General features: G+C 40.7%; 2 protein-coding genes across 2 annotated transcripts; both read right to left on the reverse strand.

Moving 5' to 3' along the window:
• Positions 1-6,079: 6,079 nt before the first annotated feature.
• On the reverse strand, positions 6,080-11,873 carry LOC121615548 (uncharacterized protein KIAA0040). The gene is made up of 2 exons (XM_041949926.1): positions 11,717-11,873; positions 6,080-8,054 (listed from the first exon to the last, which is right to left on the reverse strand). The coding sequence occupies exon 2, from the start codon at positions 7,357-7,359 to the stop codon at positions 7,021-7,023; it is 339 nt and encodes a 112-aa protein (XP_041805860.1). The 5' UTR covers positions 7,360-8,054; positions 11,717-11,873; the 3' UTR covers positions 6,080-7,020.
• Positions 11,874-26,120: 14,247 nt separating this feature from the next.
• tnr (tenascin R (restrictin, janusin)) lies at positions 26,121-92,942 on the reverse strand. The gene is made up of 27 exons (XM_041949635.1): positions 92,859-92,942; positions 91,023-91,245; positions 90,784-90,884; positions 90,119-90,281; positions 88,270-88,746; positions 81,340-81,459; positions 81,037-81,180; positions 79,815-79,930; positions 76,181-76,331; positions 71,792-71,970; positions 71,326-71,416; positions 70,703-70,785; positions 68,396-68,498; positions 67,578-67,667; positions 65,230-65,363; positions 64,895-65,024; positions 59,135-59,254; positions 58,618-58,761; positions 51,041-51,160; positions 48,850-48,993; positions 39,959-40,089; positions 36,030-36,162; positions 34,534-34,685; positions 34,274-34,370; positions 28,999-29,160; positions 28,001-28,164; positions 26,121-26,240 (listed from the first exon to the last, which is right to left on the reverse strand). The coding sequence occupies exons 1-27, from the start codon at positions 92,940-92,942 to the stop codon at positions 26,121-26,123; spliced, it is 3,876 nt and encodes a 1,291-aa protein (XP_041805569.1).
• Between the last annotated feature and the right edge of the window lie 51,237 nt (positions 92,943-144,179).

The following is a 144,179-nucleotide window of genomic DNA, read 5'->3' on the forward strand; positions in this document are numbered from 1 at the left end:
AAAAGTATTCTTACACTTATGTATATGGTTGATTTTTATTCATTCATTAATTTTTTCCTCTCTTTAATTTGGCAGGTGTGGGATTGATAAAGTTCTATCTCATCTTATCCTTTACATTAGAAGGGTTAGGCGTGAAATCTAAGCTATTGCATCACATAAACATCCATCGTAAATTTAAAAATTACGTTCAAACTAGGCCACTTTTGAAGTTACACATAGCTGGTGCAGCCGGTGCTGGATGCTTTTTCCACCACTGGCTGACAGTCTTCAAGTGATTTTTTTTCTGTCTGGAGCTGCAGTGTTCCCACAGTACAACACTTTCATCACTGTGAATTGAGCAACTGTACTTGCAGGGACTGATGACTGCCGTCTGATCTCATACGAGTTTCCCAATTCTGTATCTCATAATCTGTAGACGGCAACAGCTCACTGGCTGTCGGGGCAGGAGCCATTTTTACACGGCTGCTAAAAGTAGGCTACATGACGGGGATATTAACAGCACATTACACCTTTTAGACACAAAATGCAGATTTTAGATATGATCTATTCAAACAGCATTGCCCCACTTCAGGAATGCCATTCCTTCCTCAAAGGCCAAATGAAGAAGTGGAAAAGAAAATGTTTTTGAGTGTTTATTCATCAAAATCAAAAAGGCAGCCAACACTTCTAGCATAGCATTCTTTTTCAACTTTGAAATGAAATGTCTAACAAAAGCTCATTGATGCGAAAGGCCTTTTCAGCCACAGTGATTGCAAATTACTTTAAGGAGATTGGTTCCTGCCATTGCTCTGAGAGGCAAGTGGTTTGCTCAGTGCCAGGATAAACAGAGGCTGCCCTTTCTCTCTCTGTTTCCTTCTGCCTCTCCTGTGTGTGCTTGTACACAGTGCAGTATATAAGCTTGCAGACATACACATTCGTCTGCCGGTGCCTTTCAGGCTGAATCTTACGTTTTGGGCTTGGCGTGATGTATTTTTTCCATGAGAGAACTCCGTAATGTTGTAACAAGGGAGTGTTTGTTTTAAGGGGCAGAGGGCAAACTGTTCTTGGAAAGAGAGAAGTATTGACCAGACAGAAAAGAAGAGTTAAGTAGAGGAGAGGAGAGGAGAGAAGGGAAGAATAGAGAAGAGATTTGCAGTTAACTTCTATTTGTCAAAGCTGTCACTCAGGAAACAAGAAGACATCCACTGATTCACACTGAGATTGTGGTGCAAATTCTTGCACTTTAGTGTACATGAAGAGGTGCGTGCTCAGAAACTTTTTCTAGTGGTCTGTGCGGGTATTGCAGGAGGTCTGTGGACGATTTTTGAAATAAATATGTGTAAATATTGGCCTTTTTTGATAGCAGACAGGAAATGACAGGAGATAGAGAGGGGGGCAATCAAACTGGGGAAATTGCAGTTATGTGTTGTTGTCCTTTAACCATTCAGCAACCAGGAATTTATATATATATATAAATATATACACATACACATACACACACACACACACACACACACTGCTTCCTCGCTGCAGTGTAAAGCTCTCACATTGTTGTGCCGTTCCAATGTGCATTGGAAGCATTTCACAGGCAACCTGCGCCTCAGCATCCACATTTTGACGTGTTAATTTTTGCGTAGGCTTCAGACGCACACGTCGCTTCAAACGTTTGGAATCGCCTGACTCAAAAGCTTGATTCCAATGATCCTATATTTTTGAATGGTCTTACATGCCTTTGGGTTGTAGAAGGTTCTCTTCACAAATGAATGTTATTTTGTGTGGTTTGCAAAAATGTACACACAATCGCTCAAAGACAAAGATTCCTTGGAGCAAAAGCTAAATGAGAATATAAGAAATCACCAGTCACTGATAAAAGAAATTGGAAGCTTAGCCTTCTGTGCAGATTTCAATAGAAACAAGTTCCTGTTTTAGTGTCAAATACACAATAATGCCTAGAACAAGCTGGAATTAACAGGTTGGTGCTTTAGCAAAGCTGTTAAAAATAGAAATAGATACTTTTCTTACTGACTTTTCTTGAAATCCAAAAAAGTCAAAGGGTATTAGGGGGATAAATTTGTTCTGTATTCCAAACTGTATTCTCCCGTGTCACGCAACACTGTGGGGTCATCAAATAAATGGAAGTTTTAATCCTTTAATTCTTCTTCTTTTGGGGCCAAAACTATTTTAAATGGAAATAATACATTTGGTGACTGAATTACACAGTTTTTATTTATGTTTCAACAGCCATTATTAAAGAAAAGAAGAACAATATCAACATAACATGTGTTTCCAAACTTTTGCTACTTAATTACATCTCTCTCTAACAGAAAAGAGCCGCAGCTGGCTGGCCTACTTAGTTTATGTTCTTTATATATTTGGTAGGCTAAGTTTCCCTTAGGGAGGGCGCCGGGAGCCATGTCTCACTCCAAGGATTCGAGTACTCAATGATTGTTGTTTGCAATTCATCACACCTTGGTTACGCACACCAGTGATGAAAACGATTTGTCAGAGAGTTGGATACACCTCTTGATCGAATGTAACACTTTTTTTCCCACGTTCACAAGTCACAGTGAAAAGGCGACAAGCTGTGAAAGATCATTCTCAAAGACACCTCGGGCCTTGAAGAATGAAATAAACAAACATGTTTACATTCGGAGATTTAAGTTATGCTAATACTCTGACAACACCGAACATATCAGGCGGGTTAAGAATCAGCAGACAGAACAAATTTCCCAAAGTGCACATCTGAGCCTTAATATTGTCAAAGATGAATTGCTCCTGAAGCCAGACTGATTACTTGGATCAAAGATTGCTCTGCTACGGCCATCAAACCAATGATGAAAGTTACATCTTCATGAGGATCACTGGAGGCAGAAGTGCTTATTAATTGCACTGGTTCAGCAGCTTTCAGTTTTGTTTATTTACACCATGAGAAACCTTCCTCCATTCCCCTTTTTATCTTCTTGTTTCCCCTAATTCATTGCAGCAAAAGTGGATGTTGTTGTAATTGGAAATGTCGCAGTTTGAAACCATGCATGGCAGACGTGATGCTGTATGTGAATGGACGACAAACAAATACAGCTTGTTGTTTTGTGGGTTTTTTTTCTCACATTTCACAGTTCCGGTGGTCTCAGCAATCACAGTGTGTGAACACTCTGCAAAAGTGACACACAGCTTTATTCCCAGTTGGGTTGCACGTATACTCAAATGCACTGGGTGTATAAATATTGAATAACTGTGAGGATACCGTCTGAGTCTTTGCAGCCACGTTGAATGAAGAGCCCTGTGCAATACACGACATGTTCACACATAAAGATAATGACTTCATGTCAAAGCTCAAAGGCGCCGTTAACTTCAGTTTATGCTAGAAATAGAAAAATGAGATTCGACAAAACGGGAAAAAACAAACTTTATTTCTCTCCCTGTCATCTTCCACATCACACTCTCCTTTATCATTGTATCTCTATAGGCCTTCTGTATGTCAGGATAAATTATGCATGCAGCACTAACAACAAAGCCCAGCCAGGCATATAATTAAAAAAAAGAAAAAAGAATCACCTCAGCATTTTTTCGACTGTGGAACAACAAAAAAATACGTCCTAAATATACTGTTCCGTACATAATTGGATCAAAAACATGGTGCTATCATATAGAAAACTATCCAGGACGGCAGATCTGCTGTTGAAACAGATGACGAATCCTCTCAAGCCAGTTCGCTTTGATCACAGCCAAAAGGGGAAAACGGAAAACATATGTATTTTTTATTACAAACCTTTTGACACCTGCCACTGATTCACAAACTCCCTAGAAAATAAAGCAATCTGTTCAAAGTGAAGGGTCAACATCACAAATTCTACCTAACAGGTGTCAAGAGGAAAAGTGTTGATGGCGTGAACGTGTTGACAGGAAACAAAGTGATGTCATTAATGCAACTAGCCCATCAGTGTCAAATATATATTTATAGCACAGGGATGTGAAAACACCCACAAAGCTGCAGGATGGATCAGAAACTGTTAATGAAGCTCGGCAACTCATGGTCAGGTGACCTCCCGGCTGGGAGGCAAGTGACATGTGATGCATTAAAAAAATGGTTCTTTGTTGGTAGAAACTGAAAACCATTATTTTCCTGCCTGTCTTTGTTTGTCCTTGCACTTAAAACTAAATCGGTTTACCGTGGAAACTAAAATTCTGAAAGGCAAAGAGATGCTACTGTTTCTATTTTCAGCCATCGCACAGTGCCAAAGGTCAATGATCAGTTTTAGATGTCTCCTCATGAGACCCCCCTGCTGTGACTCCTCGCCTCAGCAGCTCAATTTGGAAAAGTCAAACTAATCTTATAATTCTCTTCTCCAAACTCAGTTAGATGAGAAGATATCACTGTCTGTACGGCAAATATGGAGCTGGACACACGCTGTAAAGATCACTCATTATTACGTTATATCTCATTTGTCAGTAATATTTGCCGGAGAGGTCATGTCAGACTACTTCCTGGAGTCTATGCCAATAAATAACATGCAAGCGGAGTAACGTGACAGTTTAGTGGAGGAAGTACTCAGATCTTGTATACGTAATTAAAAATAGCAATAGCGATGTATGTAGAAATACTCTGTTGCAAGTAAAAGTCCTGCATTCAAAATCTCACTTAAATAAGTATTAGCATGAAAATACAAGAATTTTGAAGAGAAAATGCACTTATTAACTTCCCACTACTGGGATTAAACAAACAGGATATAACATGTTCATTATTATTTGGCTTTGGATGCAGCAGGCTAGCTGTTTCCCCTGTCTTCAGTGTTTGTGCTAAGCTAAGCTAACCAGCTGCTGACTCTATATAACTGCAGTTGCATCAAGCTTCAAATGAGACTAAATAAATATAGTCAATTTCTCTCTTTATTCTGATGCTGTTAAGAAAGCCTGTCACAGTCAGTAATAACAAACAGAAACTGAAAGTCTCTCACATAAATACAAACCACAATGTGTTCAACGTCATTGTGGCCAAGAAGCAGCACCAGCAGCCCTTAAAGTGATCATTCGTTGCTACCGAGGCTTTTATTTTAAAGGGGAAGCTTTGAAATAAAGCGCAACAAGAACAATTTTGCTCTTTGGACGTGAAGCAGAGGAGACAAACCCCAGTTTCCACCTGGGAATGTATCCGTCTGAGCAGTAATGAAATGAGTGGGGCCTGTTTTCCCAGCAGCACTTGAGCAAGAAGATCAACTTAGCGCCAGTGTAAGCTGATGCATAAAGATGATGATACTGCCGAGACACTTCTGCTTAATTGGGCTTTGAGATGTCATACGCTTAAAAAAAAAAAAAGCCTTCAGGCACAATCCACTTGAAGCTCAAATCATTTGCTTATTTTGGGGTTTCTCTTCTTTATTTTATATTTTAGGAATATGTTAAGTTGAATCAAGTGCAGAACGTAAATGGAAATTAGTGTCGCTGAAACAAACAGCGATGTAATTAATCAAAGTTTAAGAATTACACTTACAGTAAGAGGCAAAAAGTAAAGTAAAAAGGTTAGGAGTGTGAGCAATAACACACTTTTATGAAATGACTTACTCCTACTCACTGTAAAAATAACCTTTTAGGAGCAGCGTTTACCCGATCGCATGGTTAGTCATGTGTACATTCAGGGCTGGAAGAGAGGGATCTGTTATTCTTTGTTTAAAAATATATATATACTCAGTTATATGTTTTTCTGCAAAAGCGATTTTGATTTCCGTCCTTAATATCTCTAGAAACAATTAACATGTGAAACAACTCAACAACTCAATTTTTTATAATATATTGGGATCAGATGACAGGAAATGTGGTTGAAATGGAAACAGTAAATCAAACAGAAGAAGGAAAGAAACTCACAATGACGATGGAATGTCAAATGTCAAACTTAATCAATGTCCGCTTAATTTGTGTTGTTTGCATGCCTGATAAGTGAAAAGTAACAAATTAAATGGAAACACTCGTTTAAAACTATCCCTCTGTGAACAGTACATATCCCTTCAGCTGGTGAAGCTGATTATATTCTGTATACTCACTCAAAAACATGTCTCGAGATGTAAGATAAGTTAATATAAGTTAAGATAAGTCGTAAGAAACTTGATAAAGGAGGAGGATTTTTTTTATTTGATCACTTAAATCCAAAACTTCATTAAAAATACAGTCCCAGAAAACATCACTGACTTATACAATATGGCTGTTCTCTAGTGTTGAATTCAAAGATCTGTTTTTCATTTTGGGAAGATTATAGTTTTATTCTTTACTGGTTTTCTTACATTTGGAGTGTGGGTTTGGCCTTCGGTCCACAATCCTGCGACACTCTTAAAAACCAGGACTGGGAGATGTGTCTCTCCTGTGGCCTGCGCTGTATCATATTAAAACAAACAGGGTGAGAGCAGGAGAGAAATCAAAATGAAAGAAGCCCTGGTTTTCTTTCTGCATCCCACGAGTTCAACTTTTTGGACGTCAGTGGCTGCCAATTTAGAAAGTGAGAGTCAATCACCAGCCCCGATTGCAGGCTGATTGTGAAGAGTCGGCAGCATTGCAGCCGTCTGAACGCTGGGCAGACCTTAAATTGGCTCTCTCTCCCAAATACAGATGCAATGAATTTCACATGGGAGCTCTAAGAACAAAGTGCTCTCAATAACACTGTACTTTTCTCTCTCTCTCTCTCTCTCTCTCTCCCACTCACACACGCACACACACACACACACACACTCTGGCTCTCTGACCCACTCACACATACACACATTTTGCAGATATGTGCTGTATATGCCTCTGTCTAGCATATTTCTTCCTTTCTGTACCACACACTAAAAAGCTCATACAAAATGCTGTAAACACTGCTCACATACACACAAAATGACAAGAATCTGTACACTGTTTATGTTTCAACCAAATATATGCCCATTGCAATGTGAATCGCTTCTAAAAATGTCCCAGCTTCCTTTTCAGTCCAAGCCAGTTTTACACTTTTGAGATGCTCCATCAGCTCCACTGCACCAACTGACCCGGGATCAGCGATCTTAAACTAACAGCGACCTTCTACACCATGGCCAGGGCGACCCTGTCCGGTGTCATCGGCCCCGTTTTGACAGAGATCCACAGGTCTTCGGTGTTGTTGGCCGAATTCTTCTTCTTCTTTGTTTCTGACCTTGCCGTTGCCATGGCGTCTCTGCAGCAGCAGCAGCAACAGCAGCCGTTGGCATGGCGACAGCAGCAGCAGTGGCAGCACACCACCAACGTGGTGAGGAGGACCAGCAAGGGAAGAGTCAGGAGGACCACCAGGCAGACCGTGTTGTAGACCCCCTGGTGGTGTTTGTCCGAAGCGAAGCTCCAAAGCTGGTTGAAAAAATCCTGGATGCTGTCTGTTTTCCCGTCCATGGCCTTCAGAGACGGAGCTCCTTTTAGATGAGTCTGTGTGGCAGCTGTAAAGATTTAGTAAATCCTCCAGAGGCCTGTGAAGTGTGTAAGTTAATAAATGTGCATTTTAGGGTGCGGGAGACTCCAAAATAATTACGATATAGTGTTAATTCAAGATAAAAGTCCTTTTGCGTAGTCTGGTTCCGGCTTTAAAGTGGTGAGATACGAAGTTTTTTATGCTTAATGTTCAGCAAAACATCAAACGTCCACCAATCCAACAGCTGTCGGGTCAGATGTTTCTACTCACGATGATCAGTTTGGACAGTTGCCCTGAAACACAGCTCTATCTATGAGACCTGAGTGTGTGCTCGGGCTTGTGCTGTTTATGTTAAATGGAGACGCTGGAAGTACGGAGGTGGACTTCATCCATGCCTCCTTCCTTTAAAGTGTCCGGAGGGGCGTTCACAGAGCCAAGGCATTCTTTAAACACACCCGAAAGATGTTTGTTTATAACAAGGTTCTCTTTGAAATCGGCCACTTGCGATGAGCCTGGTCTCAATGAAGGAGGAAGAAGCCGAAATTTGCACTTCATCCAAGTTCGTTTAAGCTGCTTGGCATTCCAGCAGCTGTTGTCCTGCTCTCCTTCTTCTCTTGTCCTCTTGAACTTTCAGTTTAGTTTAATCCAGTTGTGGCGAGCTGGTTCAATTTGGGTGTGTCTGTGGAACGAAAAAAAAAAGGGAGAGAAAGTGAACACGGAGAGAAATTTTGTTTCCAGCAGACAGCTCGTCCTCCCCCCCTCCCCTTTTTCCCTTCCCTGCCTCCCATCCATCTTTCTGTCTCTGTCTTTAACGTCTCTACTCCTGCTCCCCCCCATCCTGTCAGTGTCAGATTTTCAGCTTTCCCCTCATTAATACTGCAGAGGAGTCATTCAGGATTCAGGGCAGATCTCTCGAAGAGTCCCACTGAGGAAGAAAGGGGCAAAGAGAGAGAGAGAAAGAGAGGATGAAATGGAGGGAGATTGTGTCTGAGGGAAGGCCAGGCAGAGATAGAGGTAACCAATCTTTCTAAGAGTCCCGCTGAGAGGGAGAGTGAGACAGAGCATCAAGAAGAAAAAAAAAGAGCGAGAGAGAGTGAGAAAGGAGGCTAGAGAGAGACCTGCTGCAGGAGATTCATCTGAATATACCAGGCTAATAGTTCCCTTTGGAGGAGACGGATCGGATCTGCTCTAAGTTTGAAGAAATATCTGATTGTAGCATTTTCCTCCGGCCTCGGGATGAAATCTTAACAGCTCTCCTGGAGAAGTAGACACAAGCTGAGGTGCTTCAATTGGTGGTGCAGGTCCGCTAAAGAAAAATCTCAGCAATAATAGTCATATTGTTCCCTTTTCTCCGAGAATATACAGTAGACTGTTTTATTAAGTCTGAGGCCTTGAGGCGACGTCTTTATCTAGATGGTGTTAAACAACTATAGTTTTTCAAGCACTATTTGACTCAAGTATGTCCCTTAGATTCTCCATTAGCTCACGGCTACAGAGCTCCTTTGTATTCTAGGCGCAGGGGGGAGAAAAGATTTTCATCTCACATTTGGCTGCTTCTTAGGTAAAGCGAGAGAGAGAGAGAGAGAGAGAGAAGAAGAAGAAGATGCACCTGCAAGTGGAGAGCAAATAGATTTTGCGTGGCTGTCGGCGTGCGTTGAGTCTCATGTGTGAAATTGGTTTACCCGCAGACAGCCTGCTAACTTCCCTCCTGTTCATTTGCTGAACAGGAAGCAGAGCACTTGAAGCCAAGTAGCAAAAGTCACCTGAAACGTCAGGAGAGTGAGTTCAGAAATACTCAACAAATCTAAAGTGGATCACCGCATTTGAGGCTGTTTTTGCTTATTTTCATATTCCAGTGAAAAGCGAGGGCACATATGCAGCTGTGCATGGCTGGGCCTCATGTTTGTGTGATTTTAGATGCATTGAAGGTCCATTTAATCTTTTTTAATACGTACATCATATCAAGTCTGCTCAGTTTTTAAATATATTTCTCCAATCTTTGTTTTTACTTTTTCAGGCCTCTGAAAACACAAAGAAATTCCATACTGCATGTTCACTGCACATGCTAATCATTAGGCCTACAGTGTGCTGTTAGTACACAAGAAACAAACATACTCTATTGTGTTGTACTGTAACAGGAAATGATGCAATGAGAGTACTGTGCAAAGGCAATGAAACAGCAGCTTTAGACTGAACGAAAATACAGACAATAGTTTTACGAAAATCAACCAGTCATTTTTTTCATTTTTTTCGTCAAATTCGTTTTCCTGGAGCTGTTCGAACGTTTTGTAGCTGTAAGAAACTCCATTTGCTTTGTTTGTCTGCGTTGTTGGAGAACAGTCAGCAGCTGTACTTTATGTCCTGACTGCGTTGAGTATACTTCATTTTGTCACTTTGCCAGTGTGAACACAATTTGTATGTAAGTGTGGCTCTGGATTCAAAGCCAGTTGACATATGGGATCAGGCAAAAACACTGAGAACTACTGATGTAAGATACATATATACATAAATTTCCACCTGTATTTATTCCGTACGTGAATAAAGCATGATGTCCATGAACTTCACTTTAGCTTCTGATGCATTGAAGAGACATAAAAATGGCGAAAGACGGAAACATCAAATATGTGTGGTAGCATTTGCTTGTTGTGCCCTCGTCTTCTGCAACGGCCCAATCGCACCCTAATGGAAGAATTAGTGCCACCGACTGTTTATCTTGATGCACCCGAATCCTTATAGTCGCACGTCAGCGGTGGATGGAAACATTCATTCATTCACATTTACTTTTCCATTAAAATTTGTGCCACATTTTGATGGAAATTCCGAAAACTATCAACTACAGCGAAGACAGTGCACACTGCCGGGAGCCACGATGCCTACTGCTTCTATTATTCTTGATTATTTTCTTTGCTGTTGGTACATGTTGTTGTGATGAGCTTGGCTGAGCAGCTGCACCTCTGTGTACACTCTGATCTCCTTCACATTATGAAAACACTGTCAACACGACAAGCCAGAGTCACTGAACAATAAGTCTGCAGTGGAGACACAAAGGCCAGGAGCAGCACAGAGGTGTGATAAAGCTATACAGAAGAGATGACTAACAATGTGTCAGTGGTAAAGTCATGAAGTGGAATGTGTAAGTCATCATTATTATAGTTTCTGGCCAGGAAGCGTGAGATCACCGTGTAAACATAGGTAAAAAGGTAAAGAATTAGCTTAAATCATTGATCATGTAATCTCATCGAGTCAAAATAATGATTTACTGTAACAGAACATACTCCAGCTCAGGTAGTTCACACCTGTTAACTGAGAGTGTTCACACTGTAAATAAAGAGGTCACTTATAAAGAAAACGCATCCATGTATATATAAAGGATGGAAGTATTTGCTGGGTTCTTATCATCTCATTCTTAAACTCTGACCGCTTCACTTTCTCATGACATCGTGCTCTCCTGGAGCCATTCATATCCAGGAAAAGGCCATTTCTGGGGCACACAAAGCCAGGAAGGGGCTGAGAAAAAATGTTATGATTGCACTCAGTTAGCCCCTGCTGCTTTTTAAGGAGCATGTGCGACCTAAAACACAAAGTTGTGACAGAAGGCAAGGCAGGAATCTTTAATGACTCGCCCCGAGCGCACGATCAGTGCGGATCCCTCATCAGGCAGTATTAACACACAGTTCTTGGACACTGAAGTCAGCCACCAGCAAACGATTAAAGCCACACTCCTCCACTTTTCCGCGGAAATCATGAGCTATCTTGGTGTGCAGCTGTTTCGCATGGTTAGCTACGGGCCTGCTGGTAGTCAGAAGTACAGTTCTCCACAGAGAGCAAGAGCAAGTGCACAAGCCCAAGACAGATCAGACTCTATCCTGCAAAGGTGGAGGGCATTCTTACAGCAAGAGCAGGAGAAGGAGAGTCTTCATGATGAAGCTAAAACCATCATCAGTAAAGACGTTTTCTGCAAACATCCACTCAACAGAGCAACAGAGAGTTATTGTCTACATGTGGCTGATGCAGCAAATGTAGAGATAACACCAAATGACAAAGTTAGCTTTTTTTCTTTTCAAATTATTTACATTAAAAAGTAAAGAACTTAACTAGAGGAGCATGTTCTAGTGCGGCTCAAAGGCAGGAAGAAACTTATCCGCTTACCATTGTAACTTGTCAGACATCCTGTCAAATCAAACCACTGCCAAAACATTTCTCTGAAAGGAGTTTCTTGCCTCTGAATCCCCCCACAGCCACGCGACAAAAAGCACCAACAGCTTATATAAACCACTCAGAACAATTTCAAAGTGTTTCAAGTTGCTGGCACTCAAGAGCTGCTGGAAAGCGGCACCTTACCCCACAGGCACTTGTGAAGCGGCAGGTCAGCTCTCCCCTCCTGTCTAATCCAGTCAGCTGCTCAAACTTCTGTTGATTCTGTTTTGGCATCTGGCTTCTGCTCTGTTCTGGTCCCCCTCACCCAGACATCTTGACAAGTCTTCACTTTCTGTTCCTGTTTCCCTCTCTGCCCTTGTTTCCCGTCCTCCTCCTCCTCCTCCTCCTCCCTCCCTCCCTCCCTCTCTGTGAGTGAGTGTGTGTTTTGGTCACAACGTCACTGCACCCTGCCCACTTTGTGTAAGAATGGGCCCTCTGTCTGTGCTCGTGTGTTTCCTGCATGGTGAGCTGGATTCTTGTGGCTGCTTTCCTTTACTCACACAAGCACCGAATGATGTCAGTCAGAGAGGGAAAGTTAAGTAAACTGAGTGTGAAATCTTATGAAGCCTTTTTTAAATGCGTCTGGGAACAAATATCAAAAGAAAGGCTGCCCCACATGCACTGATCTGCAAACCTTGCAACATCAGCCTTAAGGTGCAGGCAAGGTTGCAGAATTTTGCATAATAACACTAAATTACAGCATCGCACACCACCCAGCTCAGAGTCCTAAAATAGCAATAAAAAGGGGAAACGAAAAGTACGTGTGTTGCCAGACCAAAAGGTGAGAGATGTAAGTCAGAATGAAAAGAGTGAGGTCATGTAAAGAACACACATACACACACACAGACACACACACACACACACACACTGTGCCTGTGGCGCTGTGGTCAATGCCCTTTCAGTTCAGTCAAGCAAAGGAGGATTTTTATTCAAGTAAGAAAAAAAAAGCCTCTTCACTCTTCAAAGGGGGAAGTTATGAATTGATGTACATTGTGTATGTTCTTGCAGACAGTATGATGTTAATGCACAGCAAAGGCCTAATGCATTAACTCACGTGGTTAATGTGTGCAATGAATTTCCTTCAAAAAAAAAAGTTTATTTTAGTGAAACTGTCTCTTTCTCTGTTGTCAGTCTCCAAATTCAGCTATTCAAGCAAGGAATTTCACTTTCGGTGTCCTCGAAAGTAGCTAGTGGTGGTGAAAACACCACAAATTCAAATAGAACATTGATACTATGAGTGCTTCATATGAAATATGTTGAGGCCGCCACTTGTATTCTAGTGATGTGCTGCAGCTACTGCAGAAGAAGGAAGCATGAACATGCAGTGTGCTTCTCTGTAGCTACGGGGCATGGTTACATGAAAATTGATGAGACAAGCCTCACCATGTCTGCAGGTGTGTCTGAGCCGTCTTAGACAAATAGCAACCATCCGCCCACTCACACACACACGGCCAACACAGAGGGTGCTGTCTGACTGGCAGGACGTGCAGCGCTGCACACTGCAGCTATATCCCAGCTGCTGTTGAGGCACTACAGTGTCCAGTCACCTCGAGCGAGTGTTGATTAATGACCTGAGTGTAGCAGCACTTTCCTTGATGGAAATCCTTCTTTACAGTAGTTTGTATGAAAATGATTTCGCTGTATGTTCCACTTGCTGCTGTTGATTGCTCCTGCAGATGTACCTGCATGTAAAAGTCATCTTTTCAGTGCATAAATCTGCAGTATGTTGGATCTTGTGCAACAACGTGCCTTCTAGGGTCCTCTGTAATTCAAAAACACGAGGCTGCAGAGGCTGCCTCAGTGCAAATGAGCAGCATATTGCTGGATAAATGCATGCTGAGGGAAACTGTGTTACTTTCTGTTCCATGATGGAGACTTTATTCTGTTCTTATATTACAAGGAACCTATTGTACCTTTTCCTTTCCAACTTACACTGCACTGACCCTCGTATACGGCCCATTTCCTCCTTGGAAACCTTACTCCCAATTTATACTTCATTGACCCTGTACTATAACGGCTGCCGCTCCCATCTGGTTTATAGAAACCTTATTCTCAGCCAAGCTCACCTGCGAGGGAAGGCTCGAACAATACATTCCTTCATCCAACTGAGGTCGGTAGCTGAACAAATTGCTGGAAAGACCGCTGATATCACACTGGATCACTGATCGCGCAATCGTGATGGCGAAGAAGTGACTGCGACATTACCAGCAGCTTGAAGGGAAGCCTCGTGGAATTACTTGACTGTGCAAAAAGGGCATTACAAATCACTACGTCCTACTGATTCTGCCAAGGCACTGCGAAATATGAGCGAGCATGAGCCCAACGCTGTGCACTCTGTGAGTTCTTGAATGTGAGCGCTAATGAAAAGTGACTAAAGGGTTGCTGTAGTGGAATCTGACAAGTGTCCAGAAATAGTCTGCTAATGAAACCAGTCCCACTCCCAGAGGCAAGCCTTAGCTGTGATTCAGTGCTGTAAAATGTTTGGGCCCAGAAAACAGGCACAGAGCAAGACAGGGAAAGACATGATTAGTCTATATAAGGCATTGCCTATTGCTCCCCAAGAAAAGCTATTATTGAAGAGCTATTGGTTGGCATGTAAACTAAAAGCTTTTACAGAGGCGCCTAATTGCACATTCCAGCTATGAGCTCAGTCTGAGCTATTTTAACACTTAATTACGTAATAATTTCAGCATAGTTAACACATGACGCAGGCTGTCCCCCGGGACATTATGTTAAACATTTCTTTCTTGGCTTGTGAGAGCAGAGTCTTGGTCTATTCTGCTGCATAAATAAATAAAGGCTGACACTGTCAGCTTGCAGTAAGGAAGGTATTTTCCAAAGTGCTTAAATTTAATCAGTGGGGACTTTCTAAGTTCCTCTTTGTGCCAAAGTATTTCAAGATATGACATCATGGGAATAAAAAGTCACTCAAGATAGCCAATGTTTTTGGTAGCCATAGATATTGGAGGTTAAAAAACAAGAAGATAACAACAGCAGATAATACAAAAGATAATAGTTTGACAGTTTGTAGCTGGAGACAGCAGGTGGTTATCTTAGCTTAGCATAAAGACTGGAAACCCTGGGAAACAGCTAGCCTGGCTCCGTCCAAAGGTAGCAAAATCTGCCTACCAGCACCTATAAAGCTAACTAACACTTTATATCATGTGCCTGTCAGTGTGGAGAATCGAGTTCCATGGAGTTCATTTACTTTCTCACACAAGTGCATTTGGTTTCTAATTGGTTAAATAGTGGAATGAACGTTTCCTGTTGGAAGACTTAATTTATGTCCCGCCCCCATCCGGCTAGCACGTTTAGCATGTTTAGCCCTTTGCGCATGTGTAAGTGTCACCCGTTCAATTTTACACTCAAAACAACAATTCCTAATTTTTACAGATACATTGTCAGGCACCAGTGGAGACTCTAGGCTGATTTTGCTAGCTTTGGACAGAGTCAGGCTAGCTGTTTCCCAATTTCCTGCCTTTATGCTAAGCTAAGCTAACTGGCTGCTTCCCCATAGCCTGACATTTAAATATGAGAGTTCTGTCAACATTCCTATCTAGCTCTCAGCAAGAAAGTGAATAGACTCATAGATAGATAGCGAGTGTCAGTTCCAGCAGGGTATGGACAGTGCAGTGTTAACGCAGATTAAGGCTACATTATAACTGCTGTGTCATTATCTCTTACAGTCACACGCTGACTGGTGTTTTCCTGCAGAACAGAAATGTCTGAGCAGTCAGTGGTATGACCAATAAGTACAAAAATGCACTTCCCTGTTTCTGTTGTGTTCATAATGACAAGACTTGCATGCGGAGCCACACACACAGCCACTTAAGCAAAGCTGATAGCAGAAATTATTGAGACTGACGCCGAGTCTTAACTTCTAATTTGTAGCTAAAGGAACATTTTGACACAGCAAACAAGTTCAATTAGAAGTTTTCACCCTGCAGCGAGGAGGAAAAAAATTAAACAACTTTTCTTTTAAAACCCTGTTCAACCTCAATTTATATCAGCATGACAGTAACCGAGTCTTTTGCTTGCATTAATCTCCTCACTGTGTCACATTTTCTCGTCTCATTATTGTCTCAACATCCAGTCCACCTCTCAGGTAATCCCTGTTTATAAATGTCAGCTGTTAACAAGACAGAGCGCTGCCTAAACGTGATAGAAAGAAATTCATTTGCACTCACGGAGCACGAAACAAACGCGATCATCTCCTGCTTGTGTTTGTGCTGGTCGTTTTTAAATGTCTGGTATGAGAAGGGTTCCTAAGCCTTGAGGAAGAAATTCCTGAACCCAGACTATTTAACTTGAAAGCGACGGCTGTGATTATGCACACGTGTGTGTAACCTTTCTGTGTGCACTGAATTGAATGCATTGAAGCAAATGCTATCTTGCTCTCTCACAAACACACACACACATAAGCACACACTCCTCGTGTTGTGCCTCCTGCAGAAAAATATGCTTATCCATGCTCGAGCGTGTAACGTCCTGCAGGTGATTTGATAAAGTACAGAACAAACTCTCAGCTGAGCTCGTCCCTCAGGTCACCGCAGCCCCGAGGGACACTCTCATATGTGTGTCAGCTCTCATATCTGAGTGGCTGCTGAGGACTCCTGTGTGGTTCAACTGATGCAAGGAGGGGGCAGGGGCATTAAGAGCACTGCTGGCACACTGCAAAAAATCTAACTCCCTATTTGGCCTTGAATCGTGAATAGAAAATAGAAAAGCAGGACAAACAGACTGGAGACAAACTCCGACAACAAAGTACAGAAAGTGAACACAAATCATAACCAAACACACATGATGGTTATAAAAAGAGGAGAACCAGGGGGACTTGTACCCCAGAGGGTAGTCATGGCCCGGAGGCGACTAACCAGGGAGTACATGGAAAAATAGACCTTACTCGCATGGTGGCCATTTTTCCCTGATGTCAGGCTCAGAGTGGGACGCTCAAATGCTTTATGGTCAAAATAATGTGGTACTGCTGTGCTGCAGGTCACAAGTCAAATAAATGTGGTGAATCTGGCAAATTGATTGCTTCCCGATGGATTGATAATGGATAGTGAAAGTCCAGACATATTTCAAGGTAAAACAACATCTTTGATAACTCATTAGCTCCAGAGTTTCACTGTTCATCGTCTTTACAGTTTCTGATCAATCTCCCATTTGACCATAAGCTGCGAAATGATAACAGCTTGTCAGATTCCTTGTATTCATATGATTTCCAACCTGGAACACAGCAGCACAACATTATCCTGTAGATAACAGCATCTGAGCTTCCCACCATGTGACATCAGAGAAAAATGGCAGACATGTGAATGTATACTGTGGAGGATCTCAGCTAATTTGGAAAATAAGAACATATAACCACAGATATTTGCTTTGGAGTAGAATGAGCAAACAAACATTATTACAAATGTGTTAATGTCACAATAACTTACCAACGATTGGTGGTGTGACTGCACACGACACCATAGTTCCCCACCAACCTGACTCAGCTGCAAGTTGATTATGCATGAAGAGGAGGTCCACAAACCAAAGAATATGATACTTGGGCCCATTTGATAGAGCATGCTGGACAAAAGAGGCTGGGAGCCACTGCTGTGAATCATGTGTCAAATACAATAATAAAACGAGAGGAGAGGATGATAACAATGTTTAGCAGAATGAATAAAACCATCACTAGAACAAAAGATGAGCGGTTCAGCTCATTAAGAACCTGAGCCAGTTTCCCTCTCTTCATCATTTGGCCTTGGTTCACTCTAGGTTAACTCTTCCCCTGGAGTCCAGCTGTCAGTCTCGCTGTTTTTCTGCCTGAAACCTCGCCGTCTTAAACACGTCGCCTCCCATCTACATTTACAGGGCGGCCTATTTGAGAGGTAGAAGCATGAGTACGGTGCGTTTCCTGGCTGTGTTACCAACTTCATTCAAGAGGAATTAAAGCTAAAATAGATGTAAGTGTAGGACATAATTGGACAGTCAGTATTAGTAAAAAAAAAAAAAAAAGAAAAAAAAAGAAAGAAAAACAGTTTCATTAAGCAGTATTCAGGCTTCTGAGCCTCCATTCAAGCATTCATTCATTAAGCACCAGTATTCAAGAGTGCTGAAAGCCTTAATGAACGGTTAGATAGATCATTTTGATTATAGGCATTTTCCTCATTTTCACTGGTCATCATAAAGATCAACAAATAAACAAAACACAGCAGAACTCAGCACATCAAGTCTTACCTCACATTTAAGTCCACTGAGGTTGTCAACAGTCAAGTCTTCATGCCTCTGTGATCTATGAGGCCGTCACGCTGGCACCCCCCGCCCCCAACTCCAGCTCATGGAGCTTTGAGTATCACTTAATGGCTGATGAAAATCAAGCTGTTCACCGGCCGGTTTCCCAATTAAGCCCCGGTGTTTACAGCACTATCACAGAGAGACTCTAACTGGGAGATCTGGGCTGCACCTCCCTCTTATTCAGATGCCTGCCAGAGCCTGTTAACTTTCTGGGTTCAGTGAGATGTAAAGAGACTCCACGAGCGCATGGGAGACTGGGGACGGCTCACAACGCCGCTTTTCATCAGCTTCACGCCGTCACCAGCTCTGTGCAGAGACATGGTGGAGGCGTGACCGGATGGATGGGGCGAGGAGAGGAAGAGAAAGGGTTTGATGGAGGGATGGAAAGAGGAGGAGAAATTGATGACTCCCATTCCCTTGACCACGCAGTATTCAATATGTATGCTGTTCAGCTGTGTGTAGCTGCACAAAAATCACATTTTATGACATTTGTGCAGCATTTTCGATCTTTTCATTACTGTGAAAGGAGAGGGGAAACATGAATAATGAAATTAGATTTCTGAATGTTGGTTTGTCTGGACTGTTATTGAGCCTTTATATTTGTGATGAGTTTATAGTTATGAATGTACCTCGGTCACAACAGAAAATAGAGGACTGTTTTGTGCCTAATTTGCTTATAGAAAAATGCCGCAATTAGGGAATATTCCATGTGTAAATTTTGTAGCTTTGCAGACTCACAAGTCCTCCAGAAAGTTCAAACGAGGGCCCTCGAGCACTTGTGCAGAGGCAATTCTGGCGATTTTGCAGAGAAACCACCATAAGCCCTCATGGACTTAACTCGAATGCACCAAAAAATCCATGAAGCACTGAAAGAAGACACTGGGATTTGCAGAGTTGCAGAGCTGGCTTACTGGAGTCAACAAATAATCTTATGTTTGGGACACTGGTGGGATGGACGTCCTGAGTCTGCTCTGGAGTCATTTTTCCTAACAAACAATACTCAGTCACAAGCATTGCTCTTGTTTATGTTTGGATATTTAAACTCAAATGTATAATTTACATGCTTTCTTACAAAACGATCGTTGTACATCCCACTGTACAGTGTTAAAGCTCAACTTCATTCTTAATTAAACTTTAATACTTTGCTCTAACTTAAGCCAAGACGTTCACATGATGCACATAAAACACCGTGTCATGCTGTTGCAGCTGTTCTCGATGTTGTACTTCAGTCACTGTAAGCTGTGGTTAATAAGCAGACTACCGTACTTTGCAGTAGCCTAAAGTTCCTGAAATGTGAAGTGTGAAATGTAAATTGTTATGAGAGGAGTCCAATGAACACAAATTCTGCTCTAAATTCTCTAATTTCACAATCTAGTGTGACATGTTTCCGTTTCACAACCTGCACATCTGTTCACTTCCTGTAAACTCGACAGGCCTTCAGCCTCTGTGATCATCTTTCAGTGGTTTTCAGGCGTACACCTCTAAATACAGCAGAACTTCAATTACTCAGTTTGAGCGAAAAGGTTTCTGCTGTCTCGAGCTGCATACAGGCCTCTGTGTGTGTGTGTGTGTGTGTGTGTGTGCGTGTGTGCACTCGTGTGCATGCATGTAAATATTTAGTTGTGAAATGAGGAAAATTGCCATAGAAACTAATTTAGGGTTAAAGAGACATTTATTAACATATTTGAGTAATATTTAATTCAAAGGGATCTGTAGTTCTGTTAAAATGTTCCTTAATTGGGCACAACTGTTATCACCTTTATTATAGTGTTGACTGCGGTCAGCTATTTAAAGAAAAGCTATAGTGATAAACAAACAAGCCTGGATTTAAGTCAAGTAGTTGTCAGTAGGTTGTTGTAGTTTAACTTTTATTAGACAAACCTTTGTGGCAGCAGCCTTAAATTAAGATGCCCAAATCACAAGACGCAGCATCAGGCGGTGCGGCGCTCAGCAGCCAACTTTACTCTAAATAAATAACTATTAGAGTAACTCTGCAACTACAAATATACAGACATTGTATCATACAAATGATTTTACATCAAACAAATGTGTAAACTAATATAATCTAATTAAAGAAAATCGGCGTGTCAGTGGTTTGTGGTGTGCCATGTTGTTGTTAAGGCCAAATCAGCTTCTCTAATTTGTTTGGAGATGAGATGAGACGACTTATCCTGGAAAGCTGGAGGCATTTTTTTCTTCAGGCAGGTTCAGCTGACTGTGTGGTCTGTGGGTTTGTTTTGAAATTGCGCTCTGCCGGCTGTCTGAGATCTAACTACTGGCAGCTGTACGGCAGAGTATCACTGCGGCGGGCTGCGTGCTCAGTCGCCACAGAAACACAGAAAATACACAAACGGTTCGAACAGAAATAATCCAAACTGTCGTAGCTTCGACACACTCGGCTGCCAAACGAAGACTTTGGATCAACATCATGATGTTTGAGTTCAGACCACGGCAAGAAAGGAGGAGAATTTCAATTTACTCCATCTGACGTGGATAAAGTTGATCAGCACATTTTATCCACAGGCCTAATTATGAGATATCTTTAACGGGAGAAGTACAAACAGCCTCTGATGCACCGTGTAAAGCCAGCAGACTGTGGCAGTGCCACCAACACAGCAGGGTTTGGAGTCTGTTCAATTAATCATACTTTATAATCATGTTGCGTCTTTTCATTGTGAAAGACGTCCTCATCAATTTGACCAGTTTTGAATTCAAACCGCTGCTCCCTACGGAGCTCCGTCATTGATTAAAGGACACTGTGCACTTGCAGCCGGCAGAACGTGGACTAAATTATTTTAAAAAGTTTCTAAATTTGCAGGAAAAGAGAGAAAGAAAGCCCATCACCCTCTGATGACCCTGGGAAAGCAGGGACAAGTTGCTGTAAGACGGGCCGCTTAAGCTACTTACAGTAGCTTCTATTCATTAACCGCTCGGACTCTTCATAATCCAGAATAGTTGAAGTACAAATCGTGCAAACCTCGTCAATCTGTGAGCATTGTTTTCATGGCACAGCAGTTCAGGTGAAATGTTTTGTTTTGATAAAGGCTGAACATGAGCTTATCTCTCTGACCTTTACTACACTGTTAATCCTGTGCTGCTCATTTATTTGTGCCTGACTCTAATATATTCACAAACTTCATGCGGGCTCATTATTTACCGAGTTGTTTCTGCTGACCAGACAGTTGAATGGATAATTAATGGATAATTAGAACATGCAGTAATTAAACAAGGAATATTAAAACTGCTGAACTGAGGGTTTCTGACTATCTGTTATTACAATAAAATCGTTTGCCGCTACACTGCGTAAGTGTGTGTAGCTGTGCATGTATAATTTTTTTTTTTGCATGAGCGAAGATGCTCAAACTAGGTGTTCACACCAATAATGTAAAGCGTTCAATGCTATTTTTTTTAGTGGGATCAAACAATTCAGAAAGTTTAAGCAGCTACATGGAGCTACTGGTTATGAAACAGTCTCAAACTGATACAGATGCCTCTGTATGACCTACGCAAGCAACAAAAACCATCAGCGAGAAGTTAAGCTGTTTCTGTCTAGTTATTAGCACATGTCTGCGGGTCAGATTCCCCGCAAAATCAGACAACATGATTTAATGGTGCTGACTGAAAGAGCCTTTGTTTTTCTTTTCCCAGACAAGGTTTTGCAGCGATGTTAGCCAGTAAAAAGGAGGCAGGAGGGGATTTTTATTTGAAGAATTTTATTTTTGGCATTATGTTTTGTGGGCATGCTTGATACTGGGGCAGGATCAGCAAAGAGAAAAAGAAAAGAATTCACAGACAACCAAAAAAAAAAAAGCTTTAAGGGACAGTGATAGAACATGGGTGGAAACATGAGTCAACTGCGGTCAATCATTCAACAGATGGAGAAAATGATGGGATTTTAAAAGGATTCAAAATCGATCCTGAATCCGCTTTCTTCTCCCTTCCTCCGAGACAGGAGTGTAATATGGGAGCTGAACAAAATCACTACTACAGAGTACAACAAAATCTGTTAGTTGGCTAACATGTAGCTTAGGTGGTTTGCAGCTGTTGCACTACCACTTTTGTCCTCAGGGGCCGCCAGAATCAACAACAACAAAAAAGAAAGGTCTTTGTCGTTGCAGAGACTGTAAACAGGTAGCGTGGCTCTGACCAGAAGGGACAAAATCCACCCACCAGCACCTCTGATCTCACTGTCATCAGGTGCAGCAGCTTCCTGGAGTCTCCACTGGCTGCCTGACAACAAGAAACACTTTGCTGCATAGCCACAAGGTGTTTTACACTTTGGTTTCTGTGAAGATGGAGTAAATGAGATGCTGTAACATGTTAAGGAGCTTTAGAGGTGCTGGTAGGCAGGTTTCGCAACCTTTGGACAGAAACAGGCGAGCTGTTCCTCCCTGCTCCCAGTCATTATGCTATGCTATGCTAAGCTAAGTGGCTGCAGGTGGTAGCTTCACATTTAACAGACAGAGAAGAGCGGTAATGATCTTTCTCTGAAATAAAGCGAATAAGTGTAAATGTCAAACTATAACTATAACTAATGTTATTTTCATGAATTAAAATTCAGCCTCTTCTGAATTGTCTAATTGACTTCCCTACAATCGCCCTTTTGAAGATGATTAATTGTTGGTATAGAATGACTGCTCAGCCGGCGTGTTGTACTGCGAGTGTTGGGTGTGTGTCACGTCCTGCAGGTCTGCTGCGTCTCTGCGTGTGAGCATAAATTAGAGGTCCTGCAGCCAAACCACACTGGCAGACCTTTATGACGGCACCTTTCACCGTTCGCTTGTAACTGCTGCTGGCCTCACTTCGCTTTTTAATGGCCTCCAATTAGAGGTGAAGACACTTTGAAAAGTTTATGACATAGAGTCAGTCGGCTCGCGGTACTTCATTATTATAGGAGTAAAGGGGAGGGTAGTTACAGCAACCACAGCTCGACTTGACTGCAAACCGAACTAAAAGCTTGTATATGCAAAGCTGTACATGGATGTGAGCAGTTCACTATAAACCTTACATAAAACAGCATGTAATCAACACACACTAAACAAAAACAAAGTACAGCAAATCAGACTATTTGAATGTTTTATTAATATGTAGAAAATGTATTAAAAAAGGAACTATATAGTACATGTTTAAGTCAAACTAGAGCTAAATTTGACAGTAATATCCAAGGTTATCCAACAATAAATCCTTAGTTTCAGCATATATGAGCTTTTCAAACAGTCAAGATCACGTTTTGTCAACATTTACATTTCCATGGTAAGATTTCAAATCAATGCAGTTACAGTATCTGGCTTATATAACAAAGACCACCACACGCGGTGGTTATATCAGTCAATTCACTTGTAAAAGAAACCAATGAAATAAAGCATTTTGTTGTAGCGGACCTTGTGTCATTAATAACTGTAATTCTTCACAGAGTAATTGGAAAATAAATAGCAGTGAAATAAATAAGGGGAGAAGCAAACCATGATGCAGCGTGAGTGTATTCCAGTGACTGAGACTGAGTTTTCAGTTAAATAAAGGAGGAGATGCTCTTCTCAAACCTGATGTTATGCAGCAGATTGAAGAGTTGACATTTTACATGCTGAAAAACGTACAAAAAGTACAAAGAAAATGTCAATTTTCTCCGCCAAAGATAAAAAAGTACTTGATCAGTTGTCGTGCGACGAGGAAAACAAACCTGTTGATCGTACGTGATGCTGGAGGGAATGACATCAAATTATTCACAATATCAAGAAAATAGTTCAGGCTGTTTAGTCCACGTCTGTTTGTAATTTCAGGCATGTTGTTTCATGACAAGACAATTGCTCAGTTTCACATTATTTGTTTTCCTGAAAGCTCTCAATGAAGAGTAACATTACTCAGCATTTAATCACACTGATGGATGGAAAGTAACGTTTGTCAGAGCTGGGAAAGGTCTCGTGTTGAAACGGCTTGTTATAAATCCTATTTCAGGTTGTGTCGGTTTTACTTTGCCTTTGAGGGCAATCTGACTGCTTTCGGAACAGCTGAGAGGCCTGATTATGCTCGACCATACAAACCATTTCAAGAGCTCCTCTTACCCAGATCAGCAAAAACGCGTGTCACTACAAATCAAATGAAAACACATTCTTATGACGTTTGTTATTCACTATCAGGCTCTTGATTGCAATTCAGTCAACATGCAGGAGGTTCCATCTGTCCCAAACACAACAGCGGTTAAAAATACAGTGGATACAGGAGAAATGCTTCAGAGGGCTTTCTGAATTAGTTTGCATCTAAAGGGGGAACACATCAAAAGTCACATTATCTTCAACTCTATATCTACATGAGTATATTAGAAGTAGTTTATAGAGGGGAGAGTCACCATTGTTTTCAAGTCTAAAAAGGACAAAAAATACAAATGAAAAATATACACAGTCACATGATACAAGCCAGATTTGCTAAACTGAAGAAACTGACAGAAGTAGATAACAATAAGATTTCCAGTTGTTAATATTTAGATTATTGAAAATAAATGAGACCAAATGTTGCTTGCAGCGATGGTGACATTGATCTTCCAAGGATTGTTTCGGGCAATAAATTTAGTTTTTATTGATAGTACGAAGCCAAAGAGGAGATTCAGCCAGTTGTGTGCGGTTTTGTCTTCAAAACTCTGCAGAGATGATTTTTCCTCCAGCAGAGGAGGCAGGAACCTAAAACAAAACCATTCCCAGAAAACTGCAGTCAACTAAACGCGTTGGCACTGAGCGCGTTGTGCAACAGTGTGAACACTGAATACAACAAAATGCTTGGTGGGCATGCTGCAGATTACGCCCGCCCTACTAAAAGAGTACATTCTCTGCCATGTTTGCTGATTTTGTTGTTTCACGGGGGAGCTTAAATAGCAAAGCAAGGAAAAGAAGGGCACAGAAGAAAGACTTGGCTCCACTCCACGTACTGTTCTGCTTTCTTTGTTAAGTTCATTTCAGCTAGCAGCGGTGGAGAGGCCAGGCTAAAATCTGCAACATGCCCACCCTGACTTCCTTTTGCATAGAATTTAGCGTTCACATTGCATAAAATAATGCCAGGGGACACGATTACCATAAAAGTCCCTGAAAAGTGAAAATCTATTAATGTAGGAAAAAGCTGCTCAGTGACTTTGGTGACAGACCTGACTGGCATCTTTCCAAACAGCAGGCCGAGTCTTTATTATGCAGATCTTTGGTTAAATGTTACATCTATCAGCACCATCTCTGCAAGCAATTGCAGCATCTACAGCAGGGGGTGACAGAGATTTGCTTGAAAATAAAGTCCAGGAAATCATATTAAAAGCCCACATGCTAAAGAAACAATCTGAACGCATGAAACAATAGCTTTGCTGTGTTCCCACTCGTAGTGCAAATACTGTCTCAGTGTGGCTACCAATAATCATTAAGTTTAAGTGTGGTGATTTTAATTTTGCTTTAAGGATACTGTAATTAACAGTAACACAGTGAGAGAGAAATCACATAGATAAAACAGGTGGTGGTGAAGCTGTTGCTGGTGCACTGCTTTGTAAATGACGATTCCGGATGTTCAGTTTCTGATGTTCATTTTACCGCTGACATCCAGTGTTTGTCATCATGTTTAATGATTAAACCAAGGCAGCAAATCATATTAAACAGATGGACTTTTGTCGTGGTATCAGTTATAAAAATATATATATCTTACAGTTAAGGGGTTTAAGGGCATATACAGTATTTTTTTTCTCGTTAAAAGTGTTTATTATTTCGTAACGGTTAAAAGAACGCTAGCTCTCGCACTCTTGAGGCCATTTCTGAGCACATTTCCTTGCATCCCAGGGAAAGGCAAATCACACACTTAAAGAGAAAAGAAGCTTCTTGGTTTGCCTTTCCGTTTTTATACAGCAAATAGAACCATTGTCATTCAAAGTATTTAATAAATTACATACAGTGTCCTCTATCATCTGGGTAAAGGTACAGCAGGGAAAGACAGCTAAAGCTGGGCAGGAGCAGTGATAAACAGAGTTTGGACGTTGTTTCAGCCTCTCTGCTATTTCACGATCTCATCCATGGTTATAACAGTTTCTGATTGTTGGTAGTATATTAACAATAATGTGTTTTATTATTTTACAACTGAATATTAATAAAATATTAGTAGCTTTTTGTCATAACCTCCCTTTTTTCTTTGCAGCCTCACAAAAGGCATTAAAGAGCACATCAGTGAGGCACACAGATCGCAGAAACTCACAGCTAAACATCATCTGAACTCCATTTATCCATGACTCTGGGTGGAGGCGGTTTGTTTATACAGGGGCAGACCGCCTCCTCTTGCTGCTGATGCTACGGAAGTTGAACGGCCTTATCTTCATCTCCACGAAAGGGATGGAGAACTCGTGGCCTTTCCAGTGGTACCAGTTAATACCCTGTAAGAGCGAAAGCTTGCATCAGCAGGGCTTTTTAGGCAAGACAATTTGAGAAAGTGACAGAAAATGTAAAAAGAAAAGGAGAGGCTGAAGGCGGAAGTGTTAGGTTTTGAGTAAAGTGCATTCAAAGCAGGAGGGCAGAAATCCTGATTTAAGAGTGAGCACAATTATGAATTTAGTGCAATTACAGTCTCACTCAAGCCCCGCTAATCCCCCGCCACCGCCAAAACCCTCCCATTTGCAGCTTTACTCTGAAAGGCAATTTCTCCCCGCGTGCCTTTATGCCCGTCCATCTCCGCTCCCACCGGGTCTCATTTCGTGTCATCAAGCAACAAAGAGAAAGGTACAGAGCTCGTTGAGAGAAGCAGTGATGCTCCGAAGCCTAATCGCAGCTTCACTCGACACCTCACTCTCCTTCTCGAGCCGTTTCGGCATCAAGCTGAGAGAGCGAGAGCGAGCACATCACACGCTCGTCAAAAGGCGAGCCCTCAGCGCTCACACGCAGTGACAGAAAACAGCACATGTGCGTGCCCGCTTCATGTTACGGATGAACTCTGCCTTTTCCTTCTATATATTTCTGTAATCTGAATATGAGCGGGTGTGAGTGTTCGGATAAATTAAAATTAAAGAGTCTCATTCCCCGCAGATGATACAAGCACTTTTGACCGATCAATATTAAGATGCATCATCTCTCCAAGTTTCATTAAAATTCAACAAGTGGTGCAGCAGCCTTTTTTTTGACCTTTCATTACAGCTCCTCCATCAAGCCAATCAGTGTAGTAAGTATGGAGATGAATGTCTGTTTCACGTAATTTAATTTACAAATTACGAGCTTTTCAAAAAATGAGAAATTTTAACCCTTAATCACACTGACATGATCAGGACAGTTTACAGGTTTTTGTGAACGCTGAGTTAAAGGGTCGGTTCACCAAAATGCCAAAAAAAAAAGTACGGTTTTGAGACGACCTCTGCGTTTTCTACTGACACCCAGATACTGTGGAGGTGACATCTGTGGCGCTCATAGGACTGAAACATTACATTTTAAAACTGCAATCTCTATTTCCAGAAACACAGAAATTGGTGTCAGCAGTTTTCATTGGCACTACTTTCTACCAAAGAAGCAGCTCCACTGAAAGACACTTCAAATGCATTTTTTGGATAACATGAACACCACAGAGGACCTCCACTGTATCAGGGTGGAGGCTGAAATCACAATTTCTCAATTACCTGACAAACTCCCCCATTCCTCCCGCTCTCTGTGAGTTGCTTACAGGTTGTCTGTGCTGAAATACTACCTGGCCACAGATTTCCTGTGTGGTAATGTGATTAAACACAAATTCATTTAGGAGCAACTAAAGTAAAGACAGACTTTGACCCACAGACCTCCTCTGAGACCAGACCACAAGCTCACCCAGTTTAAGGCCCTCATCATGTCTGTTGATATTGTGCTTTGTGCTGCCTCATATTCCCAAACAAATTCTAATTTAATTAGCACAACTGATCTGACACACAGTAAGTCTGGCGCTTTTGGGCCCCCTGGAGTTCTGGTGTCCTGGGGCTGCTGTTAATCCATCCTTGTCTCGTATCCTTCCCAGAAACAGCACAATAACATCACAATAAGTCTTCTTTTGTAATGTGACTAAATCAACTGTTAATTTCTTCCACCATAGAAGAAGCTGGGCTTAATCATAAGTAGATGAACCATTCTATTTGTCACGTTCACCCTCCGATCCAGCCAGCGTATTTACTGGGTGACTCACCTGACTGTGTCTGGACTCGCCATATTTGCCGTTGAGGTTGGCCCTGTGGCAGTTCTTGTACCACCAGGCTCCTTTGTAAGACAAGGCACAGTTAGTGACAGCGATGTCATTGTCTCTGTCTTTTGTAGAGAAGGGCCGGCCCTGGTGGTAGCTCAGAGAGTCACCTGGGATCAGATACAGAAAGAGAGAGAGAGAGAGAGAGAGATGAAGAACCTGAAATAATCAGCGTATGCCGGGTGACGCTAGCATATGGCTGCAGTGAATAACGGCGTGATGAGGGCCCATAAACGACCAGGCAGTCAGGAGGGAGATGGAGAGACATGACAGGCAGGGACAGGAAAGAAGTCCTGCTGCAGGCTCTCTGAATTTATTTAGGCAGAGAGAATTATAATTATAAACATGAGGGGATGATGGGTAATTCTGGCATATGGTCATGTTGACAGACTGAGAGATGCATGGAGAGCGAGGACAGGAGTGGAAATGTGGAGGAGTGCTGAGGCGGGTTTCAGACATCAGGGAGAAGAAAAGACGGAGGGGAGAAGAGGCAGGAGGAAAAATGGCAGATGGCAGAGCACACGCTCATATTACAGGAGAAGAAGATTCATGTAGCAAAAAGCGCTCGATGTTCATGTCCTCGCTGACCATTTCTGTTCAGCATGAAGCTGCCGTCCACAGAGCCGAGTAAAATGCTAGATAATGAAGCATGTTCAATTCAAAAAGGTGGACATATTCACCATTAACTAGTTTCTTATTAGCACGCATATGAGTGGCATATTGGCTCTTGATTAGTCATACAGCATTTATTAATGCCTCATTCTGCATGAACATACTCTACAACTGTTAGGCCAAGGATATACTATATATTTAGTGCTTTATAGTGGTTAATAAAGAGCCTGTATGCTTATACTATAGTAATAAGCAACTAGTTAATGGTGAAAAGGTGTACCTTTATATCGGGTTCAACCAAAAATATATTCCTCATGCATTCGGCCACATACCAGCGGTGCCATTGTACTCTCCTATCCTGAGCTTGTAGAGGTTTCTGGCATCTCCAATGGAGAATTTGTCGTAATTGGCGTAGACCGACTCCTGTCCGTCTTTCATGTCAATTCTCAGCTCGTAACGGCCCTGAGCGGCAATCCTCTGGATGTTGTCCAGACCTGTGGAGAAACAAAACTGTGTTGGCCACACTGCAGTGTGTGTTTGAGACAAACCAATCCTGACAGTTACTCCTGCTGTTTGAAAACATCTTTTATCTTCCAAGCACGCCAGCTCTCACCCGTTTCATAACCAATGAAAGATCTGGTTTGTAATACTGTTGTAAGAGCTTCAAACCCAGATATAGAAGTCATCCTGCTCACTCTGATATGGGAGTAATTGCACTTGTACTGATAATGGACGTCATTACACTCATATGATGATTGGATTTCTATGGAGTCTCGATGCAATCCAGTAACAATGGAAAAAAAAAAGCCAAAGCAGAGCAGGTGCAGATTTAAAGGACCATGTGTAAGATTTAGAGGAATGTATTAGCAGAATAAGGCCGAAATGGAATCTAATGTTCATAAGTATGCTTTCAGTAGTGAATTATCACCATTACTATTTTCGCTACAAGGACAAAGAACTGAATATGTGTTGATTTTTATGACTTAGGGACATTCTACCACCCATACATTTTCCTCATCTGTGAGATACAGTTTGTTCCCACCAGCAGCTTTGTAGGTTTAAGGTATGAGAACAAAAGAGTGAAGAACAAAAGCTCTTTGTCGGCCGGTCATATGGAAGCGGATGACTGACGCCGTCGAGAGCGGCGGACACTGTCGCCACCGGCCCTCCTGCAAATGCCACCTGTCGCAACTTCCTGAGATAGGTGGCTTTGCTCTCTATCTCCCAGGCAGCAGATACGAGGCTCGTTTGAAACCAGGCAGGCGATAAGGCCCCACACCGACCTGCGAGATTGGAACTGCCTTCACTATCAGATTACAACAAGCAGAGAGTCCCCCTTCCCTGCTTAACCTCCGACAGAGGCATCACATGCACACTTTTTCGAACCTGGGGAAATTTCTAAAAAAAAAAAAAAGAAAAGAAAAGAAAAGAAAAAATCCTCAAGCCTTCGCTGATAAGGAGCAGGAAGTAGAAATCCGTGAGAGCACGGAAACTAAGTCTGCTGTAATACATCAATGGAAAGCAGATACAATCTATGTTACAACCCAAAGGCACTTAGGTTGACAGGGGAAAAGCAATTGTTGTAATAAAATTGTATTTAACAGTCAGTCATCTCTAATATCCATTGTATAATATCACTGTGTTATCAGCAATTAATCTTACACCCATAATTTTCTTTTACACTTTTTTCCTCCAACAGTTTTATGGGATCAGACTGCTCTATTCCAAACTGTAGCGATTAAAAATGCATTTTGACACACTATTGCACTCTTGCCTTATTATACTACCAATATTACCATCTCGTCACATTTTATTACCAGGCTTTCTCTCACACTTACACAGAAACAAGGGGGGGAAATAAAAAAAAAGAGAGAGAATGGGATAATGATCGCACACAGACACCCTGGTTTCTCTCTGTTAGTACATCATCAAACTGACACTGTGCTAGCATCAAAACTGGCTGAGGTCAGTGAGTAGGGGGAATAGATTGCTCCAGAGAAGCAATAAAAATGGCCGTTTTCAAACTGTAACATAATAATGAAAGCTTAATTTCCATATTCTTTACTGCTGGCCAGTTAAGTGCCTCTTCTTTTCACTGTGAGTGGATTTAATATCGATGTCTATGGTTCCATAGTGTTCAATATATTGCTGTTCTGTGTGTAGAGGCGATGATTAGCTAAATGTTCGCTATGATGACTCTCCAAGGCTATGATAGGAACCTAATCGCTAGACAGAAGAGTGAAGGTCAATTGGTTTGAAACTGCAGTGACCATCTGTATGATGATACCATTAACATAAAAATTCTGTAAGGACGAAACGTTTTGAGGGCACTACTTACTCTGTAAATGGTTAAAATGCACAGAAAAAATAACACAACGAGAATTTCCACCTCGCAGTTACACACCCCTGCCAACCAGTCAAGTTGCAGTTTATATCCACGTCTGTCCAGGCTCATTTAATATATGTAGTGAAGACATTAAATTTATTAGAAGATAAGAAGAAGTGTATTTTTTGGTGAAATGGAGGTTTGTATGATTCCAATCAGAAACCTGCTGTTTTCACTTAGAGAGTATTTTTCCAGAGGAGCACAGAGGACTGCTAGAGAGCTTCATCACATGGTGCAACAACAATCACCTGTAGATCAATATCAGCAGAACCCATGAGCTTGTGGTGAACTACAATGGACTAAATGGATGGATGGATGTTGCTGCAAAGAAGCTACAAACGGTAAAGCGCGGACGCTTCACACACATCTTCATCCCGGCAGCAGAGGAGATCTATACAATCAGCAGAGTTTCAAGGTGGACGCCCAGTTCAGTATCAGACCAAATATGAAATCACCCGTTCTGTTCCTGAGTCACGGTGTTGAATAACGGCCAGAAAAGTGTATTTGCAGAACATTATGATGCCACAGTGAAGTTGACTTTAATGTCATCACTTCATCATTTTATCCTATGAGACATTTATGTGAAATGTTGTCATAATTAGCACGTTATGTCCCTGTCATGTTAATTCACTTTTGTGACGTCACAGCGACCTGTGACCACCAAAATCTAATGAGTTCATCCTTGAGTCCGAGTGGACATTTGGGCCAAATTTGAAGAAATTTCTTCAAGGCGTTCCTGAGTGGTCGCGTAAGAATGGGACGTACATACAGCATTAAAAACAGCAGAGGTTTGGAGCAAAAATCTATTCATTTCAATGGAATCACCTGATCAGTAGGTTCACTCATGGAGGATCAGCAAATCCAGGCTGTGCTTTATGCATTGTTCCACTTTGGTTAACTCTGACATGCCAGTTTTCACGGTTTATCACATTACAAAAGAACCAGGTATTGTAGTTATTGCAGTTGGGCCACTCATTTGGCTTCTTATCAACACAGTCAGCTGTTTCAGGGTCCTGGTATTCCTCATGCTGGCTCACTGTCACAATGTCATGACTAACTGGGGCACTTGAATAGAACAGAACCATCATTAATGTTATTAGCAACACCTGTGCTTTCCCTACTTTGTGTAAAAAGCCTGTAGTCCCCCATTCAAAACCGCTAGATCAACGGAGAAGGCAGTGTCATACGGCAGGCTTGATATTTTGTGCCGGCTACTGTGCTCCCTGCTGGCATGTTATCTGTAATCTGGCATCACCGGGAGAAGCTTTCACCAGAGCAAAGAGCAGCTCTTGATGCCTCACACCCCGAGGTTACATTAAGCTGCTTTTATGCACTGAGAGGACAGACTACAGTACAGGATAGAAGAAAGACGAGGGGGAGAGAGCATCCGAGGAAGCACTACAAAAGTAAAGCAAGACCCAGGAGATGGAGGCGCCCTGGACTGGTGTACATCTGGAAGTGGTGAGAGGGCAAATTATTGCTGATTCAGCTCAAGTGGAAACGGGTCAGATGAAATGTTGCACTCACTGAACCAGATATGCTTTGGCGTCTTTGGCTGATATTGTATGGATAGAGCTGTAATAGATGTGCCAGATAAGAGTCAGGATGCTGCTATATGATGCCTTCAGGCCTCTGTCAGAAACAGCTAAAACACTCCTGTCACTTTACAGCTCGCTATCTATACTTCATGCTGTGTGGAGGGCAAATAGGATGGATTTCTCTCCCGTGTTGTGTGTGCAGTGTCATCTTACAGAGATATATATGTCCTGTGCGGTTCGGTGAGTACTTTCCTCCACTGGTGTTGAAATACAAAAACCGATAAATTGTTAATTTATACCAGCAGACGGCAATCCAACTTTTTCTGTTGTGATTAGATGTTAAGCGCTGCCTTTGAACACCCTCCCGGTGTTTCTGCACAAAAGTAACAGGAGCAGCTGAGATTATCATTCAATTCAATTCGAAAACACCACGAACCACAGCTTTAAAAATAACCAGAGAAGCAACAGATCAGATAGTCTCAACAAGAATTGCAGGCTTTTATACCACATTCCATTATAGTGTCAGCTCCTGTTTATGAGGGTTTTGATCTACAATCGCTTTATGCTTTCACCTATTACGGTGTGCTTAGTCACTAATGGACTAGAGCATGCCACAGCTATCTTGCATTATGATCCAATATGTGTCAGCTGCAAAGTAACAGCCCTCCCTCTGTTATAATGTGGCAATAATGCTGTGCCATAAAATTTCAGTTGTTACTTAATTACTCGAATCAAAAAGTTCAAAAACATCCTTCTCAAGGTCCTGATTCACTTAATGAAATATTCATGTAATATTTTCTTTTAATCATCTGCAGCAAAACAATAACAGAAAAACTGGCCCATGAAGGAACATGATTCATTTGCACATTTTCTAATGAATATAATTATTGCTTCATAATGAGATTTTTTTTATTTTTGGGAGGAGCGGGAGGAGAAAAAATACTTAGCAGTCCATCAGAAGAGTAAGGATGTTTTGTCTTTGAATCAGAGCGATGCTAAAAACAATTACAGAGTCATTTCAGGGAGAGATGATCTTTCAGAGAATGCAGTAATGAATCGGAGCGACTTTCTGAAGTCAAGTGCTGAAAGATGAGATGAGCAGAAAAAAAAAATTTCATACGGAGTGAAAAATATTACAAGAAAAGCGGCGCTGCCTGCACAGGACATTGGAAACATGGCTCCCCTCCATAAAATAGGTGTATCAATTGAAACCTAGTGAAAGCTATGACCCTTTATTGATTCTACCTATTGAATCCACCTGAGACATGGAGACACGTGTTGATGAAGAGGATAATACAGCCTTCAGAAAACACAACACATGGAACACTGATTGAATAAAAGTTGTGCCAGGTTAATATCAGCCCATAAAATGCAGCTGAAACATGGGCAGGGTGGCATGAAGTTGAAATGAGGTAAAACTGACCTAAGCTGTGAATTTTCTAATGCAACCACAAGTCAATCAGTATCATTTTCAGTTTAGCGACAGCAAACATTTCAATGTAGACTGACTACACCCACCATTTGCTACTTTGATCTGATTGAGGGAGATGGTTCAGATTTTTTCTTATCCTGTATGTTTCAACTACAGAAGCTGCTGTTCTAGTGTGTAACAAAGAAAAAGTGGTGGACTTGGGTAAATCCTTGGATTTTTTTTTCTCTAGATTGTGCATCTCGGGGTCTTACCAAGCCAGAATTCATCCTCCAGGTTTCCAAAGCCGACCCGATAGTCACTCCATTTCCTGGAGAAGTCTGTCAGGCCGTTCTGACGCCGCTGGAATACCTAAACAACAAAATGTGAAGTTAGATGTTCAGACTAAAATCGCTGTGATGGTGTGTGTGAAAATACAGCTTTTGGCCCCTTTCTTAAATCGACACAGTTTCGTACATTTGCACGTTCGACAAATGTGCTACAAAAAGAAGGTGTTGTCTTCACAGTGACTTACAATCCAGCCTCCTTCATCAGTGGTCATGTCACAGTACACCTGCACACCCTGGCTGGGGTCTCTGTTGATGTAAATGGTGTAGACGCCGCTCAGAGTCTCTCCATTCAGCAGGTGTTGGGCACAATTCTGAGGTGTTGCAAACAGACGACTCCCTGGAGAGAAGCGGAGGAGGCATGAGGAGGAAGTTGCTTATTTTTGTCCATCTTTTGACTCAAATTACATGGCATGTGGTAACATTTACGATTTTTCTGCAGCAATTGATATTTTAAAATCAACAATGGATTAAATGCCTTTGTGTAATGAGTCGCAGTGATGAACCCACAGAGAGGTCAGCTCTACAGAGAGTTTTAGCCTCTCTCTTGCTTTGCTTTCATGCCCGACAACTTTGCTGTTTTGGTTCATTGTCACTGTGTTTAGAAGGCTTGTTTTCAGTCACAGCCAGCAGCTGTTTTAAGTGAAACAATTTGGTAAACTGACTGTATGCTACCTGCCCTGCACCAAGCTGACAGACCAAAGTTAGCTGGTGAACAACGTGGAGCATTTAAGGCTTAATGAGCAGATTTTTCTTTCAAGGGTAGGTGGAGACCAAAACAGAGCTAAACATACAGTGGATATTGACATTTATCAGCTGGCTGGAAACACAAATCCAAATGAATGCTAATGTTGCCCTATGTCTGTTGGATATTGTTGCTATATCAGCTTTATAAGGTGAAAATATTCCAATGGTGTTTTTACAGCTTGTCTGCTGCCCCCAAGTGGCCAGAAATATCATTTAAATTAAGGTAAAAATGACATGTTTAAGTTTATTTACTTTATTGATTCTCTGCATTTAACCCATCACTGGGGAAACACACACACATGCAAACATGCACCATGCAGTGAAACACACACAGGAACAGTGGGCTGCAATCAAGCGCCTGGGGAGCATGTTGGGGGGGTTAAATGCCTTGCTCAAGGACACATCAACCAGCTAATGGAGGGGGGGGAGTACTCCACCACACCCACATTTTTCTGCCGGTCCGGTGGGGGAATCGAACCGGCGATCTTCCGACCACAAGCCACTTCTCCAACCTCTAGGCCACGGCTGCCCCTTTTTCATTTTTACTTTATTTTTTAATTTTTTTATTTACTTAACAACATTGTTTGAGTGACATATCCGGCATCCGATTACACAAATTAAAGATTACAGCATGCTGGTTAGCTGTAGGATTGCAGACAGCTACCCTGCTGGTGCAGTTGAATGGGAAGTCTCCTCCACTACGGTACAGGGAGGGGAGATAAAAATTGTGCCTGACTGTGGGGACCCATTATAGTGCACCTTTGGTTATGGTGACTGTAATGTGAAATGCAGTGCTAAAGGGAAAAAAAAACTAAGCAAAAAAAAATCTGTGGGGCCAAGAAAACTCGCCCTGTTAGAATCGCTTGCAAAGCTTAAATCAGAGAGCAAATGTGTGTGTGTGTGTGTGTGTGTGTGTGTGTGTGTGTGTGAACTGTACCTGTAGTGAAGGTAGTGGAGACTACAGCGCTGGTGTCAAGTCCTCTTGCAGCCTGGAGCTTGACAGTGTACTCTGTGGTCTCAGCCAGTCCCTCCAGTCGGATCCACGTGTCCTCTGAGTCAAGGATCAGCTCCTAGTAGACAACCACACACACACACACAGACAACCAAATTCATTCAAATACAATTAAAAGATATTAGATAAAGAAATTGTCTTCTATAAAAGTAATCATTTAATCTGTATTCAGTATAAACCTCAGGGCGAAAATAAATTCTATTAGAATCCCAATAAGTCACTGATAAAACATTGAATTGGGCTTGTGAGTTTTACAAAGGCCTACAGCGCGGCAACAAAGAAACCTTTCAGCTATTTTCGTTCCGGAAACACACCACAGCTTGCTTTGTGTTCCAGTAGCAGAATATTCTCAATCTGGCAATGCAAATATGTGTGGTTTATTTAGAATGAATGAAATAAAGATATTAGGTCAATTTCAACACTGTATTCGGCAAGTATAAATTGGCTGTGATGCAATTTAGATTAGCCAGTTAAGCAGGAAAAGAACAGTTAATTTGGATTTCTTTCCACATCAATCTGTTATTGGAAAGCATAAAGACGAACTTGTGACGTTGTAACTGATGTTCTTTTTATGTTCTTTTCTACAATAGTGGTGTCTTGTAATCCTGTGTGGGATGGGCGAGACGCTCAGCATGGCACAGAAATAAAAACAAACTAAGCAGTAACAGTTACTCTTCCACTGACTTCAGGACGACTTTGGCTGCCTGTGTTTTCACATGTGAAAAGTGACATTGAAAAGAGAAAATGGAAAAATAGGAGCTGAGAAAAACAAGAAAAGCGAAGGGCGGTGGCTGCGAGGAGAAGGGGGGCAAGTAGTCAGACACGGAGATAAAAGACTTATCGGACAGCAAACTGAGAAGCTGCGAAGCAATCAAGAAACAAACATTTCTATTTTTGGTGAAGAAGTCATGATGGTACAGTACCGTTACTTCCCTTTGTTTCTGACAAATCCTCTTTCACTGAGCTCGTCTGAAGGAACCGAGACGTTGAGAGAGTACGTTCTATGACATCAGCTTCGCAGATGAGAAACGATCTGGGCTCAGTTGATGAACAGAAATGTGAACTTGTCTATGCATGTGTGTCTGTGTGAGTCTGTGTCTTACAGTTTGCCCTGGATACACATTAAATATGAACAAGTAAAAATGAAATATTCAACCAGTTTGGAAAAAAAAAAAAAAACCACGAATTTCCAGGCAATGTGTCCGTGTGAATTATGCAGGAAAGCAGCTGGTAAATGGTGTCTCTGTCTCTGAGGATCTGACATTTTCCCACCAGGTTTTCAGGGTCAAGATAAGATTTTTATTGCAAGTGATAAAAGCCCCGTCTTATCAAGGATAATAAATACCTTCATACACTCGCTATTGATCGTGTGGTTCAGTGGTCGAATGTATGCGGATTTACCGTTGTCTGTGTGTGTGTGTGTGTGTGTGTGTGTGTGTGTGTGTGTGTGTGTGTGTGTGTGTGTGAGTGTGTAAGTTCTTTGTCACTCCAGGCACGATCGTGATCAGTGATACATTCATTTACAAACTGTTAAGTAAATGTTAATCAGATAAGAAATGAATCTCACTGCAACATTGTGTAAATTATAAAAGTCCATTATCTCTGTAAGAACGGGAGCGGACTGAACAGCTGTAAGTCTCATCAATATGTGGTTTGATTACAGCCGAGGTAAGGCTGCCGCATGTTCCCAGTCAAGCCAGACCTCAAGTGGAGGGAACGGGAGGAAAATCTCACAAGGACCACTTCAATCTCCTGCTGCAGCGATAGCTTTTTGCTCCGAGCGTGAGTGGTATGACGCATTTGTTGTTGGATGATATGAATTTAAAATGATGCACTTGTTGAGGCGGCTCACCGCGATGAACAAGGATTTGAATAAAACCTAAAAGAACACGATCAAAGGTGGTGAGAGGAATAAAAAAATGAAAGGGATTTTCAAATCTTCCTGCTGGGTTTGCAAGATCTTCCAGCTTTTTAACCTTTCTGTCAAAGACAATTGCTGTTGTATGCATCAATTTATTAGGAAATTACTGTATGTATTTAACAAAGAACCTGTAAGTAGGGAACTAAAATCTCAATCAGTCATCAGTTTTGCAGTCCAAAATATTAAAAATATATATATATATCATAAAAAGAAGAAATAAGTATCTTATAATAATATGAAAGATGTTTCTTTTCCTCTCAGGCCCTGCAGGAGAGTGTCAGTGTTCAGTAAACAAACATGGGCTGGAAACCCAGCTTACAAGCTGTGGGACAACAGTGTTTTATTTACAGTGCTACTGAGGAATGAGCACAACACGAACATCTAAAGAGGCTGACATTACATGTGCAGCAAGCTTTTCAAGCTGTTTAATGTGCAGCAGCTGAGCAGCTAATTAGCTAACAAGCCTGCAAAGTGACGTCAGCAGTGCACATTTACCCGGTGGATGTTTGTGTGGTCACTCAGTCAGCCATCCAGAGCACAACTCAAGACGTGTTCTTGTTTGTAAGACAGAGATTCGAGCTCAAGTTTATTTCTAAGTTAGATAAGAGGGAGACTTTAGCAGGAAAGCTAATGTGGGTGATTGTTAACGGTGTGTGTTGTGTCTTGTGTGTAGCAGGCTGCTGTGTTGTCAGTCTGACAATCTATGATAGAACAGTAAAGACCAATGTGATTGGCTGTATGAAAACAAACTCTATCAGCAGTATTCTGATTAAAATAGGGAGCACCATAATGAAACCGCACAGTATTAAATATGAATTCCTGCCTTTTGGGTACTGATTTGTATGCTGTATGTTTATGTATTAGGCAGATATGTGCGCTGTTGGAGAAAAAAAGCTTTAATTTCAGCTTGACTTAACGTGCAAATTTATGCAGAGTCTTGGAAATGGCATACAAAATGTTAATTTATTATTACGCATATGTAAAAGCCATAATACTTGTGGAAAACAATGCTGCTTCAGAGACAAACCATTGTTTTGGAGCAAGGATGGAGAGGCACAACATGGGTATCAAGAAGGATTCCAAGAATAATGTTAAATAATAATAAAAATCTGCACTGGAAACAAGTGAAATAATAAAAAAAAGAGGATAATGTGAACTGTTAGTGTTGCATTCTTTGTGCATTAGTGACACCCGATGGTCAACCACACAGCAGTACCACACATTCATTGTGTGTGTGTGTGTGTGGGTGTGTGTGCCCGGTGAGAGAGAGAGAGGATCATTATTTCATCAGTATGGATGTGTGTGTTTTGACTGTTTATGAGATCAGGCCTCTGCGGTCTGCGTTTGAAGGGGACAGCCTGTGTGCGTATGGTTGCATGTGTGCGTGTTTGTGTGTAAGGCACCTAATTGCCAATAAAAGGGAGTCTTTTGCAGAGCATCTTGGGGAATGGTTCTAGTCAATTCGTTAACAGGCGTGGTGCGTTCCACACAGCTCCGACTAATGTGCTTTATTACCATTACTCGGCCACATCAAAAAGTTTAATCAAAATAAACAATGTCTCTACTGAGACACATTAAAGTAATATCTCTATTAGACAGGCAATTTCACTGCGTGCTTCCCTTGTGTGCGTGTATCAGTCTGCGAGTGTCTGCGTGTGTGTCCCCAAATGCTTGCACCGCCACAGCGAGGGATTACATGATTGAAAGATAAAATTTGAAATTTGAAGTGCTTGTCATAAAATCGTGTTGATTAAATTGGGAACATTCACTACTTTCTACATCCAAGAAGGAGTTTCGATATGTTCTACAATATCTGCAGAATTAAGTTTCTATTTTCAGGTGTGTGGATTAACATCAACAGTGTGTGCGTATTTGTGTGCGCGTGTGAGAGGCAGAGCTGAGGCACGAGAGATCAGCTATGTGCGCTACATACTTTGCGGCTGCCGTCGGTTGACTTGTAGGTGAGCATGTAGTTGTCAATTTCTGCGACTGGCGGTTGCCAGGAGATGAGAGCGCTGCGGTGATTCACTTCACTGGCTGTCAGGTTCAGGGGCGCGTCCATGGCTGCCAGGAAGAGGGAAAAATATCAATTTTTACTCAAGTCAGTGCAAAACAAGGGACACTGGAGCATACTGACATATCATCTCAAAGGTGTCGATTTATCCCCCTGCTTTTGCAAAACAGGGTCATTTTCATTTTCACTCGTTGTGTTTCAGCTTTTTCACAGCTGGTGTGAGGTCATACCCGGGGTTGAAAGTAAGAAAATTGCTGAACAAAATTTCAGTTACCATCACCAGCTCAGCGAGTCACTGCACACATGAACATGTCATGTATAACAGCTTTACTTTAGCAACTCGTACAAAACCGCCTGGTGAATGTGGGGAGGGAAAGTATATTTCCTTTTATGTGATCTGGATTCCTTTGAACACTGCAAAAAACAAATCCCACATAATAACACTTACATTTCTGTTGACATGACAGAGACATACACTAAAGTGTTAAGTTACTGCTGAGGTAATTAGACAGAAAGTGTTTTGTTAATGTGTGGGGATTTTTTTTAGTGTATGCTGAAGGTTTCACAGTATGACGTCCCAAAGGTTGAATCTAAAGCTGACATCTATCAAGAATTGCAGAAATTCTGAAAGTGCAAAATCAGTAGTAGTCAAGTGAGTAATTTATGCTTCTGCATTGCTCACATTAGGTCAGATCAGTGAAAGCAGTGGTGTTGAACACAGGGCTTCACGGTTCTGACCTGTGGAAACAGGCCAAGTGCACTTTGTGCTGCTCTGCTGAGACTATCCTGGCTGTATAAAGGCGAAACACCTTCTGATGCTGAACAACATGCATTGGAATGTTTTCTTATCAAGGATAAAAGCTGAAAATATCACCAAGGACACATGCTCACACATTATTCTTATTCCAGCCACCTGGAAAACACTAACCAGTTTAACACATACATACTGTACACACACACATGCATCAACAATAATTTGGATGCATTATGGACAACACGTTTAGAAATTGTGTATGTTCACAAAATTTATAAGTTGTACTAATAATTTATGTTATTTCTACTTTTTGTTCAGTTTTTAAGGCCATTGTTGTATTTTATTGCTGGATTTATTGTCTTTCAAGTTATTTTATGAAAGAAATTATCCAAAAAAAAAAACTGCAGGCATCCTGCAGGCTTTTGATCATCTAATGGTTAATGAAGACAAGCTGTGGCTGACTCGCTAACAGGAGAGAAGAACCAGGCAATAATATCAGCAGCAGCAAAATAATCAGAGCTGCTGGGAGTAAAATTTGGGCCTTGATATAAATGAACAACCTGGAAGTTAGACCCAAATTGACCCAAATATAATGTGCAGGGTGGTAAATTTATCATTTGTTTGTCTGTATTTGATAGTGTTGCAGTATATATAGCAAAGGTTCCCTGTTGGAATCAAACCAGGAACACTGCGATCACATTACATACCTCTTAAAACATTTGACCTTCTGGACGTACATTAACTTCCCTGCCTTAATAGTGTATAGATAAACCTGTAAAAACTACACACAAATTAATGATTGCATTTGTCAAAAAAAAAAAAGGATAAATAAAAGTTGCAACAACTGATCTCTTTTTTAGCAAATGTTCCTCAGTCCAGACTAAATGGTGCATAGGTTGGGGACTATTTTCCACATTTGTGAATCAACAAACATTTGGTGCACTTGTGAGTACTTACAGCAGCAGCACAGTGTGTCAGGGATTTGACTCAAAATAAACTACAGTGCCCACATGAATTGTAATGAAAGAACATGTCATCCAGTGCAACACTGTGGCTCATTGAGGTGCTAATAGTTATTGGAAAACAGTGCAGGTCTATGACACAGAGGGTTGGTTGCACTAGGCTTTGGCTACACAGGCAATGCTTTTTGCTCATGGGATTTGTTGGTAATAAGCAAACAACTGGCAGACTTATCTTTTAATTCGTGATAAGCAATGACATGCTGGATAATTTGGTCCTCAATAAAGGATGAAACTGCATATCGTTTAGTGCTGTCAAAGGAAAAAAGAAACCTTTCTAAACATTACAATGGGAAGAAGGTTTATCATCTCTACTTTGTAAGCAATCAAAGAAAAAGATAAGAAATGAAAAGCAAATGTAGATCATAAATCATAAAAGTATAACAATTAAAGATTAACCACATTCTTGCACATATACTGTAAATGTATTCCATGAGGTGGGTAACATCTTCAAGTCAGTAATGCTAAATCCCCACAGGACTGAGTGAGACACTTTTCCATGTTTAGTCACACTGTATCACAGCCTCAAAAGCATTCAAGCCCTTGATCGGTGAGCCCACCCAAGTTTTACCGCACATTACATCACACCATCCAAGTATATTCTTGGTCCCTGTGCGGCTTTAAACAAGGACTGATTATAGTGCCTTTGTTGATACTTAAACCACATCACAAGGAGACTCACCTCAATTTCCCCACCTTACATCACCCTTTTTGAGTCAATATCTGATCTTCCAACATGGTAGCAGAAGCACTGACACGCTGTGACCTCATTTTACTGCGTGATAGAAAATAGATGACCTTCTAGTCGGAAAACTCAGTTTCCTGGTGTTACATCATGACTCTGGGGCACGTCCTCAGCCAGTCTCCCCAACAGCTCTCCGAGCAAGGGAGGCAAGGGCGCTGAAACAAATGAAGTGATGCGCTTTGTGTGCTGGGAAATCCAACGTCACCGCTGTGAATATGAGACAAAGATATCCACGACATGACTGTCTCTTTCCTGTGATTCCCCTTGTTTGACTCCAGCTGCCTTTTTCTTCCCTCTATAGTAAAACAATTCTATAAACAGCCTGAACTTTTAACTTCTCCTGAGGCTTAACTGCTCGCTAAACATCTAACCCCAAATCGAACCCAACTGTGCACACACAAAGAGAAGCCGCAACATCAACTCCACTCACTCGCCTCTCGTTTAAATCCTGGTGCGTGTGTGTGCATATGTGGAAAGATCAATGACAGCTCTGTAATTAACAGCATGAGCCCGTCTTGATAACCTCCTGAAAGATGCCGTCTCTCTGAGACAGTGATAGGCGGATTCACATTGTGCGACATGGGGACTGAGGGAGAGACGGAGAGGGAAAAAGGGGGAACAAAGAGTGTTTCAGCGCGAGAGGCTGAGCAGTGCAGTTTGAGATAAACACAGCACATTGCAGATTGTGCCAAAGTCCGCGGTGACGTGCCAATCTCCTCCTCTCCTGCACCTTCTTGTCTTTATTGACTTCTTCATCTCACTTCTGCTTTTCCTCCTCTGTCTGCTTTGGCCTATTCCCACATCAACCTGGGGTCTTCCTCTCCTTCACTCTCCTTCTTATCTCCATTTGAGCTTCTGTTTCTCTCTCATGCTTCCCATCCTTTGTCCACCAACTCCTTTCCTCCTTATCTGACAGGCTGCCATTCTAACTCAGTGTGCCAGAGAGTGATCAGAGTTTATCTTTTGTTCTTGTCCTCTCCTCGGCTTGGTGAACACTGCAGCTGCATCATGTGCGTGTGGGGGATAGATGAGAGAAGGAAGAGGCGGGGTGGGAGTTTTCAATTCATAGAAATGGAGGGCCTGCAACCACCCTCATTTTGCTGGTCTTCATTCTTTCATTCTCTTCATTTCTCCAATTAAATCCATCTCCTTGGCCTTTTTTTTTTCCTCCGCCTGTTTCTCTCTCTCTCTCCCTCCAATTAAACCTTTGCATGGAGTGTGTCCAGGCAGGTGAGCAGGTGCCGCCGAGATCCTGGCAGCTCTGAAGCTCTGTCTTCAGACGCGGAGGTTTGAACAATGGGATTGAGATGAATGGGTTTGGCTACATCTAATGTCTCATTAACACACGGTGTAAACAATGCAAGAGGAGAGAAATAAACACACACACAGAGAGAGGCAGATGGGAAGGGCAGCATGGGCAGCACTAATTTGTTGTAGGAAGACAAGAGGGAGGAAGTTATTCTTTTGGAGTGGATACCACATCTTTGTGCTGATTTGCAAGTGAATGACTGAGCCTGGATGATGTACAGGTAATTCTTTTGTTTTTATGAAGTCGAATCAAATTTAAAGTAACGCCTCTTGGATGGATCTCGCAGATGGAATTATGAAATGAAACAAACACCTGTTATCATAGCGAGAAAGTTAGAATTCATGTTGTTTAGTTTCATGATGGTGCCCCCTAGTTTTGCATTAATTCAACGGGATACCGAGCATTTGAACAACAACCCACGTTAGCTTTCCTGCTAAAGTCTCCCTCTTATCAAACATGAACACGCCTGTTGCGCTTTAAAAGTTAGTTTACTTTGTCTCTTGTTCCCTACGGTTTAACACTGGCGCTCTGGCTGCCTGCCAGCTGCTGTCAATCAAACCCCTCCAGCTGGGTGAGATGAAAAGGAGCATTTCTGATATTTCCCCGAAGACCGTTTTTGACGTTGACATTATTTGTGACTAGGCAAAGGGATGACTAAATCTGATTTCAGTTGAACTTTAAGAATACACAAGAGCCTTTAGAGCAAAAGGACAAACCGTCATTAATGCTGCTTACAAAGCTTCAAAGTGCATGTAAGGGCTTCCTCTTCAGACAGCACAGTTTGTTGTGGATCTGCTTCAGACAGCACAGTTTGTTGACATTTTCCTACAGAGTATGGCCCTAATTTCTATCTGGGGAGCTTTCAGATGACAAGACCTCTTCAACCACTTTCTAGCTGTGGTCCCGTTTCATTAAGTTATTAGACTGTAAGTTAGGCTCAAGAACAAAGGTCATGCCTCTTCATCATCCAATTTCCTGCGCCGACCCCATACACCTTCCTCTCAGGTCTTAGTTCTCGCATTTTTACACCCTTTCTCTGCTTCTTCTCCTCTTCTTTCTTATTGCAGGATCCACAGGGGGGGACAATGAAGCCATGATTTTCAATCCAGACATTGCCCCCACCCACTCGGTGGGTTACTCTTGTGAAACATTCCTGCCAACACCCACCGTCACTATCATTCAGCCCTCAGTAGCATAAAGTTGTTCTAAAAGTTGTTAAAGTTTATCCTAAACTTCTTTCTAAAGGTTAAATTCATTATTTGCTCCAAAGGTTACAGCCCATCCTAATTTCCTTTTTAAATAAATAAATAAACAAATCTACAGCACAGGCAGTTAAAGCAACACAAGTGGCATATAAAATATATTCAGCATCCTAGAATTAATATTTTGTAATTGCTGGAGTTCTAAACTTACCATAAAACAATTAACAGCACAGACTTTATGAGAACGCAAGTCCTTAAAAATACATTAAAGTGTCAAAGATTCCTCAATTGCCTGAAGAATGAAGATTACGTTTCTGTAATAGCAGCACTCACAGCACTTGGTGAACAACAATCAGCCAAAGCTCAGTGAAGCTGCCCGCAGCAAGGATCTCTGCTGCTTCAAAAACTTGCCAAGCACTTCTCGGCAAGTGGGTTCAGACACATCTGAGGGAAAAAAGTCCCGGTGCTGCAGCCTACAGGCTTATAGAGACACCCGTAGCAAAATCCCTTATTTTCTACCCCTATAGCTTAAATATCAGCCTTTGGGAAGCTGTCTTACTCTGTGTTGAACTCTTGAGGAATGGAGGCCAGACAACAAAACAACTCTCAGCTGTGGTTAAGAGGCTTGGGAATCAACAAAGAAACTCCACCCCCCCTGAAAAAAAAACCCAAACTGAATGGCTGAGGCCGTCTTTGCCACATTTTGATATGAGCCAGACTCATCCCCCTTTTCTGCTCTTCCCTCTATGCTGTGTTCAGCATGCACGTGGAGAAACCATCATTCTCTACCAGGAGTAAAATTCAAAACCTGACAGCAAGAACTTTCACTGACCCGTCACCTCTTGTATATAATACCTAGACCAGAAAAACAGGCAACAATTCCTTTCCAGATGTAATATTTAGAACCCACTACCAACCAAAAAAAAAGAAAAAGAAAAAAAAAAGCAAATAAAAAACATAAAAGAAAATACACATACACAAATACATATGGAGACATTTTCCAGTACATGATTTTTTTGGATCGTATCACGATACGGATGGAAAACTTGGGTTACTGCCTTGGAAGAAAGTTGTGGTAGAGACAAGCAGGGTGGCTGCAGGCTATCTTGTTCTATGTTTTGTTGATTTAGGCTCACTTGCGCTCCAGAATATCAGCCACTTGTTTCCAACCTCAGTCTCAACAACACCAGACGACTGACGGAGCTGAAAAGCTCATTCAGCACTCATTCAGATGGTATATTCTGTGTGCAAACCACAGACCAAACAGAATTACACAAGCGTATGATCATTTATTGCAACGCTGAGTTTTCCACTATAAGACACAACTTTTAAATCCTGTCTTAAAACCCATCTTCCCTAAAGTATTAATACCACTATGACTGCCTTAATTTGGTCTGTTTTAGTTATATATACCTGTTTCTTGTCATTTTAACTATTATGCTGCATTTGAAATTTCTCTACAAGGCATTTTGGTCAACATTTGTTTTAAACTGAGCTTTAGAAACACTGTAAATACTGTGTATGAATGCATCCACGACCAGTCACTCTTGGCTCACAGCTCGTTCACAACACGACATTTTCCACTGGAGCAGAACAGCCCGAGAAAACAAGCTGTGTGAGCGGAGCTGAAACAGGACTTAAGATTTCAATTAGGGAGTTTAATTAACGACACGGGATGATCCCTCTGAGGTTTGGGTTGACTGAGGCACAAACTCCCCCCCGGTTTGACATGTCATCATTAGTCCTGCAGGGGTGAGGTGAAGACCTCATACATGTGACTTTCTTTCTGCAGGTGTACTTACATGGGCACACTCAATAAACAACCGTGTGAGTTCCTTAATTAAATTAGGTAAAGCTTTAAAGAGCAATATCACTGAATTCAACTATAAAAGATGAATATCATCCTTTTTTTAAGTCTTCTTCTAGGACAACGTAAAAATGCATGGTAGAAGATATAAGACACCAGTTCTGATGAATAACTGCATCACAGGTTCATCAATGGCGAAATGTGTACAAAGCTTGTTCATATTTGTGCTGTTAAATAGGATATATATTTGAATGATAGTCATGCAGATGTCCCTCTTAGATCAATGGGAGGAGGGGGGGAATTGAATCATTGCAACAATAAATTTGGCCTATTCCACTCAGACAAGGAGAGCAACAAAGGCAAGCACCTAACCGTTAGCTTGATTCAGTAAGACATGGTATTCATACACAAAGTGGTTTTCCTCTGTGCTCACTCCATGATGTTGCCTTCATCGCAGCAATTCCCAAATTCTTTCTTTCATATCAGAGAGTCTAACCAGGGTACATTCTTTTTTTCCTCTGGAGAAGGTGAGGTACATGACGTACTAGGCAGAGCATCTGTTTCCAAATTAGAATCACCTTAAACTGCCAAGAACATTTGTTTATGTATGAGTTGCTATGCATGTACTGCGGTGACATGGTTGTAGGTACACCTAATTTTCCTGAGCCCCATTTATGTTTGAAGTCTCTGCAGCCCAGAGTTTGTTTCTGTTCCGAGCAGTTCGTCTCTGCTGCAGTGCAGGACAGGTAGCTCTGGTTCTCCTTGGGGGATTATGAACTCCTCTGCTGACTGAAAAGTTTTTTGTTTTTTTTCCTTGCAAAAACTCCAGAAAAAAAAAACAAAGTTTACAGAGCTGCAACTCAGCTAAACTGGAACTATTCCTTCACCCCTACCTTTGCTCTCAATGTAGCAGACGATGAAGGTGAATATAATCAGAGAGGTGGGTCACCTGGAGGTAAAGCAAGCAAAACCTGAACAGAGTTCACAAGTTAAAGTCTCATGACAGCTTGTGTCTTTGACCCTGTGAAAGTCTCTACACAGATGCTGACCCTGGTGATGTATGTGACTGCACAATGAGTGTTACACAGAGATAAAGGATCAAAGGTTTCTGAGGAGAGTATACTGTGTGTTGGAAAAGCTGAAATCGACAAAGGTGTGCTGTAAAATGACCCAGAATAACACAACAACATAACACCTGTGCTAATTAACATGGGAAATGCGACAAACTATGTTTAGCACCTGAAACCCCGCCACCAATAAAGCATGCAGGGTACAGCCTCAAAGAGCAGAAATTAGACCCATCCCATGGAACTACTGCTGCTCTGGAATCTAAAGTTTCAAGTCTCATCAAAAGAACTAAAAACCTTAAGTTCTATCACACAGGTAGTACTGGAGAAATGACCTGTTGTTATATCTGTGGGGAGTGATTAACACAAAGAGTTCAGGGGTGAGGGTCATTATTTATTGTCCAACACGGTCTCAACTAAGGAGTTACTCACTATTCTCCACAGCAATTTTAAGCCCATCATCTTGACATTTGGCAACTAATCAGTAGAAAAAAACTATATGAACATTTTAAAATTACATAAACATTTTTGCTGTATCACTGAGCCCTACATTCATGTTGCTTTTCTTGGTTAGTCATGGCATTGGTGATTAACTTAAATAAATCCCAGTTACACTGGTGAATGACATACCTCTGTTGTTTGTGTTTTATAAATCCCCTGGGAGAAATGCATCTGCTGCACCTGACGTAGTCTACCTTCTTCAGAAGCAGTGTGAAGCCATTGACCTTGGTCAAGGACAATGGCCGGAGAATTCCTAATTAACACAATATATATATATATATATATTTGGTGTGAATGAAAGCAAACACCCGGGGGAAGCCCTCCCTGCTGTGAGGAGACAGCGCTACCCACTGAGTCGCCATGGCGCCCGCTGTACTGACACCAGCTGAGTAAAAAGAACACGCACGTGTTTGGAGGTTGGTGATGACGGTCCCGCTGGTGAGGGGTCCTTTGGTGGCGTAGAGGGCTACAGAGTAGCTGGTGCTTGGTTTGAGGTTTGACAGCTGGTGCTCCTGCTTGTTGCCTTCCACAAGGAAAGTATCAGCTGTCACTGAAAAACAGACATTTATATGTTCACTACATGTGCAGCATCTTGTACTTATTTTTATTTTTTAAGTTTTTTATCTAAACAGATTGAATTAGATGGTATCTCTTGAAAGGATTTCTACACTGATGGTAGTTTTGGGGAAACATGCTTTTGGGGGCAACTCTGAAAAAAAATGAGCCACATTATAAATGTCTTTTGCTCTAAAATATGACTGAGCACTCTGTAATATACCTGAAATACAAGGTGGAGGGAACATTCTTCACCACTGATCATATCGAAATGCATATTCCAAGAGTCATTCTCATGACTAATATATCTGTCGAACCAATTTAAACAGGGTGAATTCGTATAAATTACCATTCAATTATCAATCTGCATATTCAGTCATAAGAAACTGCCTCTGAATGGACTGTGAAAAATGACTGATGAAGAAATAATTGTGTAACATGAGCACAAGGCTTCAAATTGACTAGAAAAGACATTTAATATAACTACTGCAGACTCAAAGGCTCACTGATCTTGTTGAGGTAGAGTTTTAATTTATAGTAATAATGATGAAAACTGCATTATATGTTAACATCTCAGTGAGAGTGATGTTAGCGGGGATATGGACACACCAGATTTTTCCCATGTTACACTATTAATCTATTTTACATGACGTTTGACTGACTGACACCACGATGGTTGGATTTTATGTTGGTATTCCTGGTTGCCAATAAAAATCTATTTTGTGATGCAGGACGATCCTCGATGAAATATATTAAACATGTTTATTGACCCTGATTTAATACACTGACATTCAAGGGAATTTGTCCACAACTTACACTGCACTGCTCTAAACCCTGGTGGGGGCTGGTTTCCAAATACGAGTCCAGAATTAGATGCTGTCTCTGTAACTGAGATGATCTGGCTGCCGTCCAGTCAGTCAGGGTGTAATTTACACATTGACTCCAAGAGCTGAGTAATACAGATTTCTCTGGATAACTCAAGGCATGGCTTAGTCAGTGAGGTCATGTGCAAATGAGAGAAAATATGCTTCCCATGACATTTTTTCCAGCCAGTTTATAAAAACCAGGGGAGAAAATAATGGCTGAGATTAAGTGTTAAACATTTGACTGGTGAATTTTAAAAATGTGCTTTGCAAAGGCTAATGACTGCCAACACTTGGTGATGTTTGTTAGTTTGAAAAAAGCGATGCCTTTGAAACTTTCATATTCCATCACTCTTGCTGTGTATGTCAAGTAGCTTTCTTGCCGTGGCTGGCCTACCTACTCTAACTTGGCCGTCATCCACTTGGTTCAGGGAGCAAGTTATAAATTGCCTCTCAGAGGAGCAATAGGGTTATCTGTTACCTATCTGGATATGGCTGTCAGACTGCGAAGTGAAGGGCTGCATTAGAAACATGTGCCACGTAAAAACTGCAGTGTTTGTGGCCGCAATGTTTCAAGGCTTACTAGTTCAACCAAGCATGATGAACTGTTCTGAAAGCAAGACAAATGGCTCCATATTGCCTGGAAGGATCACAGTGAAAGCCTGTCACAACTCCACACGCTGCACCTGAACGGCCTGAACAAATCTACTCATTATGCTTACACTCTTGTTATGATCATAGGGCAGTGATAAAATGAAAACTATTTCCATCATTTAATTGTACAGAGTGGTTAAGAGGTTTTGTAAATAATACGTTGGTAAGTTAATATTTACTTGAACAGCGTCTTTTATAACCAAGGTTACATAAAACATAAACATCACACATAGAGGCAACAGCATGGATAAAAAGATGATGTGTGATGCTCAGGGAATCGTAAAATTGATTGGTAGCCAATGTAAGGAGAACACTTCAGTGTTGGTGTGATTGACACATTCTAAAAGGATTTTTTCGTGATTTGCAACCTGCAGTAGTCGCAAGAGGCGCTGATGATTTTATTTATCCAAATGACTTAATTAGTCTCAGTCTTGTCATTTGCTGGTGGTTAATCAATCCATCCATTCATTGTCGAATAAACAACAAATTAATGACAACCTGTACATGACAATTCCAACAACTCACCCTGGTTGTGTGTGAGAGTCAGCACGTAGTTGTCGACACTGGAGAGAGGGGGGTTCCACCTCAGCAGGGCTCCTCGTGGGGTGATGTTGAGAGCCGTCAGCTCAGCTGGCATGTCCATTGCTGGGATTACAGCAACAGAGATGTAAGACCAAAGTATTGTCAACAACAACAGCAATAACAGGCTCATCTCAAGAGATTTGTTTCCAGGACAGTTCTGAGAAACAGTCAGTGGCATTTGGCTAGTAATTATGATAAACTTTATTTATATAACACTTAACAATGCTACAAAGTGCTTTACAAAATAAAATAAAATTAAAGCCAGATAAAGCAGATAAACTGATAAAAAGGTCAAGGAAATGATCACATAAATAGAAATAAAAACAGTATAAATAAAACATATATAAAAACTTTCACAAAAAGAAGAAGTTTCAAGATGATATTTAAAAAAGGACAGAGACTGAGCTGAGTCTGAGTTCAGAAGGCAGAGAGTTTCACAGTGTGGGGGCTCTGATAGCAAAAGCCTGATCGCCTCTGTCCGCAAACCCTGACCTGCAGGACTCCATCCACAGGAGCAAGATCAGACCTTAAAAGTAAGCAATGAAATTTAAAAATCAATTTCAAATCTAACAGGGAGCCGATGTAGGGAGGCAAGCACAGGGGGATGTGAGCATGCCTCTTTGTTCTGGTAATGAGTCGAGCAGCAGCGTTCTTTACCAACTGGAGGCCGTGGAGGGAACCCTGGCTGATACCTGAGTCAAGTGCATTGCAGTAATCAAGCCGAGAATAGTTGAAAGAAACTATTTGTAGATCAGCAATTGATAAAAAATGGCCTAATTTTAGAGATTAACTTGAGCTGGAAGAAGCATGACTGAACAACACTTGATCATCAAACAGAGCTTAGCATCAAATATTACCGCTAGACTCATCACCCATCTCACCCATTACCAGCAAAGGAGCTGACGGAAAATGGCAGCTGTGGATAACTAGCACTCACTGCTAGGGAATATATACTCAACATGTTGGCTAAATTAGCATAAATATATTATATAAAATGTCAGTTTAATCAAAGACTATTAAAAATTTAGTTTGTCCTTTGCTCAATTTACAATGATAAACAGGTAAAAGCAGAGATTCCTAACATTTAACAGGCCAAACCAGGTATTTTTGCGAGAAAAATGTTTCAAATGATTAACCAATTATCAAAACAGTTGCCAGTTTTTGTGTTGATAGGCTCATTGATTGATAGAGTAATTGCTTCAATTGCTCATTGCTAATAATAATAAAAACTACGAAAGTTCGCTGCATGACAAAGCTCTTAACTTGTCCTTAGCAGCTGCAGGGTTTCTCACTCAATTAGCTTCCAGCAAAAGGAAAACAAAAAAAATAAATAAATAAATAAAAACAGTTTGAACAAAACACTTTTCCTCTCATTTCCCACGTATTTTTGAAAATTACATGATTTTTTTACACAAACTATGGAGCTGTGTGATAGTTGCCGCAGAGAGGTTGTCATTTTGTACTCAGCGAATTGTGGTACAATCACAAAGAGACATAAAATATCAATTACAGCTAAACAATTTTGAATGGAGTGCTGTTAGATGGAAAACCATTATTCAACCCACATCTGAGTTATAATTGTAGAAACCCAGACACAGGAGAGCTTTGCATTCATTCTGATGAATAGTGGCTCTCTTTGCCATTTTGATCACTGTTTCCTCAATTCTAACACACATCAAAGGGAAATTATGCAGTAGAAAAGGCTGCAGAAAGTCTCAGATATTCTCCTGAGCCTACTGTTTCCCCACCCTCTTCCTAATTTCATTCTCAGACTGCTGGACATGCCAAAATTGAGTTTGAATTTAATTATACCTTTAACCTCAGTGTTTCAACCCCAATTTCTCCTCAGGCGTGTTATTTTGGCACAGCGGAGAGTGTGGCAGGAGAACACAGAACGCCGCATGTGCTCCAATGCTCTGCCCAGATGAGGTAATTAATATTGCCCTGCCCTCATCAGAATAAAAAAAGAATTCAGCTCATTAGCACACCGAAGTGAGTTTGAGTCTTTCTTATCGCTGCGATAGATGAACAAACCTGATTAAATTTGTTACTTTAATTGCAATAATGTTTAAGTGAATTTAATGGAGGATTGCCAAGTCAATTAGGTTGGCAATGGAGATGGAGTAGAGATGGCCAAAATAGAAAAAAAAAATAAACAGGTCATCCTCCTTCATCAGGCACAGTGATAATCCAATCAACACTCTCCATCTCCTGATTGCACCGGTGAATCACAGGCTTGAGCCAACTACGTCATGCTCGCACTTGGATCTTTATCTGAAAGTCAAGCTCCGGTGCTTAAGATCATGTTTGGATTCAGGACAAGAGAAAAGGGTTGGGAGAAAAAAGGAACAAAGGCTGCTCTGGGACTATAGCATGGGGCTGTGGTGCAGTCACAATGCACGGCATGATTAATCCTTAAGTGTCAGCTGCATAAAAGCACTGCAGTTAAATGCTACATTGCCGAAATCTACCCAGGAATACAGGAAAGCCTGGACTCTGAGATGATGATCATGTCATTTTGGCCTCCTCTTGCAGTAAAAACCTGTTTTCACCAAACAGTAGCAGACTACAACACTGACTGCAGAACAAATCACAAAACCAAGTGTCAATAACACAACAGCGTGTGCACAAACACTGTTATGATCCTTCCACAATGTTATAAAAGCTGTAAGACAAGGACAAAATGAGTTCATAGTTCTGTAGTGCTTCTGAAGCTAATTACAGTGTTTACCAGCGCTGTCTTTGAGGAGGTCAAATGGGCCAAGTGGTACTTTTCTATGGGTCACTGCACAAGAGGGGCAACAGACAATACTGTGAAAACTGTACACCCACTGAAGGCTACAAATAATATAAAAATAAAATGAGAACTGATATTAGACTAGAACTTTGTTTGCTTTTTTAATGCTCTAAACAGAAGGGAATTTTTGGCTGATCATTAAATCATATCAGATCAAAAATAGAGAGATCATGTAGGCCCCTTTGTTTCACCAGGGTTTGACTGGGCCACTGACAAAGACTTGAATCAGTATTTTGTTTGAAGTCAACTTCAAAGAACTCCATCTGTATCTAGAAAACCAGGCAGTTTACTGTAGCATGTAGTGACGGCTTCATTACTGCAATGCTTGTAATGACATTTATTCAAATCATCACATCAAAAGTGGAATAATATTTTGTGCTGAACGCGAATTAATTGCCTTTTTGTAAGTTATGTCTGACAAATGAAGATTAAGGTATCAGACATCATCTCACTGTTCATGTTGACAACTCCCAGTCTTGTCTTTGGCGGCTGAGCTAACATTAACTCATGTTAACTTCGCAGGCTGACAGAACAAGCTGCTTCTCAGCTTTGAATGTCCTGATAAGATCCTGATAAAAGTGATTAAGATACTGATGTGACCAGCTTAAAAGTGTAACTGAGTGATTCAGTGTATGATTCTGGCTAACTTTAGCTGCTGGTGAGTACCGCACTACTGAGAGCAGCTAACAAAACGTTGTTTATTGACTGGCAGACTGTATCAAGGAGACGAAAACTTTCTAACTTTCTAGAAATCAAAACGATACAGAGTGGTTTTCCCTCTGCAGCAAAACAGTTTTGGCCGAGTGTACAGACACCAGTTTGAAATCCGTGTTTACTGGGCAATAGCCAGCAATTTATTTTGCACAAAATAAATGTTGACACAGTTTATAAGCCTGGTAACAGCTTTGATTCAGCCCTTGATTTTATGGAAGAAAATTGGGCACAGGAAGGCTGCAGTGACTGGATATTTTATGGTTCGAGGGGAACACTGCCGGGAACTTTCTTCAGGCAAATGTGCTGTGCTATTAAATGTCTGAATCATTCAGAAAAACTTCAGGAAAAAATGTTTCACACTGACTATTTATGATTGGCTGAAAATGGTACTTTTAGGGACACCCCAGCTGTGATGGTTGGCCATGAGGTCAGCCTGGTTTTGTGCTGTCTCTGTGGTCATTATGTAGACCAGACTGCAGCAGGCAGCACAGTTAGCAAGACACACTGGGCCATTTTATTCCCCAGTCTATCTCTGCATCCCCTCCCATTACTGTGGAAGCTCCGCCAAAACAACAGGTTGTGTAAGTGTATCTGTGTTTGTGTGTTCTCAACATTAACCCTATAGTCACACTGGATGTGCTTGTGGCAGATTGCTTAACTAATGCGGGAGCAGCCATGGAAACATCTTACCTGCTGCATCAGGTGCTTCATGCTACATGTGAGCTACAGGGAAACGTTTCAGTGCTGATTTTACATTGTGAATGTTCTGCATGTGCAGAAAAAAATGTTTGTTATACATTCATTTGAGAAGTGAGACATGACCAATGATTACACCCAATCTGTAGTTAATGATAGCTATTTGTGTTGCGCCATTTAGTACTTGAACCTGAAGGATTCATTTATTAAATGGTCATTATATGGAATAAGAGAAAGTAATCATTAGTCGAACATTAATATAGCAGCCTGATCTAAAGTCTGTACTCTGGAGCAAAAAGAACTATCAAGGAACTACTTGTTAACTATTAAATGATTGCCAGTCAGTGGCAGATTTGCTCTTCACCTGTTAGAAACTACTTTCTCTGCCATTTGTACATGTAACTGAAAAATAATAGAGCACTTGGCTGAAATGAGCAGCGATGCACCTTTTATGGATCATAATGGAAGTGGTCTCTTGAAGCACTTAGTGTAAGTAGACATGTCGCACTGAGACTGTTTCACGTGTTGAAGGGCCAAAACAGTGCTCCCCTGAACACTGCAGGCTGCTGCACGACAAAGACAAGTAAGCCTAACAAGCCTTGCTGTGTTTTGACAAGGAAAAAAGGCTTTTCAGAGACAAAAACCATGCACTCTCTTTTTTTCTTTTTATATCTGTATGTGTTATTTATCTGTTGACTCTTAAATTATTGTCCTCTCTTACTCTCAGTCTCTATTTTCCATCTATTCTTTTGCCAACCCCTCTGCCTGCCATGTCCTTTACCCATATGCTTCTTTGGGAAAAAATTGACAAGGGAGGGACTTAAATGGTCTGTGTCTGAACTTTTGGAAGAGCGATACCTTACTAGGGTGCCCGACACTTTCCCAATGAGCACCCTCCATTAAACAGGCCTTCACATAGTCCATTTAGTGTCAACCCTCCCAAATTCATCTTAGATTAGCACTACCTGCTGTGTTGGCAAAATTAAATATGGCTCCCTGCTTTTTCATCCCCTCTGACAATAATTGATTAGGGAAGTGAATAAGTAGCAATTGCGGCGTTATTCAAGTCATTACATACTTGGCCAGGCAATGCTGGATTACACTTTGAAATCCCCTGTTTATGTACTGTTGTTGAAAGCGGTATTAAAATGTCCCTGGTTGGGCATTGTGCGGTGAGGAAAATGTTATTTACCATTTCTAACAAGCTTGACTTTGGAGTTATGTTCTTTTCAGCCCCAGCAGCTCTACTCATTGTAAGTACACTGGGATTGCTAAAAATGGGGCTGATAGCAAAGAATTGGAGGGGAAGAGCAAGACAGAGATGAGAAAGAGAGCGAAAATGAGAGAAAGAGACTCTTTTTTTATCCTCACTGGATTCTTGAACCTGGCCTCTCCTTGTGAATCAGGTCTCATTGGCATGCAAACACACCTTCTGCTCTCCTCCTCTCTCTCCTATCCTGTGCTCCCCTTAGTGCGCCCGCTTTTCCCTCTCTCTCTTTTACACACACACACGCACACACGCACGAGCTGCTGGGGCACGCATGCACACACACAAACTACAGATTATGCATACAGCACTGGGAGAGTGTGTTAATCTTAGGTTAGTGGAGTTCTTTCACAGTGAAGAACAGTGTCCCGTATTTACATGTGTGTGTGTGTGTGTGTGTGTGTGTGTGTGTGCAAGTGAGGATTTTGCTCATGATTCAGTGCTAAGTTATGAGCTTGAGAGCTCCCACCTATAATGACGAGTGGGGACGAAATAGGAGGAGAGAAACGCCGAGGGAGGAGATTAAAGAAAGAAGGGATGAAGCAGAGAGGAAGTAGAAGGAGGATAGAGGAGAGAAAGATGGATAATGAGAGAGAAAGAATGGAAGGGGCAGAGAGAGGTGTAACAATACAGAAGGACGGAGGTGAAGCAAAGAGAGCGGGGGGAGCAGAAGGATAGAGTAGAGTAGGATGGAGTTGAGAGTAGGTTACCAATTAGTGGGTCAAGAAGTGGACAGTTTCATCTATTGCACCAGCAAAGATTGCCCCTCCTGCAATGTCAGCTGTACCCTTAGACTTTGTCTGACATCTGTCAGTCTGTCTTGGTGTGTGTGTGTGAACGAGTGTGTGTGAGTCTGCAGCTGTTTTTTAGCACACATCTCCCAGAGTGCGGCAGTTATTGTTGTGGCAACAATTGTTTTGAAAGTGTAGCGGAGGAGGAGGAAGTCTTCATTCATTGTAAATGGCAAACATTTTTTCCCCCTGCCGCCCACTCACAGCGGGACGTTTATCAAAGAGTCGTAGCCGACGGAGAGCGAGGAATGTGCTTTTAATGCAGTGCGATTTCTTATTGTGCGAGAGCAGTACATTACAAAAGCACATCCAAAGTGGATCACAGTGTTTAGCCAAGGAACATACTCTCAGTTGCCAACAACAATAGAACAGTTATACAATAAAGCCTACCTTCATGAGTATAACATTTTAATGAGGTGTCGATTCAACTTTATGATCACAAATCATTGGAGACTGTGGTTTGAGATGCTGTTGAATTGTGTTGCTTACAGCTGTTTCTATGATTTCGGCCACCTCATTTATATAAATGAGGGTAGGCCACATAACAGAAGGAGCTCTCTGAATAAGGCAATACACTGCACATACAATGAGTGTACTTGCCTTGCAGGGGATGTGGTTATAACAAGCCATTAAACCAAGAAACCCTAGAAGGACGCAGCATCCCGACCAATAATGAAAGCATGTTCTCCTCTAACCTGCTTCAGTCTGTGACTGACAAAGGGCCCAAGAGGAGATCTGAGAAAGCTTTTTTTTCTGTCTTGCCTATTCCAGACGGGTACTTCTTTTATTCATGACGAACAGCAACAGCAAACACTCAAAACACACCTGTTTAGAATAGCTTATCCTATTTGAGGTCAACTGGTCAGTCTGATTTTACACTAATTTACCTCTTTATGTTATTGTGGTTTATCGTATTGTTGTTTGATATTCTTTCTGTTGTAAAGTGTCCTTGAGTGTCCTGAAAGGCGCTTTTAACAAATAAAATGCATTGTTATTATTGTTGTTATTGTGAGTGAACTTCCATTTTCATGTAAATCAAGGATCATAAACATTAACTACTCCTAGATGCTAATACTGAAGTTTCCACGTTGACGTCAGTGGACCAACAGCCGCTTGCTACTGATTGGTTAGAGCAACACAAAATAATATAAACACCCCCCTGATTATCAGGCTGGTGCAAGTGTAGTTTGTTTGGTTCTGCTCTCTTCTCTTGTACTGTATATGCTCCTAATATTGTTCCCCTATCAGCTCCTACCTGTGAAGACGGAGGTGCTGACCACTTTGCTCTCCTGACTCCCTCTGACAGCGTTGAGGCTGATCTCGTATTCTGTAGCAGGAAACAAGCTGGACAAGGTGTAGTTGGTCACATCGCTGTCAATCACCACGCTGTCCACTCGACCTGCGGGAAGACATCAGACAGAGACCGACGTCAGAACTGCTGCCGTCACTCTGATACATTACATTTCTCCATTTACAAGGAATGCTGCTTAGCCAACTGGTGCGCATTTTGCATCACAGGGTAAATATTTAATCAATCCAGAATTTTTAATTAAAAACTCCATTAAAATTTCACAGATAAAATGTTACAATTAATTAGGTAAAGCAGTTCCCTGCTACAAAATATCTTACATCAGAGAGGCCTGCCACAGCAAATGCCATGTTCATTTAACTGTAACATGAAAATGCAGTGTGTTGGCATGTCTGCAAATATCATAAATACAAAGTAATTATAAGACAATAAAAGATGTAAGAGAATGTAAAGAATATGCTACCTCTGGCTGACTGGTAGGACAGCTTATAGTATTCAAATGGCGCCAGTGGTTTGATCCAAGAGATAGTCACTGCGTCTTCAGTCACATCTGATACCGTCATCTCTTTTGGTGGGTCCATGCCTAGAAGGGAGACGATGGGTGGGGAAATGTTAGCACAGGATCAAAGATAGCCCTGGATGGACAATATGGGAGACTTCAAACGATATCTACAAGGATGATGATGCTTTGCAGAGTTCATTCTGATCCCAGTAGTACAATAGCCTTGCGATGAGTATTATGAAGCAAGTTCAGGAATTTACATAAAAATTTAAAAGAATCAGTGCCCTTGAAAGCCCAAGTACTTCAGGAATCCTTGCTCTGTCCATTTTTAATCTCCTCTTCATTACATTATCATAAACAGACCTGTCCTTGGTCTCTGGAAGCACAAGCATTTTTTAATGCAAATTTGTAATATAAATAAACACTGCAGAAAGATATTCCAGGGGAAATCTAGCTCCATCCAGCTAAAAGACCACAATGGCTGACATTAGTATTGAGACTGAGTAGAGCTTACTCAGAGGAGATTTCCCCCCCTGTTGACAATTTGTTTTGTGTCTCCTAAGACTATCGAGCTGCGGAAAAGGTTATGGCAAAAACAATGTGAGCACACAATTAAACTGATGACATGTCCTTAGCTACTAGAGACAGAAAGAGAGGGATAAAGAAAGTTAGAGAGAGGGAAAGAAAAAGACAAAAAAGAGGAGGAGGAGATTAAGAGATCACTTCCATCTCTTAGTGTGGACAGGGGGGCAAAACGGGCAGAGCCTGTAAACCAACTGCTCCACTCCCACTTTCCTGCTTTGAAAAGAATAATGGCTACCAGTCACAAGCAGAGGGGGGCAATTTATAACTCCTGGCCTTGAACTCATTTAAATTCCACTTGCATGACAAACAGTAGCAGCATTTATATAAGTTGTGGTTATTCATGCATGCATATCCTACTAATTATGTTTACTTTGGCAAAGGCGGTACATGAAAATAAGGGCTGGAAATGTGCATTTCCTCATGAAGTTCCTTGATGGTCTGAATGGGAACAGTTACAAAATGGTGCCGTCACACATATCTGCTGCTACTGACTTTATCCCTCTGGAAGATCACAATTCAGTTTGCACTGTGTAAGCTAATAAATGAAAGTGGCCCTCAGGCTGAGCCACATTAAAGCTCCATTTGAACTGACCGGGGCAGCAGAGTGAGCATCAGTCGGACCAACCAAACTACCTACTACCACAAATCAATCAATCAATCAATCAATAAATCAATCAATCAATCAATCAACCAGTCAATCAGGTTTATATGTTTGTCACATTGTATAAGTTAAAAATCACAGTATATACACAGTATATTTATAAATGAAGCAAATGTAACTCTAAAAACACTCCTAATTATACAAGGTAAGCCAGAGAGTCCAGTCTCTCATCAGCGCTCATATTCAATCATGCAGGATCAAAGCAGGGCACTAAAAATTACCGCAGTCAAATGACAGGTGCATGAAATACTGTACGTCTCTCTCAGAAAACCCCCGTCCAATTTCACCCTCGAAATCTGCTTATCTGCATGTGGGTGAACGTAAAGAGAGGGAGACAGACAGAAAGAGAGAGAGAGAGGGAGAGGCTGCCAAGGTATTATATGAAACTGGCACAGTAATCAGATGACAGCATGCAGGTGTCTCTGGCACTGATGCAAAGTTAATATCTCTATTGTTCAACGCTGACTTTCGTCTTTTCTCCATTTGTCTTCATTCCTCTCTTATTCTCTCTTTTGATTATTTTCTTTTTGTCCTATTTCTAGGAAAAAAAAACAGAGATTCTCTTTTTCTGTCTTACCTATTGTCTCTTTGTCAGGCAGGTTATTAGACTTACCCTCTCCTCATTCACTCTCCCCCCAGATGTGAATAGCACACTCATAATCAAAAGACATGTTTCTGAGAGCTCCTTTTCACAGTAAGCCAATTAATGACAAATTGCACAGTAATAATGTGTGAAATATTACCAAAGAAGGACAAAGGTGTGGAGGATCATCACAGCAGCAGAAAAAACATTTTGAATCAAAAGAAATGGAGGGAAATGATAAATGGTGACTAAGCGAGGGGTGATAAAAGACAGGGAAGCCTAAAAGGAAAAGAATCAATTCCAAAGGATACACAGAAAACAGAACAGAGTTTAAAGCACAGAGCAGGCTGCTTCTCTTATACGAAATGTTACAGTAGTAATTTGAGTGCATCTGCCCCCCCTCCTAAACTTTTCTCCTCGCTGTCCTTGTCTTTATTACACAACCATTTGTCAGAGCTTCTCAAATATCCCCCAATAAATATGAATAACTGTGAAATAACACTGGATCATTGTACAGAGTGGCCATTGGCTCACATTTCATCTATGAGACAAACCCCAGCCATCTGATACCACAGTGTTTTGGAAACTCTGTTTGTGAGGAGCGGAAGAAAGAAGGAAAATACAAAACTCATTCTGCTGTGGTTCTATGCAAATTAAATGCTTCAGCAGCATTTCTGCAAATACATATTTAATTTAAATGACTTTGTATTTCCATTTGGATTTTTCTCCATTCTCACTTACCTCACACTTGCTATTTCCCCACTTTTCTTTCCTAAAAATACTTCTGCTATTTCTTTCCTAAATGCGATTGAGGGACTTTCCGGATTGATTATAGCTGAAACAATTACTCAATTAATTGGTTAGTCGATCAACTGAAGAACAGCTGGCAATTCTATCGTTTAATTATTGACTTTCTCTTCCAAGTAACAAGCTTACCTAGTTGCAGTTCTTAACTGTGAGATTTCCTGCCTTTTCTTTCTTTATGTGATAATAAATGTAAAATCTTTGGAGTGTTGGTAGGACAAAACAAGCAATTTAAAGGTGTCACCCTGTGATGGACATTTTTCGATCAACCTGCTGATTAATCGATGATGTAAACAGTTGCTAGTTGCAGCCTGAAACGTGATTTCAAGTTCACGGGTTGACAAAAATCCACGCATGCTGCTCACACACAGACAAACAGTAATATGCGTCATGTTTACGCATCTTCATCTGTGCCGTCCCCGAGGTATCAAGCAGCTTACCTGTCGTGAATGATGCTGTAATGGGCTCAGAGGTAACATCCCCCTGTATTGTGATTAGACTGATGGTGTACGGAGTGGACGGCAGCAGCCCCTGGACCAGAGACCTTGTCTTGGAGCCGTCCAGTGTCACCTTAGAGGTGTCGGTCCCGTCGGCAGAGCTGTAGCTCAGGATGAAGAGGTCAGCAGGCGGCGCCGGGGCGCTCCAGGCCACCGACACCGAGTCTGACGTCACCTCTGACAAGTAGAGGTGGGTTACGGGCCTGATTCCTGGAGGAACGGGGGTGTAAAGGTCACTGGAGAGTTTTCAAGGACTGGCAAAAAGCCGGCCGAAAGCAGGAAACAGCGGTGGCAAAAAAAGAAAAAAAAGGAAAAAAGAAAAGAAAACACAGCTGCCATTGTTATGGAGATGACAGACAAGCAATTCAGTGATGGATGGAAGCAGTCCTGGATGGTGTAACAGATCGTTTATAATACAGTTGAGAAAATTAGCCTTGGGTCTAATCTTAATGAGTAAGGTGAGAGACAGAGCGGACCACAATCATGCGGAAGTAATGATTTAATTGGTCATAAAAAAGACAAACTAATGAGATTATCCGCCATAAAGATGAAGATGTGATGGGACTGTTCACAATAAGAAAGCGGAGAAATGATGATGATGGCAGATGCTGCTGTCAAAACGTATGATCTGGACAGGAGATGATGTAATGAATATGAACCGGTGTAGCAGCTGACACAGCAACAAATGCAAGACGATTTGAATTTAATTAGCCATGTGAGGTATGTATAAACAGATGCAGGGACACTGACGTCTCATTGTCTGATTTATCCAGATTAAAGGCATCCTGTGGGGTATTCATTGTAATCAATCACCATTTGAAACCTGCAGTGTGTACAATGCCATGCATTACGTTCTTCTCCTCTTTTAATGGTGAATGGCTACCTTTTATTTTCCTTCACCGATTGTCAATATGCATTTCTTCCCTGTTCAGTCAACAGAAATGTGTCTCCATATCATGATTTCATGATGATGGGCTTATCTCGACCTGGGCTTGGGGCCTTCAAATTTAGAAGAGGAAGCTGCATTACAACCTGAGGGCACAGGGTTTAAACGGGAATTCATCAGGCAAGCACGGTCTAATGTAAATATGCTATTGGTTGCATTGTGTGAAATATAGGGCCCATCACTTTTGAGACTCGCCTTATACTAGGGGCTAAAAGTAAGGATATCTCGATTTCTTCCAAAAGTCCATCACTCCATAATGTTAATGGATGGGATGTGACAAAGACGCCCTAAACTGTTCAAAAGTATATACAGATGATGAAAATAAGTACATTTTCCCTTATGGAAGGCTTTTTTCACTCTTGCTGCTGTTAGCATTATACATCTTAACAAAAACCTTGGAAAAGTGAATAAATGAATGATTAAATAAATGGATAAATAATGAGAGGTTTGCAGATAACCACTTACAGGAGGTGGTGGAGTTTATATTCAGTGATAAAGAGACAAAGTGAAGGACAGACAGTGGTGCTCAGAAAGCCGTCTGGTAGTTACATTGGAGCAGTTCAAGATCAAACTAAGCACCAGACTCTTTTTTTCTCCTTACGATGGCTTCACCTGATCGCAGGCAGGCAGATGTTGCCAATACGGCCAAATGATTGGTGTATGAGAAGATGACAGGTAATTAATTATATTTTCCTCTGATTCCTCTTGATTTGTTATTCTGTCATTCTCTCGTGTCTCCTCCCCAGATGGTTAGAGCGGTGTTACTAAAGGAGCCACACACAACAAAAGATGATGAATGTGATGACGATCGCGATGATAGCGCCGATGGTTATGATGGTGAGAACAGCCACGATGGTCACAGATGATGATGATGAAGATGATGATGAGAGCGGCGAAGAAAAGATTGACAAATGTGACAGCAGGTAAGCACATGCCCATCATTGTGACACCGTCCTTTGTGACAACTGAAAACCACGTCAAGCTTTGTGTAAAAGTCACAAAGAACCAACAGTGCTGTGTCGACTGACAGGCAATACGACACGGACAGATTGACAAAAGTCTGGAGAGAAGAAAACTCTGCTGTGATTGAAAGAAAGAGGAAGAGCAGCGCAGGCCGACAGCGCCGAGTGTGACAGTCAAACTGAGAGAATGTGTCGTTGAAAAGGAACCGACAGGAACAGAAACACAAATGCATTTAGATGCAAAACAGAAGAGCAATTAGGGAACATTTGTAACAAGCTCATTAGCTGACTTGAATAATTTACCTACACTAATTGCGTCTTCAAAGTCTTTTAGAGTCCTCCATTTTCTTTTAGTGTGACTCACCTTACCTGCTGCCACACTAGTTCATTAAATTCAGCATTCAACTTCATTACTAACCACTGTTGTTAAAACCATTCTCTTGTCTTTCTGCAGTAACAGGCTGATCTTTCATGTTTTTATCCGAGCAGAAAAAAACACTTGAGAGGGAATTTATCTGTCTGATAATTGAGTGAATTGAATGGATGCTGTGCCACAACCTTGATACTCTCGAAAAGTTTATATCGAGCTGTTGCAAAGAAAAAAAGACAAAAGAGGACGGCTGGTGTTCGGCTAACAATAGCGGTGCACAAAAGCAACACTGTTGACCTGCACGAGTGTCTACCTGTGAAGGCGTCTATGGTAGCTGCAGTGCTCTGCTGCCTTCCTCTTCTTGCTGCTACAGTGATGGTGTACTCAGTACCAGGCTCAAGGTCAGTCAGAGTGGTGGTGGTAACATCTTTAGGCACTGTCAGCTGGAACAGGAAGTCACACAATTCACACAATAAGCAGAAATCAACAGGATTTCTCTGGACACTGTATGACTTTGTCACAATAAAAGGTCATAGCCTTGTTGGATGACTGTTAGTATGTTTGTGTACAGAATACACATGGATGAAAATTTACTGTATACCTGTGACGTTTTATCTATTGTTAATTCCATTCTGTCCAATTCTTTACCTCGGTCGTGATGCCAGAAGATGACGTGTAGGAGACCTTGTAATGGTCAATGGGACCCTGAACCACACCCCACACCAGAGTGATGGTGTTGTCTGTAGAAGCCGTCACAGTTAGATCCATGGGCACATCCAGACCTAACAGAATGGAAGCAAGATTTCCAATAAAGTGCAGGGGCCTCTTAAATGTCTTCGGAAAAATGTTTTAAAACGAATACCAAGCATTAAAGCAGGCTACTGCATGAGCACGTTAACACCGTATCCAGGAGAATGCACTTGAGTGGGTGCACAGCAACGGGGTGAATTACTAATGACAATTTAAGATATGATATGACATTTCAGGGATGTTCCTTCTCATCCATGATAAATGTCCAATGACTGACTCAAGTGCAGATGGTGCACAGCACATTATGTTTTGATATTTAAGGTTCTTTTTTGGTTTTTGGTTCTTTTTTTCCTTCATGCACCTGCCACTCAAGACACTTTCAAGTGTGTGAAAAAAAAATATTGTTCATCTGATAACAATTAAGTACTTTTCCATCTAGGTTTCTTTATATGCATGTTTTCAAATCATAAAGCAAAAAAAAATTGAGTGGAAACAACAGATGTTTGGAAAAAAGCTGAAGTTTTGAAATGTACTCTGCACTTCAGATTACGCGTTTACTTATTTATGACCTGTCTTCTTTCCTTTGGTTGGGCTACGCCAAAAAGGTATGACAGTGGATGGTACAAAAGCTTCACATTTTTCTGCGTCAACGTCGTACATCTTAACACAAAACACAGCTGTATTCTTATCTACTGTATGTCCTCCTCTCTGGTGCAGCACTGGCAGGACCATTACTGTTTACTGAGTCTGCTTCCAGGAAGTTCATTTCCAAAAGGATATCTATATTAACATAATGATCCTGCATTCTGTATCTGATATTTTTTGTATTTGCTGTGTTCTTATGTTTGCACTTTTGTTTCCTGCAGCAGTGATTCAACTTGCCCACTAGATCATTAATGTTTAATCCTCATCTGATCAAGACTTCACAATTTGCCTGAATCCTCAATGTTTTTAGAGCTCCTTGTCAAATTGAGTATTTTGGGGGGACAGATGAATTTAAAGCCAATGTTAATGGAAATTATGCTTTCGGCTTTCAGCAACTCACACTTAGTAACATGAGCACTGCTGTGTGCCGGGCAGACAGGAGGTCTTGTCATTTTATTTAAAGCTATTTGAGAAAGATGGGATACTGTAGCTGTAGTGCATTTTCAAAGAGAGTGCACCAAACAGTGGGTTAGAAAGAGCTTGTTCTTAACAAAAATGGAGGCATAATTTTGCAAAGTGCAAAATACCTTCAGCCATTAAAATAATTGCAACTGGAGGAAAGATGTGCTCTGCAGTCAAAGTGATGGGAAAGATTAGCGAAGCACCCCCACGCACTAACATTTCAAACAGAATGTTAAACGGGGTCTTTTTTTTCCATTCATCCAAAAAACTCAAAACACAATAAAAATTCACATAGCTGGTCAAATGCTGAAGTAAAGAGAGTGCGATTAGCAAAATGGTATGCATTAATACAGCTTTAAAATGCTTGAATAGAAACATTGACCCAAGCTGATATGAAACAGCTACACCCCTCACTAAAATGACACAAGTCTTGCCAAAATTAGGTGTTCTTAATTTCTTTCAAATGGCTTGGAGCAGCACTGACCAACAGCACGAGAATTACATGATAATAACAAATGGGCCAACCAGCCTGCTGTGAAGCAGAGATTTCCAGTACAACGCTGCTGTACTCACTTGTTCACTTACACCACTTTCACACAAAAATTACCGCGTATATGCAGGTTTTTGAAATATGGGGAAACCCCTAAAAAGAAGCAATTGACTCCTTTCCCAATGCCAGTAAAGAGTTTGTCTTTCTGTTTTCTTTTCTGGTGTGTCACCATCGACGTCACAATGCGCAGGAAAACAGGGAACAGAAGGAAGCAGCAAGGGACCAGGGACAATGTTATGGAGGTTGCTTTTTGTATCTTTTAGGAAATGACAATGAGATGGAAACGGAGTGTAACAGTTCTGTCTGAAAAATATTTACACGGCAATGTCCGAAACTTCAACGCGCCTCATCATTGGAAAAGAGGCAAAAAATCAGCGTGCCCAACCAAGTGTCATGCTTCCGTTGCTGTCAATCGAAGCTGGAGTCAATAAATACCCATGACTACTGAGTAATTTGACCTGGGAATGAATGCCCACTGAAAACAAAAACCAGATGGTGTTTTTTTGTCCAGTGTGAAAGAGGTTTCAGTGTGTCTTGCATACATCAGACCAGTTTTTTTTTTTTTTTACAGTGGAGTATAAACACTCACCCGTCCTGGCGTTCATTGTTGCTGGCGTGCTCTGGTTGCTGCCTTTCATGGCAGAAATGCCGATGCCGTACTCTGTGCCTGGCAGCAGGTCTGAGGCAGAGACAGAGAGAGAACGGGCTGCCACTTAAACACACCATGAAGCAGGAGGAAACATCACACAGACTTCTTTCACACTCTCCTCCTCACGCAAGCACATGTCAATTAGATGGACTTTTTTTCAACAGCCCAATTAGGTGTACATCAGTGATGAGGTCTAGGCAAATTCACATCAGTATGATTGTGGGAGAAACATGCTTTTTTTTTTTTTGCCAACCGCATAATTAATCAGTTTCAAATACATTCAGTGTGTCCACAGTGAGTTCCTCAAGCTACAGAAATGAAGATGACGAGATGAGCAATGAAAATGAGCAAGACAGTGACGGGAGGCAATGAGAGTGACAGAGAAGGAATGAGAGTGGAGGAAGCATTGATTGCAATGGCCCAATAGATTAACACAAGGACCTTTTGCTTTATTCTTATGCCGGCCATGCCCTTTTCAGCACTATGGCCTTTCAGAAAAAACATCCCAGCTGACCCCCCCCTTTCTGACAGCCTTTCAATATGCCTGCAGGACAGCGAGCGTTTCTACAGATACAATCAGTAGCCCATCAACCAAGTGTTAACTCTGGAGATAATCCTGCCATGTAAAACACACAGGCAGTTCTCAGCTTCTTCAGCACACATGAGACGCACTGTGATAATAAGAGACGAGGAAAAACATCACTCTGAGCAAAAGAAGGAAATGAGAGGAAAACAACTCATCTCCTCTCCTCACTTACCTGTGAGAGTGGTCTTAGTGGTGGCTCCCTCATTGCGTGGTACAATGACTTTATCGTACTGGTCTCCCGCTAAAGTGCTGTACACCACCTGGTAGCCCTCCACCTACATTTGAAAACATATATTTAAGCACTTGCAGCCCCAAACTGAAGGTGACATGTGACAGGATTTTGAAGAAAAATGAAGCAAATACAAGGCTATCATGAGCAGCCTAAACTGTTTTAAATGCTACCCTGCATTGCTGATGGTTCAAAGAATAAATGGTTTATTTTGCATCAGCCCAGTACGATATTTGGCTCTCTGTCAACACTGCAGAATCATGAGGATGAATGAATTTGTAGTGCGAAAAGGCATTAAGACAGGCTGGATTCATAAGTCTGGTTGAGTAGTTAGTGAGCCCTGGGAATATCACTGTGACTACTGGGTGAAACAACATGATTTATTATATTTTCATTCCGAGTAAAACATTCAGTGACCACTTGCGCCCAGTAAATTTGTTTGCCACTTTCCCATTATTGGCATTTGCCAAGCTCACAAAATGCAGGCTCACCTGTGTGTGATGATAAAGTGCTCAATTCAACATGGCAGATTTTGGAAAAACAGGAGGAAAAAAACTGCTTTAGAGCATGTATGCAGAGCAGGTCAAGGGAGGGTGGATAAGGTCAAGGGATTAAGGTAAAACTGGTTGTTATTTTTACAAAAAGGGCATAATCAACATATGTTCAGTGATATAAGGGGCACCTAATGTTGAGCTGAGGCCATGTAGAAGCTATGAAGTATTTCAGAATAATCCACTTTAGAAAAATACACAAAGGAGGTTTACATGAATATCTTCTAGTAGTGGGAGAAGTATTCTTCTGTATATCAGGCTATAAGTTAATTTAAACATTACATAAAAATGTAAATCCTGCAAAACAAGATATAGTCAGCAAAATGTACTAATAGAATCAAAAGTAAAAATACTTATTTTGAGCCCTGCCATAGTAAAATATCTATATAATCCAGTATATATTATTTCATTATTATTACTGATTCTTTAGCAGGTCAGCAGCATTTTCATGTTGTAGCCTGCTAATGCTGAGCTCTTTTTAGCAGGTTTATATTCTACTAGGTGGTTTATTCTATGACACTGCATAATAAGGAAATTATGGTGAGGTATGATTCCAGTGAATAATTTCCAGTGAGAAACCTACTGTCTTCACTTAGGGACTATTTTGACAGAGAGGACTGACAGAGAGCTTCATCAGCTGGTGCAACAACAATCACCTGAAGCTCAATGTCAGCAGAACCAATGAGCTTGTGGTGAACTACAATGGACTAAAATACGGATGTTGCTGCAAAGAAGCTACAAACTGGCTGCTTCACACACATCTTCATCCTGATAGCACAGAAGATCCCTACAATCAGCACAGTTTCAAGGTGGATGCCCAAGATTAGTGTCACCAGTTCAGTATCTGACCGAATGTGAAATCTCCCCTTCTGTTTTCTGAGTTATGGAGTTATGGATCAAGTGTTTTGCAGAACATAATGATGTTGCACTGAAGTTGACCTTAATGTCATCATTTAATCCTATGAGATATGTATGTGAAATTTGGTCATAATTAGCATGTGAACTCTTGAGTAATGATAAAAAAAAAGTTTTGTGAGGTCACAGTGACCTTTGACCAACAAAATCTAATCAGCTCATCCTTAAGTCGTTCATGCCAGATTCCCTCCAGGCAATCCTGAGATGTTGTGCTCATGAGAATGGGATGAAGTCGCCAGTGAATTTGACCTCTGACCACCAAAATCAAATCATTTCAACCTTGAATCCAAGTGAACAGTTGTGCCAAATTTGAAGAAATGTCCCACATGAGATATCATGATCATGAGAATGGGACGTATTGACAATCTGAAAACATAATTCCTCTCCCACACCTATTGCCAGCATGGAGGCATAAAAAAATACATCTACCTTGAAAGTATAGTGGCATAGAAGTACACAGTACGATAAAACTGAAATAATAAAGCAAAGTACGAGTACCACAAAACTCTACTTTGGTACAATTACTTGAGTAAATGTATTTAGTTACTTTTCACCACTGATAGGTTCATATTACTTGCAAATTACCAATCATTTTTGTAACTGATTAAGTCATCATGCTGCATCAAAATTCAGGTAGTTTTAAAAACAATGAATCACAAGAAGATGCAAAAATGACAAAACTTTGTTGTATTGTCCTAAGATGCATACCGTTGATCACTCAAAACGGCTGAAAAAACAAATAGTGAAAATTAAATGTTAACACTATTTGGTCATGCCCAGTTACCTCAGCCTCACTGTTATCCCACTCCAGCTCCAGGGTGGTGGAGGTCTTGGATACGAGCCGTAGGTTCTTAGGGGCATCGATCTCTGAGAAGAACGATAAAGCTGACAATGTTGGGGACACTGAGACCAATTCTCAGGGATTGTGAACAAGCAAACATCAGCGGTTTTAACATCATCTGTAAACATCAGCTGCTAATTCTAAGGTTGATATTTGTAGTTTAATTGATATACTCAACATCACTTGCTACACATGTCTATTTGTAAATATTTTTATCCTGTTGGCAACAGTTGGCAGATTTTACTTTGTTTGAATAACCTTGAATTAGATATTCTGACATCATACGCATTTGCATGACATTTTACTTCAGATGTAGCTGAAAGTAATGTCAATTTGAAGTTCATGTGTTTGCACTGAAAACAAATTAATACAACGTTTCCACAAATAATGTACTCGTGCACAAACAAGAGAAAAAATTACCATGAACAGATGTCCACTACCCTCTTCAATATAGATAAACAATATGGTATACATTTGGCCATATGTCATCAAGTGTTCTATCCTCAGAGGCAGGCATAGGATCACACACACCACTATCAGCACATCTGCTTGCTGTCAGACCTCACCGGTAGTAAATTCAGTGGAAATAGACCCGCTCTCATTTCCTTTCCTCACACCGCTCACAGACACCTCGTAACGAGAGCCAGGACGCAGAACCTGTGGAGCAAAAAAAAACATGGACAGTTAAGTCTTTTTAATCTCTTTTTATGGACATTTCAGTTTGTCTTTGTTTTGTCTGCAGACACAGAAGACAGGCAGAAGCTGAGAATAGATAATTTAACAGTCTAAGCATGACAAGCGACCATGCGCAGACCGACACCCACACTAGTAACACTATACTTGTGAGTTCAATGTAATAAACCCAAAGACAACGGTCAGCCCAAGAGTGTGAAGAGTGGCTTTACTGTCCCCAGATGGCTGGTGAGGCCACATAAAGTGACAGTATGATCAGATCCCACAACATGATGAATTGCATGCACACACACACACACACACACACACACACACACACACACACACCCCACCACTCACCTGCAGGGAGTACTGGCTGAGTGTAGGCTGGAGGCGGAAGGTGGTCCGTGGACCCTCTCCTCCCACCAGGCCGTACCGCAACACAATCTGATCAATCTTTGCTTTTGGTGGTGTCCACTCCACAAACGCTACGGTGTCCGACACATCCCGCACGATCAGCTGTGTGGGGCCATCAATCACTATAAAAGAAAGAAAGAAACACGCAGAATTATTGGATGTTCTGTTGCTATTGTTACAAACAAAGCAGCGCCACTCAGTTTGACATTTTGTTGGCAATTTAACATCTGATATTTGGTTAGATAGCAAAACATACATTTTAGGATAACTTGCTCTTAGGTATGGTTGCAAATTTTCACTTATATCATTTTCAGAATAATCTGCCAATGTTTTTCTCTAATTATTTGGTCAATGAAACAATAACCCCTGACAATTCCCTGAAGCCCATGTAATATCATGAAATTGCTTGTTTCGTCCTACTAACACTCCAAAACCACAAGATACTCAGTTTACTATGTCAAACCACGTTGTTTCCCACTCTATTTTGGCTCTTGGCCCCAATAAAATAAAACAGTGTCTTCTTGTGACACCTCATCCAAGGTGTCAGCAGTCTACACCAACAACAGTTACAACTTGTGATCTCTAATCTTCTGAGATCCCACCAGAAATCTCGTCAACCCAGATTAGTGCTGTGACCCACTGGAAGGATCCCTTAGTAGCTGTAAATAGAGAATGTTTGGCATTTTCCCTTAAAAACAAGAGAGATTTAAAGGGTGAACTGATTAATATAAACAGTTTCCAATTATTTTTGATAATCAACTAACATCAATCAAATAATGAGGTTTTGCTTTGAGGAATTTAAATATATTTATCAACAAAACTCCTCTAAAATAAATAAATAAAATGTTGTCTCACCACAAGCTGCTGTATAAGAGCTTGGCCTAAATAAAACACAGTCTTGGCCAAATTATGATTAAATTGAACAAAATCAAAGAATAAGTAAACAAGGCTGCTAATCTGACCAGGCATTTGTTGCCAGTTTTTGGTTTGGACACATTTCAGTCAGTATTAAGTAGAAAACTTAAAAAGACAGGATGAAAGTTCATGTTAATACTTTAAGCTTTTGCAGTGGAAGATCTGGATTTGTTATCGGAAAAAAAAACTGCTCTCTGACAGCCAAGCATGTAAAACTCATCGAACCCGACACGCTGAGAGAACAGGCTTTATCTGTGTCAGGTGTAAAACATAAGCCATGATTAAAATCTTTCCATGCCGATTGCTGGAAAACAACAATTATTGAGAGTGAAGAACTGAAAACACCTCATGAGTGATGAGGAAAACCAATTTCAGATTGTTGACACAACAGACCATCGTTGCTGAGCTCCCCTCCCATGTCTGGCTGCAGGACTGTGCCCAAATGTCCCTGTTGAGGTGCTGTAGCTCCTTCTTCACTGATTAATGTGGGGTCTGTGAATCGCTCTTAATTTGGCCCCTCCCCTGGGACAACTTTACCTTGGGAGACCCTACCAGGAAGTACTGAAGATTAAATCTGTTGTTGTATCATCAGATCTGTGGCCGTATGTCACTCGGATGAGAGAAACAGAGCTGTCAAGGGATCACTACCTGCTGGTGAGTTGGATCAGATAGTGGGGGTGACTGCTGGACAGCCCTGCTAAACCCAAACATGTAGTGAGGGTGAACTGGGAGCTGAGGCCCATGTCCATCTCCCACTTCTGCAACAGTTTCTCTTGCATCCCGGGAGAGGTTAGGTACATGTAATCCAGCTGGGCCATGTTCAAAACCTCCATTGTGGCCAGAAGGCTGTTGTAGCCTGAGGTGGTTGGGACACTTGATTGGGATGTGTCCTGGATGCCTTCCTTTGGAGGTTTTCCAGGTATGTCCAACTGGTAGGAGATCCCTGGATGAGACCAGAACTAGCTGGAGAAATGATATATCTCATCTGGTGTGGGAACGCATCAGGATCGCACAGAAGGAGTTGAAAAACATTGCTGCAGAGAAGGATGTCTAGACTACCCTGGTGGCCTGCTGCCCACATTTTTGGCTTAACAAATGTCTGGTAAAATGAAGGTGCTTATGATCTCTAAATCAGCACTTTTCTTGATAACGTCTACTGTAGTTAAAGGGGGTTCAAAGCTGCAACTAAATGGTATCCATGCACATTTACTGATGCTAAATTTGAATAAGTGTTGAATTAAGTCTTACGCAGGTGACAAGCATCATTAAGGTTGAGCAACTGACCAAAAAAGCACAACACAATGCTTGGTTCAACATACATGTTTTAAACTGAAAGCACCATACTGTGCTCTGATAGCATAATCATTCTTTACTGACAGCCCCAGGGAGAACTTATGTAAATTATATGTTTCACACACTGAGCAACATAGACCATATTCTCCTTTAAAGTCTTTCTTTAAGCTTGTGAGATCTAAATAAGTCCCAGACTTGACATATTGCAGGCCCACCCTGATCCTTGATGTATTAGAAATTGGCCCCTTGGGTCTCTTCCTAGAAAACATCCTGAGCAAGACAGTTGCTGAGAACAAATTCCCGATTCAGCTGTCCTCTCCCTCTGGTTTTCCTCCGACTCCTCACTGTGTTCCCTCCGTCTCCGAGGAAGGATAAATCTTTGTTATGAATAATTGAGTAACTTCAAATTTGTCTTTTCCTCTTTCTTTATCCAATAAGGTGTCCTGCAGTGGGCTGCCGTGAAAAATTAATGAGTGCCATGAATTATTAATCAATACTTAATTACAACCCACGAAACGAACAAAGACTTGACAGGAAATTGATGGTGTTTTGACTGCAGACATCAGAGTTTGAATTGTTATGGACGAGGTTTGAATTGGATCTATTACAGCTGTCCAAGTAGTGTCAGCTGGGTGAGGAGCGGGGACGATACCTCAGCGAGGTTTACGTCAGGGACATAAATGGTGGCAGAACAACAAATATGTCTAGGTGACACTCACTGCTTATTCCAGGGTATTTAGCTGTGTGTGTGTGTGTGTGTGTGTGTGTGTGTGTGTGTGTGTGTGTAGCAGTCTTGAAACTACAAAGAATACTACAATGATGTTACATTATTGGGTACTGAGATGAGTTGATTCACTGACTAATAATCACTTAATCATTTAAGCCTTTAATCAAGCAAACGTGCCAAACATTAGCTTTTTCCAGTTTCTCAGATATGAGTTATGTGACATGCTGTTTTTCTTTGCTATGTAAATCATTGCAGATTTAACATCTTCAGGTTCTGGTCTGTTGGCTGGAGAAAACAAGCAACTTCAAGATGTCACCTTGAGTGTAACTGGCAGATTAATGTAATAAAATAACTGACAGTTGCACTGCTACTCACATTTAATCTAAATACAAAATAACCCTTTTTTTGGAAGTACACAGTGTCCACAGTGTCCTCCTCGGCCCTCCTCGGCCCTCCTCAAACTCACCTTAAAGCCCCTGAAAACTTGGTTACAAATCTTAAGCATTTTTGCATACAACTAATTCTATTATTTTAACTGTGAAGTTTTTAATACCTTCAAAAATGTATCTGATGTGTTTCATCAGGACTGTGTGGATGTGGTTTGATCAGGTTCCACTGACGGTGGTCCGCTAACACAAACACGTGAAATCAAATATTGCTAAATCCTGATTGGTGCAAGTACATGACATCACCTTTCTCCTGCTGAACAACACCCACTTCAAACCAGTGAGAAGATAACAGATAAAAACACAAATACAGAAATCTGTCATGAGAAAAAAACATAAGTATTAAAAATATTTGCTTGGACGTTATCAGAGAAAGAAAAAAGCTAACTGGGAAAATGTGTTTTTAGGGATATTAATGTTATATTTGGCCAATAACATATTAACAGTAATATAATGGGCATTCTAGGTCTGTCTCTGCACACAGGCTTGCTTTTACCCCATGTGCTGTAATGGCCTACTGTAGGAAAACAGAAAATAATTCTCACTCAAAACCTCTTTTAATCTTAGTGCAGTTGGACAGAGAGTGTTCAGTCTGGGAATGGATGTGCCTGTACAGTGTTTGGTTTGTGGTGTTAAACCAAAGTCAAAAGGTAGAAAGGCAGCATACACACAGACCTTCAGAACAAAGCTGACTCATCTCAGTTTCATCAATTCATTCTAGCCTTGTCAACAAACATGCTAAGGCTTAAAGGCCTAGCAGCCAGATACTCTGACGAAGGCCACTAGGACGAAATGTTCGCACGTTTAGTCATAAACAACTTTGTCCTGAAGATCTGTGTGTGTGCTCCCTGTTTACCTTTGGGTATTCAACACTGTGAATATATTTCTATTTTAGCAATTTATCGAACTAATGACATCATATCCTAATGTCAAGGTTTGCATTATACATACATGTTGTGACAATAGCAGTGACTGGCTGGCTTCGACCCTGGTCTCGGAGTGCCACCAGGTTAACAGTGTACTCCTCCCCTGGTCTCAAACCAGTCTGCACAAAGGAAGTGATGGTGCTGGGCAGCTGTGCAGTCATCCCTCCGTCATTGTCCTGGGAAAAAAAAAAAACAGATAAAAGTGATGAGACGAAAAGAGACTTGAACTCATGTCCGTTGTTTTGCATATTTTGAGTAAATGTCATCTACTGTGTGGTTTAAACTTGCTCTCTCAGTGGAGACAAGGGATCTGGCAGATAAAAGCCTACCCTCAACAGTCAGATATAAACAGTGACTCATCCAGCTAAATTCTATGCAGGAGATTCTCTGCGCTGTATAATTTGCAGTAATTTCTTTTGACTTATTTGTAAACTTTTGGATGATTTACCACATTAAATTCCCAAACGGTTCTGCTTGGCAGAAATGGTTATGTATGCGACACTGAAATTTCTTGGGCCACATTCTGCAGAGGCAGCACTCCGTACATTTCCAAAGGCCTGTCACTCATCCATATGGAGACCCCGCTATTCCCAGCTGTTCTCAGAGAGCCAGTGTTGCACATGCACTTCCTGCCGACAGACAGATGTTACACCTACTGCTGCTCCAAGATCCCCAAAAGCCTGCGCTATGAAGGCTCGTATTAAAACAGAACATATAACAGCTTGCTACTTTCCTGAATTAAAACTATAATTAGAGATGTAATCCATTTAATCACCTCAACTAAATTGCCAGGGTGGGCAGTAACACACAACGGTAATGTTCCAATAACAACTGGTGTTCAATCTCAATAATAATACAGTTAAATGAAGGGAATGCTAAATTATACAAATTAATCACCATAACAGCATATCCCACTCCCATCTCCAATATCAGCTGGCTCATAATTATTCATCATTCTTTCTGCCGACAAGGTTACTTAAGGAATGACAAAAGAGATTTTTCGGTCCTTGTGGAGGTATTTGCATCACTTTGATTTTATTAAGGTGACGAGAATGTAGGACTCTTTGATTGTGCTTCTTGGTTACTCATTAGGGTAATTTAGTTTTTCAGGTAAGGCAGCATGTCTTTTTATGTCTGTCAAAAGTAAAGGCAAGAGGTGGTTCTAATAATCCTCTGACTATTCGTAGAAAGCAATGCAATATTAGATTTAAAATGTATTGCAGCAGTGATTAATATCTTAATAAATTCACTCCAATAAAGCACATGCATCAGATTTTTTGATTACTTTTGATTACATTAAGTATATCAAGTATAAGTTTTGAGTTGATTTCGTTTATATAGCACTTTTTAAAATTAATAAGACGATACATTATTTTAAGCACACTGCCAAAAACAGAGAATGAGGAAAAAAGGCTAGGATACAAGAGCGATGCTGACTGAAAAAAAGGAAGAAAAAAAATGTATAGTCATGGCATTTGAAAATTTGTGTTGACACTCAACAGTTTTCATAGACTGCACTGTAGGCTGTGGATTATGAATAGTAACAAGGAAATTGTTTTCTGGAAAATTACATTGGTGTTGAGTATTTCAAATGTCATTTTTAAATGCCGTGAACACCAAAAATGTCATTCCAATCACTTCCTTTGTACTCGGGTGGCAGCAGAAATCTCATCGCAAAGCCAGCGCAAATAAAACACAGCTAGATATTACTGCAGGTAAGTGAGAAAATATGTGTTTGTAATTTGAGTTTACATTTTCAAGTCTGTATATAATGTGTATATATTGCAAGATGCGTGGCATGCAAGTAATGTTCCCCATACTCAATCTCCCGATCTTTCCTCAAAAAGATGCAGCTAGATCAAATACGCAAAAGACGCTGATTCTTATTTGCTCATGGAATCTGCCTGGCACTGACACTTCTACCCAGGAGTGAAAGAGTGACTCATAAATTGCAATTTGAGCAGTGTTACAGTCACAGGCATGATTTCAAGTTTACGCAGGCATAACATGAGCTAATACCTCATGTGTAGAGAAAGCTGCCCTGACCTTTGAGCTCTGACCATTTGATGAATATACAAAATGAATCACAGTGCTGAGAATTAGGGAAGCTCTAATTGTTATGCGTGGTCATGTGTGTGTCTTTCTGTGCATGTGAATTTCATTTCAAGAAAAGGCTCCAACGCCTTGTGCAACCATCAAACAAAATGTTTTTCAGAAGGAGGCTCTAGGAAACTGAAACAGCTGTAAAGTCCTACTAGTGAGACTAATACAAAATGACTAATACTGTATAATATTAGCACAGTACTGGTTGCAGTCCTGACTGATAGCTATATTGATTTATTGCAAAAAGCCCAAAATATAAAGTATCAGATGGTGCAGTAGGCATGTGCTATAAAACCACTGGCAGTATGGCACTTTATTGGAATGTCAGATATATACTGTAGCTGTTTCTAACAGTGTTAACGTCAGGTCTCGAAGCTCCTGCTCCCCTCCCCCTCTCTCTGCTTCCTTTTTGCAGAGCGCTGTGTTCTGTGTTTGTTCGCACAGGCCGAAGCTTTCATGCCTACTTCCATTACTAGATTGTCAAAATTCACAATCCCCATTGCTGGATTAAATCCACAGGGGGCGGGACTGCCAACTCATAATATGATTTCCCTTGTGGCTGGAGAGCGAGGGAGAGAAAAGCGAGGAAAGACAGGGAGAAGAACATGTACAAAAAAGCAGGGTGAGGAAGAGAGAGGTGAAGGAGAGAGAAAGAAAGGGATGCAGGGTACCTTTGGGGGTAGAGAGGAAAAGGTTGGAGATCTTGACCGAGAAGTGGTGGATGGAACATAACAACAACAGATTAGGAGAGAGGGTGGGGGGGTGGAAAGTGCTAGAAGAAGAGATGCGGTGGAGTGACATGGAAGATTGGATAGAAAGAGCGAAAAGGGAGGGCTAAAAGCAATAAAATGAAATTAGGAAGCCCACTGCTTTTCCCGTTCAGAAACATTCTATCCTTAACAGGGCTTGAAATAAACACAAAAAAGCATCTGAACATCAGATTTGAGGCTTGAAGTATGGCCGGTCCAAAGGATATCTCCCCATGGGAACACCTTAAATGAGAAAACCAATTACTGTGAGAGGGCATGAGATTAGAGTGCCGAGAGTACCTGAGTTTACAGCGGGAATTATAAAGAGAAATGTTTTTGCTTTCCGGCTTTGAACCTGGCCCCGCTATGGTTTTACAAAGGGTTATTCTGGAAAAGGGTTTAATGGCTCATCCATCTAATAGCCAATAAGCTGAAGACAATCCGCTTGTCTAATTTGGTATGGGCTTCAAGTTGAGCAAACCCCCGAGAAAAACCTAAATCCTTCACGTTATTTTTGTGCCTGTTTCCATACAGACATCCAAAGTCATTTAGAGGTTGGCATTGGTCAGATTTGACAGTTCTGTTCAATCAGGAATATTTTGTTTGGTCAAACAGCAAACTGAAAAAAAAAATCTTTTAAAAATACTGTTGTGTGTGGGCCAGTCTGTCCTTCTGTTCTTCTCACACTCAGCGCACTTGTCTTTCAGCATGTTGTGATGCTGTCTCACAGTGGGACGGACAGTGAACACACACACACACACACACACACACACATACTGAGTGTTCGCACATGTAGCTCTACTCTACCTTGGGGATGAAGCTGATCTCCCACCCATCGAAGGAATAGTAGAACGGTTGCCACTGAACCTCCACTGACGTCTCTGTGATGGATTTGAAGACTAAACCATCCGGATTGGAGAGATCTGGAGAGGTAGTCAGAGACATATTGTTGCTCTTCAGTGACCCACACAGCCCATACATCACTATTCCATTGAAGGTGTCTGATGCTGAGCCTTTCGCTTTGACATTTGTTTTTCTGTCCTGTTGTCTCAGTCTTAACTCATTTTCTTTCTTTCCTTCGATCATGAGGAATGTTGCACTGAGGCTATAATAGATTGTTCTTGAGTTTTAGCCATTCATTCATATTCATCAGAAGATGTCATATTTGTTCAAAAGGATTTAAACCATGCACACCTGCTTCATGAGAAACAACGGAAAGACTTCTTCTCAGCTTGGATTTTTCAATGATTGCCACGGTACTGTGCGGCAGCTCATAAATCTTTCCAGATAATCAAATATTACATTTCACAATTAAGTTTAGCAAAGACAACCCAACAAATCATATGTTCATTGAAAAATGGTTGCGTCAACCTTAATTGCCCTAAATTGACTTTATTATTCTGAATTCTGCAATCACTGAAATTGAATTCACCTCAGCGAAATGGAGGATAATTTTACCAGCTACGACTGAACTGGCAACACACCTTATGCAGTCCACTGATGTGGAGCGGATACAGTGTTCTGTTTGCCATTGAAAAAGTGAGCTTGTATGCTGCTGATAAGCATGGAAGCATCTAGCATGTTTCTCTGACAAGTCCAATGACTTGGCATTAACACTGGCCACGAGGTACACATTCAGAATCTGTTCAAATTTGTGTGTGTGTGTGTGTGTGTGTGTGTGTATTGGAGTGTGAGCGACACAAAGCAGGTGTTACAGATAGGAATCACAAGCAGTTGGCAGAGGACCAGGTGGTATTCTCACTCTATTGACACTGAGAAGCATCTTGGGGAGGAAAAGTGAGAGACAGGGTGTGTGTGTGTGTGTGCATCTGCATGAATGGCTGCGTCCATGTGAGGAGGCTTGTACAGCACTGGTTGAGAGAGAGAGAATTTTTTTTGTGAAACCTAACTGAGGTGCACCATTTACAGTACATTCTGCTAGCCACGGACCAAACATGGCTTCAGTGGGAATCTCTTTTGAGCTCCCACGAGAACATTTTGCCATCACAACCCAGAGGACAGCACTTACAGGTTGAAACAGTGATGCTGGCAGGGACGCTGATACTGTTGTTAATAACAGCGAACACGTTGATGTTGTACTCTATGCCTGCCTCCAGGCCTGAGATGGAGCAGGTGGTGATATTGCCTGGGATCCTTATCTCTAATTGGACACCTGACAGAGAGACAGGAAAGAAGATACACTGATACATGGATGTTTTTTTTTGTTTTGATTTTTTAAAGAAGCTGTGTATTCTTCAAAATTTTTCAATTAAATTACGTTTATATTACAACCTTCACTGCTTAGAAAAGAGCAGCACAGCTCTGAACATACCTCCGGCACTGCTTGGCGTATAGGTCACTAAGAAATCTGTCAGCACAACTGATCCCTCCCACTCCAGGTCAATAACGCGATCAGTCACGCCTCGGACCTTCAGGTTCATGGCTGGTGCCACTGTTGAGACAAAAAAGCACAAATCATTTTTAAAAAACTAGCCGTGTTCCATCAACATATTGTTATGCACATTTTGAAGTAGTGCATTAGAAAATGTTGACAGAAACAGTAACATTTAAAAAAAAAATGAAAAAAACCTCCTTGATTTTGCCAAAAGTTTTCACACTCACTTGTAGTGGTTTTCGCCTGTTTTAAAAAAGAGTTAATGCAATTAATGGGAGACAGAAACACCTTTTTCAAATTAGTTCTGAGTAGCGAAGATTTTACTTGGGACTTATTAGCTGTTTCTGCTCCCAGAGGAGAAAAAGAAGACGTTTTCACAGATTAAAATGTCTCCTCATCGCTTCACGCGGTCTAAAGATTCCTCACTTGAATACATGAAATTAACAGAAATTTCCATCATGTTTGTGTCATGTCCATCGACTGATGCTCTTTTAATCATGTCATCTTGCTGTGCCCCTTCTTCTGCAATGGTGTAATGGTTTTCCAACTGGAAAATTTGGTGCCACCTACTGCTTACCTCAATTAACCAACTCATGATGATTGCATCACAGTAGTGGATAGAAACAGGCCTTCATTTGCATTTTCTTCTGCTGATTTTTTCAAAATTTGGTTTAAATTTGTTTATATGATGTATATAGGTGTTTCAGCATCTAGATGGAGCAGAGTGAACACTTAAGGAATACGTATCTTTGCCAGGAAATAGTCAAATCATTTTACAAGAGAAATTAGAACAGCTAAAATGCAGCTGCGTGGCTTGAAAAATGACTGGCAGTAGCGTTGAGGTGTTGGTAGTAGTTATAATTCTATAGCATGAAAAACCTCCGGTATGGTCCAATATTTGCAAGTTCTACAAAAGGCCAAACCTACGTCCAAGGGTCCAGACAACTTACTGAGTATGTCTCAGACTCAAGCAGACTTTTCAGTTTAGTTTAGTTTATCTGACACAACGAGAGAAAGGACTCAAGATCACACATATCTGCACTGTCAAGTATGCAGTAACACAAGAAAGTGCAAGACGTATTTCCATTGTGGTCTTTGATCTGAAGACATCATTGATACTATATTTATGACATACATAGAACTTGGTATGCGGAAAAAAGATTTTTTAACTACATTAGTATTAAAATAATCAATTTTCTGCTGCTTAGGCATATTTCCCCTTTAATTCACTGCATGGTTATGCATTGAAGGTCAAGTAAATGGTAAAATTATCATACAAAAAGTGCTCAGAACCAACGCACACAACATCCCTACATGTGCCTCTGCAATCTTTAAAACAAGACAATAAACTAAACTACAGTGTGTTGGTGCAATATTTACCATTAACTAGTTGTTTATTCTCATGCATATTAGCAGCACATTGGCTTTATTAGTCATTATAATGTACTTATTTATGCCTTATGGGTAAGGGTTATTAGGGATTAGGGTTAGGTTATTAAAAATACAACTGATGTACAGCAACTTCATCACTTACTATCAATAAACAGTGATTATAAAAGATTATTGAGAGAAAACTCTTAGTCAATGGCCTAGTAGTTGTAGAGCTTTATAATGATAAATAAAGAGCCAATATCCTAGTAACATGCATGCCAATAAGCAACTAGCTGATGGTGAATATGTGTATCTCAATATGTGTTAGCGTGCATTCTAGCCAGTGAAAGAAGCCAGTGCTTGAGGCAACAAGAGGCTGAGTGTTAACATAAGAGGGAGAAGCGCTGTCATTCATTCCGGCTGAATAGGAGATAGTCAAGCCATAAGCCTGAGAAGGTGGTGTTGAATGTAAATGTCGAGGCATAAACAAGAGTGTTTACAGCTCCCACTGCCAAAAACAACGAGGAGGAGGGGAGACGGGTGAAGGACACGAAGGAGGAGAAGGAGGTGCAAACAGGTTTTTGGGAGAAACGACTCTGGCGGATTCACAGACAGACAGATAGACAGACGTCAGGGGAGGCCAGGAGAGAAAAAGACGAGACAGGATTGGCTTCAGGAAAGTAACTGGCTAACACGAACACAGAGAGATGACTAAATGAGAGAATAAGGATGACACAGAAAAGCAGAGGCACAGAGAGGAGTAAGGGAGCAATGAGTGTGATGGTGAGACAAACAACCTCTCACCCCCTCATCATCTCTACATCCTGTGATACAGGACTTTACAGCACACCACTGAGTCCTCCTCGGGGATCCTTTGGACACTTCAGTAGCCTTTCCAGCTCCTTCCTCACACACTCGACAGATGGGCGCATGCTGTACAATAGTTTGCTCATTTTGAAACGGTGAACCTGTACTGGGGACAGCTCCTGCGGAATTCACTTAGCTAGATTTATTTCATCAATTAGACTCAGCTTCGTCACGTATGAAGGAAATAACAAATGAAACGAAGGAGCAATAATCCATGGGAGAGAAGAGGAGTGATTGAATGAGGTCATGCAGGAGGCTGAATAGACGAGCCACTTGAAAGTAAAGACGTTAACTCCAATAGAAAGTGAAGGGCAAACTCACGAGTGAGCACTTAGGAAAATGCTCTTCTGAAAAGTTAGTCGAGGATGTTACAGCAGGAATCTGCAACTTTTTACAAAAGACAGAGAAGCAGTGAGTATCTCACCTTGTCGCTGCTGTGTGGAAGCTCACCAACAAGCAGTTTATTTGAATGCAAATATAGCATTTCCTCTGTTGAATTTCTCAACATTTGGAGTATCAAGAGAGCCTCTGACCTTTCCGAATGGGCCAGTGTCCAACTCCAGCAGCAGTTTTCAGCTCCTAAGTTCATCTCCTTGTGTTTTCTTTTCTTATTCTAATTTCAGTTCAAGCACATATTGGTCTTTGGCAACCTACAAGGTCTTAGGATGACAAGCAGTTTTAAGAACTCCACGTCTCTAGCCAGGTAGAGGCTGTGTACATGCAGCCTAATATTAGAAACGTTACTAGTTAAAATGCTTATCGACATGAATGTGGTGTTGCAAACACACTGGTTGCATCACTTGAGGACTAATTCAAATGCCGAAGGTTTTTGTGTTCTGGAGTTATGGAAAACCATTTCTCAGGCATGTATCTTTCTCAAGGTTTGTTTCAAAAGGGCAACTTGCTGAAGGTTATTCAAGGATCTCGCCTGGAGTCTTTAACTCTCATTAGGTCTAATCAGTATGCAATTATGGCAGATACAGCAGTATCTACCGAACTAAAACCTTAAAAGTTAAAACTCCAGCTGACAACGGAGGTCAGTCCACCATCAGAGGACTAACTCACCCTCAGGCTACTTCTTGTAATGGCATTTCTCTTATTCATTTGCTTAAGTGACTAAACTAAAACTTTTCGTGCTAAGCTCGATATTTTGGAGTTTGAAGGTAATAGAAGACACCCCAAATAAAAAGGGCTTTAAATGCTCATTTATTTAAATGGGGGTCAAAGACTCACTCTGCTGATGTGGAACTAAAACCCACTGTGCTACCAGATTGTTTTCCTTGCTCTAATCGGCAATAAAGGGGTCTTGCTGTGTTGCATCTTGTATTTCGTTTGGGTTCATACAACCTCGTTACAAATTGCCATGAGCACGTATCACAAAGTGAGTTCAAGCTAGTTTGGCTGGGTTACATGGCTTTAGGAAGCCGAGCATTGTTCCTGGATAACTGGCATCACAAAGCTGGCAATTGTCTCAAAAACAGTATAGGATGACAAGCGATAAAAACAATAAAGAAGATGTAATACTATAAGACTAAATAAGACTAAATACGACAAGAAGTCTAGGAATAATTATGGGAATTACTACCTGCCTTAATATACTATAGCTGACATGTTAAATGGTCCTGAGTGGCTAAGGAAAATAAAGTGTATATTATTATTATAAGTTAAAAAAAATTTAGCAAACTATTCATGTAAAGACTCCAAGTATGCTGGCTGTGATTGTGCTGTTAGTGCACACTTACATTTACTGTAAATGTATATCCAAAAAGATGTCCAGTACAGACCACCTGTTATTGCTACTGCTGTTTTATTATTGGAGAAGAGTAAATTAACTGATATCATGCTGAAAAAGGCCTGTGGGGTTTCCTGTGCAGAAATGCAAATTTGGTTTCCTCTACTACGCTCTTATGAGCACCCGAAAAAAGAGGAGCCCACCAGACGTTCGCTCAAAGATCAAACTTGCATTCGTGTCTCTTTTGGTCAAAAAGGCAGCTCCAAAAATACAAACCAGCTTTGTCATACAGGAAAAAAGGGAATCAATTTCTATTCAGCGCAGGAGAATGGTTTTGGTTGTTGAAGGACTTTTGTTGTAAGCTGCAACACAATTTCAGTCACAACCGTGATAACAATATGTGTCCTGAAGCTGCTGAGGCAGACTATGAATGGCACACAGGTTAAGGTTTGTGCTTGATTGTGTGATGAGGCGGACTGTCACGTTTCTGTCAAAGCCCTTCAACATGACCATTACCTCTGCCAAATCATATAACTGATAATAACACAGCTACTTTACGCAGTAGGCTTCTAAATTGCTATGACTGGCTGATCTGCTCAACTTGATTGACGCAATAGAGCAATATGTGAAAAATATAAATGTCAGTTGTCACCACTGCCGCACTTGACACACAGGATGTCAAGTACGCAAGAATGTCATCGCTACTTTTCCACTGTTGCATCAGGATTCATTGCAAATGATGGTGGAATTCCTCTGATGTCAAGATTAAATGCCACTCTTCGCTACAAGTTGATCTCTGCTTTGTCGGTGGATACATATTTAATGTAAAGATACACTGTATCCTACCTCACGCCTGAAACTTCCCATTTAAATTCAACAGCCTCCATTATTTCTGGCAGTGGGAAAATATAGGCCACCATAATTGAAGCAAAAATACATCCCGCTTTCTTCAGCTTTTGATAACATGAAGCACTTAAGCCTGTCACCCTACAGGTCTCTGATAATTGAACTGCTTCGTTTTGTATTCAGCAAACTATCCCCTACAAGCATTGGCTATTTTAGCCTCTAATTGTGCAGAAATAAGCAATTCGAACACCCTCATTTGGTATAGATATTAAATGGGAGGGCAGCAAGGAGGAATCAGCCTCAGTAATATGATTTGCCGCCCCTGTCTCTCTGTTGCTCGCTCTTCTGTCTGTCCTCATCATTCACATTGTTGACAGCTGCCTCAAATGGAAGAGGAGGATGTGATATTTTGGCGTGGAGAGCTGGGCTTGAACAAAGGCAAGCGTGACTCAGAAGCTGTCTCAGCTGTAGCTAATGTGACACTTCTCTCCCCGGATGAATGTGACTTTTGACAAATGAATGCTGTTACACTTTCTGCTGTCCAGCGAGTCACACACCCGCCACCTGCGTTGGAAGCACAGATGAGTTTGTTTTTCCAGGGCTGCACGTATACTAAAAGCGATGGGGGTGGGAGCTAATTGCTATAGCAGAGAAAGAGAGAAAGCTTTGCATTTATAAATCTATGCAACAAATCACATCTATCTATGCACTCTGTAGGGTTCCCATAGGCAACCATGCATCATGGAGCATCATGGGTAAGAAGGTTTACCTTCTATCTAAACATTACACGAGGTGGTTGAATTAATTACTTCCTTTATTCTTGCTAAAGGCGTGTTGATAAAATAAATCCCCTGCTGTAGCCTTTATCCGTCTGCAAACTCTCAGCACTCCATGGCAGATGAATGCCAATACCTGCTGCACTGGGTCCTTCCATAAGCTTTAAGTTATATATTGTATTTAGTGTTGAAACAAGTAGTCGCTGCTTTTCTCTGCTTTGTGTCATTGTACAATATATATATATATATATATATACATATATATATATATACACATACACATATATATATACATACACACACATATATATACATACACATATATATACATACACACATATATATACATACACACACACATATATATATACATACATACATATATACATATATACACATATATACATATATATACACATATATACGTACATATATACATATATGTACATATATATGTACATATATACGTATATATATACATATGTATGATATATACATATATATCCTTTTTTTTTTTTTTTTACTGTTGGTCGGAAAAATAATGAATTAAGTTGCAGGCCCAATTATATTTGTCTGACAGATGGTGCTTACACAGATATACAAGACTTCCCACCTCCATAAAAATCCATTCCATACATCACTGTACTGAATGTCACATATTGATTACATCTAACAGTGCATTCAAAGCTAGATTTTCTAACTTAAAGACTAGCTTAAGGGGAAATTTCTCATAGTTTGTTGGTGTTATTTATCATGAGGAACAAATCTGTTTTTACTCCTGTTTTTTTTTTTTTTTTCAGAATTACTCCCACACTGTAAGTAAACCAGATAAAGAGACATCAAGATGCTTTTCGTAAAGACCGGACTGCAGTATTATATATGTATGTATATACACATATATGTAATTTTTGCACCCATATAAACCTCAGTGATGGTGCCAGCAATTCATGAACAGAAAATTAGATCACATTCCAGTAAATCAATCTCAGCAATGGCAGCACTCCATCTAACACTGAAGCTTGGATTTGAAAAGAAACCAGAAGACTGAGCTGCATGAGGTTCAGAAAGTGTCATTCTGAAATCTGTTTAGGCTGTTATTTCTGTGCTCAGCTACTTGGTCCTGGTCACACTGACAGCAAGTGTTAAAGGAGGACAATTTCTGTGCCCAGAGTCTCTGCTTCTGGGATTTGAACCACAAATGTCAGACAAACTACTTTGTAGTTTACAGCCAAGAAGAAAAAAAATTGACGTAAAGGACAAAAAGTAATAGCCTACCAGAGTTGCAGTCATCTCCAGCAAAGCCATCCTGGCAGGAACAGAATCCATCCTTGCAGACTCCCTTCTTGCTGCAGTTGTTGGCACAGTAGACCAGCGAGCAGTCCTCTCCCACATACCCGGGCCGGCACTGGCACGTCCCGTTGACGCACAGCCCCTGGTCCGAGCAGTCGTTCAGACACCTCCCGACCATGCAGTCCTCGCCGGTGAAGGACTCTTCGCACACACACTCCCCGTCGATGCACAGCCCGCGACCCGAGCAGTCTGAAGGGCACCGCGGCTCTGAACAGTTGTCGCCTCCAAAGTCACGGTCACACACACACTCCCCTTCAACGCACACCCCCTGGCCGGAGCAGTCGTCTGGGCAGCGAGACTCGGAGCAGTTTTTACCAGTCCAACCTTCCTCACAGATGCAGCCACACAGGTCAAAGCTGAAGCTGCCGTGGCCACTGCAGCCTGGGACAAAGTCCAAACGACCTGGGAAAAAAGAATATATACTGTACATTATATACAGTATTACGCGACAAAATGGTGCTTGACCAAAGATGACAAGGTTACCATAAAACCTAATGGGATAGCTCAGTCTTGGGGTAATATTACTTGTCCTCTGTTCTATTATTATTTTAAAATCATTTAGAAATGAACAGAGATATTGAGATCCTGGTATTTCTTGGGATTTCTCCCTATAATCTGGTTCTGTTTCTCAGGACAAATATCAGGAAGAGGCTGGTACGTACTGAAACACAGGCACCTTCTCCAAACCTGATAACACTACCCTGTAGATGATTGCAGCAGTGTTAGTAGTTTTTCTTTTTGTGACTACTTTTCATGGCAAATTGAGGTTTAGCATTCAGCTGCATGGTTAAGTGTTTTTTAGATGAAATGAACACAGCAGCATATGGTTCGACATGTGGTTTAATCAGACATGGAGATCCGAATCAGAGGAGTAGGGCCGATTGCAGTGCGGCACTCAATAGGTGGATCATCGTATGCATATTACCACCCTAACATTGCAACTAAATGACCAGGAACAGTGCTCCTATTCCTCAAACCACTGAAATAACAACCTAACTGACAACCACGGGTCAGCTATGTAAAGATGGTCAAATGCTTCCGTATAAGCACTCAGGAAGATCATCAGAATAAAAATCATTGTATGATGAATGTTAAACAGTTCTGTTTTCTAAAAAAGTGCTAGTAATCCTGGGAAGCTCAGAACAATATATAAATCATTTTAAAATCATGGGAAAACCTTCAAACCTTCAACCTTCAGCATGCACTTGATGGGAGAAACAGCAGTCAAGACATCAGTGAAAACTTGTTTTTTGTGCACTTCCATCTCGCCACCGTCCTCCTCAGCTGAGCATTTCACCCTCATTCTGATTCACATCATGAGTGCTGGAGATAATCATATTCTCACCGTAGAGATGGAGCGTTTTCAGAAAATATTTGAATGGTGTGATGGTGTCAATGGAGCAGATCCTTTAACCATAATATATCCTAAAACTCTATCCCTTTCACTCCCCTCATATTATAATGGCAGCATCTCCTGAATAGTGAACACATTTTTTTTTACCAGTAGCAAAGGTCTCTCCACACCTTTTAGACCGAGACTGTGCAGCAGGAAAAAGAAGTTGCCCTGCAGCATCAATATTCTGCTGCTGTCTGTCTCCTCTTCATTCATGGTAACAGTTTTTTCTGCCTGTCTATAGCACCTGTTTTTTTTTCTTTATCACACATATAAGACAGCCTGGTTTTAATGTTTTAGTTCTACTACAAGTAAAATGGCATATTTAAACAAAACATCTTTCAGCTTTATCCACTTGTTTTGTTGTCACTGTTAACTCACCCATGGCTGAGCTCTCCCCGCAGCATCCAGACCCACACTGAGCTCTGAGCAGGGAGACTTCTCTCTCCAGCATCTCCACCCTGGTGGCAAGCTGCTGGATTGTGGTTGTTGCTGGACAACCACAGGCAGCTTTTGGGATGTTGATGCGGTGGGTGAACGTTACCTGAAGAACAATTACAGTTTGGTAAAGAAGCGTGCGTTGATTAAGCATATTAGAACAATCAATTCAAACAAAGCAAATTTAGTTGATTTTAAAGTGATACTTGCCCCAAATCTTTCAAGTATGTAGTTTTAACCTGCCAGTGAGAGCTGAGGCCAAAGTAAGTTTTCATGGGGTAATAAAAAGTACATAGAAACTTCTTAAAACTGCATTATCTGCTCCAATGAGTGCAAACCAACGTAGACACCTAATCTTATCTAATAAAGCTGCAGGTTTCCATCTTCCAACAGTGTTCATCTTGTAAACTGGTCACTATCAGAATCAATTGCTATCTAAATGAATTCAGAGTTTTTACAGGCACCTTTCAAGTCTATGGTGTGTGAATGTTTGGCACTCAGAAGATTGGGTAGTTTTGTAAAGCATCACTTTAATCAATTCTGGGCTTCTGTGCCACGTGAGACAGCCTCAATCAAAAGAAAAACAAAATATTATTAAAAACACCTACCTGGCTGTCAGCATCCAGCGTCTGCTCAGAGTATTCTGTTGGTCCATTTGGATCCATTGGACCCTCCACAGAAGGGCCGGACCCCAACTCAGCACGAGAACCTTTAAATCAAAAAGAAGAACTCTTAAAAACCTCTCAACAGAGCATGTTTGTGTATGTGAACAAAAGGTGCCTCCAGGACAGCAGATCAGACGGCGGTGAGTTTAAACCCAAGCGCTCGATCAATCAGAAGACCTCACCATCACCTGGGTCAGGTGGTGCGGAGGCGTCAAGGTCGACAGAGCACAGAGACTCCAAGGGTACATTGATGTTGTAGACGTGGTTAAAGACCACGGGTTGCTCTCGCAGGGTCTGGTTGGCTGAGGAAGCGGAGGGGGGCTGATTCTCCCCTGGGGTCTGTCTCCTCACTCTGGTGGTACGTACCAGCTTGTTGTCTCCTGATGGAGCAGCGTGAGTGGCACCCTGCAGAGAGACACAACATGAAACAAAAAGCACTGCACGTGCTTTGGACTCAGGGGTTTCCAGCTGTGTTTGTCCTTTGTACATTGTGTTTGCAGAATGATGGAGTGAAGACTGAGGAGAGAAGCCAGGGGGACACCAAACGAGGTGACACTAATAAACTGTATATGAAGGATTTTCCTCAGTGGCTGCAACACAAGCAAAACAGTCTTCACAGCAAGAACTAAGGTCACTTGTTCCCAAAAATGTGTTGACAGTTCAGTATTTTCAGATGGTACTTTCTTTATGTGCGGCAGAAAGTGCAGAGAATTTCTAACATTAGATAAAGCAAGTAACATTTCAGGGAAAAAGAATGATTAGCCGAAGATGACATTAGTATAAGGAATGGAGTCTCTCAGATAAGTATGTGTAGTTAAGCAGCTTCCTAGCGACAGTGAAAACCGAGCACTACTTCCAAGGCCAAGGAGCACATCATGAACTAACTACATTAGCTTGTGGGGTTACAGGTGAAAAAAAAAAAAAAAAGCCCTGTTCAAGACTACATCCACTGTGTTGTATTCCCTCACTGTGTGGAAGCTGGGTCTGGGTGTTATTAGAGTTTAGCAGCGTTAGCAGCTATATCCTGCTCCTGTTCCACTCCAGCAACCACAGTCAGTGTTACCCAAGCTCAGGCTACATTTGCCAAACACGTCGGTGAGTCCTCATCCTAAAAGCCTTTGCTCTTGTAACGTTAAAAGTGAAACACACTGTTTGGAAATAAGGACAGGCGTGGAAGCTAAGCAGCCAAATCATTTTATGTCAGACCCAAAATGAGAGTTTGATCCTACATTTCAGGGCTAACTAGCCCTACACTGTGAGCACCGCTGCTTCTTTATTTCCATGACTTCATGGCTCATCAGCTGGTGAAGTTGGTGACTTTTTGCCTGCAACATGTAGATTTAGCACAACATCATGTATGAAGCCAACAAGTGTACAATTAAGACCCTTTTACAAGATTCTCTTTTCAAACGAGACCACTGGAAAAAGTCATCCAGAGACAGCTTTTTCAACCAACGACGAGCTAACGTTAGTTTAAAGGTACACTATGCAGGATTTTTCCTAAAAAACAATGTATAGACTCATATAAAAGTAACCCCTCTTAATCATCACTTATGACCCACAAGAAGTGTGTGGCCAATATATAGCCAATGTCTTGGAAATGAGATGCCTGATTTTGTCTACTTCTGTCTCGGGTCAGGGCCACGAGAGTTTTTCATGTCCATATATGAGAATGGACAGCTTGATGGATGTAGCAGCAGAAACTTTCGGGGCCAGGCCTAGTGTGCTTCTCCTTGGTGCCATAACATTTAAGAAGATCTACTTTGCAGGAGAAATGCACAGGAAAACAATCACATAAAATATTGAAAAGACGCAGAAAACATGCAGAAAATCTAAATCATCTCCTCTCTTTGATACTCAAATTGTCCAGGATAGGATTTGAGCAGATCTGTGCCCAGAGTCAAGTGATTAACATGGCTGCCAAAAATAGTTTATTGGAAATAAATAATGAATGTGAAACAAAGCCCTGGGCAGCTCTGCCCAGTAAGACATGGTTGTTTTGTTGGAACAAATTTTACCTGTAGTGCAAGAAACAGAGCCAAAGCCAGGATCCAGCTTGTTGTGGGCACAGAGGCCCTGAGATGCTGCTGTGCCAGTGGCATGCTGGGAAGAATCCACACCAGTGCTGTCCACTCACACCTGTGGAGGAGTGAGAAGAAGTAGAAAAGCAGTAGAAGAAAAAAAGACAGACATGTGAAGCGTTGATATGCAGTATATATAGTTTTAGTCAGTGGCGGCGTTTGTGTCGCATAAAAATGTGTTTTCAAAGAACATACTGTAGCTGTTCCAGCGCAGCTACGGTGCCAACATGGAAACAAATCTGTTCATGTGGGTCTTTTGTGCGTGTTTCTTTGCGCGTATGGGGAGTCCCACTACTGTCAGCTTATCCTCTGTAAATGATAAATAAATGCTTTTGATCTGATATAAAATAATTGGCTTAAGAAGGGGAAAAAAGGAACTCTACCAGGGATTCTGGAAGTGGCTAAGAACCTTTGAATGTATTTCACTGCGCAATACCAAATGTTTGATCTTTCCACTTGGGAGGAATACAGAAATATTGCTCAGGGAGAGAGTTGATAGATGGATTTCAGTAGAGACATGGTTTGAGTGATGCTGCTGTAATCCTCTCTCCGTTGAGTAGGGAAGAGAGAACAGGGACACGCGGAAATAAAAGCTGCACGGAGGAAAAACTGATGCGGATCCTACAAGCTGACTGTCACATATCAGCACAGGCGAGATAGTGCAGAGCTGGAGTTCGCTTTAAATGTGGCTATTTGAATGTATTGAGTTTTGTCACTATCAGCTGAATCAAACATCTTACTCAACCTGCAAAGGTGTTTTATTGGGCAAATATGGGACAGCTGGTTATACAAGACTGGGGAAGCAATTATATCCATGGTGTGTGTGTGTGTGTGTGTTCATGTATCCTGGCAGGAATTTTAAGCATATCTCCCTTGAGTTTCAGCATGTTCATGTCCGTCAATGTGTGGGCAGAAGAGGAGTTAAAAGACAACATCTCACAGATGAGCCTGTGTAGTCTGTATTCAAGAGGCCTTTTTATCACAACAATGCATCTCATGCCTGTGGAGCAGGCTATTGCTCTCAGCTGGTGCCTTTTGCGGGAGCCAGAGAAGACTTATCACACCCAACTGGCATTTTTTTTTTTTTAGGGTGGAAATGTCGAAACATCAGCATATTTGCACATAAATAAGAATCAGAGAATCTCAGTGTGTGTGAGCCATGTATGCCTTTTTTATTGAAGGGGGAAAAATGTTTCTTATAAAAATTGATACATATGCAATGTCCCAGACTTTCTGTTCTCATATTGAAGATTCCTCACAGTGTCATACTTCACTTCCAAAGTATGACTTTTCTGCCTACCTGAGTACATCTTCTCTGCTCACTTGACTATTTATGCATACCTGTACATGTGTACGAGTTTTTGTACGTGTGTGGTGGACAGAAATGTACACACATACAGTATATCAGAAAAAGACCCATAGGGGAAAAATAGCTGGTCATATGTTACAATCTGCAGCATGCCTCGCTTCAGACGGTGCCGCTAATGCTTTTAAAAATGGCTTTGGCCTTGCTAGAATCGACTCCCAGTGCCACCTGCTCTACACCGAAGAGATGGAAAATGCTCTGCTCTGAAACCTCCCCTCAAGCATGCAGCTGCTGTCTGACACGACACGAGCCGTTTAACTGGTGAATTCACCAAACAAATGAGAAGCGTGCAGATGATGAAGGAGCGAGAAAAGCCAACTGGAACCGTCTCGTTCACAGCCATTAGCTAAAGCAGTGTCCCTTCGGCTAGCTTCAGTAGAAGGCTCGCCTGCGCGCTTACAAGACGTGATGATGATAAATGGCACTACATGGATGTTTCACTCGCTACCCGTAACAAGCATGATAGAAAACAGCTCTCAAGATCAAGCGTATGCCATAACATTGTGCTAATAGTCGAGTCCGACCAACATATATGAGACTAATAACTCCAACAACAGTATTCAAGAGATTCAAGAGATTCAAGAGTCTTTATTGTCATTGCACATGTCAATGAAATTTTCATTGCAACCCCCATGTTAGATGGTAAGAAAGATAAGGCTAGAAAGAGTGAATAAAATTAAGATAACTACAATAAAATAAAATAAACCAACATGCAATAAAAAAAATATTCGTGAAGCAATTAAAAATATAACAGAATGAAAATATACTTAGGCAATAAAATATACTAAACAATAAACAATAAAATATGGAAGTGAAATGTGCAAACAGAATAAAATATACAAGCAGAATAAAATATAAAATATACACAGTGAAATGTTCCGACAGAATAAAATATGCCAATGAAACTGAAATGTGCTGATATACTAAAATGTATATAATTATAGTATATGTGTGTACATAAAAGTCAAGTACACAGAAGGTGCAGGTGGAGGTAGAGGTGTAGGTGTAGGTGTAAAGTGCGGTGTGCAGTGTTCACAGTTCACACAGTCTCTCACTGCAGTGAGGGGCTGCTGGGGGTGATAGCTCTAACAGCTCTGGGGAAGAAGCTGTCCCTCAGTCTGTTAGTGGTGGTGCGGATGTTCCTGTACCGCTTTCCTGATGGAAGCGGTACAAACAGTCTGTGGCCCGGGTGGCTGGGGTCCGTGGCGATGGATCTCGCCCTCTTTCTGACCCGACCTTCATATATAGAGTCTAGGTCAGGGAGGGGGCAGCCCACGATGCCCTGTGCAGTTTTAACCACCCGTGCCAGTTGTTTCCTCTCCTGTGCCGTGCAGCTGCCATACCACACTGTCACACTGAGGCAGAGGATGCTTTCAATTGTGGCCCTGTAGAAGTTAACGAGCAACCGAGAGGAGAGTCCAGCCCGTTTCAGCTTCCTGAGGAAGAAGAGCCTTTGTTGTGCCTTCTTCACCAGGCGGGAGGTGTTCATGGACCAGGAGAGGTCAGATGTGATGTGGAGGCCCAGGAACCTGATGTTGTCCACACGCTCCACCACTTCTCCGTCCATGAGGAGGGGGGCGTGATCCGTCTTCCTGGACCTCCTGAAATCCACAATGACCTCCTTGGTTTTTCCTGTGTTCAGCAGTCAACATTTGTTTTCTGCTAAACGCAGAATATTATTATGAGAAAGATCCTTTAAACTTTGCGGGTTCATGATTTTCAAATAGTTTTCTAATGATTTCAAACAAGTTTCCTGTAAAGAGCAATGTGTTCTGGTGCAATTTAAAGGAAAAACAGAAATGCCCTTAGAAGAAACACTCCTCTTAAACCAAATTAAACATTACGTTTAACGTTAGTATTCACTTATTATTGCAAACATTACGCTCCATATATGTTGAAATGTATGCTTCTCTATAGTCAAATGTCACTTCTTTTTTTATTTTTTGCACCAAGCAGATGTGCACTGACTTGAAGACTCGACTAGGTTACACAAGCAATTAATTGGACTTGATTAACTAGAAGTTTAATAAATTAACACTGCCTTCTTTTCCTCTGACTCTGACCAAGATCCGTATTGATCAGGTATTTCTTTGTTAAAAAACATATATTTATCAGTGCTCTCTGGTGGACAAACAACGCATTGGCAACACTGTTTCTAAATATATTTACCATAGGTGGGGGTCCTGAAAATGATCAGAGGAATGGACATTTCAACTTCTACATTCACTGGACAGGCCCATCTGCTCATGAAGATTGTGTGATACAACTGAAAGCTCCAGAACAGCTGACGAATGGATGCTGCAGTGAGATTATTTTGTCAACTATATTAAACATATCTGGCATTTCCGTTCTGCAATGTCACCGTTACTCATCCGCCAATATATAGACTGATACTGATTTGTTAGGTGATTCATGTGTTTGCTTTCCTCTGTTCTAACTTTACATTTTGTGTGTTTTATGGATGTTTTAGTAGCTAATCTAATGGCTAATCTTGCCTTGGGACATCTGTTGAAACTGAGCCTTTTTGCAAACCCTCACACATTTTCAGTGATGTTGATTAATGCACAGTGTCCCTGTAAAAAAAGAAATCTGCTATAATGTAAAATTGCATAATATTGGTCATGCTAATATATAAGTCACGCTCTGTTCTGCACAAGTCTCTTCAACAAAGACACAGAGACAAAAATAGATGTATAAGGGATACAAGTGTCATGCAGCCTTTTTATCTCACCACAGACAAAAGAGTTAAAGGTCTTGCTATGCATTCAAAATGTCTTCCTTTAAGGCATACTGCTTTTAAAAATCTACCAAAAATAGACCCATGCATTCATATAACTATACATAGTTTGCACTGGCAGCGATAAAAGTTTGAAAGAGGTTCAAAGTCACAGGATTATACTTTAGTCATTGGGTCATGGTGCAGGCTGATGCCCACAAGCATTTCCACGCACAAGGAGGTTTTTCATGGAGGCTCAATTAAGGACAGACCCACTCATTCAGAGTGAAGAGAATCAACATGCTTCAGGCACTAAAAACCAGCTTAATTTACTCACTTTATTTTCAGGAAAGAGAACACACACACACATGGCCAACACAAAACCAAGTGTTGATACACGCCTTCCCATCTATGCAGTCATATCCGCAAATATTCATAGGGAAATACACACCAGCACATGCACACAAGCAAAAAAACATGTCATGTATGAAGTTGGCCTTACATTTTAATAACAGTACACCTGCCTTGGTAGTAAACAAATCTGTCAGCAGGCAGCCTCTAAATCTCAAGAAGCTTTCTAATGTGTAAATAGAAAAAAAAACTTTGTGAAGTAACCTAGCTGTGAAGCTGAGTGTGCACGTATGTGTGCTCACATCTCCCGCTTATTGACAGATAATTATGCTCACATAGTAAAATATACATCTAATGACACCGCGAATGCTCTGAAACAATGCTGTCACTTCATGTATTACCTAGTGATTTTCTTGAGAGAAATTGGATGAGTTCACCCCCCGCGGGGCTGGAATGAAACTGCCTGTTCCAATTATAATAAAACCATCAGGGGCACTTTATGCAAAGGAAAAAGGTAAAACATTCAGCTCACACAAAAGAGGCCACTCTGCAAAATGTCCCAACAGTAAAATGAATCACAAAAACCAGCATGCTTAAAAGTTTGATGTTAAAAAAAAATCACTTTGATCTTGTCTGGCTAACTTTTTTTCATCTTCGTAAGATTACACTTCCCTCTGAGGTGAGCTTGTGCCGTTTTTTGTCTCGATTCTTTGACAATATCTTTCTCTTTCATCCACAAAGGTTTATGGGCAGGCGAGTCGATATGAAAAGAGAATTGAATATAAAAATTCACAGTGTAATTACCCTGAGATACTAATCCAATCTTTGTCATGTGGTTACCTCAAAAAGAGTCTTGTCATCACACATTGTAGATACAGATGTGGTGCTGAATATTGGGAGAGCAATCGCTAAATGACAAATTCCTGTCTCCTGGTTATGTATACAGACGGTGTAATAATCAAAGTAAAACACATAAAAAATATACAAAAAATGACTTGATATACATTCTGATGATATTTGCAGCATCTAAATAATAAATGAGTTGCTATCCCTTATTCAAATGCAGAAGAGGACCATGCTCAGCATTTCTATATATCCTGGGTGAACAAAGTCAAGGGCAGATATTGAAAGAAACATCTTGTTGGAAACATTAGCTCTTTGAAAAGTAATAATAGTAAACTACAGAGCTTGCTTCCTTTTTTCTAATGCCCCCAGAGTCAAAAAACATTTACAGACTATTACCATTACACTGGTGTCTCATCTTTCAAAGATATGGCCCAAAGGTACAAATAAACATTTGTGCGTGCATACAAACAATCCCACACCATGCCCCTGTGGAATGTATTTGATACATATATACACAAACAAAAGGGGGAAATAGAGTGGAAAACCTAGTGGAGTTAAATGTGAGTGGAAGGAAAAAATACATCTTTGATTCTTTTTTTATTTCTGCCTTTGATTTTGACATTCACATGCATGATATTGCTTTCATAATTAACTTAAGAAACACAGAATCAAAGAAAAGACAAACATAAGTTTAAAAAAAAGATGCCGGGTACAATGGATGATAGCACCACTTATGCACCAAAATTAGCGCATATATGCAGGTTTTTTAAATGTGTGTAAACCCGCTGAACATACGCGATTGAGTCCTTTTCCACCGCTAGTAGACTGGTTTGCTTGTGTTTTTTTTCTGGTGTGTCACCTTCAACATCAACGTATAGAGCAATTTGACCTGGGGAATGGACCCTTTCCCTCTGAAGACAGAAGCCAGATGTTAGTGGATGTTAGTGGGGTTTTTTGTCCAATGTTAAAGAGGCTTCACAGTTGGATTTATGAACCAATTCTAGTCATTCATATATGGCTACCTGGGTGACAAACTGTCCTTTCTCGGCCTTGCTCCTAATCCTTTACTCCTGGACTTGTACCACCAACCGAATGTGCTGCTAGCTAGTCTTGGGTTTTTTTTTTTTTGTCAAAATAGCACTAGTAAATAGTCACTACTAGCACTCCAAAAAAATTTTCCCTAGGCTTGAATCATTCCAAGACCCTGTCATACCAACTTGCCTGTATCAGCTGTAGTCTGCCACTTAACAGAGTGACCTTTAAGATCTGTAAAAAATGCACGTCAAGGAGGATGTCTGTTCACTCTCGGATGAGCTAAATAAGAAGGATATTGTCTTACCCAGTTTCATAGACACAGCCTCTGCCCAGGCGTAAACGATGTAGTACAGTTCAGAGTGCTCTTTAGGCTATAACTCACTGTGCAAACTCCAATGACAAACAGTGCTGTTTCCATGATGAACCAGTGAAGCATTCCTTTCTTAAATGGACCTGTTTGGCATTTTGGTAACTCACCATGAACTTGTACTGCACTGGAGTGCTTACTGCACTGGAGTGCTGGAAGAGGCAGAGCAGGAAGGGTTTCAGAAACAATCAGGCAGTGTGATGCAAATTTCACTTCAGGGATTACTGGGATTTGTGGTTGCAAACACCAGGTCAAAAGCTCACACTACAAAGGGTTTTTATGCAGCTTTGTGGCTTTATGAAGAGATGCTGATGTCTAAGAACAGAACCTGAACGCATGCTTATCCTTTTGGTGGATTATATATTGGCCTATTTGACCTTAATATACACTCTACAACACTTTATTAGGTACACCTAGTGTATGTGGTAGTGGATAAGACCCCATTTTTTCTCCAGAACACAAATTCTTTCAAAGTGCTGGGGGTGCTCATTAGGGATTTTGAGGATCAGTTTTCTTTATGATGTCACTGAATCTGGCTTTTCAGCCACACTGTTTCGCAGTCCAAGGGTCTTATTTCCTTACTTGTGTCTCTCCTTGCTTGCTGTTTTTCCTCTGACCTCTTTATTCATTGTGAAGTTCATACACTGTGCTGTGGAAACAACAGCAATTGCATATGTCACACATCTTGCTGCATTTTATCTCCAGTCAAGCAGTGAGTGAACCTCTTGACCCTGTCTGCATGCTTCATATATTCACCTGTTGTCACATCATTTACTGGAGCTGGCAGATTGTGTTAACAAGCAGGTTTACTTCATAAAGTGTTCACTGGCTGTATGTCGCCCAAGCAGGAGTAAACAGCTCATTTTTTGTGTGATTCTAACGACATGCCAATGTGACTGCGTTGTGACTGTCATTCAGTAAAATGTGGGGGATAAATGCTGGGCTGCATCTTCTACAGGATGTCAATAATGGTTAACAGGCGACTTTATATCACCTAAGAGGCAGCTGTTTCTCTTGTTTAGAGGAGATTTTAAGGTGGGTTAGATCATCATGTTTTAATTCAATTGAAGACGACATATTGATATTGGATGTTATAAGAAAAGGCTGATAATATTCTAGATTTTTATTACAAGGTGATAATCCATCTCTTAATACTTTCTGATTTCCCTAACTTGTCTTGGTTCCAAGTCCATTGGCTTCTAGTCATAAGACTCAAAAATGCAGACCTTCATTTCCATTTCATTTCTAAAATAGCAAGGTACTGTAGTTTCTAGCAAATTTTACTCAAATATTTTTTTTGTTGGTGACTATTTTCAGCCACAGATTAATACACATGTTGTGCTTTAGTGAGTTACGGTATGTGGGATCAACTCATAATGAACTACAGTTTATCAGTTTATCTATCCCATGTTTATCTTAAGGAAAGAGCATCTTTTCCAGCACATCAATGTGGCTCATTGGTGTGTTTTTCATTAGTTTTTCATAACGATGGAACACTACGGCACAGGGATTGAATTGCATGAGGATTTAGCTACCAAGTCAATATGTTTGAGTGTTTACTAAACAGATTTAAAATTTGAGCCTGTCACAACACAGAGCGCAGAAGGATACATTCAGACATTACTATTACTGCCTGGCTTAGAAGTGATAGCAAATATCATGTTAGCATGCAAAAGTCATGGCTTAGAGGCTTAAATTTGCATCTGTTTTGTGTGTACAATGTAGCTAATATTCACATTTTTTTGGGGGGAAAGGGGGCAACACAAGTGTCAATAGAATTACACAGGGATTCATGGTGCAGTACACTTTGTTCTTAGTTTTCATTGTAGGTGTGAAGAGTCGTCTGTCATGATTCCTTCATAGGAAACAACAAAAAGATGACAGCTTGTTATTACCACAACAGTATGCTGTGAGCGCTAGACCCTCCCTCATCCATAATGATTCCTTCACCACGGATGAGTGAAAGGAGCCATTACTTGTGGGAGTGTATTGTGCTTGCAGCTCTTCAGAAAAGCCGAGTGGATGGCAAAATTCACAATGGCTCATGACGTTTCCACACCCGTGGGCTTTCTCTCAAAACACGCTGTGCAGACCGCATTTACATCTTTGCAGGGGCTGCATAAACATGCTCGTTATCTGCATACTATACACACACACACAAGCTATCCATATACAGACCGCAGTCATTTCAGTGTAAATGAAACCCTTTGGAAGATGTACAAGATCAAATAAAAGAAGTGAGAGTAAAATGATTCTAGGGATTTAATAATGAACAAAACAGGAGCACCGACAAGAGGGTTCAAGAGACACAGGAAAGAAATTTGAAGAAGAAGAGAAAACAAACAAGCCTCTCTCATCCAACCGGCTGCATCATGAAACGAGAAGCTGCCACCCAATGCCTCCCTTCCCACACACTGCTCATGATCACAGTCTCCCTCTGAATAAATGTGTGTGTAGGTGTGTGTATCAGTGTGTTTTAGCAGTAAGGGGACCCACAGGAGATTAACATCCCCGTTGGATTACGGAAGGGATGTGCGCTGGAAGGCTTCATTAGCTCTCACTGTGTGTGTGTGTGTGTGTGTGTGTGTGTGTGTGTCGCTCTCTTTCCATGGCCACAGGGCATTTTAGACTGTTGCCTCCTCACTAACTGCTTGCTGTCTGCCCTGTAGACATCTAATTCTGTGTATGTGGTCTCTTTCGTCTCTGCAGCCTTCAGGGGGCTCAGCGAGAACAGATAAGTCAGCCCTGGGAGCCGAGAGTCTAGAGAAGGACAGTGAAAACATTTATGAAGCAATCGCCTTCTGTAATCCAGCTGCGATGGTAATCTCCAGTGCCTCCCCAGCTGCTGAGACACAGAGACACGCAGTCCCTCTGAGAGACACTGTGATCACGAGCAGCCAGTGCGAAGGAAGGCATTAAAAGTGCTGCTTCTGGTTTAAGAAGCTGCAGGCCACACAGCAGTCTCAGTCCAGAACTGGTACCAGGGGGCAGGAAACATCCATCTGCTGAAATCTCGCCACACTGCTGTGTCATAACGTGGAGTCAGGAGAGGGGAGAGTGGCCAGGTGGACAATTTTTCTGCCGTACTCGCACTTTCTCCTGCTCATGGTTTTATTCACCTCTTTCAGAAAATCACGTTTGCTCTTTGCTGCTCTGTCTTCTCATATTTGCCGCTCTCATTTTTGATTATCTCCAGTTGTCAATTTCATCATCTCCTTTTATCTCTCTGACAGGGTTTTCATTTTCTCTCTTTCCCTGAAGATTTCTTTCATCCCTAAAAGTCTTTTTTGTTCAGTCTGCACGGCAAATCTGTTCTTCCAGAGACATGCTGTATAATGACGTGTGTGTGGCTAATTCTCAGGCTGAAAGCCACATACTGTGGAGAGAATTTACTCTCTGCTATGTTCATTGCATGCTCACTTTCTCTCTCTCTCTCACTTTCTCTGGCAGCAGCTCTGTTGTCCCCTCCTTGCTCGCCCTATGGAAGTAAAGCCATAACCTCCATTTGCACAGGTTAATGTGCAGCCACCTCGACATGAACACAAAACCAATACCAGGCATTCCTGCGTGGGTGATCGCTCACTCTCTCGCTCTCCCGTCTCTTGCCTTCCCTTATTCCTTCTCTGTCCCTGCTTCTCTCCATCTCTCTCTCTCCCTCTCCACCTTGTAAATTGGACTCTGGCAACATTACGACGCTTTTCTCATTATTCCCATCACTCTGGCCAAATTGCCTTGTCTTTCAGGACCATTGGGCTCTGTTCATTGGCTGCTCGCACAACCAGAGGGCTACACAAGTCTTTTCCTCTGTCCCAGGGTTGTTTCATAGCAAAGATGGGACCAAGAAATGGATTTCATTCTACAGCAAATAATACGACCTGAGGCCACTGATGACTGCCTGCTCCACGCTGCACACTGTGACCGACTTGTCAAGCAAGATGTAAACAAATGTTCACAGGAGGCACTGAGATAACATGAAGCAAAGAGGTGCTAAACAGTGGTCAATCTTTGCAAAGCAAACCTGTTACTCAGATTTCTCTTTTTTAATTGCAGAACATCTTTTACTATTTTTTCCCGAGTAATTCCCACTCAGAGGCTGCATTGAAATAAAAGCAAAGTAAAATAAAAATCCTCACATAAGGGACTCTGTGGAAAAATACATTGCCTACGGGGGGATTTTAACATTACAGTACTCTGTATGTACTATATATGTCATATATGTACAGTAGTTCAAGTCTATCACCAATACATTTTCTGAGGCATTTTGGATTTGCTGATTCAGTAGCTATCTATTTCATGGAATTGTTCACAAATATAAATAGCAAAATGCTGTTAACGAGTGATTTTTGTCTTTAAAGGATAACTTTAAAGGATAACGTGGTGGCATGTTATCAACATCCGGCGTCTCTAGACAACTACCTCTGACGTGGATGATGTCATTACTGAACGCCGGGCGCTGCGAGCAGCCAGCCACAACACAGCTAATTCTGCGGCGGTCGGCTACGAACATGCAATAACGAACCATAGCTGTGCCAAACTGCAGCTAAACAAGCCGACCGCCGGCTCAGAAGGGAATAGCACCAGCATATCATAACAAAATATTGGAATATGAACGAGTTTTGCTGCAGATTATGCGTTATATAGAGGCTGCGCATGGATGCCCCGAGTACTCGCATTATACGGATATACGTGCCACTGCTCTGGGGCTAATTTCTTCAAAACGACTCCAAATGCCACCAAAGTTGTCTGGGTGAGTAAATGGTCGTATTTAATGTTAGAAATAAGGTGCAGGTTGTAAAAAACGAAAGTTATCCTGATGATCATATGTAAATTCAATGTCGACTCCAATATTACTATTACTGCTACGAAGGTTCCTGATTCACGGAAACTGACAGATCAAGTACAAGTGTAGGGAAAAATGTGAACCTCGGATCTGACTTTCAGGAGTGAAAAGGCCCCTGGATGTGGAAGTGTTTTTTTCCTGCATCTCTGGCCTCAGCGGTAAGATTTCTGGTCTCATTACTCATTTAAAAACAAAGACATTAAAAGAGAGCCGGCAGAACAAAATAAAGTGTTCAGACAGACAAACTGAATAAGAAGATATAAGAGCCAAAAGTAGGAGAGAACAAATGAGATAAACTGGAATTACCACCTCACAGTTGTAAGCCTCCACCAACCAGTTGGAGTTTACATCCATGTCTGTCCAGACTCATATGATTTAGAGTGTGGTAAAAGGTATTAGCTGGGGGGGGGGGGGGGTTGGTGAAATGGAAGTTATCACTATATTGGCATAAATGATTTCAGTAATTTTACAGAGCAAAGTTTTGTCACATGGTGCGACAATCACCTGAAGCTCAATATCAGCAGAACCAATGAGCTTGTGGTGAACTACAATGCTTCAGATATGGATGCTGCTGCAGATAAGCTTCAAATTGTAAAACATGGACGAGATTGATGGTCACAATCTTCCCTTCTCTTCCTGAGTCATGGTGATGAATAATGGCCTAAAAAGTGTTTTTGCAGAACTTCATGATGTCACAGTGAAGTTGACCTTTGACCTTTTTGGATATAAAATTTCTTATTTTTTTCCTATGAGACATTTGTGTGAAATTTTGTCATAATTACCATATGATGTCTGGAGATATGATCAAAAAGTGTGTTTTGTGTGATCACTGTGACCTTTGACCAACAAAATTTAATCAGTTCATCTTTGAGTCCGAGTGAATGTTTGTGCCAAAATGGAAGAAATTCCCTGTAGGCGTTCCTGAGATTTTGCGCTCACGAGAACGGGATGGACATTAAAGGGGCAGACGGAAAAGAGCAGAGCAAACAGATGGACGGATGATAGAGCGTGAGACGACAGTTAAAAATTTAGACAGTGAAGGTAAATGCTTAAGTCCTTTTGAGTTCACCCAGCTATGAGTCAGGAGGAACTGAATGGACGTTTTCTCTCTCACTGTCTGCTCCAGCTGCATACCCACTGCCCTTCCATTCTGTCCTGACACAATACATGGCTTTTAGCATGCTCATCTTCCATTTCAGAGCTGCCCGCTAGTCATTTTAGAATGGACGGGGAAAAAAAATAAAATAAAAAATATGAATATAAAGGAAGAAAGTGCTGGTAAACTAAACCAAAAGTTGCTTTGCATTTCAAGCATGACAGTCAAGCACTAACAACCTCTGCAGAGAGAACAAAACAAAATCGTTTCTTTTGGCTTTTTGTCAGCTGCGTACTTTTTGTCTTATTCTTTAGTAGTTGTTATCTTATGTGTATTCGCTGCAAAACACATGTACAAGGGTTTTAAAAAGCAGTGCTATTTTCTAATTTGTCTCTCCACTATATGGTACCTGCATAAAACACATCAAACAGCCTGTCAGTGCCTGAGTTTGACATGCACTTGTAGTCCTCCGCCTCCCTTTCCCTCCCTTCCCTCGACTCTCTTCATCTTCCCCTATCTTTTTGCTCAGGCATGACCTAAAACAAAAAAAATGGACAAAAAACTTCAAAAACCTCTCCGTCTGTCACCTCATGAGCTGTTGGTCTTCCGCCTTTTCTAACAAGCCATTTCTCTCCTTTCATCTTCTCCTTTCAAAGGCTTCTGTTTCTTGTGGGACAGAAATGACAACGTATTCTCCTGTACCTTTCAGTAAATAGGTGGAGGAGAAAGAAAGAAGTCAGCCTCTTCCCACCTGCGCTAGATGTCTTTCTCTTTCTTCTGTGATTTAAAGGTGGCTTGAAATGACACACGAATGCAGCAACAATCCAATAGCATAAGCTGCGCAGAGACGATAAAGCAACTATGGAGGATCAAAAGGATTGACACGTTCTTCTGTTGCTGCTGTCTGTTCAATGCCACGACAGCGAGGGAAGAAGTGCTCCCGGCGCTCAGTTGGGATTGTATTCAATTACCGAATAAACAGCTCAATGGCAGAGAACCACAATAGGTGGTTATTTTAAAGCCTGTTTTATTGACAGACATTATTACGGGTATCGGCTTGTGTTTGCAGTGACATTGTCCCGCTTATGCGAAACCTCTGTCTAACTGTAGTGTTCTCTTTGGTGATAAGGAACAATTAGGTTTCACCCATGCTGAAACAGGCTTTTCGATGGCTTTGTTATTTTTGTAACATACGCTATTTGCTAATAGGGTTAGACAATATGCTAGAATTTTCCGACCGGCCACTGTCGGCGACTGCTGATATATCCGTGCAGGTGTGTGTGCGTGAGATTTAAAAAACAAGCTAAGGGGACTACACTCCTACATGAGCAAATGATTTGCTAGAATAGGTGTTTCAACCTTGTCTTTTCCTGGAACTACCAAAACATTTCAACTTTTTTTAATACATAGTTTGTCCCAGAAGGGTCCGATTTGTTGGACCTTCATCACTAACAGAAAGGTCAGGTGGAGTCACATTGGCGAAACGTTAATCATTGATTGGACTCAAGACTATTGATTAAGCTACAAACTGTGGGTGAGCCTTTCATTAATGATAAAGCTGAAAAGAGATTGGTCAGACTTTCATTATTGGAAGGATATGCTGAGTTTCAGCCAAGAATTGTAAGGCAAACAATTTGATTGGTCAAGTCCCTTGACATATCATTTTATGAGTGTAAACAGAAGGCCACTATTGATAGTGTTCAGGTACCATGTCTGTGGATAAGGTTTAGTTCTTGTTTGAAGAAGCTGTTGGATTTATTACATTTCCACTTGCCATCAAAAATATCAAGAATTCATAAATGTTTAAAGATGTATTTGACCCGATTATGTTGAGAAACTTGCTTTCATAGAAGACTCTCACCTGACTTTATTGGCAACCAGTGCAAGGAAGGAATGATCTAGAAATCTTATTCATTACCTTTAAGACACGTTTTGGACTAGCGCCTGGCTGTATCTGAGCTTCTAAGCCCTTATGAGCCAGAGCACAGCTTGAGATCCTGAGGCAGCGCTGCTCTGGTCATTTCACAGTCTAGACAGACGACTACGGATTATCAAGCTTTCTACATCAGGGCCCCGGCAGACGCTTTGAACAACCTGTCTGATGAGATCAAGCCAAACTTTCTTAAAACTTACTTTAAGAACTGCAATTTCTTGAGCTGCAGAGTGCTGGCCCACGTGAGCTTTTTTGTTGCTCTGACTTCCCTGCGCCTTGCAATTTAAAAATAGTGTTCTTTGTTTCAACTTGCTTTAAAAGTACATTTTGGTTTTGCTTATAAGGTACAATGCATTTTATCTGTGACAAGAATTGTACAACCTGTGCAGGGACATGCTCTTATAAACTGCCAGATGCCTGCTATCACTTTGTTTAATCTGACTCTGAATATATATATATATATATATATATATATATATATATATATATATATTTGTCAGTTTATTTTGGATTTTAGCTACAACTGCATACCACATAAGTATTTTAGAAATTCTTATTCAAGACACAAAGGAATAACTGTACAAATAGATAAATAAACAAAGTAGAGGTTGTAAAGCTTTAAGGTCATGAAGCTGCCTCTTTAGTACTGAGGGACCTATCTAGCATTTTTATGTAAAAATACTAAGAAAATACGCATGTATATGTATGATTACACATTATTTATTGCACCAGAACATAATCACTGTACAGAAAACCACTCAGGCATCATCATCATATTTCAAAGGAAATTTCAGCTTTCACAGGGTGAGGTCAGACTGTTAAGACATCTAGTATTGATCGTGGTAACACAGGGTCAAATTGGCAAAGCTTCCAGTACAGAGGGAGGTAAGGTCAGACTGAATGGGTTATCTTGGCTACATCTCTGTACCAGGACATCAGATTGTGATGCTATCAGTTCCAGGAATAGCCTAGTGAGGAGGAGATACAAAGGTCCAGTTCATTAGCTGAGCGCCTGTCACACTGACAGACTCCGACTGTTTTCAGCAGCATGGTCTTCACTGAGCAAAAATAGAACAAAATCTCACCAGTAAGAGAACAGCTATAAATATCAAAAGCATAATTTAAAGGACAGTGCTTGTGTCCAAGCATTAATTAGACATTTCTTTGGCACTCTAGCTCGTTCAGGGAAAAAGTGGATGACATAGTTTGGTTGTGTGCTAATTTATTCTTCTTAGATTTCTCCAGGATACGTGCTCAAAACCACCTTAATGTTGGTACACTTGGAACAGTGGAATTGCACGCTAGGTGGCGCTCAAAAGAAACTGCATGGCCAAAAGATTTCTGAGCTACACTTTCACCAAAAATTTCAAAACTTTGATAACACCTGGTTGCTGCAGAACAATTTTGCCCAAAGGAAAATTTTGCCAAGAGGGCCCTCCTGGTTTCCTCGAGAGAAAATGTACAGATACCAATATTAGAAGTCACCGTTCAACCTAAATCTTTTCATGACCGCATCTTTGGCAAAAGATTTTCTGAAAGCATCCCCCGAAGCCTACAAAACCCAGCTGACATCCTGTCACATGCACTGTTCTACATACTCATTCATTATTTGTTACATTGTCTCAATGTATAAAATATGGTATTTTATTAAAAAGCATATATATATATTTTTAAAAGGTTAATGTTATACATAGTAGATACACATGTATAGAGTGATCTAGGTTTACATATAGAGAATAAACATCTGTTCTTGTATTAATTTTTGCTGCTGTGCCACAGTGTTTGCCTGATCCCCTGCGTGGGATCAATGAAAGACAGAATCCTTTCTTGATTCAAAGCAATGTGCAACATAATGACTATAATTTCACAGTTTAGCATATTTAGCACATTTTGAGCATGTCATATAATGCATCCATTTACATGCCAAGGAACAAGATTGACCATTTTTATTTACACTGAAGTTTAAAATTATTGAGGTATATATCAAATTTGTAGTCTTCATCTGGCCATACTGCCTAGCCCCACCCTACCAAACTAAACGAAAAAGACTGAAAACTGTGTGTTCTGTGCTTTCCAATGTTGTGTGTAATGACAAAAGGGGGAGGGGGAATAGTGGGGACAAGATATCCATCATATTCCAAACCTGTCTCAGGCAAACGTCACTGAAAATCCTGACATTTTAACTCCCCTGATATACACGGTGAAATCCGTCTGCTGTCAGTGGAAGTTGAAAGACTTCACATCCAAAGATTTTCAGGTAGTTCTCCTGGGTCCGTCTGTCCTTGCGCTGCAGTTGATAGTCTTCTGTAACGTTATGTTTCATATGATTTCCCGTGTCATGTATTCACAGTGTTTACTCCCTACAGTGGAGATGCACTCCTAAAAATGTTGGCATCTGTGGCACCGAGTAGCACTTTGGTTGACAATGGATGACAGTAGTGTCTCTGCGGACTTTGTCTGGGTGTGGCGAAGATTTACATACTGGGGTCGCATTCACGCTCTCTACCGTTTTCTACATTCTAAATCCATTTGCTTGTTGAATCTCTGAGTCCTGTCAAACAGTAAAGACACCTGATCAGATGCATGCAGACAGGGGTGTGCAGAACACCTCTCTTCAGAATAAGGAGCTGTTTGTCTGTGACTCCTCTGGATGCACCACTGTCTCCTGGTGTTGTTGCCATAATCAGGACTGACACAGGCACACGGACCATAATCCCCATTGATTAGAAACCTGAGATCAAAGGCTTCCACTGCTGTCACTCTCACCTCCTGTCACCACTCTGCTCAGCCTGCTTTTCTTCGCCCTGCCTTTCTTAGTCTTTCTTCACTTGTGAAAGTCTCTGTGTTTGCATGTTTAGCTTGTGTTTGAGGTTCACCTTCTTATGCTCATACTCCCATCATTCGTCTTTTCATCCCTTGCACCTGTTTAAACAGCTACAGTTGACACAGAGGCTTTCGTCCTGCTAATAACCAGAAGCTAAGCTCAATCAGAATAAACTGGCTCATTCTGAGAGAATTTTCCGTCTGCCTGTTTGACCACATGATGGTAAGTATTTTATTGGATTCCACATCATGGCTGGTGATGCGGGTGGCTCGATTCTCACGTTTAATAACTGCAGGAGTAAAAAAACAGCTCTTTCAGTGGAAAGGTTAGCACTGAAACATCAGTTTCACAAAACTAGCAGTCACAATCTAATTTTCTCTCTCTGTTTTGTTTTCTGTCCTTGTCAATTTTACTCCCTTAACTCCCTCTGCTGCAATCGACACTCTCCATTAAGACGATGAAGACGTTGTATATCCTCGAAACAGCTTCTTTTGTTCATTAAAATTCTCAACTGTCTTCTGTTGAAAACAAATCTATGTATATATTTGCAGACACACCACGGCACACCACACACTAGGATGCGCTCTTTGGCATTAACCTCATATATTTATAAGATCAAACCACTGACGTAATAAATCCCTGAGCCTTCAGCAAAACAGAGCCGTGCGCATACACAGCATTACAATGCTCAAACCTCCAGGTATTAGATTCCCGTCTGATGATTCAAAATGTTCAGTGGTTGTTGTGTTGGCTGCAATGGTACAGTTCATATGAAATACTGCTGTCAGATAACAACTGCACAAAAAAGGAGTTCCACATACTTCAAAACAACCCAGTGTGAGAAAAGTAGTGAGCCTAATTCAACCTTTGACTTCTGAACAAACCTATTATTGCCTGCTTTTTTACTGAGGGAAAGTGAAAGGTTGCATTAAATTATGTCTAGGTAATTAATTTGCACATATTAAGGCCACTGTGGCAAAAACCGCATGAAAAGCAGTGGGCATGGGGCAAAGACCTGAGAGCTGCTCATCATAATCCTGTTTATACAATTAAAAGCTTTATTTTCATTATCCAGAGAAAATGGTATTAGCAGTTCTGGAGCTTGGGACGTATCCTGAGGACGACACTCCTATAATCACTGTTCAAAATTGAAATCTGCGTGGAACATCTTACCAGTCCGGTGTGTAAATAAGCGCAGTAGGTCGTGTACCTATTTTGTCAGATCCCAGAGCTGAAAATTTAATTAAGTGATGAACATACCCTTGCTGTTTAACCCATTAGGCAGAGGAGTGGAGCATATTCCCAAATCAGAGAGTGCAGATGAAATATACAAATCATTGCTGAGGTTGCAATGCATTGCAAGAGCCGTCACCCATTAATCTAACCGAGTACAGGCATTGTCTTATTGCACGGACAGGTGTATTTTGTTTGGAATACTGTACAGCACATGTATAGAATATGAAAATGTAAATCAAAGCGATGGAAGCCAGTGGTTGAAGTGCCTTATGAAAACTGTTTGTGCACCTCTGACAACTCTAACCAAGAAAACTGCTCTTAACACTTAAACTTAAAAAAATTTGCAATTCTGGTAAGAGGTGGTCTGAGCAGCTGGGGGTGTATTAATTCAGTGCCAATGTGACAACCAAAACATAAACCCAGTCTCTGCTGCCCCACCCGCTGTGGCTTAACAGGGTTTAGAAACACAACATTTCCAAAATGAGGGAAGCAAGTGCAAAGAAAGACCTGCAAAAAATAAAAATGATATCGAGGCAATGTCCCACTACCATCTACCATCCAGGCCCTTGGTGTGGCTTGTTTGTACATTTGCCGTCTGGGATAATTTGAGATATGAAGTTTTATCTACTGCATCACTGGACACAAATGGCAGCTGTGAGTAGCAATCATGACCCTCTACTGGATAAAAAGACAGTCATTGGATAAAACTGAAGCAAAAATAAGAGAAGCCTGATGCCAGAGGTGAGATCTTACTGATCTTCAGTTAGAACAGCATAAACAGCTGGTTACATGAAAGCAGCCAGTGAGTCAAGTCCACACTTCTGAATTCAACTGTACAGATAGAGCTGGTCTACAGTTAACTACTCATACCTCCAGCTGTATTTGTCCTGGTTTGACGCTAAGCTTTACTCTGTTTGTTCAGTGAGACAGAAGGACAGAGAGAGGTGTGTGTCTTCCGTGTGAAAAGAAGCGACAATGCATTCGCGTTCCTATTACACAGCCAGTTGCGGTGATGAATACATACATGGAAATTAGCCCAAGATGAGGGCTAATTGTCTGATTAGATGTGCTTCAGGTTGATAGATGCACAATAAGCCCATGCACATAAAGTAGTCATTAAGGAACATTAGACCATTAAATTGAACATTACACTATAGCCAGAGGGAAAAATATGGATGTTCATTAATGTGTCTCAACACGTAGGAGTGTGTCTGTGTTTGTGTGTGTGCACAGTACCTTTTCTGTGAGCACTTTGTTCTCTTGTTGCCAGTGTCTCTCTGACGCTGCACCTGTCCAGGAGAGGGGAGAGATTAAATTAGCATTACAGCAATTACACATTTGAAGCGCTTCTTCCCTGATTTAAGAATACAGTATTCACTCGAAAGAATTTGAAATGCAAATTGCGCGGTGGTAAATGCATACGTGCTGGAGAACCTCTAACATTGTAAAAGTGTTTATTATACCCACACACAATACAACACAAACTGAGATGTGCGCAAAAACACATGTAGAAATATACACTTAGCCTAGTCTGGTATTGTTAATAAGCTAAAGCATCAAGATGTTATTGACAATTAGCAAAGTAAGTCAGCATTTATATTCTAAGAGCAAACACAGTTCAATGCCACTCTTACAATCAGAGGAACAGTGGGGCACTGCAGGAAATCTTATGAGACACACACACACACACGCAGCCATACAAACACAAACAAAAGCACACACATACAAGCAAGAGTGCACACGCAAGCTCACAGAGGCATAAGTACGTACACTCTGGCCTGCTGAGAAAGAACAGGAACAACAACATAGAAAGAGGAAAAAGTACTCATTTGCCTTCCTCGTCGGGCCTGCTGCTGGGGGCTTTTTGTTGCCGCACACCACCCGAGGCACACTCACTCAAACACACACACACGCACGCCCACGCAAACACAAAACCAAGCCCTGTTTGCTCTTGAGGGTGTCTCACTCACCCTCAGAGAGATAAAATGACATGCTTTGCTGGCCGGGTTGTTTTCAGCTCAGAGGAATTGCAAATTCTCTGAAAATTGTGTCATTTTCACTTGGGTTTCCTCCAGCAAAGACGGCTGATTAAATAAACAAAGGAACTTGGCTCCACTGTTAGTTCTTCAAACATAGGAAGAGGGAAAGATACTCGTCTCTGTTTGTCCTCTTCATGAGAGAAATCAACATGCAAATTCAGACTGTTTACACATGTAAGTATCATTTTTGGGAAATGTATATAACAGTGTATTCATTATGTATTTGATACTTTATATGCTACATGAAGACTATTTGACTTAAACTCTCATATAATTAAGGACAACATTTTTTATAAATGCCATCCTAAACCGTTGCATTTGACTGTTACAAAAAGGATAAATACTGCATGAATGTTGTCTTATCAACCACCACAACCATTATAGGTTGGCTAGGCCATTTGGGGGCAGCTGAAGGAGCTATACACCCAACGCTGACATATTATCACCTTATAATGTTGATATGTTAGCAATAAGGTGCTTATTTACACGTCCAATGGACAGTAATCAATGTTAACATTCAGTTGGAGTCATGGCCGCCTGACAAAGTCCGATAATCATTCTCCTTCCAGCTCTGTTTTTGGTCTCGACCAACCACAGAGAAATGTTTCTGGCTATTTAGCTGGTAAATGTCCCACTATGTCTGTCTGCTGTTTGGTGCTGGGTAGGTAGTGTGTAGTGGGGAAACGGTGGTTTTCTGTTGCCGGAAAAGATGATGATGATGCACATCCAAAACAATAAAGCTGCTATCTTAAAAACAAAACATTGTGCTGAAAGATGTTAAAATGATCTGTAGTGGTGAGAGCAACGGCTGAGTTGGGTGATAACTCCCTGTGGGGTCTCCGCTATGAGCGACTACTCTACACCCACCCTTCCACTACATCCTCACATAGTGATCTGAGCTGTGGTTAGTGCAAAAATATTGATTATAGGAGCTTTAAAGTTTGAAAATCATGGTCATGTTTTTTTTTTAAAAAAAAAAAACAACGTTAACAACTGGAAGAAAATGGGAAACTAACAGCAGCCTCCATGTCTACATCCCAGGATTTCTTGTCTCTAGATTCCAGGTGACCTTCTGTCGAAAAGGTTTTGCGGCGCTAATAACGTCCTCCACCGTCTCCTGTGACAGACAGTACTCATAATTCACACTGCAGCTAGAGGTCCTTGTCAGTTAAGCACAAACATGAGTTCTATTCATCACTTGAACAAACGAAAAATGCAACTATCATTTTTCTTTCCGAGGACAGTCTCGCGTTAGACCATGTTGCAGTGAAATCAGAGAATTTTCACCATGACATGTGCATAAAAGGAACAATCAATCTTTTATTTATCCCACAATAAATAAAAGATTGTTTTAAGCCTCTTCACAAGATTAGTGGCATCAACTTTCCCATTGCACACACAACAGTATTTGGGAAATTTCAAGAAATCTTCATGTACTGTTTCATCTGCACACACCTGTGGGTTTTGCAAAGCTTTCGGGTACATGCATTCAAAAATACTTCCAGTAGATACCACAATATGGAGATACAGAGACATGGATCCACAAACCCATATTCTACAGTGATTCACTCACAAACATCACAGCAGATACCTCGAAGTGATTTGCATTACCCTGCACACACACAAATATACATAGGCTTTTTGTGTAACTTCTGTATGCTGTCCCACTGAGAGAAGAGAAAGTTACAGATGGTCCTGATTCCTTCCTCAGACAGCTTTGTAGTTGTGAAAGCAACACTGAGGAATGCTTCCGAATGTAAATCTTATCTGTGTTCCTGCAGTTTACGCTCTAGCCCAGCAGCCGCTGAAAAATGCTGCTATTGCACAAAAACCTGAGCACAGAAAAAATGTAAGACAACAGAAACAAATGTGTACAATAAATAATTTGCATTGCTCTATCTTGGTTTGAGTCGAAGCAAACAATAGCAGGAAGTTTTTAAGATAGTTGGGGAGAATGGAGTACTGATGGAAGTGTAATGTTCTTATAAAACAAGAATGAGGGTGGAAATCATATTTTTGGCATGTTGATCTTGTGAAGTCTTTGAATTCTTACAATTCACACAGTGTCGTGCGAAGCAGTGGGGTGAAGGGATTTAGAGTCCTCTGCTTGCTGACTTGTTTCTCAGCTCTCATCTGCTGTTGTTTTATGTTCGGTCGTGTAAGCAACGGGCTTAACACAATTAAAGATTGAAAAAGTTGGCAATAAAAGCACTCAGTAGACATGCACTACGGTATGGCAAGATTGTACTCAATTCAGTTTTGTATTTAATTTAAATAGCAGTGGCAAAGAACTGAATACAATTATTATCGACTTTTAACTTTATCATTTCAAATTCATTTATTTGTTCAATTCAAGCATTTTTATTTATTTTTTTCTCCCTGAATAAGGCTAGAAGGCAGCAGCATCCTCCCAACATGACAACAGTGCTCTCACATTGCTTTCTGCGAGGCACAACACATGAATTGTTTTGCTGATGATTATGCTCATGCATGGCAGAGCTTGGTTAAGGTTAGGGAAAGATCATGGTCAGGTTTAATTTTTTTTTACGTCTGCAGTCGCTGGAGATAAAATGTGTTAGTTGACACTTAACCGAAAACAACATTGGTTCCCTAACTTATTACTGTTGCCTAATCCTCTCTATAGATATGATTCAGGATGAAAATCTTGGTAGCCGGACATTTAAAGACAGACTCTGGGAGCATACGACTGCTACTCGCACAAAGAATCCAAATGACCTAATAACCTGCTAATGGTCATTCATTAAAATCAAGCGGGACACAGCTTTCTTTTGAAAGCAGTTGCCCTTGAAGTCATACATAACCATACAAGAAGTGGTGACAGACTGTAAAAAAACCCCTCCAATAGGAAACATTTGGAATTGTCACATTAAAGGCCACCGAGCCTCCAGGACTCAATGATGAGGTAGACTTTCTGCCATTTCTCTAAATTCCCTTGACTCTCACATTATCCCCAGAAGCTACTGTGAAAACATTTGCTTTGTTTAAATATCATTTATGCATGTATCATCATCTTGTTTTATTAGCACCTCCTCTAATTTGTTGCGTTTTGCAACATTTTCCTTGTTTTGTCCATATTTTGGGCAGACTGCCACCTACAGCAGGTATTTAATTCAGACTGATCATGTGTTTGTCCGGCCCTGATGAAGAGCTAGAGACAATGTGTGCTGGTTACTGTGTTGTTGTTCAAAGAATAAATAATACAATTTTCATCTGAAGACCAAGTGCTTTGGTTTTTGGTTTTCTGCAACAATCAATATCAAGCGAGACTTCCTGGTTCCTGTTTCTCTGTCTCTGGTGTCGCAGTCTTGTACTTTGGACACTTTTCATTTCAAAAGTTTACCTGCTGCGCACTGGAGGTTTCAAGTTTTACGTCAACCTTGAATAGGTTGGATACTGGACCGTGATTGGTTCTAAAGTAGTTGTAATATCAAAAAAATTATGCTTGTATGTAATCATCCTGAACTTAGACTTACGATGAGCACAGAGAAAAATTCCCTCTTCAGCAGATGAAAGTGAAAACGGCGTTCTACTTTTAAATTCTGCCCACATTTCACTACATGGTGAAGGTCACGCATCCACGCAAAGTAACAATAAGCAAAACAAATCTTTAAGTGGAGTGGTTAAAGCTTGCCACTTTCCAGAAAGCTAGCATCATGACAGTCGTGGAGCTGCTTTTGTAAACAATGTAACTGCATATTAAGGAACTGAACCTCCCAAACCTAAAACATACTTTGCATATTCAGTGAAAACCTAATGTGATTCCAAACTGTCTGGAGATTTTTATTTTATTTTATTGTGCACTTAAATCGAAAACACAAATAACTTAAAGTATATCATTGTCTATATTCCTAAACCTCAACATAATTCTATACCAAAGCTGGCTGGGCCACTACATAAATCATATTGGCTTATTGAATTGAAAAAGTATGAAATATCTCAGAAGATAGATAGTTGGTATTTAGTCAGGATGGCTCAGAGCCACAAGTGAATTCTGTTGTAGGTGTGTGTGTGTGTGTGTGTGTGTGTGTGTGACAGAGAGAGAGAGAGAGAGACAGAGAGAAAGAGTGGGAGAGAGAGACACACAGAGAAAGAGAGAGAGAGAGAGATTGAAAGACATCCACTCTTTCTTTAACCCACGGACACACACACAAGCACACACAGACACAGGCACACACTCCATTGTACTCCACAGTGAGTTTGGGTCTTGTGAATTAGGCTTGTCTCTCAGTGTGCAATTTTTTATCAGTGGACGATCCCATTTCCGTTGTGTTGATGCAGCAGATGGATTCCCTCCCACTAACCATTCATCACCTGCCACACCAAAACCTGCCTGTGCCCCCTTTACGCCAATGAAAAATGGGTTTTTGACCATCTTTTTCCCCAAGAAAATAAAAGTCGTTTACTGTGTCATCAAACAGGTTTCATTACATGGTCCTTCTGGAGCTGTTGAGCAAAAAAAAAAAGTTTTCATTTTATTTTGCGTCTCACAGCACAAAGTGAGAAGATGCCAAAGGTCAATGGGGAAAACTTTAAATTGCTATGATCATCAGCAGACAGTGAAGAAACACAAAGAAGAGAGGAGAGAAAACTTAATTAATCCATTCAATCCAAGTAATTGTCATAAGAAATGCTTATTTTTGCTTCTACATTGGCAACGTTGTAGAAGAATTAGCTGTGATCAAATAATTATCATGTTTAGCCTGGATTATTTAATTAAATGTAATATTCATTTATAAACATTCATCACTGCAATTGTAAAAAAGACATATTGGATCTAAGTATTTTGCTATTTTAAGGTTTTTCCTCACAGAATTATTGGGAAAAACAAGACAATACACAATTCATGTGGTTTTTAATCAGGATATCTTTAAACAGGATATCTATATGAAGTTTTTTTTATTATTATGCACAAATTTAAAACCCTTGATAACCTTCAACTGTGATGAAGACATGAAACCATGGTGAAAGCAAACTTACTTCTTGCTTTGTGTACAAATATGATGCTTTTTCACTGAAATGGCTTCAATGCTGAGAATGCCTCATGTTTTTTAATTATTCCATGCAGAATTATTTACATGACAAAGAGGGATTGGATTTAGGGAAACAACGTTCACAACTCATGGCAACAGTGATTAGGGCAAAGGGATGTTTTTCTCTTTCTAGCAAGGTAATTAGTCAATAGTTGAATTTATGTAGAAGTGTTTCAAATGTCAGCATTAACTTAGAAATGGTGTCAGTAAAAATAATGAAGCCAGCACTGTTAGTGACACTGTTGGTGCAATGAGCTCATTTACAGGGTCGAGGGCAACTGAAAATGAGACATTTGTTATCTTTGCAGAGCAGGAAATGAAATTCTGAGTTAACTACACTTACAAGAGAGCTACTGCTGTTGCTTAATGCCTGTGTGAATTCAAACTATGGGGATGTAAAGCTTTAAAAACTTTGATTTGTAATTTTAAGTTTTAAGTTTACTATGTTCAATAACAAATACCTTGTCTCAAAAAAAAACAGCACTTCTGCTATCCACCTTTATGAAACACTATTAATATTGGCATTAAGCTTCAGGCACGAGGCACCAAGGTGATGCATGACACAGCAAAGGTGTTTATTTAATGAACAAACTGAGTGTTCAGACCAAAAGGTGACAATGATCAATCAATCACGTTGTACATGCACTTAATAAATGAATAAGTCCCAACAGTAAGCCACACCACAAAGCAATAACAAACTGTGGTGTTGTGCAAGTTTAAGATCTTAAATGCTAAAATTTAAACATTTGTCAATACTGTTGAACAATGTTGAGCAATCGCCATGATTAAAACTGCTTGATCCATTAAGTCTAATTTCCTCTCACACATATCTTACTTTGTTCTGGCCGTTGGCGATATAAGTTTATTTATTTATGTACTGCTTTTGTCACTATCACCGGTGTCATGTTGTGCCATGACATGGATTTTGCAATACTGTTTTTACCTTGATAAATGTTCTAGCAATTTAAAAATAATGTGCTTACTGTGGGTGCAACAACATGCGGGTGGAGGGCTATACAAGTACTCACAGAACTGGAGCTACATCCACTAGCTACAATTTTCCTCGCTATAACGCCAACTCTGGCAACACGAAGATGTGAAGGTAACATTATGAGAGATGCATGCCAGTTTCTCTGTTGTTGGCTGCAAGAACCAACACAAAACTCTTCATCTGCTCTCACCATCCGAGGAAGTGAAGACCCAGTGGGTCAACTTGATGGACATGTCCCCAGAACAGCAACAAACTCTAAGGCTATATGTGTGCAGGATTCGCTTCAAAACTGAAGCTCAACTTCAAACTTAGAACCAACATTTTTATGTTGCTTTACTGTAAATTTTCTATTTTTTTTTTTTAATCTTTACTGTTGGTTAGCCTGTAGAACTTGCTGTTAGCACATTCCGACATTAAAAGACTAGTCTCATTTGAAGCCACTTAAATAACCAGAGTAGTGGGTTGGATGTGAGTAACTGCTTTTCACGCTGCTTTTTGTGTAGTCTCACATAGCCAGAGCTGACGTTCTCTCCACAATTCATACTGCAAAACAAGCTCAGCTGGTTTTGTTGCTCCATGACAACCGCCTCTTGCAGCTGCTTGCTGCGTTGGTACGTGTGTCTGTTGCTGCCATATGTAAATATACTAGATAGACATGCCCTGCGGCACACTGACTGTTGTACTTAAACGATATACATTGGGATTTATGCCAAATAAATGCTGTTGAGATACCTAATCCTACCCCTTGTCTGACTCTGAGGATGAATTACATTACACTTACTTATTAACCTACATTATGGGGCAGGTTACTCCTTCCAAAACACATGTAGACTTATACCTCATTTTCATTCCTGTTTGGAACACATCCATTTTTCATGTAATTTTGTCTTTCTTGAGATATGTTCCCTCACATTTCAAATAGAGTGAAAAGAGGTAGAATCATGTTTTGAGTAGAGTATTATTTTTGTAATACAGTTACAGTGTTTGTGCGTGCATGTGTGCGAGCGTATGTCTAAACCTCTATGAATTAAAATGTCTTTTATTATTATTATTTATTATGTTATTATTATTTTCATGCTCAATGTTGCTGCAGATATGTTTACATACAACTTTGGGTATTCCTTAATTAAATTGATTTGATGAGGACACACACACACACACACAGCAGATAAGCAGAGACTAGCTGAATTGAACATATGGAAACATACATAAAACCACAGGCCGACACACAAGGTCTCAGGCCGAATAAACCCTCTGAATCACTGGGCCGTCATGTTAGACTTTTAGCTATGACAGTTATCAATCCCACACAGACACAGAGACGAGCTGAGAAACAGAGACAAGGTGACAGGCATCCTGAGAGACTTAACAGGAGACTATGCGGACAAAGCCGATGATTCGAGGGGTTGATAGCGCAGATCCACGGACTATCTGATGAATCAGCATGTCATATAACAAATTAAAAGCCAATAAATCAATCCTTTAGCACTGCAGGTTACAACATTATAGCCTTGAGTGGAGATCAATAAAGTCCACAGGTACTGAGGTAATGGCAGATCCATATTAATCCAAGATGTAACAACCTCCATAATTGACATGTAATAGTTTAACAATTTAAAAAATATTTATTGTTTCATTAGTTTTAAACAAGGTAACAAATAAATGCCACTTATCCTGAACGATGAAATACATTTCTCATGTAAATCCCTCAGTGTGATTCTTTAAAGATATCTTTACTTGACACTGCAACAATAGCCAAGCCAAGATCCTTTATGCTCATATTAAAGGGACCATTAGTAACTGTCACTGAGGCTCAACAGCACTGTAGGACAAATGTCTCTGACCACTTAGTAGCAGTAAATTTAGCATGAGACAGTTTACATAGCAGTGAAATCAGTGACTTAATAATGTATATTCTTTCTGTCCACTACATTTAGCAACAAAAGCTTTTACAGAAGCTGGAGATTATCTGACAGGACGCAGTGTCCAGTTCAAGAGACTAAGACATAGTCACTTCAACCCGTTCTCATTCCTAGAATGTCAAATACCAACGTTGTGTCACAGCTCACACATCTGTTGCAATATGAGACACCCAGAGCAACTGCTCTAAGAGTCCAACACGTTCTCATTACAACGGCGGACAGACTTCCTGCCTGAAAGTCCTTCTAACACGTGGTTAATGTGTCATAGGTTGGTTAGGTCTAGGCACTAACACTACTTGGTTGGATATGGGAAAAGACCGTTTTTGAATTCACTTTTGGTTTCTCACGGGACATGAAACCCATCTCCTGGGTGAAAGCTGTGTGTATGATCCACCACTCTACCCTGACCTCCCCCATCTAGGGACTTTTTTGCTCTTCACACTACATCACCTTCCTCTGAGCATCTAATATAGCTTTGGATTAACTTGTGCGTTTGTATGACGTCGAGGGGCGTGAGACAAGGCTCTTCACTTGTATAAAAAATAAAAACCAAAAACCTAAAGGCCAGGAGCCTGTTAAATTTGCACAGTTACAAAGAACTAAGATATTCTGCAGCACCGAAAAGACTCCACGCCATAGCATGAACACTGACTCTTTGCTTTCTGTCTTCCCAGGCTTATAAGTCTCTGCTCTTTACAGTGCTTTCATATTGCTGTGTGTCAGGCAAAAGTCAATGTACCAGTCATCTAAGTGGTAAAGTTATTTAAGTAAACTAAGATACCTTTTGAGAAGATAAACACTTAAGATGAAAAGCCCCATTTACAGCCACAGCATCATAAAAAATGTAAGATTTCACATGCAACATTTGGTAGTTTTTGGTTTCTCAGGCCTGTTAGGTTTAGAAAAACGACTTTACGTTAAAAGCTGCAAGCTGTATTTCTGGAACTGATTTGGATGAGCCGAACCGCAACAACCAAATGGGGTATGCAGAAGAACTAACAGCTGAAATAATGTGCTACAAATCAAGAAACAGAGAAAAACAAGCAATCTGCACATCTAAATGTTTTCATTTGTATGTTTTTTGGTTGCTATTTTACAACGCTGCTTACAGGAAACAAGATAACATGTCCTATATTAATATATATGTCAAATTAGGTTGATAAAATAATATGCATACTCTTACTTTTGTAAAATAGTGTAAAAAGCATTACACAAAAGGTTTGGAGTGAAAAAAAACAAGGTGTCACTTGGCTCTCCTTTGGCTGCACTAGCACAGTGACATACACTGTCTCGTCCACTCACCCACATACACTGCATATTGCACACCTTATATCACACACAGACTTCCCACCACCACTCAGTCACATCTATCTCTCTTGTGCACACAGACGCATTTATCAGCCTTTAAAGACAGCACAGTTGTGGTCAGAGCAGTGCAGAGAGGTTAGAGCTGCAGGTCTGGTCGCGGATATCCTGGAGGATGACTGGGATTGTGAAGAGAGCGTGAGAGAGAGGTAGAGAGCACCACTCAATCAATTTCTATTGAATCTCACTCCAGTGGGAACATGATAAGCGATGCAGACCTGAGGGATATAACAAGCCTGTGCATTTCTTTATAGGCCTGTTTGAAAGAAAACAGCCAACTGGGCCCACACTAAATGGTGAAATTGCTGTACAGTACTCTAACAGCTGAAGTATTGGATTAAATAAAGGATTTAGAAAGCAATCAGCTTCATGTATTTGCTAATGAAGATGATTTAGTTCACTTCAACCCCTAAAATTATACTCAGCTGTACCTTGGTTATGCCCTTGACATACAGATTAGTGGTAGACCGGTTTCTCACAGGCTGATGCTGATATTTAGAGAGCGGGGCGGCTGATGGCTAATATGCAATGTCAATATCAGGGCTGGACAGTGTGACATTCATGTTGCAGGTCTTCTAAAAAGAATCGGTCAATGCAATGGATGAAACTTCATCATGGACACGGATGATTTTGTTCAGAATCTTGGAAATGAAGGAAGACTTAAAATTAATAAAAATGACAATTACAAAAAACACTTAAGCTAAAAGACTCAGTACATCTCAGGTAGGCTTCACAGTTATGTTTTTACTAACATTTATAATGAAATATTCACATCTTGCTCATTTCCATTTTAAGTCATATGTTGCAAACGGCCTAGAATCACCGCCTTGCGGTTGTCTGCCTCCACCAACCGGTTGCATTTATGTCCATGTCTGCGAGACTCACATATGTAGTGAAGACTTTGAAGGGATTTAATGATAGATATTAAGTGTATTTTTGGTGGATTGAAGTTCTTACTCTATTGACATGTATGATTCCAGGAAATAATTTCCAGTGAGAAACATGCTGTCTTCACTTAGAGACTATTTTTACAGAGGACTGATAGAGAGCTTCATCACATGGTGCAAACAACAGTCACCTGAAGATCAACATCAGCAGAACCAATGAGCTTTTGGCTACTCAAATGCTTCAAATATGGACGTTGCTGCAAAGAAGCTCATTTCCCATCATTTTATCCTTGGGTCATAATTAGAGTATAAATTCTTGAGTTTTTGGCCAAAAATGTATTCTGTGTGACAACGAAAATCTATTCAGTTCATCCAAGTCCAGTCCAAGTGGAAGAATGGAATGGGTATATGTACAGATGAACGGATGGACAACCTGAAAGCATAATGAACCCGGCCACGGCTATCGCCAGTGTGGGGACATAAAAATGTATCTGTAGTGTATCAGCTATGTTGTATAAAGTTACACATTCTGATCAACTAAACTTAGAGTTTGGTATGACGGAAAATAAATGACTCAGTGATGCATGTTTATATAAGAGAGATGACGAACACAAATGCTATAAACAGACTGATAATAATTAATAGATGCACCTTATTGATATATAACTTAAAGACAAATGTTAACCTTTTTTTTAAGCTGACATAAGTTAGCCTGACTTCAGGACTATCAGGACAGTCATAGGATAACTTGTGATGAGAAATAAATGTAACGCTGCCAAGTGAAAATAAAGGTGAAATGAGAGGGAAAGGTTGGCGGTACAACACCAAGTGAGTGGGTATTAGACCCTTGTTGTGGCCAATGACTTCAACCTGTTGCATTCTGTTCAGGAACAATGAAATCTTATACACTCTAGTTTTAGTTGCTATACTGCGATACTGTATGATACTGTATGTTCCCATTTGAAGCGTAGTATATGGATGTTTTGTATAGCAACAGGTGTTACGTCCCTATAACTTATCCTTTGCTCTGTCACATGCCTGTTTAAGAGCTGAGCCGCACTACTTGTGGTTGTTTTTAGAGCTAGTAACAGACATACTTTTGCTTGTGCCACAGTTTTGTGGCCTGTGCTACAAAACTTCCAACCTCTGCAGCACCAGTCCCAATGATCATTTATTTAATAACAACGTGTAACACAGAAAAATATTTGAAAATAAAAAATGTGCATTCTGACATGTCTGCAGACATTTTTTGGTTAATCGGCCTCGTGAGTGCAGGCATCGACCGGCGGAATTTATCTCAAAATGCCAGATATCAGCCTGATTAATTGGCTGACTGATTAATCAGTCTACCACTAACATTGTGTGAACATTGGCCCTTTAGAACAGTCAGATCGGAGTAAAAACACACTAAACGTGAGTGGAATCAGGAATTAGAGGCTCTGTGCTAACAAATTACAGAGAAAAGATTCCTTGGGTGCAAAGAAAACAAGAAAACCAAAAGAAGGTAAGGGAAGCCATTTATACTGTTTCAATTTGCTAAACGTTATGTTAATGCCAGTTAATCGTATTCCACGTGCGGAAAAATTAGAAAATGTTAGTGTAGCTCTAATGGCAGTGCGGGATTACAATACTGAGAAATTCAGTGTCTAAGTGGTAATTATTCATTGTTTAATCACATTAAAAAAAGGCATTTAAAAATGGAAATTAAGGCTGAAATGAATAATGACTGCTACAGCTGTGACTGGCTTTACTTGCTTCTGAGGACGTGGAGAAAGTGTTAAATACAAGAAGCCTGAACCTGATTTTTGGGTTATCCACACTGAAATCAGATCTGATCAAACCTGAAACGCATATAAATAAAAATCCAACCCAACAATTGCGAATCAAATTTAGGTTGCATTCACAGGCGGGCTGAAATTCAATTTGTGGTCAGCCAGGTGTGACTCAATCATGAAACATAGCTGAATTTACGCCAGCAGCCTCCATCGCTGATACTGTCTGATTTGACAGACAAACAAATACCTTTTCCATCTTGCTTGGGTTGGTTTTATAAAGGGAATTGGACAAATTCTCTTGTCAATGCTAGAAATCAACTTAACAAGACATTTATGTAGCATACGACTGGCAATCATCAAGAAGGGCTGCTTGTTTGGAAAGGATAGGCAACAAGTGACAACAACATTTACTGTCAACTATTTTGATAATCATCTGAGTCATTCTTCAAGCAGAAATGTCAAACATTTACAGGTTCCAGCTGCTGTCATAATGACAATAATCAGCCCTAGTCCTGACTCCTAAGATCTCACTAATTGGTCTGTTTACATTTCAGACTCACAACATAAAGTGAAGAATTTGATGGTTAAAACCTTCTAAAAAAAAAAGTCCATCATTTTGAATTCCTCAATCATTCACAGAAATCATTTTGGTGCCAATGTGTGCCGTTCATGTTCAGTTATACAACAAAGGCCAGTGTACACGTCCCAACAGTTAATGTTGGCTTACACGTTTTTTCAAAACAGCAATGCTATGAGGTGACAGCGGAGGAGCTGATAATTGATGCAATGATCTAGAAAAGAAAAGTTTTAACATAAATAACTCATGTGGTGGACTGACAGTTCATCATTTACATTTTGTGGTTTCAAGCTTGCTTTGACTGTGGAAAAAAAACTGCCATAAAGATAACCCCTAAATTAATTGTTAGGTACGACAGAAGGAAGAAGCATGTTCAACTGTATGAGTGCTGCATATGAACTACATCCTTTTCTTTTGAATAACAGGCCTTCCAATAATCTCAGGAGATGGCTCTGCTTGCCGATGAGCAAAACTGCCTTCAGAAAGTAAGAGGGCGCTTTGATAAAAGTTTTTCTATTACCTCAGTTATTCAAGCAAAACCAGTGAATCAACTCTGCATGTTTCAGTGATTCCCAGGAACCTTTTCATACGTCATACATAACTGTCATCTGCTTGAATACGGATTCATATATTCATCGGGAAGCCAATAAGGGTTGAAGTGATGTGAGGCGAGGGTGTGTGCTCTCTCCAGCATCATCTTCAGTAAGTCATATCATCACACTATATGCTTTGTATATAGGGAATGTAGTCTTGCCGTGAATCTTAATACGATATAAACCTTAATCTTTGTCATACCTTAAAGAAAAATACCACAGGCACGCATATATTTATGCTTTAGTTTGGCAGACAATGTCATCATATGGTAAGCATCAACACACGTGTGAGGGGTGGCGCTTTAATGGTTCGTGTATTTGTGGCGAACGGTCACCTCTGTACCTTCACGGCAGAATCTCACACAGCAAGCTGAGCTGTGTGCAGATCAGTCACACTATGGCAAACACACATGAAAAGCCAGAGCTGGAAGACCTGCCTGCATCCTTTAAATCGGCTGTTTTGGGAAAAATTCAGGTTCCCAGTCAGCAAAAACTAGGACATTGCTCCACCACTGAAGGGTACATTAACAGAAGCACATCAAACATGCTAATTTTGTAGATAGAATCAAGATGGAACTAATTGAAACAGTCCTCCTAATGCACAAGTTTTATTTTGTATTATTCTATTTACTTTGCATTTTCTAATGTCATCGCTCAAGAGATGATTTTCAGTAGAGCCACCGGTTAAAGAATAGCACACTTCATGACACAGCCCATGCGGTGTGACTCATGAGCTTGCAACTATCTTAAGATGGTTCTCTTGTCAGGACGTGATGTCAGGCAGCCTGCCCCAGTTACAAAGACACTCTCTGCTCATGAAACTGACCTTAACGAGTCAGCAATGAACTCAGATTCAAAATACCCAAAAGTTTTCTTCTAAAAAACAGATGTAAAATGTGGACTTTTTTTTATCGCTCCCTGCCGGGTTGCCTATTCTTGTGCTGTCATCTTGCTTCAGTGATATTTGTTATACTGAGAACAGAGATCAAGAGCGCCTCTGCATTGATTCTTTTGCTTTGTTATGACACTAAATTCTGCTTCAGTGCTCTCTGTTAAATGAACGAGCCACGCATGTACACCGCACACGCACACTGACACACTATGACGGATAGCTATGAGCACATAACTTGATACAAGATCATTTGTTATTCTGAGACTATTGATTTGTGAGTTACGCAATGAAACAAGTCTCTTTCAGAAGCATCCCTGCAGCAATCAATTTTAACACGCTCTCCCATTCATTGCATTCTAATGATGTGATCAATATATCTTCTGAGATGCTGACGACACAGAAATACAGTCATTATCCAGAGAAGAATATGAAAATACAAAAAAAAAAAAAAAAACAACAACAAAAAAAAATATGACACCAATACTGCCGTGAGATGACATTGTTTTATATGTGAGGTACCTGAGACTGGAGGCACACAGCTCGGCTGAATATCATCCATCATCTTAACATCTAGAAAAAACATGAATACATTTTAATTTTTAAGGTACTATTTCTACAATGTGGGGTCACACTACATGCCTCCATTATCTTTCAACAAATAATGGTCTGGTTGATATGTAAGGCAGCGAATTATCCCATCAGCAGGAAAACGTCATTCACAGACAGGGTCACAAGTAATGGAAAGTCATTTTCACCAGGGGCTTTTTTCCATGTGGGATATCTACAGCGCTGCCAGCTCAACTAGGACAAATGTCTGCCTCTTGCTCAAATCACTACGGTAACCTAGACTAAGTAGCTAAGCAGCCCCAGCTGAGAGCTCTGGATGCCTAAATGTTTCCCTTGGTCATAGCCACGGTAGTATCAGAACAACGTGCTGTGTAAATTACACTGCAAGCAAGCTGTGAAAATGAGGTTTCATTAAGTCTTGCGTTTTATGAATCCACTGCTTGAATTTAAGTGTATTTTTCAGTGAGGGGGTTTAGGAATACACAGTTTTATAGATTAAGCATTCACCAGATGTGGAATATATCCAAAAAAACGAAGAACCCCTCAGTCTGAAAAATATAACCCATAGATACTAGATGATGATGGTGGCAAAAGTGGTAGGGATGGACATTCATGCATCAGTGCCAGGAGCTAGAAGAGTAAGTGGGGGTTCAGACCACAAACAGCCCTTCAGATCCATGAGTTTGAGAGCTTCCCTGATGGCAAAAGTCTTCACAGTGGTTTATACTCTGACACAGGATTTTACAACTCTGGAAAGTTTTTACAGTGGGTGTGGAAAGCTGAATCCTGACTTCATGATGACGTGAAGTTGTCTTTTGCATCGTAAACTGAGTAAATAATAGGAAACTAGACAATTTGTACTGCAGCTTAACATTTAAGTGAGTAGTATTAAATGAAACAACTGAAACATTCAGGAATAACAGAGCAGTCTTTCTGATTAACCCCATTTTGTTCTGCTTGTCCTGGTGCTGTTCCGGATGTATGCTGCTTAACATGGAGTCAGTCACTGTAATGTAATGAGGCTAATCTCGGTTTGGATGTAATAAGCAAGAGTGATGCCCTGACTTGCTAGTGCTGGCATTTTAGAAACAATGCAAACACATTACACTGCAGTATCTATTTCATTACTGTGATTCATTTAATTTCATTCCTTACGCCTGCAGGAAAGTCCCAAATGTAAGTGGTAGTGTAGGAAATAAAGAAAGTTGAAAAAAATCTATGTCAACACCAGTGAGACCTGCAAGAGTCCCACAGTTACACAGACTCATAACTAGGCCTTTAAAGTAAACTTTGAAGTCCATTTATACATTTCTGTGTGAATCCTCTTTAACAGGATCAGTGTCACTTAGATTTTACAACCCTGATTCCAAAAAAAGCTGGGACGCTGAGTAAAACGTAATTAAAAACAGAAAGCAGTCATTTGCAAAGGAACTGCGTTTACCTACAACGGTTTTACAAAGTGTTCCCAAGCCAACATCCTTTCACACCTGATCATGATACTATCAGATACTATCACCCATTGCCAATGAAGCTGTTTACCTGTGGAATGTTCCAAACAGGTGTTTTTAGAGCGTTCCACAACTTTCCCAGTCTTTTGCTGCTCCTGTCCCAACTGAAACATGTTGCTGCATCAAATTTAGAATAAGCAGATCTTTTTGTAAATATCTGCTCATATCTGCATATCTGCATATCTGTCATTCAATATGTTGTCTTTTCACTGTTTTCAGTTGAGTATAGGTCAAAAAGGATTGGCAAATTAAGACATTCTTTGTTTTAGTTTCACACAGTGTCACAGCTTCTCGGCCACGATGGCTTGTACACTTAATAAATTCATAACTTGACTCTGTGAACTTTATAAGTAAAACAAAACTCAAGTTTTGTCATTAGTAAACCATATAACTTTGATTAAATACAGATTAACAGTAGCTTCAGTAATAGAGTAAGTTTGTGGACTCTTGAAGTGATGCAAGTGTAATGAGTTTTCTTGTACCTCACAAATGATGATGACAGTGGTGACTGGTGATGCATTAACACCATACAGGGCATCTTAATTAGAAGCAATAATTAAATGGCATAAGTTAATTTTTTAGACCTTGGCAGACAGGGTGTGGATGTTGCAGACAAAAAGCTGCACAAAATTAATTTTGCCTTTTGGATAACTTCCTTGTAAATGCCTAACTTGACATTTTGCATGACAAACATCCCATTTCTATTCATTGTAATTTACTATTCTATTCCATATACGAGGGGCTATCACATTTAATGGTTTCAGTCTCAATCAAACCTGCAAATACTATCATATTAGCTGAGCAGCTGCACAGAGAAAATGAGACAAACAGCACCAGCAATGTTTACTCAGACTATCTTTGCACAAATATCAAAAACGTCAAGTCTGTCTTTTAGTGGCTCTTATCCATAGAAGAGGAATAAACAGCATGCAGTTTGACAGTAAATAAAGCAAATTAAAGCTTCCTTGAATTAAAATTGTGAATGGTTTTAACTAGATAATGAGAGCCTCTTAACAGTTAAGCAGTAAAGCAAGTAATTGCTTTTTCATGGACTCAAGATTTTGAATTTCTATCATGTGGTGGGACTAACAAAATCCAATCACATGGATAGCAATTAAACTCTTCAGTGAACTTCTGACATGGTTCAGTTCCAAGGTAATCACACAACTTACTGTGATCCATACTTAATTTCCTCCCAGGATGTCGATGACGTTTTCTATATGTAACAGAGCTAAAGTTTCGTTAAAGCCATGTACTGCTGGCCTGTGCAGCACCATCAACAGATCAGGGTTTGAACAAGTCAGTTCTTTCCAGCAGGGCCCTCAGGAGTATCATATGAATCCAGCGGCTTTGTGTGCGCTAAAAGACAACTTCATTCAACAACTCTTCACTCCAAAGCTAAAATAAAGTGATGTATTCCCTGCGTGAGCCGAACACTACAGGTTATAGTCGAGAAGATAGCATTAGCAGAGATAATCAAAAATATGTCTGCATAATGTGATGTGATACCATTTCATTCTGTTGCTCTTCAACTCAGATCTATACTGAGTGTTGTTTATTTAATAGAAATCTCATTATGCAGCAGCACTGCATATTGTCAACATCACACTGTCAAACACTTCATGCTCTCATTCCTGCTTTGTCAAATATTTACAACATTTCATTCTCTTTCAGTTGAAATGCTTCATAGCTGTTAAAGATCGCATTTCAGCAAGATCGTGTCTCTTCATGGCATTTCCTGTCTTGTCAGGGTAAAGATGCATTGGGTAGTTTTTGATATTTAGGTTACTTCAATATCCCCCTCCAAGTTAAACTGATATACAGGTTAGAATTAACCTTAACATCTGCTTTAGCACATTTGATATAATTTTACAGTTGTCGTCATTGAGCAGATTCATTAAAAAGCATTTTACAAAAAAACACTAAGTAGATAAGCTTGGTGTAATTAAGTGACTAAAAATACATATATACAAGCATGCACATACAGTATATACATACAAAATTGTATTACTGTATAAATGCTGCTAAAATATGCAAACTGTTTTATTATATTATTTGTTTTAGACTACATTATATAATGATTTAGGTATGTGGGTTTGTGTGAAGCAGTGTGATGTATTGTTGTAAAGCCCAACCACAGAGGTCCTGCAGAGGACATGCTATTGTAATGTCTTAGGGCCGAGGAAATAATAGGTTTATGTCCATTCTGTGCTAGCAAATACAGGAGGGATCCAAGCAATCCTTCTGATTTCCTGCTGTTTCCATTTTTGATTCGGTATGAGTCACCCTGTGACCGCTTCCATATGGCGGCCTGTCCAACAGCAGGAGCAAATTGCATTATTGGACTGGTCACAGCAAATGGTTGCTGCTAACAAGTTTCTGCTCCTCTCTGACCCCTTTTTGTGAGTGTGTGCGCTGCTGTGTTTGCCCGTGTGCCTATGTGGTTGCGTATTTGTGTATCAGTGTTTGGGGTTGTGTGCGTGACCCCGAGTGACTCTTTCCAATAAGGAAATGAAATCCATTGTGGGATTTTTTTCCCCCCCAGCGAACCATTTTCTTTTATTACTTCACCTGCACTTCCTTGAGCCGCTGGGTGTGCTCCCACGCCGCAACCAACTCCCAGACAAGCATCGGCAGCATCTATCTTGTGGACAGAAGTGCTGAGTGGCTATTACTTCTCAGCAGACCACATAAAAACCACAGCAATTAAACGCTATTGGGCCATTCGACTTTGTCTTCTTTGAGGAAAAAAGGCGAGTGAGTGAGCAAGAGAAGAAAGGCAGAGAAGAAAGTGGGGGTGAAAGCAAGAAAAGAGAGATCTCAACTGATGCTGCTTAACAGAGAGAAAGATCTTTATGTCAGTAGTTTGAAATGGAGGAGGAATTAAAGAGTGTGAAAGTAGCTGTGAAATTAGAGCTGATGAAATACTGAACCTGTTCTCAAAGGGACATGAGAGAGCTCTTTAACTAAAGTATAATGGAAAGTAAAAGTAGACTGTAGCATGGGAGTTACAGTAAGGTCTCCACTTTTAACTAGATTTATAGCTGAAGTGATTCTACTGGAGCTGCATTGTTGTTCCTCCCTGCAGAAGGAAGCCTAAATCATATTCTGTTCTCTTCAGACTGTTCGGCTGAGAAACACTCTTAGAGTTATGACTTTTTAAATCTATTTTGCAAAAGTGAAGAAAATGGCTAAGACAGGCCAGTGCCAATGGCGCTGCAGGATGTGCAGGAAACTTTTGGTCGTGACGTGCACTGCATTTTGCCAACCGAAAGTGGACACAAAGATAAAAATGCATCAGATGATAGCATGGATCAAAACTCAGCTACTCAGGAGGCTCCTGTGGGGACGTTCAGATTCAGTCAGTGTGGCTGAGAATATTTCCTTTCCTAGTAAACTAAGTGAAAAGAGGCAGCAGCCCAATATAGAAAGCTCAGGGTTCAAAATGTGCTCTATTGAACTTTCAATCAATTATCTACAAGACACCAGAATATTGTTAGTACACTGTTTTGACCCCAATCTCTGTCTTCATCTGTGCCCCACTAACCACAGCTTTACTGTTAACCAATTCCAACTAAATGAAACCTGCTGGAAAACTGTGATGATGGGTACAGATTAGAGGCAATACACATTTTTTACATATATATACCGTATTTTCCGCACTATAAGGCACACCTAAAAGCCTTTAATTTTCTCAAAAACCGACAGTGCGCCTTATAATCTGATGCGCCTTTTATATGAATCAATATTGGTTAATTATGGCTAGTAGTAGTAAGGGGGCGTGGCTGAAGTAACAGCGGTAAATGTGTAAAGGGCATTCGCTCTCTGTGTGCCGTCATCCTTTTACTGGCGCGTGCAGTCAGCTGTCAACCTGAATAATAAAATGACTATTTCACTGAACAATGAAAAAATATGAATATATGCCAAATAATAGGCAATTAAAATATTAATCAAACATGGTTAATGTGATTTCTGCTCCTGAACCTCAGCGCACAGCGTCTGCACATCAGCGCTGTGCGCTGTCACCTGCATCTTTACGCAGGATAAGCTGTCATCTGTGAGCGCGCGCAGTATTTGTTTCAAAACGAACAAACAAAAACTAAAATACATTTTAGATAAATGCTCATTAATTATTTTCAGGAGCCGCATCAGAGGGATGAAAGAGCCGCATGCGGCTCCGGAGCCGATGGTTGCCAATCCCTGATCTAGTGGATGCATAACGCAACCCCAGACACCACAGTACGGTAGTTTCTGTCTATGCGCCTTATAATGCGGTGCGCCCTATATATGAAAAAAGTTTTAAAATAGGCCATTCATTGAAGGTGCGCCTTATAATCCAGTGCGCCTTATAGTGCGGAAAATACGGTATATATATTTTATTATTCTTTTTTACATATTTTATTACTTTTATAAAGTCAAATTCCATTTTGCTTGTATATATGTATGTACATGTATATATGTACATATATATAGTCTACCTTTTATTTTGTATTCTGTTTTTTTTTTTTTTCGAATGTTCTCTAACTCTGCTGCTATTTTTCTTCCCACTGCTATCACATGCTGCTGTAATGCCCAAATTTGGGCAAAGCTGGGGATAAAAAGTTTATCTTATCTTATCTTATCTTACAATTACAGATCGTAAAGCCCCTTGAGGCACATTTGCGACATATTGGGCTGTATCAAAAAAACATTTACATGGGATTTTCTTCTGGAAATTAGCAACCAAATGGTCAATATTTTTTGGGCTAGTTGGCACATGAGAGTCATAGGGAGGTGGTGTAGGTGGATGGAGGGCGTAAAAAGCACAGGACTTTGATTGACAGTTTTGATTAAGCAGTCTTTGTGAGTGTCAAAACATGACAGTGAAAAACATTGTCAGTGAACATTTAGCAGATGATATTTCTTTCTAATGTCAACAAAAATGTATTGCAGATGGCATTATGTATAATGTAATTAACAGGAGACAGGGTTTAGACTTGGACAAAAGAACGAGTCTAGAAAATAAGAATCGTTGTGTTTTCGTTACCTTAGAATGAGTTTTTTCTGTCTACAGAGAGCGTGGTCCTCCCCACGTTGCACTACTATGTCTGAACAGCAGCCCAGAATGGACAAACCAAACACTGACTCTAAACAGCACCTTTCGCGTTGCAATCTGCAACCTCACCATTAGATGGCACTAAATCCCACACAATGGGCTTTAAGCTTCAGATATGAAAGTAAAAGCGTCTTTGAATTACAAAGAACATTATTTAGCTTGAGCTCCTGTTTCAGACATGTAGTCTAACGACCAGCAGTACTGTAGTAAAACGGAAATGTCTCAGAATATATTCTTTATAACTCATTATTATTAACATTTTAAAAGTTGCCCAAATTTTGGGCAAAAAAAGTGTTACTGATGATACGCACAAGGGTGGCATAACACGGTGCACTAGCTTCCCTCCCTCTCCACCTTTGTTTGACTAAACACAGATGCTACAATTTTGTGTTTTCTGCCAGCACTTTGCTGGCTTACTTTACCACAAGTAAACTCAGCAGATCTAAACTAAACTTTAAGCAAACAGAGCCCTGGCTTTCTTAGTGTGATGTAGTGACAGCATCATTGCCAATGCTACAGTCAGTCCCGCTACTGTTGTTGCTGCCACAATGGAGGACCGTCCCCATTCATCACAGCCTGTCTATGTACGTTCCCAACAACTAAAAATAAACGTCTCCAGCCTCTCAGTAGTCAGGTTGGGGATGTGAGTACACGAGGAAAAAAGCATGACAAGCAGTGAACTAACAATGAAAATTACAAATGGCTGCCTGTCTCATTACCCAAGCAAATCACATTAGATATCCTTCGAAAGCCTAATATAGATGCTGCACTGCATGGCCCTCTCTGTTACAATCAGTCTTTGTATCCATCTCTCTCTCTGTCTATTGATATGTCCCTTTCTTTCTTTGTGTGCCTTTTTCTCACTAACTTTTCTCTCTTCTTGCCCCTCTTTCACTTTTTGTCCCTTTGCCTTTCTGTGCTTCTGTCTCCGACTAAGTCGCTCCGTCTTTGTCACTTTCTCTCTCTGCTGACCAGACAGATACTGTATATTCAAATGGAAGTTAAGGACAGAGTGTTGCATTATTCAAACACCTCAAAGGACTGAGAGTTGGGAACAATGACGGGCAAATTCTCATTAAAGTGGGCCATTTGCTGAGACAACAAATCCAAAGACCACAGTAAAGCAGGTAAGAGGCAGCAACACATTCACACAAGACAGAATCATCTGTTTTTAATTCTCAATCATAATCATTTTACTTGAAGACTTAAATGAAATATGTGTTTGCAACTAGCGTAGAAGCAGTTTATCCAGGAGAGAACTGGCACATTTACACATCACTCCAACTACCTGTGTGCATCAAATGACCAAGAGTGACACCTCTGAGCTTTTAACATCCACCACACAGTTAGTGTAGGCTAACCTGCTGTGAGATCAGGGGGCAAAACTGAGGAGCCAGTTAGCAGGCTGGGCCTGCTGTGAACCTCAGTGGAAATACCTGTCACATCACAAGTTTAATGTGGAAAATCAAGTGACTGGAACCAATATCCTGGATACTGACAAGCTGGCTTACAACATACTCTGTCAGAGCCCTCAGGGTGGGAACACAACAAACATTGTTTGTGATTCACAAAGTCAGGATCCTGATAATCGTCCTGAGAAATATCCTATCACGCACGGTGGGGCTGGGCAACTAATCAAAGTTTATTTTCAATTACAATTTGGCTTCTAACTATTACTAAAAAAAAGATAATCAAGATGAAATGATTACTGTGCCGCATTCTGTTTTGCAATGATGCTCTCGTTTTGTCTTTTTTTTCAGTATTCAGTGCGCTTCAAGCCGCATTTCAGCAATCTTCTCTCACATCTTATATATGAAATAAAAACTTTAGAATACACATCATATATCAAATAAATCTTTATATTTATTATGTTACATATAGTACTGTTATTATATAGTATTATTATTAGAAGACATTATTTCGTCATTTGTTTCACAGTTGAATAATATGCAAAGTTTAAGTAAATCCACTGTAAAAAGACATTTTTTTTTTTAATTCCAATGAGAAATGATGTAGGGGTCTATGATTTCCTGACCAGAATCAACTGAAAAATGTGTAATATCGCAGAAATTGTGGATGCAATTAATACAAATCAGGGTTTCCCCTACCATTATCAGCATTTTTTCACGCCACCTAAGCAGAATAAACAGAAAGAAGCTATGCTGCTATGTTTTGGTGTTACTCTCACACACAGAATCTGGATTTCACAGGGCCCTGTGTTAAATAATCCCAATCTCAATACTGACCAAATTAATTGCGTCCTGATTTTTGCCATAATCATAAACAAGAAGTCATGGCTCACACTCTGCAAACAGCTCAAAGTTTCTAAAAATGTACATCGGTATTTGATCATTTTAGGGATTAGTTTGCATGTTAAAGTGTTAACCATGACACAGTAACATTTGTGTGAAGAGCAAGAAAGGACTTGCTAATTAGATTGACTTTCAGTGTGACTTTTTTCCAAACCCTTGAGAAAATGAATTCCACTGGCTCTTACATTGGCCTAACAAGCAAATTGTTTATGCTTACTTTGCATTCTTTTGACATATTGTCACCTCAACATGTGCAATGTAGGCATAATTCATGAACAAATAATTAAGGTCTGTATCGAACTGTGGCATCACCCAACATTTTGTTACCAAAACTATTGAGGGAGACTAGCTGATTAATTGTGGCACTCTTTCTGACCTTCTGACATAGTGATCTGTTTAGACCACAGGGAGGGAAGTCTTGTGATTTTATCCAATGAGAACAAACAGTTTGCCAATAGCTTTTGGCTATCTCGATGTGCAAGTAAGCACACTGTTGCCTGCGGCCAGATCGATGTTTCTCGATTAGGCTGCCTGGGCCAAACGGAATGCAGAAACTTTCCTATTCGTCAGCTACCCAGACACCCTCTCATTTAACACATCCACACATAAATATGCAGAAGCACACTTGCATGTGCACATGCGCGCACGCTTAAGCACAAAAAGACATACTGATGTCACAGACATTACAGACACACAGACGTCATTCGTCCCGTGGCATTTAGCACAAACGTCAAATAGTGTGGGGCCCTGCTAAAAATCAATGGGCATTTGCAACAATCAATGGCTGGTTCCTATGAGAACTAATTACAAAGGCAAACATGCGGCGCCACCTCCTTCCTCCTCTCTGCCGACCACTATGAGTTCTAAGTGCTTCTCTACCATTCGTTCAGTTCTGTACAACAGTGATATTTGTGATCAAGGCTCAGAGAAATTGATGAATGTATTTGTACTTTTGCTGATTACATTATATACATTACATTATATAAAAATGCATTGAAACATGTGGATTTAAGAAAAGGTATGATATATTTGTATTTGTTCTGAAGACACAAAGGAATTTTTACTACCACAATGACTATTTACAGCTTTGCTGTGAAACTCAAAACTTGGTTGGGCTTTGTCTAGATCCTGACATACCATTCAAACCACACTTAAAAGGTCTGGGATCCTGCAGTCTGAAATCTTGTACAGATTTCTTTTCCAGATTTCAAAAAAGAACAAGGCTTTCTTGTTATATATGTCCAAGATTTTTGAACAAAGTTTAGAAGATGACCAACAAACCTAGCAAGTGTTTTAATGCATTGTTACTTCTAAAACTATACTCTGACATACTTTGGATGAGCCAGTACTGCTCGAGATGGATGGATGGACTCTTACAGACTTGCTAACTTAATTTATCCTCCTACATTTTTGCATCCTGTTTACACGCTTTGAATGATTTGGTGTCCTCGTCTGAATAATTAGTCTGAGTGACTGCAGATCACTGAGTAATACTAATTATGAGTAATCTCATTTTCCATTTTAGACCTTGCAGTGTGAATCAGGCAGCTGTTTCCACTATTTTCAGTGTGAAGTAGCTGGATTGTTGGATAACTGCTCAGTTTGACAGTGTTGAGAGGAAAGGTTTCTTCTGAAAATGTCTTGAATGAGACAATGGTCTATTTTTAATTTTCTACTTATCTCCCATATCATCTGATCAATGCATCTCTATCCTATCTAATTATTAACAATCTACATACCTCCCTATCTACCAATCTACCTATCCCTCTGAGTGCATTGCTGTACAGTAGATAGTACAGAGACACACACAGACTGACACACTTAAATCAGATGAAACGAAAACTGTGCTGCAAGGCAAATCAAGCAGTGTGGAGTCCTCACGTTACACTTGGTTTGTTAATTCTTGACAACTCTGAGAAGGCTTGTCTGCCCGGGGCCATCTCTGCAGCTAAAGAGCAGCCTCTAAATGCTGCTTCTGTTTGAGAAGCAGAAAAAAGGTGTTTGTCAGATATTGTGCTTGGATCAACTTGGACCAAAATCAGCCTAGTGAAAACTGGGAGGCAGAGTTGACGAGCAAGCAGGATACCGAACATACCATACAGAGAGTGTGAAAGGATCAAATTATTGGCTAAAAAGAAACTGGCTAAATGCCGAAGGAAAGGAGCGACACACATATTAAATGCTGGTGATTTTTATACTGCTGCAGATCTAATACATTACCTCACTGGAGTCAGATACACACTAAACCTATTGCAAGAAGAGTAATAGTCTGTTCACAACACTGAGATATGTCACACACAGTGATTAGAACAACTCCTTAAGTATGTGCTCCAATGCTAATGTGGCTAAGGGGGGTATTCAGGGATAGAGACAGATAGCAAATGGGACCAAACTAGAATTAAGGGCTAAGGCTTGTCTGCTTCGCCTACCAGTCAAGTTGCAGTTTATACCCATGTCTGTATAGACTCATATAACATATGTAGTGAATATTTTATTAAACTACATTAAAATTATAGAGAATAATTTCCAGTGAGAAACCTGCTGTCTTCACGTAGAGACTCTTCACAGGGGAGTACAGAGGACTGATAGAAAGCTTCATCACATGGTGCAACAACAACCACCTGCTTGTGGTGAAGTACGATGCTTCAAATGTGGATGTTGCTGCAAAGAAGCTACAAATTGTAAAAGGTGGAACATTTCACACACCTCTGCAGCCTGGCAGCACAGAAGGCTACATAATCAGCACAGCTTCAAGGTGGATGCCCAAGATTAGTGCCACCAATTTATTATCAGACCAAATGTGAAATATGGTCACAGTCTCACCTTCTGTTCCTGAGTTATGGTGTTGAATAACGGCCAGAAAAGTGTTTCTGCAGAACATTATGTTGTCACAGTAAATTTGACCTTTAACCTTTTAGATATAAAATGTCATCACGTCATCATTTTATCATATGAGACATTTGTGTTAAATTTTTTCATAATTAGAGTAGGAATTCTTGATTAATGGCCAAATACGTGTATTGAGAGGTCACTGCGACCCAAAATCGAACCAGTTCATTCTTGAGTCTTTAGCGATATTTGTGATATTTGTGCCAAACTCCCTCAGGCATTCCTGAGACATAAGATTTACGAGAATGGGACGGACGGATAACCTAAAAACATATTGCCTCTGGCCATGGCTGTCGCCAGCACACAGGCATAAAAATGTCTAGCAGAGCTTCACACAGAAAACCAAAGTTGTGATTCTACAAAAGGGTACCAGAGCACAGACCAAGAGAAAGAAGGTATACAAAAGCCTCAATCAAAAGATCATTAATATGTACACTAAGAAATAAAAAGAATGATTGTTTTTTCATGTCTTTAGGCCATTTCATGTGTCCTACTGAGTTGCTTTTCATTGCTGTAGGAATATATTTTTGCACACTCTACCTGCGCACACCCTCATACATAAGGAAAGGGAGACTGCATATTATAGAGCAAAGGAGTAAACAGTGCACGCACACACACACACATTCACCTGAAAATGGAACTCACCCCGAGAGCACCTGAGCTGATCCTTTTTAGTGTTGGTCGTCTGAGTCACAGCTGTCAACAGAAAGGAGAGAGGTTTAGATGTTTTAAACAGGTCAGATCTCTTTGGCCCTGCTTTGGTTTTTTTTTTTTTATTTCAACACATAAACCTGGAGATAACAGGGACACTAAATACACAAATCACACTCTATTTTCCGCCCGAAATACACCAAGACAAGACAATTACACAAGGATTAAACATCAGAGACAAGAGAAGAATTTTAAACAAAAACTGCGCATCATCGCTGGGTGCTACAGCATATGCTGTAATTGCTCCCTCACTGACTAATCCCCCACGCTCATCTGCACTAGCCCAGTGAAAAGGCATGTTAAAAAAAAAAAAAAGAAAAAAGGTTGTTGTCAGAAACTACAGTATTCAGCCTAATGACAGCAGCAGGAACAATGGCTTGCTTAAACGTTGTATACTTGATCTTACAATTCAAGATTCAGCCCCTGTGGGTCAACTCAAACTTCTGATTTGAATTTTAAAGTTGTGGTACTGACATCTGTTCAGTGTCTTTTTTCTATCCAGACATTCTGTAACAGCAATAATAAAGATGTTGAAGGACACCATGATCCATTTTAAACTTATTTCACCGTTGCAAATGAGACATTCTTTGCCGTGCTCTCATTCTAAAGTAAAATTGCTCTGTATCACAACAGTGCAAGCACGCACTGTACACAAATATGCTAATTAGCATTTATAATGGCTCTGAAGGACACTAAAAATGACTCTCATTTTACACTTGAGACACAAGCCAGCACTTGATATAGATTCTAGACAGAGGCAATGGATGCAGGTGTGTGTGTGTGTGTGTGTGTGTGTGTGTGTGTGTGCGCGTGCGCAAGAGAGGAAAAATAGCTTGCGTTACAGGACACAACCTTTCCTGTTGCATAAGGCACTTGTCTTATGAGCTCCTCATCATCCTAATTAGACTGCCACATTGTTCCAGGACTCAGACTTACAGTCAGTGTTTTGTCGAGTTCAAGTGCTTATTTAACATATGCTTAGAATGCCTGTCTCGCAGGTATCACACTCTATCTAGACTTGTTTATAATCACACACACACACAAACACACACACACACAGCTGGAGATGTTATCAATCCCCCTGAGTGGTTCCACCTGAGCCTGGGGTCATGCTGCTCAATACTCAGATTCACTCTGCGTCTCGTTCACCACGTAACATAAAAAGTGATGATTGCACTTGTTCATAAATTCATGGCTTCGTCTCGGTGTATTTACAAGGTCAGTCTAGAGCCTGAATTAAAGATTTGTTTATCCCTTGTAAAACTGTAAAAACGCAGCTGTAGAAACAAACACACGCCAATAAACAAGCTGCAACTAAACTGAATATTCACAAGGACAGACAGAGAGAGAGACAGACACTGTGGTGCTTTGGGAAAGTGTGATTTCACATTAAGGCAAAGAACAAACAAATAATTCACATCTAGGTCAGCGAGATGGGATGTATTTTAGCTTCAAGCTGCACCAACATTCAGAGTTTATTTTTAAGAAATGAATACAAGTATGCTACAGTTGCAAATAACAGGCTCTAAATTAGAATCCCAAAAAAAAACAAGGCAGCACAGAAAGCCTGTCTGTTAGTGAATGTCCCTGTCTCTTGGTTACAAAAGATAGAGAAGAGCCTCTAAAATGACTCAGGGAGATAAAGAAATAACTAAGGGAATTTACAGATGGCGATTATAAATTATAAATTCCATTATGCACAGAGTGAGGGGGAATATGTGACAGAGCTGACATACACCCGGTCACATCTGCTGTCGCAGCAGACAGTACCTTAGATGAGAGAGACTGATGTGTGTGCGAGTGTGTGTGTGTGTGTGTGTGTGTGGATTAGTATTTTCACAGCCTTCAATTTATCGCTCATTCATTCCTGGGGACATCCGACAGCTTGGAAGAAAGAGTGACAGAACAAGGCAGGGAGATGAGAGATGCACAAGAGTGTAGGAGGTGAAGCAAACACAAAAATCAAAGATAAAAAGAAGGGAAGGTGGTTGATGATGGATGATTTCCACACCATCCAAATCCCTGAAAACAGAGCAACACTGTGACCCGCCTGCACCCAGAATCACACGCCGGCCTTCTTTTGGCTCCTTACCATCATTAAAATCTGGCACTGGAAGTCATCAGCAGTTGCTGCATGTGCTAAACTTTACACATGCACTCAGTGTGTTTGATAGCTGCCAAAATTGCTGCAAAGTATGGCCTTCCACACCCACACAAACACACAGTTCAAGTCGCACATCGTCTATACTTGTCGCTACAGTATGTGAACAGAAGAAGGGGCAGGAAGCTAATGAATTAAATGATCATACACACACGCACACCCACACAGCAATCCATTATTACTGTACAGCCATCAGATTGACACAAGTCTGCAGCAAACTATGAATACAAAAGTTCTGATGCATCACTACCTTACATGTTAATATTTATTGAAAAAGAGGGAAGGCACGTCTTTTTACAGTCAATGTAAGATCCCTAAAAAAATTAGACGAAAAAATTTGCATTAAATCATGTAAGAACTTTTTTCAATTCATTTGATAATAATTATTCATCATCCTCTCAGGAATGGCATGCGCTCACACTGCAAGAGTCTGAATGAGAAATGCTAGAAAAGTTTGCTTTTCTCTGGATGGATTCATTATAGCTGATCATTCAGACAGAAGTGCACTGGCACAGAGACGGAATTGGCAATTTTAAAGGGGAACTGACTGTAAATGATGTAACTTTTGAATCAAATGGCAAGTAATGAGTATCTTATTGCTTGTTTTTTAGAGATAAGACTGACACTGATTGTGTGAGGCTGAGGACTGCACCCCATACGGCAAGATGTTGCAGCTTATTGTCGAATACGGTGGGAAGTATTGTGAGCTGCTGATTATTTTGCAATCAAACACTTAAAAGGAGAAACAGAAGTTTGCACTTGAAGCTTTGCAGTGGATTTTTTAAATGACTGATTTCCATCCAATTTTCATCTGTTTTAGCATACAAAATACTCTAAATACCAATAAATTCTGAAAATTTGAATGACAAAAACTAAATAATAAGACCAATATGATGCCATAACTCAGTTTTTGAGTTGCTTTTATTCCTCTTTTTTAATCTTTCTGGCTGTTAACTCATCCCCTTGCCCTCTTGCATAGTGCAGCTGAAATGTCACAAGAGCGGAAAATATTGTACTGTGCATATTTCTCTGGCCAGCTCCAGACCTTCTGTCACACGACAAACTTCTCAGCTATTTGTCCTCATTACAGAGCAGCCTCTGACTGCTCACCTTAATTCCCCCGCCCGTCCCTCAGGGGGCTCTTTTCCACCCTCTACCTGGTATGAGTCATTTTTACGACCGCCACTTTGGCCCCCATCGGCCTGGGCCTCCTATGCTTTAAACTCAGCTAGGCGAGTAAATCTGCCAGCTTTAATTAAAATAGCTTCTTTTGTAGCGCTTTCTCTCCCTCCGTCCTCTTGTCCCCGATGACA

Source organism: Chelmon rostratus, chromosome 12 (genome assembly GCF_017976325.1).
Source record: "Chelmon rostratus isolate fCheRos1 chromosome 12, fCheRos1.pri, whole genome shotgun sequence".
Taxonomy (NCBI): domain Eukaryota; kingdom Metazoa; phylum Chordata; class Actinopteri; order Chaetodontiformes; family Chaetodontidae; genus Chelmon; species Chelmon rostratus.

Coding starts and splice junctions, on each gene's coding strand:
- LOC121615548 (XM_041949926.1), bottom strand. CDS start 7,359: ATGGACGGGAAAACAGACAGCATCCAGGATTTTTTCAACCAGCTTTGG.
- tnr (XM_041949635.1), bottom strand. CDS start 92,942: ATGCCACTGGCACAGCAGCATCTCAGGGCCTCTGTGCCCACAACAAGC. Junction 91,246..92,858: donor CTCTGTTTCTTGCACTACAG/GTAAAATTTGTT, acceptor GTCTCTCTGCAG/GGTGCCACTCACGCTGCTCC. Junction 71,417..71,791: donor TCAGCCAGTACTCCCTGCAG/GTGAGTGGTGGG, acceptor TTTGCTCCACAG/GTTCTGCGTCCTGGCTCTCG.